General features: G+C 39.0%; 1 pseudogene across 1 annotated transcript; it reads right to left on the bottom strand.

The window, feature by feature from the left end:
* Positions 1-37,956: 37,956 nt before the first annotated feature.
* Positions 37,957-107,243, bottom strand: LOC307102775 (apoptosis regulatory protein Siva-like; annotated as a pseudogene). Its single transcript has 3 exons — positions 107,121-107,243; positions 41,488-41,955; positions 37,957-38,014 (listed from the first exon to the last, which is right to left on the bottom strand). The product of its transcript is annotated as an apoptosis regulatory protein Siva-like (transcript).
* Between the last annotated feature and the right edge of the window lie 36,936 nt (positions 107,244-144,179).

Below are 144,179 nucleotides of genomic sequence, written 5' to 3'. Positions count from 1 at the left end.
TAGCTGGGCAAATGGTTGCCCAGAATAAAAACTATAATTCCCATCTTCTCTTACAGCTAGGTTTGCCATATGACTAATTCTGGCTAGTGATATATAACTGGTAGTAATGTGAAAAATTTCTAGAAGTTTTGTTAAAAGAAGAGGGTGTATTCTTCTCCTTGTCCTTTTACCTTCCTGGTGACTGGGATGCAGAAGAGATAGCTGGAGATAGAGCAGTTATCTTGGTCCACGAGGTAAACTTAGGGATAGAGGCCGTCTTCTTATACACAAGATAGAAGCAGTTTGGGTCCTTGACAACATGGGGAGCTATCTCAGCATTGTCCTCACTACTTGAACTTTACCTTGAAAGAAAAAGAAATGTTTCTTGTTTAAATCACTATTATTTTGAGATTTATCTTTTGCGGCTGGTTATTATATTAACTATAAAGCTTACAAAGGCATAGTGAGTTGAATTGTGTTCCCCAAAAAGATATATCTAAGTTTTACCCCCACTACCTGTGAATGTGATCTTATTAAAAAAGAAGGTTTTTGTAGATATAATTGAAGATCTTAAGATGAGATCATTTTGGATTTAGATTGAGCCCTAAATCCAGTGATGTGTCCTTATAAGAAGAAAGAGATGGAGACTTTAGACATAGAGAGACACAGGGAAGAGGCCAGGTGAAGACAGAGGCAGAGACTGGAGTTATGCTGCCACAGGGGAAGGAAATCCGGGAGCCAGTGGAGGCTGGAAGAGGCAAGGAAGGAGTCTCCCCCAGAGTCTGCTGACATGGTGAGAGAACACATTCCTGTCACTTTAAGCTGCCAAGTTTGTAGTATTTGTTATGACAACCCTGGGAAATTAATACAAAGGATAATAACACATTTTTTTAATGAACAAATAGGAGATTCATCTAAGTCATACAATGATAATGGAAGCACAGACCGGATGATTTCTTCTTGGGCACCGTGTTTATGCCAGGATTGGAAGAAGTCATTAAAACCATTAATCTATCATTTAGTAAAATGTCATTTTTCTCCCAGAGCATATTTATCTTGCTGGGATTCTCCATAGAACCACCCTATTATCATATCAGAAATCTATTGTGCTTATACGTAGGTATAAGTTTCTCTTTCAAGATTTATCAACTGGCTAATGTTTATCAGTGGAAATCAAATGAATAGCTTTTGCTTAAAATGACACTGCCTTTCCTGGGCAAATGCATTAAGTGTTTTATTCTCTCCAGAAGGAATCAGGTTCTGTGGCAACAACAACAACAACAACAACAAAAACACAGCCATTAGGTTTGGCAATAAAAGAGAATAATTACAAACACCATTTATTAATTTTTCAGAATGACAAACACTACATTGAAAATCAGTTAATAAAAGTAACAGTAAACTGAGTATTAACAGCCAATATAAGGTTGACTTGATTTACTACAAGGGTGAGTGAATCTTATGATATGTTTTTCATTGATTGTAGACAGAGAGGAAGGGTGGGGGGGGGGGGAGGGAGAGAGAAAGAGAGAGAGAGAGAGAGAGGGAAAAAGAGAGAGAGAGGAATCGAACCTGTGACCCTTCGGTACAAGGGATGACACTCTAACCAACTGAGCCACACCAGCCAGAGTCTAAGAAGCTTTTATAAAATGATGATGTCCAGACCCCACTCTAGAAGTTCTGATTTATTTGGTCTGAGATGTGACCTGAACATCAGTATTTTTACAAATTCTGATTCTAATATGTAGCCAGGATAGAAAACCACCAGTGCAGATTCTGGGTGATAACTAATAAGAGGATATAATCTTCTTTTCCCCCTCATATCGTCTTTCATTTTATTGCTATTAATAATTTCATTCTGACTAAGTCTTATGGACAAATATGGCAATGATTGGAAGGAATAAAAAGAAAAACAAATTATAATATTTTGTAAGTTATCTTGACATAAATATCTGCAGCATATTTTGCATAGTGCAATATACAATGCTTTGCTATAAATTGAAATTATATTGAGTAAACTGCATTATACTTTGGGATTAAAAAAGAATAACCTTTGTGACTATTCTTACGAGCAGTGGTGTACACTTAACTTCTGGGAAAACAAAGTATGTCAGAAAGGCCTACTTTATCTTTGGTTTCTCCTATAAGAAACTGATCTCAATAGGAGGAGGAATGTCCACATTTCTATCTTCCCATAAATAAGGCCTTAGGGATTCCTCTGCAGTCAGATGTTACTGTGCTGGAATTTCTTAGTTCTATCTACACAAATGTCCTTGAGAAATAAATGCCACGGTTAGGTAGGAGACATGCCGTGCTGAGAAAGGTGCAGCGTGCCATGGTGGAGAAATGTGAAAAATGAGTACCGTTCTACTGCTTTTAGCTATTCCAATTTTCTGCTCTGCAAAATCTTTAACACTTTATTTTATTTTGTAAATATCTTTATCAGGTCACTGGAGGTTCTGCAAGCATTTCATAAGGGAAGTAAAATCCTGATGTTTATACTGAACTGTAACTGTAAAATGAAATAATTGACAAATAAAGAAAATAAGACTTTTGGGTGATGTTGGAAATCTAATGCTTTATTATCCTTGTAATTTTAGAAGAGGTAAGATTTAGGATAGTGGCCTGAGATAATGACTTTATAGGTGATTTCTCGAGAGCATTAGTTTTGATGAATTTATAGCCAGATCTGTTAGCAGAATCATAACAGGGAATGTGGAAATAAAACTAAGAGGAAGGGAAAAGAAAATATTTGTGGCAAAGCACAAATTGATAACTAAAGCTTTTAAGACTGGATGTTCCTGCTGCTAAGGTAGATCTAATTTAGTGTTTCTTTCTCAACATCAGGGATTTATATAAAGAAGGTACTTGAAATACCAAAATCTGAATACATTTGATTGAAGACAAAGATGTATACTTCTGGGGAAAAAATGAATGATAGCGCAAGGGGGCTAATTAACTAAAAACTGGAACTTACATAAGTCTATAGCATATGGAAGAAAATAAAGGAATTTAAGTGCCAGATGGATCTTTGACCTATATTGCTGGTCACACACCAGTTTGTAAAAAAGCCCCACCTATAGCAAACTTGCCAAGTGTTATTGAAAAACAAGTTCGGTACAAGAGTGTTACATCTTGTATACCAAAGGATAAAGATAATACTTATTTACTGACATTTATGGATAATATAATCCTCAGAGTGCTTAAATTAAATGCTAAAGTTAATCCTCTTTACATAGTAAACCTCATCAGAATTTGGATGAAGGAGTCAAGGCTAAAGCAAAGTCTTGGGCACTAAATTAATGTTTTCTAGAATTTCTTAAAAATGAATATCCTGAAAAAGGGAAACAACTTTTGACACGACACATGCCTTTGGGGCTTATTTTAAATAGAACTTTAAAAAAAAATTTCTTTATTGATTAAGGTATTACATATGTGTCCTCATCCCTCCATTAACCCCCACCCCACCCCACCCCCACTCATGTTAAATAGAACTTCTTTATTAGCAGCTACGTAAGAAAGGGGTATATAAAGTGGATGTTTTCCATGTTGAAAACTATCGATACATTTATTTGAATCCTTCTCTTTTCCTGCATAGATCTTAAAATGTCTTCTCTTTTATATTTATTATGTCTCACCTCTAGTGCCATTAACAATTGAAGCCCTGGTGAGGCCAGGATTCCAGAGTTCTGAGAAGGTAATTTGTAAGGGCTGGTGCTTAGCCATAGTTAGCTGAGTAAATGGCAGTGCCAGTGGGGGAGGGAGTGATCCAGGCCAGCAACCCCTTGTGAAAATGGCCCAGTGCTGAGGACAGAGACCAACTCTTCTCTTCCCTGCCGAGCAAGCAGTGGTCTGGGGTTCTGCTCAGGCGGGGCTTCCAGGAACTGGGCCTGGGTGTGTGAGAGCGACTGTCCTGGGACACTGGGGTCAAGAGTGGACAAGGAAGTGAAGCCTCCAGCTAAGAGAGCTGGCAGAGAATGAAAACGGAGAGCTGGAGAGGATCGATGGGTGTGGATCAGACAACAGACAAAACTGAATGAGCAGGTTTGGGAGGTGGGAGCTTGAAAAATTGTGTTGAGGCTGTGTGACTGTGGCTGAGTCAGGTCTTGTCAAGCTGTAGTTTATACTCTGTGCTGGACTGCCCGGGTCCGTAAGCTTCCTCATGCTTTCCTCTCTCTCCATTAGCCAAAAGGCTTAAAGAGAAGCGTGAGGATGGTCAATCAAGAGAACTCTCCTGGCTTAAGAATCTGCAACATGGCTCACGGACAGTCCATTGGGACACTCGCATTGGGAAACCCTTCCTTTCAATGTAGCAGAAACAAATATTTTGAAGTTTTTAAAAGTGAAAAAAAAAGTTTTTACATTCAAACTCTAAAGTTTGAGATTTTTATGTCTTTTTTTTTCCCCCCCTCCAAGCCACTGTGTGCTTCTTTAAATGCTTGCTCTGAGAGATGAGCAACCAGCAGTTTGGTGGCCCACGGCACTGTCTGGTTAGGAGATGTGTGCAATGAGAGAAGCAAAGTGGGCGGAATGCCAGTACAATTGTGAGCGTGACTGCCACCACAATGAGCACTATGCGCACCATGGACACTGCTGATGACAATGCTGCTATTAGGAACAGGGCCTTGTCTGCTGGAATATACGGCCACATCTAAAAATATACGTATGGGTGAAGGCCTGGGGTAGGGGTAGGGGTGGGATGGGAGAGGTCAGTGTGGGGGAAAGGGGACATATGTAATACTTTCAACAATAAAGATTGAAAAAAGAAAGAAAGTTATTATTACTGATGAAATAAATCAGTGGTTAAGCAACATAAAATAATAAAATATATGTATGTTTAAGGGAATTTCATTTCAAAAACAAAAATATATAGTGTGACGCTAAGAAGTTAAATATTTTAGTAATTTGTTACATCACCTGACATTTATTTTATTTATTTTTTATTCATTTCAAGGCCTAGGTGGATACAGGGTGATCTTCAAATCATTCAACAGACTCTATGGCAGCTCAACCTGGCGTTGGCTCTACAGCTGCAGGATGGGGGTAGGGAGGGTGGGGGGAGAGCAGGAGCGCAGGGATTGTGGGGTGTGGGGTGTGGGGGGAGCATCAGGGTGGCAAAATGACATTATAGGCGTTCACCAACTAGTTACCAATGAATATAGAAGAATTTACATTTTGTACCTACAGCCTGGGCCCAGGAGCTGAGTATTAGTCCTGCCCGTGGAAATGGCTTGCTTGTGCTCAGCCTGTCACTTTAATGATATCTCTTAGCTCTTCAGATTTGCACTTCTCTGGATTGTCTCTGCCCCCCGTTCTCCAGCATGCACTGTTTTTCTTGGCTTTTGAAGGATAAGTCCCCTCCCTCCCCCCAGCATTCATATTAAGACATTCACTCAGCATGGCCCACAGAGCTCTACATTTCTTACTTTTACTCTGTTTCTGGATCAGTCACATCCACTCCTTGTATTTACTGGGAATTGAAATTCTAACATCTCCAAAATGTTTTGAGATTTTCAGATGGTTGTTAGGAACCAAATATAAAAAAAGGGACTTTTAAATTTAAATTCTTCTTACAGAGTTTAACTCCCCACACAATGGCTTGTGTGAGGAGCTGAGAGAGCTAACTGGCAACATGTGTTTTCGTTGAAATGTATTTGCTAATGTAAACAACTTATGCCTGCCTGTGGCACCCAAGACTGTCACGTGAGGCTTGCATGATACTTGGAGAATGCTGCTCTCACAAGGATTAATACATGTAAATCTGTAACTCATATTTCTGTGCTCACATGTGTCTCATGCAATTAAAGAGAAGGGGAACTCATTTCCATCAGGCCAGAGCTCTGAAAACGCCAGCGTTTGCTCACTAGAAACAGAAGCGGGGGGGTGGGTGGGGGGAATCAATGAAAAACTCAGAAAAATAAATTAAATAATAATCCCCACCCCCGCATCATTTAACTTGAATTTATTTACTGTGGTTCTTATTTTTCCAAATGCCAAGTATTTTTCAAGTAGCTTGTTCTTTCTCATGTTAAGAAATTAAAATGGCCTAGGAGCTGTTTTGGATGTTTAACTAGATAGATTATAGCTTTTAAAATTTTTATTTTTTGATTACAGTTTACATTGAGTAAACTGTCTTAGTTTCAGGTAGATAGCAAAGTGGTTAGAAAATCACGTACTTTACAGAGTTGGTCTCCCAGTGCTCCAGGTACCCATCTGGCCCCAGGCATAGTTATCATGATATTGTTGACTATATTCCCTACCTATGCTGTAATCTACATCTCTGTGTCTATTCCGTAACAAACCATTTGTACTTCTCAACCCCTTCATTTTTTTTCACCCAGCCTCACAACCCCCTCCCCTCTGACAGCTGTCAGTCTGTTCTCAGTATCTATGAGTCCTTTTCTATTTTGTTCCTTTGTTTGACTAACAAAATATTCTAGGGCATTGGTTCTCAAACTTGAGCATGTGCCAGAATCTGGGGAGCTTCCTAACACACAGCTCGCTGGGCCTCACCTCCTTAGTTTTGCTTTCAGCGATCTGGGGTGGGCCTGATAATTTGCATCTCTAACAAGTTCCCAGATAATGCAGCTGCTGGTCTCCAGGACCACACTTTCGAAGAATTGGTCGGCAAACTGCGGCTGGAGAGCCACATGCGGCTCTTTGGCCCCTTGAGTGTGGCTCTTCCACAAAATACCACGCCTGGGCGAGTCTATTTTGAAGAAGTGGCGTTAGAAGAAGTTTAAGTTTAAAAAATTTGGCTCTCAAAAGAAATTTCAATCGTTGTAATGTTGATATTTGGCTCTGTTGACTAATGAGTTTGCCGACCACGGCCACAGCAGAATCACCAGGAGAGCTTGGAAGGGGAACTCAGCTGGGTTCCATCTCTAGAGTTTCTGATTTAATTAGTTTATGGAGGGTTGGGGACTTGGTAATGTTTAAAAGCTCTCCAGGTGAATTTATGCTCAGCTGGTGCTGAGAAGCGCAGCCTAAAGATTAATCCCGAGTATGGACTTCATCATCGTATGATTTGGGCAGAATATGAAATAAATTTTGAATCTAGGAGTAACTTTTGCATTCTCCATGTAAATAGCTAAACTTTCTTTGAGCAACTGTAAAATTTGGTGGAAGCCAAACTTATTTGAAAAATAAGTGTTAACACATTAAGATCACAACTTGCAGCTGCTTTAAAATAATGACAATTTTCCCTTTATTCAGGTCTGGGGAGAAGAGAAGCGTTAAAACTGGAATCTTACTCCCTTTTTTACATCACTCCTTTGCATCTCACCCTCTTCTCCGGTTTCTGAGCCTTCTTTCATTCGTCCAACATTTTGTTCAAAGGTCAGTCAGCTGACTGCTGGAGCTGTCCTCCAGATGAAGGTGTTTTAAACAGAAAAAGCCCTAAGAATGGCCACAAGAGGGCTCAAGGGCACCCCCTGGAGGCAGAGTAATTTATTTTATAAGAGGCTGGTGCAGGAGTCAAATGACCAGGGTTCATTACTACTATCTCAGTCTGAGGGCTCCAGGATCTTCAGAAAATCACTTAATCCTGTTAAACTCCACATTTCTTAACCATAAAATAAGGGTAACACCCACCTTTTCTGAGTTTGTTTCAAGGACTGAAAAAAAGGAGACAGTGGGGCTGGAACTTTGATTTTGTTGTTGACCAGAGCTCTTAGGACAACATCAGCACAAAGAAGGCATTTGATGACTTTTGGTAAAGTTAAAACTAATTTTGTAAACTGTAAAGTACTCAATAAAGAGAAGAATTGCCCTGGGAGAACATGCTTTCTAGCCTCAAGCTGTCCCTGCACTTGCCGTGCACTTTGGCCTATATATTCAGTTTTATAGGCATCATAGTCAGATGATGAAAGCAAAAGTTGATATGAATCCATTCTTTCTTATAGCAGTAAACATCTGATTATTGTCATGTTTTATTTCTAAAACATTCTTTCAATAAAGAGTCCAAACTATAGCCTTGCTGACACTATTCCTTCTCTAGAACTCCAGCAGTAATTCTTTTGGTTGAGAAAGAGTTAGCTGAAGTTAGAAATTGAAGTCCTGGGTTCTATTTATTTTTAACAGTACTGTGGTACCTCATGCTTTATAAATAACCTTTATTGACTTAACTTTGGCACGCCTCAAGTTACTGATTATAATTATGCCAAAATAACATCTTTATTTTCACAATAATTTCTATGTTTTGTTATAAACTTGAACTTATATAGTAGAATCCATGTGGTTGAATGAATTGGGGTGGGAGCGGGGATGTCTCATTTGTCAAATTACATGATTGTAAGAATAGAACTAAGCCAGATTTGGCTGAAAGAGCAATAGCCTTCACATGCTTGGCAAAGGACATCATTGAATATTTTGGTTGGACCAGTGTTACCATGACATATAAAGTTTCTTGGTGAATGAATGCTTGTGTAATAGCATCAGAGCTGAAGATGGATATGTGCATACCTGTGAAATATAGGACCATTTTTACTTATAAACTGTATTTTCTGAGGTAGCTTATATGTCGATGCCTTTGTACAAAGCTGACATGTTGATCCAACCTCTTTATGTTTGCTGACTAGTCACTATCAAATGTGAAATCATGACATCATAGCTACTTAACTTTTTCACACAGAAAAGACAGAGCATTTCTATTATTATATAGACATTGCTAGGACGATATTTTCCTGTGTCGATACAAACAAACCCTCCAAAAATAACTTGCAAGGGAAAAGCAAGATTAACAAAAATGATTAGAAAGTTCTAGCTTCCCCGAAGCAGGAAATCTCAGAGAAAGCTTCTTTCTTTTGCCCTCAGCCGCTGGCCTGGATTTTACAGGCACCGGCATTTTTGCAGTTGTAAAGTTCGTCTTCAAATACATGCCGAGGTCCTGGGCTCCATTACTGTTGCTGGCCAGAAAACTAGAGTCAGTGTTATCTCTAAGTTTGTGAAATTCAGAAAAAAACAGCTCTGTGGTGGCAGGGCTAGAATTTTATAGCCTGGGTAAGGAATGCCATTGAAGTTGTCAGACTCATAAACTTAAAATGTTTAGATCTTCTGGAGGGAGGGACATGGTGTGATGGTACAAGCAAAGAACTCCAAGTCTTCAGGACAATGTTTTATTCTTCAGACTCTCATACGTAATTACAACTTCAGATGAGTCTCATTCAGCCTCGGTTTCTCCACCCACATAATGGATAATTGTGAGAAGTCACATATCTTTGTTTAAGGTCTTACCTTAAATGCCACTTTCTCGTGGGAAGCCTTCTTTGAACCTCTCATTTCTGGTTCGGTGCCTAGTTTTTGAATCCCCACCCCCAAGCCCCACCTGAAACTTTATGCTTACCACATGGTTTTATATTTACCTATTTATTTACTTCTCTTTCTACTTTACCTCTTCTGTCCCCCAAGACTATAAACTCCAGTTTAAAACTGGATTCTCACTGTTACAATTGCAGTGCCTAGCCCTGTGGCTAAGTATTGGGACACTCAGTGAGTGTTTATTGACAGAATAAGGGAAAGAAGGCACAGATATCATTCTTAGTGCCCAAGGACAAGTCTACATGATATAATTGTTGCAAGATTAATTTTTTTTTTTGCATGTGTATGTAAGCGTGAGTGGCAAGTGATACAGCCTTATTAACATGGCTCAAGAAGAAAAGAGAAGGTCATGTTGGTGAATGATTCTTAACAGCCAAAATGATTCATGAAGGTATGTACGCTTGGCACACAATTGCTGCTGGAGTGATGGGCAGGGCACAGCTGCTGTGGGAAGCTTGCTCCCTGCTGGACCCACAGCCTACCCCCACCAAAGGAGGGAAGCTCCCTCTGTTCTACATTCAGACAGGGACACGCCATCTGACTGTGAAATGACGGGGCAACCCAGACTCCGTTAAGTGAGTTGTGCTAGCCAGTCAGTAATGCTAGCAGAGACGGAACGCTTCACATGTGCAGACATTTTTCCAAGTACTTATATGACGAATTCAATTAATCCTCAGAGTAGAGATTATTATAATTTGCATTTCAGAGATTTACTTTAAGGCACAAAGAAGTGAGTTATATCACCTAAATTCACATACTCAGAAAACAGAGGAGGCAGGCTTCTAACCCAGGTTCCAGCTGCCTGCAAACGCCCTGCAGTCCTGCCTCTGGGGACCAGGACGCCTGCACTCTCTGCTAAGCCGCTCGGAGGGAAGGGCCAGTTGTTATGTCAGTCAGTCAAACAAGCAATCCGTCAATACCGTGGATGAGAGCTTGTGCTGTGGGAGTCATCAAAACAGTGGATGTCAAGGCCCTGCGCTGAGAGCCTTGCAGTCAGTCAGGCCAGTCAGGCACATTCTTAGAAACCATTTCAAGACGGGGTATAATTACGTGCTGATTTGCATGGTGCAGTGAGTACCATTCATGCCCAGATACTGAGAATCCTTCCTGCCCCCCCGGGGCTGAGTGCTGAGGAAAAAGGCATTCTGTGGCCTGCATGTATCACTCACCTGAAACGATCCCAATTGCTGGCCACCTTAGGCATCACTTCTGCCCCGTGTGAGGACAAAGGCAGGGCTGGCTTGAGCGCTCCCGAGACAGAGAAAAAAAATTTGTGTGACTGAGTGAAAGATCAACATGAGAATAATGCTCTTCTCTGAATAACAACAAAAACGAGAGTTTACCTTTATTGAATACTTATGTGCAATATACTGTTCTAATACATAGCTACAAATTTATTCTCTACACATACTTATTCATCTCCTCCTTACAATAACCCTACAAGACAGACACTGTTTTTTTTTTTTATATATATATTTTGCAAATGGTACAGAGAGATAAAGCAACTTTGCAAAAGGCAAAGTCTGGATTTTTATTTATTTTGCCTTAACAGTCATATAGTTCTTACTGTGTACCAAAGTGTTTCACATGCTTTACATATACTAACACATTAAATCCTTGTAACACAGCTATTTCACGTATGGGAAAACCGAGGCAGAGGGAGGTTAAGTAATTTGTTGCGAGCATACAACTAATAGTTCTAACGCGTGGTCTGTTTGATGTGAAAGCCTGATTTTGTAACCATTCTGACTTTCTCTCATGACTTACTCAAGCCTGCCTGGGCTTTATTAATTGAAAAGTGACATCCATAACAATAATATCTACCGCCTAGGGTCAAATGTGATGGTTTATGTGAAGCATTGGCACAGGGCCCAGCACACTGTAAAGGATCAATATATGCTAATTTAGAATGTTACCAGAATTTAAACATTTTTATTTACTTTGGAATTAGAATTAGGTTCAAACATTTATTTTTCACTTATTAGTTGGGTAACTTGGGCAATGTACTTACCTGTTCTGTACCTCAATGTCCTTCCCTGGAGAGAATATTAGCATATCTGCCTCAGAGGATTGTGGTGAAATGAATCAATCTATTTAAAGAGCAGAGATCCGTGGCAAGTGCTCAATTAATGTTCACATCTATTATTAGGAGAAGTAAGGGCGTGGAGTTGGGAGGGACACAAAGAATGTTTACTATGGAGACTTCATGGTGAAATTACATGTGGGTGACTCAAATGGCATGCCCAAGAGTGGGGGCAAGAGAGCAATTTGCCAGACTGACCTGGGTTCTAGTCTACACTGGGCATGGCTCAGGCAAATTACTTAATCACTCTAAGCCTCCGATTCCTCATCTGTGCAATGGGGATAATACCACTGCCCTCACGGGGTTGTCAGGAGGATTAACTGAGATATTGTGTGTAATTCACTTGGCACAGTGCCTGGCAAATAATACACTCCAAGTAAAAGGTGAATATCAGTGTCACTGAAAGTTGTCAAGAAGGGTGGAGAACACAGCCTCATGAATTACACAATTCTATAACCATTTTTGACAGGGACTAGTCCCATGTTTCTAAGGATTTTTATTATGAGTTTATGCCATTTGTATGGCCATACAAAGCTTGGCCTTGTAGTCACAGGGTCAGTGGAACTTTAGAACTGGGGAAATAATTGGTAGAGTAGAACAAAATTATAGAGATTGTTTGATTTGTACATTCGCTTTAATAAATAAGAAAAATGGGATAAAAAACAAGTAAAGGACTTACTCAAGATCTATTGAGTTCTGGAGCATACGGTCTTCTGGTTCCCATACTTAAAATCCTCATTGATGCTAACAAGCAGATTTCCAAGGCATTTCAGTTTGATATTGCTGTGGTGAAATCACTTAAAAGGGTTACTATGCTAACCGCCATTGGGGAGAATCAGATTTAATGAGCTCTTATTTATGGACTAGAGGTCCAGTGCATGAATTCATGCATGGGTGGGGTCACTCGGCTGATCGGGGCCGTCTTGCCCAGTCAGGGCGGAGGGGGCGGAGGGACCGCAGGAGGTTGGCTGGCCACAGAAGGTTGGCTGTGGGAGCCCACTGACCATGAAGGTACAGCTCCTGCATTGAGCGTCTGCCCCCTGGTGGTCAGTGCATCATCATAGCGACTGGTCTACCCGTCATTCGGTCTACCAGTAGTAATGGTCGCTTAGGCTTTTATATATATAGATGATGCCCCCAAAGCAAGTTTTATGTGAGGACATGCTCCCTACACAATATAGTTAGAATCCATGCAGATACCTTACTTAAAATATGTAAAAGACTATAAATTTGCAAAGATAACAAAAAGCAAACATAAATAAATAAAAGTAAAACTTAACAAGAAATTATTTCAAAGTAGTATGAGATTCTCTTAGATTTGAATACTATGTTTACCCATCTCAAGGAAAAAGTTAGGCATTATCAAATAAAATATGTTACATGAAATTACTAAATGTTTCTATATGGGAAATCTGTATCTTTCTATGTTTCCTTTAAACTCATAGAAGATTTTATCAATTAGGTAAGTGATTTGTCCTATTTTTAAAATCATAACTCAAAAATGGAGAATTGAGCAGATGATATATTAAATTAAATAGATTAAAGAGTTGTCAACTACCAGATAATTGCAAAGTCTAGAATTTGTTTCACTATTTAAATAAATCTCAGTTTTTACACCAATATTATTAATATTTGGGCCACAGAGAAATTAAGTGGTATATTGCAAGTAGAAGGACAAATAATATGAGGAAAGATAAGGAAAAGTTTCATTTTAAAAGCTAACTCAAAATTACAGTCATAATTTCCAATGTCTTGTTAGAGTAATCTTTTATAGTATAAATACCATAAATGTTTAATTGACCAATAAATATTTCATAGTCATAAACCAAAATGTTCTTGTGTTTAAAGGTACAATATGATAATTTGTAACATTTAGGATCATGTTTGACTGAGAAGAAAAAAATACTATAAAATAAAAATGGCTTAACAACATAAAATAGATTTTTCTCTCAAATAAAAAAAATGTAGGTGTAGTTAGTATAGAGCACGGACCCCAAAATGTCATCAAGGCCCAGACTCCTATCATCTGCCTTACCATCTGTCCAGAGACTGGCATCTGTTTATTAAAACCTGTTTCTCCTCTTCTTCCATAGCAGTGGAACCCAGTCTCCCTTGTAGTTGGATGGCGCCATGCGATGAAGCTCTTGCTAATGGAATGTGTGGAGAAATGATGTTGGCAGCTCCTTCCTCACTCGCCCAGGAGGAGAACTCTGACCCTGGTCTTCCACTCCATTTCCTTCTATATCCTGGAACCCTCTCGTCGGCCCAGCACACAAGAGAGAAGTAATCTGTTTTCTAAGCCACCCAGTCTGTTTTCTTTGCTACAGTAGCTTAACTTACCTTAGCTAAGATATCCTCAGCATGACTTACATTCTCAAAGCCACCTCAGGGTCCAAGAAGGCCACCTGGGCCATCTGTTTGGGACAACCCCAGCCATCATCCCTATGCTGCAAATCAAGAGGGAGGAAGGCCAAGGGACAAAGAGCTCTTCCATCTGAGTCAGGTCCTTTTAACAAGCTTGCTCAAAGTCACCCCTTAACCAGCTCCTTGGGCAGAACTTGGTCACATGGTCACATCTAACTGAAAGGAGGCTGGGAAACAGTCTCTTTTATTTTGAGGGCAATGGGGCCCACGTAAAAATTGGAGTTCTGCTCCCAGAAGGACATTGAGGGTAAGCAGCTTCAGGCTCTGCTATAGGTGCCTTTTTCATTTTTCAATGGAAAAGCAAAAGATGAAGTTCTAACCACCCCAGAGAGTAGATAGCCTTAATTATTTGACTCTGAAAAGTCCTAATGAGCGATATGATTATTCTTGTTAGAAATTATACTCTTTTTTTTAAAAAAAATAGATTTTTATTGATTTCAGAGAGGAAGGGAGAGAGAGACAGAAACATTAATGAAGAGAGAGAATCACTGATCAGCTGCCTCCTCCATGCCCTCCACTGGGATCAAGCCCGCAACCCGGGCATGTGCCCTGCCCGGGAATCGAACCATGACCTCCTGATTCATAGGTTGATGCTCAACCACTGAGCCATGCCAGCTGGGCAGAAATTATACTCTTTTTAAAAAATATATATATTTTATTGATTTTTTTACAGAGAGGAAGGGAGAGGGATAGAGAGTTAGAAACATCAATGAGAGAGAAACATCGATCAGCTGCCTCCTGCACACCTCCTACGGGGGATGTGCCCGCAACCAAGGTACATGCCCTTGACCGGAATCGAACCTGGGACCTTTCAGTCTGCAGGCCGACGCTCTATCCACTGAGCCAAACCAGTTAGGGCAGAAATTATACTCTTTAGGGTGATTTCCATGTGTGTGTGTGTGTGTGTGTGTGTGTGTGTGTGTGTGTGTAACAGTGTACCATTTGGAGGAGGGGAGACCGTGGGGTTTGGCAGTGGTAATAAAGCTGCCAAGGCCTGTGCTCTAGGGTGATGCTTTTTGTTCTAAGGGGAAAATACGGTTCCTCCAGGATTCAGAGAATGTCATCTTTCTCCCAGAGCTGGAGATGTTACAGATGTTGTGGCTTACCCTGGGGAGATGGCCTGCCAAGGGGATCTTACTCAGCTGATGAAATATGTTTCTGGATGGCTGTTTGTAGTGTTCCATTGGAGAGGAGTTTCTTTAGGAGATGCTCTCTTTCACTGCAATTCATATTGTTAAGCCCTCAAATAAACTCCGTTTAGGGATTTTCTAACTGGCTTCCAGACCCACATTTAACGTGGCCACATGCAAGATGTGTGACAGTGCCCTTGCCACGAGCAGAACTACTGGATGGCGTGCGTACGTGCTCTGGACAGGGGTGAGAACCTCAAGTTTCCTGTCCCGTGGAGTGTCTTTTTTTGGTATCTTTGCTGTGAGTAATGTTAATCCCAATAAATTCCATGCATACATTCGACACAGTTTTCATTGGAACTGGTTCTGATTCATTCTAACCTCAAATTGAATGTTCTTTCTCTTTACTCGTGTAGCGTCTGCTTACGATAGGTAAACGGAGAGAGCACTGGGAAATGTGCTCTTCCCCATCACTTTAAACTTATCCTTAAAATAGACAGTAACACTTCCGTACATCTCAAGTACTAAAGTGGTAGAATCTTCTTCAATGCCAAAAAGTACAGGATTTCTCGCACAGGACAGAGAGACCCCTTATTTCCCAGGGAGTGCTATTTCCCTACTAACTAGGTAGTATTTTAGTTACAGATTCATTCTTACATATTTCTTAAAGCCAGTGCTGAAAAAAAAAATCAGTAACATATTCCTGAGGCTAACCACTCGGGAGCAGTCTCTGTGAGCCATGTTTGAGCCCGTGGCTCCCCCTCTTAGGAGTGGCTCCTGACAGTGCTTCCAAAAGGGGTTGCAGCCCAGGCGGAACAGGAGGCTCACACAGCCAAGTCTCCACTCAGCGTAGTCACGCTCCTTCGAAGGCAACCTTCTGTTCACTCTGGAGAAAGGTGTCCGTGTTGGCCTCCCCTTCCTTTTGGCATCCTTTCTTTCTGCTTCCTCTCTCACAGCCCTTGTACCTAGTGTTGCCATGATGGGTTCACACTGAGGCGAAGTCGTGGTCACCTTTGTCCCCCAGGGACTCAGTGCCAAGCTAGGGATGCAGTAGTTTCTCATTACATATATGTTGAATGAATGAATGAATGTTAAATTGCTTATCTGGGACGGGCAGTACGTCAGTGATGAAACACAGCCGAGTGTTGGGGTTGACTGATGATTCAGTGGCCCTGAGTCTGTCTCACCCACATCACGGAGACGGAGACCCCTGAGGTTTAGCTTGATAGGACAGACATGTGGGGCAGAGAAAAAGAGTCAAGGAAAGAAGTTGCTGACCTTGGAGCAGGAAATGCAGCATGGGAAGCAGAGGGAAGCGCCCGTGGAAGAGCCGCAGGGAGCCTGGAACGGGCCTGGTGCTGTGTCAGGCGGCTGCAGCTCTGGGAAATCTCTTCTTCCGAACCATACACTGCAGGGCTCTGTAAATAAATCACCGAGAATTATTTATTCCTGCTGTGTCTTCAGGCTTTTTTTTTTGCCACCATATAGGAAGAACGGACTCCTTTAGAGTAAGACATTCATATCTTTCTCAAATGTTTTCACAAGTGATCATCTCAGAAGCATTACACTTTTTTTTTTTTTAACCAGACACAACTTAGGATGCCTTATACATCATAAATCACTTTTGGGATGAAAATGTTGCTCTGTAATTTCCTTTATTTGATGACTCTTCCCGGTAAGTACACAAAGAATGTTTAGGTGCCAAGTCATAAAAGAAAAACTCTCTTAAGCAGGGATTTCGGTGGGTACATAAAAGTGAACAACCAAGGGAATTTTTCGTTAAAGGATACTGTTCTAGCAGAGTCAGAGGAAACTTACTTTTGCTACTTTAATTCTTCTCTCCCCTCCCCCAAGTTCAACAATGTCACCAGGTTGAAAAACACAGAGAGAAAGAGATTAATCATTAGTAAAAACACACCCTTCGACCCCTCCTCCGGCCTTCTGAGTGAGTAAAAAGTATGTAACATTGTAATCAGAGTGGTTGATTTTTCCCCATTAATGTCCAACCCCCCTTTCCTTTCCCTGATGCCTTTCAAAGGAGGGGGTGGGGGGAGCGGAGCTCGGAAGGTGGAGAGGTGATTTTTTGGCTCCCCTCATGTCTAGTCAATCTTTATCCTCTCCCCTCCCTTTTAACCTCTAGGGTGTATTTTGGAGAAAAATCCACCCCCACACACCATTCTGGCATTCATTATTTTCTTTACTTTCAGATATGATTGGTTCTAGAAACCAATCTCAACATATGACTCAGTTATGGACTGTACTGTCTTTTTAGATCTTTTTTTTTTTTTTTCCAGGCCTCACACACAGCTTCCAAGTGCAGGCTAAGGATGTATTCCTTTCTTTGTGTTTCCCTGTGCAGCTTTTCAGTGTTGGGTTCTCCGCTGGTTAAAGTGTTCATTCTAACACGGGTTTCTAAATGCGTTCTCTCCCCCGCCTCCCCCCCCCCCCCCCCCATACACACACACACTGGCACTGGCTCCTTTCTTTTCTTCCTTCCTCCCTCTCTTCCTTCTCTCCTTCTTCCTTCCCTTTACCATCTTCCTCCTTTCCTTCTTCAACTCCCCTGCCCCCTTCAGGTTCTTAGGACTTGGATTAGGTGCTAGGAATACAGAAACTGATAAGAAAACATCCCAAGCCTCAGGGAACTCGCAACTATCTGTAAATTGCTAACTCCCTGGCAGAGGGGTGAGCGCCCTAAAAGTGGGAGGGATAGTGCCCGGGAAGGGAGGCCAGGGGAAGCCTACTGCCAGGGTGGACCTGGGGGCTTCCTCAGAGGAGGCAGAAGAACCCGAATCGGTGTGGAATTCTCTACACAGACGTTAAGGGTGGGACGGGAAAGACATTCGATGCCGACTCCAAGAAAAAAAAAAAATGAGGAGCCTGGGGACAAGCAAACTAGAATAAATACGTAGATTGGTCAGAGATGGGACCCAGAGGTCTCGCAAGGCCTGCCGAGGAGTTCAGACTGCAGACTAGGCATTGCAGCCATTGGTGACTTTACGAAGTGGAGGGACTGGCCTAGTTAGTGTTAAAACAGAGGGGAGAGGGAAGAGCAGGAATGTACAGAGACAGTAGAAAGGGGCATTGCAGTAGTTTAGGCAATCAATGATAAGAGCCTCATCAAAGGCAATGGGCCAAGGATGAAAATGAGGTGAAATGGAGGCATATTTGGGGGTCTAATCATCCACGAAGGCCTTGTCCACAGGTCGTCGTGGATGATTACAGATGGAGGTGGAGGGAGCCATGGAAATCTCTGAATGTGTCCAGTTTCCTGTCTTGTGACCTGGCCCTGCTCACTGATCTAGGCAGAACCAGAAAAAAGGGTTCTGGGGCGGGAGCAGGGGTTGATGATGAATTCTTGGTACTAAGTCAGACTATGTATATCCTGAAGCAAATAAACCTTGCCCAGGGAAGCTGTTGCTAGAAAGAAGAACCAGGGGAGAGAGTTAAATCAGCACCAGTATTCTGACATGTTTTTTTTTTTTTTTTTGTGTGTGTGTGTGTGTGTGTGTGTGTTGGGTGGGTGGGGGGGCTGGGGGAGTATTAGGCTGGAAAGACACACAGTCGAAGCGCCTTCATGGACTACAAGTAACTAGGCGGTGAGGAGAATGAGAACAGAGTCAGCCTTTGCAAGTGTAAGGAGATTTTCCCAAAGAGCAACAATCATTTAATTACAAAAATGCTTGTGCTACTGGACTCAAATAGAAAAGAAAATTACCGGAAACAACTAATCAGGGGCTGATGAATAGAAACCTTTAAAAAATACACACCTAGTTAGTACTTTGCACCTAAATAGGGGTTAGAATTAAAGTACCAACAAGGACGAATTTATGAGTCTATTTCAAAAATTTCCAAAGTAGGAAACGATAGGCCCAACTTTCTCTTCCTTCAGTAAATTGCATATTATATGCCTTTTTGTTCCCCCTTTGCAGTTTCAATCACTGGAAAATAGCTCAGCTCTATTGTCCTTAAGCTTCATTTCAGTGGTAAAGAGAGCTCTTCATTTACAAAATAATTTACAAAACGATAACTGAGGCTACGGAAACAGTTCCTGGTCCATAGCTGAGGACCTCCAAGCTGTCCTTGAAAAGCCTCAAGGAATTTGTTAGCACCTCTAGGGCTACATGCAGGCCGCAGCGATTATCTAACTAATTTGGCATCTCTCCAGAGGAGTGGTTACCAAATTGCACGGGTGCATGCTGAGCTAGCAGTTATTTCACAAGGATTTTCACTAGTGCTTATCTGCGAGTGCGGAATGCCTCCTGTCCAGAGGTTGTTTTTCTGAGCTGGTTAGTTGAGCCAGATTACAAATTGACTGTTTGTTGTGAACAGAAACCTATTTACAATGCAGATCTCCCAAGCTACTTTTCTGGTTAAATTCCCAAGTTATCCAATAATTTTTTTCCTACTCCTAAAAAAAAAAAAAGTCGATCTAGAAAGCATTTTCTGTTTTAGAGTTGAAGTTGTAGAGTAACAACGTAGACTGCCTTGAAGTCTTTGGAAAGTTTAAGTTTTCTTTAGAAATTAATCACAGGATTAAAATATTGCCAGGATTAATTTTAATTGCTCTATAAGTAGAAAAAATAAGGAGTACTCAACATTCATTTACATACCCAAGAAAAACAGATTTCTCTGAATTATGATTTTGAGTCTTGTTAAATTAGGTAGAACCTCTAATGGTATGTTCACAGAATTTTTTTTTTTTTTTTTTTTTTTTTTTTAGTTAACAGACCTCCTTTTACATTAAACATAGGCATTAAATATTACTTCATCATGGAAACCCTAATGATTTTTTTTGAGGAGGGGCAAACATAGATTCAAGGTTTATTTCTTTGGCTATGTTATTAATTTATGTCATCACAGAAAGTAGCCCAGTTTTATTTTGAGATTGGTTTATTTTCCCTGGACATTTGGGATGAATAGCTCAGCATAACAAATTATTCTATATGCTCTAGTTTCAAGCGTTTAAAGTGGAATCCAAGTTTTAGCATCAGGAACCAATTAAATGATAGTTAGATCTGACTGAAAAATTAATGGTCCAGAACAGAAACCGTGTAGTATTTTTTTTTTTATGCATTTCTGTTTTAAATAAAAATCTGGATGGTTCCCAGTAAAATACAAAGCCTCATTTTTAAAAACCAATCGAATATAAATGGAGTCACACCCAGGCTTAAAAAAATCACTTAATGATGATTGCATTCTTAGCCTGCTATTAAAGGAGAGGTGTTTATCAGCTTTCATGGGCTGTTAAGACTTTGGGTACAAAACAGAAGCATGGTGGGCAGATGAAGGGTGGAAATGCTACCCGGGCTCTCTATGGCGAATGGGATTTGCTCTTTAAACGTGATCATCCCATAGTTATGATGTGTAGCATGCTTGCAGTAGCATCTGCTTTTTGCAGTAGAAATCAAACCGACTCGTGTTAATACTTGGTGTTAACGATAAGTAAATCAGGAGAGAAAAATGTTGATGTTCAGCCCACTGACATAAAACTCGTTCACGTGCCTTGACAGAACATGGTGGCCCCAGATTATCTGCTATGGAAGGGGTCCGGCTTGATCCAAAGCCTGCTGCCTCAACCACCCCGCACGGGAAGCCAGCATAGTACCTTTAATCTGGCTCTAATTCAAACCTATCAATAATCACTTAGCCTGCTCTACTTATTCTGCCAGTCTTTTTGCCAAAAAAGATTTCATGGGTAGCAGTAGCAGAAGCATTTATATAATTAAATTATTGTCACTTTCCTGGAAAATCTCTTTACATTTGCAAAGGCCGACTTTGTTCTCCTTCCCTTCACTCCCTACTTGACTGGTCGAGGCTACAAAGGCACTTCAGCTGCGCGTCTTTCCAGCCTAATGGCCTACTTCCCACAGTATTCATTTTGGTTGGGTTACTCCAGCCATCATTTTCCAGAGACAGTCAAAATCCCTCAACGATGACAGAAGTCATTTGATCATGGGGAACAAGAAATAAAAAGAGCAACAATAATTCCTTTAGGACCTTTTTACGGTGTTTTTAAGAGACGAGATTCTGTAAGAAGAATAAATACAGGGTCTGTGCTTCACATTTGAGAGGTACCATTTTAACATTTTTCCCCGAGGGCATTCAAGGAGCACACTCACTATAAGAAAAGCACCCTTTCCCAGACTGCAATTCCTTTCTGAGTTCGATGTATCTTATCACTTCTCAGGGGAGGGTGGTAATTATGTGCTTAAGCGTCTGTGCTTACACCACACCTTAACTTCCCTGGGCCTGTGCATTAGTGACCCCCCCCCCCCCCCCCCCCCCCCGCAGTGAGCACGGCCTGGCCCACAGGGCATGAAAATACTCATCCTGGGTCTCCATTCCTGTGCCCCTGGGTCCATTCCTCGCCCTCCCTCAGCTCTGCTCTGGGCCTCAGCAACGTGGATGCCAGCAGGCTGCATTTCTCAGGCTCCCACCTGACCTTCTTCCTTCTGGGTTTGGGCAGGAGGAGGAAGAGCAGAGGTTAGGGGGCAGGAGGAAGGGTGCGACCAGGGTATCTCTCTGTTCTATCTGCATTGGTGGCTGCAGGCAGAGCAGAGACTCCTCCCCTCCTGGACAGATTTCGATGATCCCAGTTGCTGTTGGGTGGCGCCACTCTCAGGGTTCTGATAGCACTGCCTCCATCTTCTGTTCCTCCATCCCAGGGAGTGGCCTCCTGCTTTTGCCAATTTCTGGGTTGTTTCACTTTGTCCCGTTTGGTTTCTCAGCAATACCATCACCTGGTTAACCACTATCTTGCATTACATTTCCTCTGTTTTCCATACTTATAGTGTGTGCAGTACTGTACTGTGATGCAACACTGAAATGGTACTTCCTGACCTCAAAGCTGCCTTCATAAAGAAGGAATGGGGTGTACTCTAGAGGCACATGGGTTCCTGGGATCTTTACTCACTTTGCAGGGTCTCCAAAATGGGCCTCCACTGAGGGGGAGTCAAAGGTGCCTTTGGGATCTGATACCCCCACTTACTGAAAGTGCCTGATCTTTATACGCTGCCTATCCTTGCTTTTGTCCTCCTACTTGAACTATTTCAGCATTTTTTAGTTATATCCTTATGTCCTGGTGTGAAGGACCATCCCCATTCTCCCTCCATAATTTGGCAGAGTAGGAGCAGGGTCATGGTGCCCGGATAGGCTGACAGCAGCTCTAATTTACAGAGAAAAGACAGACATTCTGACAGTCATGCAGCCAGGCGTGGCTCAGTGGTTGAGCATCGACCTATGAACCAGGAGGTCATGGTTTGATTCCTGGTCAGGGCACATGCCCAGGTTGCGGGCTCGATCCCCAGTGTGGGCATGCAGGAGGCAGTCGATCAATGATTCTTTCTCATCATTGATGTTTCCATCTCTCCCTCTCCCTTCCCCTCTGAAATCAATAAAAATGTATTTTAAAAAAAGAAATTCTGATAGTCATATTGTCTGACCTGTTTCTGAAAGTGGGAAAAGTCTGGATCTGTTTTAATTCTTTCCATAGTCTAGTTGGGTAGCTACTGGGATAGGAAATTAAGTGGCCAAGTTCACTTAGCATCCTCAGCTTCTAGCATTTTAAGACTCCTGATACATTTTTACGATGAGCTGAAGAAGGTTCTTTTTCTTCCTTCTCTCATCTTTGTAACTCCCCTTTTCTTTTTAATATATTTTTATTTATTTCAGAGAGGAAGGGAGAAGGAGAGATAAATAGAAATATCAATGATGAGAGAGAATCATTGATTGGCTGCCTCCTGCACGCCCCCCACTGGGGATCGAGCCCGCAACCTGGGCATGTGACCTTGACTGGAATCATACCCGGGACCCTTTAGTCTGCAGGCTGACGCTCTATCCACTGAACCAATCAGCTAGGGCTGTAACCCTTTTTTTGATCATACTTCACTGGGGAAGGGGAAGGAAAAGGAATCTGGCTGACACCAAATTATGAACATTGGTTTAAGTTCTTACTTAACAAGCTTGCATTTCACATGCACAGTTAACCCACAAAAGCCACTGGATTTTCCAATGGGTTAGTTTCAAATTTACAAGAACGAGGGATTTCAGCAAGAATCTCTGTCCTTATTTTCTCTTTTGTGTTTGGCTGTGCACCCAGGCAATGGTCAAATGGTCAGCTGCCTATTGTTGGGAAGGGAGTCTCTAATGCTTGTTGTACCTGAATTAGTAAAAGGTAAGTCAGTGGCAATCTGATTTTTACCAAATAATATCCTGTTTGGTCAGGACAGTAAAGTGCTTTGGGATGGGAGGTGAGGAGAAAGCTGTTATCTGTGAGTTCAATTGAGCTAAATAAGAGGAAAATGTACCTAACTGGACTAAGTATTTATTTACACACTAGAGGCCCGGTGCACGAAATTCGTGCACAGGGGCGGGGGGGTGTCCCTCAGCCCAGCTTGCACCCTCTCCAATCTGGGACCCCTCGAGGGAGGTCCAACTGCCTGTTTAGGCCCAATCCCACCGGACATCCCTCTGACAATACAGGATTGCTGGCTCCCAACTGCTCGCCTGCCTGCCTTCCTGATTTCCCCTAACCGCTTCTGCCTGCCAGCCTGATCACCCCCTAACCACTCCCATGCCAGCCTGATTGATGTCTAAATGCTCCCCTGCCAGCCTGTTTGCCCCCAACTTCCCTCCTCTGCCGGCCTGGTCACCCCTAACTGCCCTCCTCTGCAGGGTTGATCACCTCCAACTGCCTTCCCTTGCAGGCCTGGTCCCTCTCAACTGCCTTCCCTTGCAGACCTGGTCCCTCCCAACTGCCCTCCCCTGCTGGCCATCTTGTGGTGGCCATCTTGTGTCCACATGGGGGCAGGATCTTTGGCCACATAGGGGCAGCTATCTTGATCTTGTGTGTTGGAGTGATGGTCAATCTGCATATTACTCTTTTATTAGATAGGATAGAGGCCTGGTGCATGGGTGGGGACCAGCTGGTTTGCCCTGAAGGGTGTCCTGGATCAGGGTGGGGTTCCCTTGGGGTGTGAAGAGGCCTGGGCGAGGGGCCTGTGGTGGTTTGCAGGCCAGCCACGCCCCTGGCGACCCAAGCAGAGGCCCTGGTATCTGGAATTTATTTACCTGCTACAATTGAAACTTTGTAGCCTGGAGTGGAGCCAAGCCTCCTGCTCGCTCCGTGGCCGGCAGCCGTTTCTGTTTGGATTTGTTTACCTTCTATAATTGAAACTTTGTATCCTTGAGTGGAGGCCTGGGCCCGCCAGAGTGTGTGGAAAGCTTGGCTTCCTCTGTTGCCAGGGAAACCCAAGCCTCCCTTCTGGTAGCCATCTTGGTTGGGGTTAATTTGCATACTCGCCCTGATTGGCTGGTGGGCGTGGCTTATAGCGGAGTGATGGTTAATTTGCGTATTACTCTTTTATTTGAGAGGATGAATTCCAGAACTTTAGAGCTAGAAAGAATGTTAAGTCTTCTGATCCACTGCTTTTATTATTATATTGCGCATAAGAAAATTCAGGCTTAGACAGGTGAAGAATAGCTGGCTAGCAGCATGATGGAGATTAAAATCTGGAATGGTTTTCATCTTGTTATTGTTCACCAAAACTTATTATCTTTCATTTTGAGCACTTTAGCTCTCAAGCCTAATTTTCTTTCTTGTATCTTGACCTTAAACCTATTAGATTTGGCCCAGGTACATTATAGAAGTCAGTGAAAACTGCATGTTACACTTAGAGTTTGAAGACCCATTAGGGCATGGATATTCTTTTTCAAAAATATATTTTTATTGATTTCAGGGAGGAAGGGAGAGGAAGAGAGAGATAGAAACATCAATGATGAGAGAGAATCATTGATCAGCTGCCTCCTGCACGCCCCCCACTGGGGATTGGGCCCACAACCCGGGCATGTGCCCTTGACTGGAATCGAACCCAGGACCCTTCAGTTCATAGGCAGACCCTCTATCCACTGAGCCAAACCAGCCAGGGCAGGACCATAGGGCATGGATATTCTTGAAGATGGGAGGGAGGAAGGACGCACATAGGTAACAGGGAACAGTTTTGAGTTTCTGCTCTTTGCCGGGCATGAGAAGAGCTCTTTATGTACACTTTTGGTGGTTCTGTCTGATCAATGAAGGTGGGGTGTGAAAAGATGGGAGATATTGGGTAACATGTACATAAAGAAAAATTGCTCTGAAAGGATAAGGCTGTGTTAATAGGAATAACCAAAACAATGACCACATTGGTTGTCCCTCATCTTATCAAAGTGCAATTTAGGTGCTAAGAAAATATATTAACTCTTAGGTTGCTAAAACACCCTATTGTACACATCTTTTCCAGGATTTAATATTACAACAATAGTTTATAATTACTTATATTTAAATATATTAATATCCACAAATCTGGTACATCTTCTTATAGGTAGTGTAAGGAAGCCAATTAATATTTGAGATATAAGCTACTGCCATTGTTTCAGAATAGCTTATTTTTTCACATAAAAAATAGAATATTACATCATTATATACTGAAGTATTTATGGTTAAAGTTTTCCACATCTTTCTATGCTATCAGTCTCAATTAGGTATTCTCTTCTCATTCAATAAAAGCTCTTCACTGAAAATAAATGTCATTGAGTTGTAATGAGTTTCAGTATCTACTGACCTTACCCAGATTTTGGAGGCTGAGTTGGCTGTATAAGATTCAGCACCTCTTTATCCTTCTCCTGAGACATTAATTACTCATTAAATTTCTTTTTATCCTTCTTGCTACATTTCAAAAATTTCAAAGGTAAAGACTTAAAAAATGAGAAGTTGGTAGACATGCCTGAAAGTAGTTCCTTAAACCTAAAACTACAGACACTAAATGAGAAATATAAAATGCAAACTTTTTCTACCTTTATTTCAACTGGTTATAAATAGATCAAATCGAAATTGGGTATTCCAAGTTTTGTCCTGAAGCAATTTCTATAGTTGAGCTAAATGCCCCTGAAAAATTGGGTTTATGATGAAAATCTCAAAAGACTCTCAACTTTAGGACAAGGTACAACTATAATTTTACAGGCATTAGGCACCTAAAATAACTTTGTATGAAGATTACTCTCGGATTTGTCCCCCATTTTGTAGAAAATGCTTAATGTTGAACTATATTTTATGCACACAAAAAGACTTATTTCATAAGACAAGGAGCTCAAGGATTTTCCTTCTAATATTCAACAACACTATTACTAAAGGGTCCTCTCCTTTTACTTTCATAATTGAATGGTCTTAAGTGATATTTAAAGAAAATATTCTACTAAACTTATATGTAAAGATGATATGTGGCAGAACATTTTAAATATGTTCAGTAGGATGTATTCCAGCCATGTATTTGGTTGTCACGAAAATGAATTGATGGATCATAATAATGTCCTAATATTCTGTTCTGTAGCACCAAAAGAAATGAGTTTTTAGTTTTGTTTGTAAAGAGCAACAGATAAAGTATTTATATTTGAATGTATAGCATAATAAAAATAAAACTTTTGTCTAATGGGAACTCTTGGGTGTTAGACAATCCTTGCCTGTCTTCTTTGTTAATTCATTTTCCTTCTTCTTAAATGTAGATACTAGTAAACCTAAATTCTGTTCCTTATATTTACCTCTTCTTTCTCTATGCCTTCTCTTCCCACTCCCATGAAGATTCCTCCTAAATTTATATTTCTGGTCTCATCTTCATCTCTGATAATAGACCCTTTTCTTCTCTCTTCAGTCTTGGATGGATTGGGAGTATTGAAAATTCATCTTGGCCTGCCCGGGTAGCTCAGTTGGTTAGAGCATTGTCCCAATATGCCAAGGTTTTGGGTTTGGTCCCCAGTCATACCATATACAAGAATCAACCAATGAATGCATAAATAAGTAGAACAATAAATTTATGTTTTTTCTCTCTCCCACCCTTCCTCTCTTTCTAAAACAATAAAAATAAAAAAAAAATCATCTTGTTTAAAACCTAAATCATTATTCTCTTTCCAAATTACATGTATAATCTTTTTAATGGCACCACCACCCTCCCAGTCACCTGAAGTAAAACTCCACCATCTTCCTTGGGGGTGTCTCCTTTTATTCTTGCCTGTCTCACACCCACCCCACTTCTGTCAATTAAATCAGTTCTAACATCTATATAGCCACACTCAAATTGCAGTTTTTAAAAATTGATTTTAGAGAGAGGAATGGAGAGAGAGCAAGAGACACACACATCAATGTGAGAAACATTGATCAGTTGCCTCCTGCATGCACCTCCAATCAGGGATGGAAACTGCCACCTTTTGATTTTCCTTGACGATGCTCCAACCAACTGTTGAGGTCAAGGCTGTTTATCCTCCCCTGTCCCCCACTGCCAGTATCCTGGTTCAGAAATTATTTGCTTCTTGCCCAGACCACTATAATGGCCTTTTTAACTCCAGTCTTCTCTCCTACTTTGCTGGCAAGTGAAGCTCATGCTCACATTACCCGAGGACTGCCCATTTCTTGTTGAAATAGGAGCCAACCACTTGGCCAGGCCCTAAAAAATGCCCCAACTTACATTCACCCTTACATTTCCCAGCTAAAATAGAACACCTCTCCTGCCTCAGTGTGAAGCAACCCTCATCCAGCTTATCTACTTCCATGCCAGAGGCTGCTTCCTTCATTGAACTTTTTCCAACTTCTTCCAACAGAATAAAAAAAAAATTATCCTTTTTTAGAGCTCCCTGTTGGCCTTGAAATCTGCATGCTATATTTCCTTTGACATTAAAATTATTCCTAAATTAATTTTGGCATTTTCCACTACCCTTTGTATCTTTTGGAAAGCCCAGTCAGGTTTGATTGTTGCATCAATGATTTTATATATATATATATATATATATATATATATATATATATATATATATAAAATCATATATATATATATATATATATATATATATATATATATATATACACACACACACACACACATACATAAGGAATAGTGTCCCTAAGTTAACTCTCAAACAGAAGGTTCCCTGGAAGTTTTTATGAATGAACTTCCTGCCAACCTAGCAGCCCAAGGTACTGGAGTTTCTTCTCCAAAGATTTTGTTCCTTGCCTTTCCCCTTCTCTTTCTCTCTGCACAGAGAAGGCCATAGGCTCAGGAACACAAAGGACAGAACCTGGGCTGATTCTCATCATTTAAGCATTTCGTACATGGGGATGTGCCTACTGGCTAATATTTATCTGTAACTCTCAAATCAATACTTGTGGCACTTTCGTGGTCATTTGTGGCCATGCAGAGAGTGACAAAAGGTCCGATTGGCCCTATACCCATGTTCCCAGTTGAGGCTCTACCTTCTTCTTTCAGCTCTCAAGCTATAAACAAATATCTCCTTTGCAGTCTATTTAGAGCCACACTGTCCACATTTTTTTGTACTTTTTTGGGGGTGATTTTACTATTTAAATGCCTCCTACACCTAGTGCTGAGGTGTTTCTAAGTGCATGAGGCTTGTGATGTGCTTACAGAAAAAACACATGTGATAGGCAAGCTTCACACAAGTATGAGTTATAATGTTGTTCATAAATGTTAATAAATAAAAAATGGACATTAAATAAGGTGTCTTTAAACAGAAACACAGAGGTATTGATTAATTGATGAAAATGTTGTGGCTAGAGGCTCCCAGAGACCTAACCTTCACCTCAGACTCTTATTGAGTACAATTCCCATGATCTATCTACTTGAAGAAATCTTCCAGCGTTCATCTCTCATTTTCTTGTACACAGAGTCCCTTATTATATCTATACTACTCCTCTTCCTGTCTCTTAAACCAGTGGTCGGCAAACTCATTAGTCAACAGAGCCAAATATCAACAGTATAAAGATTGAAATTTCTTTTGAGAGCCGAAAACCGACTTCTGCGCATGGGCCACGAAGTTTCAATCGCACTGTACGTGCGCACCCGCACGTGGTATTTTGTGGAAGAGCCACACTCAAGGGGCCAAAGAGCCACATGTGGTTCGTGAGCCGCAATTTGCCGAGCACTGTCTTAAACCTATTGCTTTTCTCATCCACATCAATCCACAAACCATTGTCTCTACTTTCCTAACTTCTCATCTTTGCTTAATATGTATTTCTAAATTTCCCTCCTTTTTCTTACCCAGTCCCTCTCTCAAAATGCTCACACATCTGTGAATTTAACTCATATGGGTCATACAAGTCACATTTTCTGATCTCATTATGTTATCATGTGTGTAGGCATATATTAAAACATGCTGTTACAGTGTATGAAATTGGCTTTGGGATTTATAGGCTGAAGGCCAAAATAAAATGTCCATGTTGGGGGGATTTCTCCTAGATGACCTCTGAATTTTATGTGTGGTAGTGGGTAGGTTTGCAAGGTGTCTGCTACCCCTCCCTCAAAGGGGCAGGATCAATCTCCTCGCACTGACTGCGTATTAAAAGGTTGCATGTTCAAGAGTTCGGAATCACAGAGGAAAGGTGGGGGAGGGAGGGAGGGAGATAATCAACCAAAGACTTTGTCTGCATATATGCATAACCCATGGACACAGACAATAGGGTGCTGAAGGACTGGGGCAGGGGGGTGGGGGTGGGCTGGAGGGGGTCAATGGGGGAAAGAGGGGGACATATGTCATACTTTCAACAATAAAGAATTATTAAAAAAAGGTTTCATGTTCAGAGTGTTCCCCAAACTTACAAACTGATACATAAAAATGGGGCCCATGCCCTAGCCAGTTTGGCTTAGTGGATAGAGCATCAGTCTGCAGACTGAAGGGTCCCAGGTTTGATTCCATTCAAGGGCACCTGTCTGGGTTGCAGACTCTATCCCAAGTAGAGGGTGTGCAGCCGATCAATGATTCTCTCTCATCATTGATGTTTCTATCACTCCCTCCTTCTCTTTTCCTCTCTAAAATCAATAAAAAAATATATATTTTAAAAAATGGGGCCCATTATAATAATCACTTGGCTCTGAAGACTAGTATAGTTACACTATCTCATGCTCTATAAGAAAAAGTGTGGCTGGTTATATATAATGCTTTGGTTCTATATTAAAAAATGTTTTCAAGAAATAAAATCTCATGTACTGTAGCTTTCTTTTTTTCCTTCTCATATAGAACATTTTGGTTCATTTTTTCACATTCTTCATGCCACTGGAGGAATTTCATCACAATGGAAAGTGATGGAAATGAGAAAGGGTTAGAAGGGACAAGAGCTGTAGAGTGGTCTTCAACCTTTTCATACCAACTCCCTTTCCCTTAACTTTAACCAGAGAAATAATCAAGCTGCTACCACTACCACAACTACTACAACTGCTACTGTGACAACGATACTAAAAATGATGTGGCCACTGCAACTATGACTTAATGTTTACCATGTCAGTTACAATCATAGTTCTTGCTTCACAAACTGTCAGTTAGCCATCATAAAATATTATCAGTTGAATATTGTTATTGAAGTCTTATAGAAATTAAGAAACTGAGACATAGAGAAATTTAGCAAGTTGAGAAAGGGCCACAACGTGTCCATAGCTGAGCCAGGATTTAAACTCAGGTCTAACTCCACACGGGATGCTCTTAATTGTTATCCTATATAATAAAAGGCTAATATGCAAATCAACCGAACGGCAGAACAACCGGTCGCTATGACATGCACTGACCACCAGGGGGCAGACGCTCAATGTAGGAGCTGCCCCCTGGTGGTCAGTGCGTTCCCAGAGGGGGAGTGCTGCTCAGCCAGAAGCCGGACTCATGGCTGGCCAGCACAGCAGCAGTGGCAGGAGCTAAGGACCCCTCGGGGGATGTCTCCCATGGAGCGAGCCTAAGCAGGCAGGTGGACATCCCCTGAGGGGTCTCGGACTGCGAGAAGGTGCAGGTTGGGCTGAAGGACCCCCTGCCTGAGTGCACGAATTTCATGCACTGGGCCTCTAGTTGTGAAATAAGATTGTGTAGTGATCATCTCTTGCTACTTATCCAGGCCTTTGTTTGAAGCCCAAATCCAAAAAAAGCCACCAATCTTGATGGGCCTGGAGAAATTGTCAACTCCAGTAGGAGAAAAATTTTCTTACTGCTCTTCCACCTCCACTTCCAGTCTCTGCTTTTCATTTCCAACTTCTTCCATTTCTTTTTTCCCCACCCTTCCTAGACACTTGTCTCATTAGTTAAGCTAATGGTTGAGCAAGTGTGAGCAGGTGGACCCGCAACATTTTACTAGTGGGTCTTTGCCTTGAGAGGGAGGCTTTCTTAGAGGCTTAGGCTTTTATTTCCTTTGAGAGAAGGATTGAGATGCAGACAGGGTTTCATGCCTGTGCTTCACCAAGGAGGGCTCTCTCAGGTCTGCTGTCAGGCCCTAATTTTTCTTGTTGAGGCTCATGGGAAAGTACTGGAGAATGAGTGTGTGCTCTTTTCAGGCTAGAGCTTCCACGTGATCTAAATTGTCCTTTCAGCACACACTTTACGATGGCAGATTCTTTCTCCTGTACTCTGCCAAAGATGAAATGGTTCATGTACCCCATATCTCTTCAGCGGGACATATCACTCTTTCAAAATTTTGGTTCATCTGATTGTCTTGTGATTGTGACTTCAGCTTTCTGCTGGGTTCAAGAAGAGTTAGGATTTTGTAGGTTATCTCATCTTTCCCTTGTTGTGAGGGGCGGGGGACTGTTGTGCCTTTTTAAATTCTAAGACGAACAGAACTGATGTTGCCTGATTTTAAGTGTTTGAATGTGGACTAGGAGTAATCTTTCTTAGCAAGCATACAGTACTAATATGAAAAATAAAGAGTCCTAAAACTGGTCTTTTAATAATGGTTTGCATTGACAGGTTGGAGTTGATGAGCAATTCTATGAGCACTGGAATCTAAAACATATTCTTAAGGTAATAAAACAATTATTTTTCTTGTAATGTTTTCCTTCAAATTAAAAGACCACATCTGGAACCTATGGTAACATCTATTCAAGTCAAAGAGAACGAAACTTACATGTTGTCGAGCACACTTCCAATCCATTTTAGTGGTGTAGCTCAGCTAGCAATCTTTTTGTTTTGACTAAAATTTTGAGATGGTATTATTTTTTAGCATGGGCCCCTTTTCTTTAAAATATAAGGATTTTTATTAACATCTATATATAGTTCAAAATCACTGAATCAAAAATCAGAATACTTGGGTTCAACAGGTCTTTATCCGTTAGCAATTCTCTCAGGAGCTATTTGGAGAAGTTACTTTATCTTTGTGGTCCTTGGGTTTCCTTCAGTGGAGGGTAATACCAGTTAGTCTCTCCTCAAAGAGCTGCTTTGAAGGCTAAGTGGATAATGCACTGCAAGCAGCTGGCATAGGAAACACACTTATATTTGCTATTATTGTTATTATTATTATTTTATTGTAGTCAAATGCATAGAATATCACATTGACTTTTCCAACCATTTAAAAAAGTGTAGTTCAATGGCATTAAGTACAGTCACATTATTGTGCAACTGTTATTCTTATTTTTATCCTCTGAACCTGTATTTTACTTCTCCAGGCTTCTCTTTATGTGTGTCTTCTATGGTAATCATAGTATTCAAACAGATCCTACTGGTATTGGATTTAATCAGGTTGCCCATGATTCTTAGGTGGAATGTGTCGTATACTTTACTGCTCAAGGCGCCTGCAAACCTAATGGTATGCATTTGTCCATTGTGTTCATCAACTTTCCTGCCATAAATGCTTTCCCCATGCCATTACAGGAACCCTAGTACACATTTCATTCCTGACCATGTGCCTAAGAAACACATCCACTCTAAGTATGTGTGAAATTCTCGCCACCTTCAATTTGATGGTAACAAGTCACAGAGGATGAATATCTGGTTTTATAATCCTAAAATAGAGGCTTAATAGCAAGTCATGAAAGTAAAGATTTGATTATAGAGATTAGAAGAATAGAAATTGGGTTTTATAGCAATTGAGTAACTATTAAGAATACTTCAAACACTTTGAAAGAATCCTTAAAATACCAAGATTTAAAATAAGATCTAGGTATGGGCAGAGGATTTTTCCCAAGGAAAAAAAAATCCTGCTCAATTAAGCAACTTTTAAAAATTGTCAGTACAACTGTTTAACTATAATCTCTCAGGGTTCTAAAAGAACAAATTACATGGGGAAATTAGTGCTGAGGGCTAAGAAGAATGAAGATGTTTCTCAACAACCACGTTGGCATTATATTCAAAATGCAATTTCAATCACTCCACAATTTAAAAAAGGTTGATGATCTATTAGTGACCTTCCATGACAGATTCTCAAGGGGTTAGATTTGTTGGGAAATATTTGTGAAGTAAAATTCTGTAGTATAAACATTACAGCCTTTATTCATGAAAATTTCTGAAGTAATTGAAAGGTTAGACATGTAGTTACCCGAGCTAGGACTTTAAATATGAGTGTCCGCAGGCTGGCAAAACACTTTTAACAGCGAAGGCTGGTTACAACCTCAGCACAAGGCATCATTTGAAAAAAGGCATCATTAGGCTGGGAACATCTAGCTGCCACTGGGGTAATGGGTAGTGTGGTGGGAGTGTGGAGGCTCTACAGCAGCGGCTCTCAACCTGTGGGTCGCTACCCACAGGTTGAGAACCGCTAGCAGGGTCACCTAAGACCATCGGAAAACACAGATATTTACATTACGATTCATTAACAGTAGCAAAATTACAGTTATGAAGTAGCAACGAAAATAATTTTATGGTTGGGGGTCACCACAACATGAGGAACTGTATTAAAGGGCCGCGGCATTAGGAAGGTTGGGAACCACTGGCAGTGCTTCAGGGCACCTCCTGACCTTGTGCTGGGAACACACAGCAAGAAGGAGGTACCCTCGTCTACCTGCTGCAGCCTTCTTGTGAGCATTTCTTCATTTCAGCTGCCTTGATTTGTGAGAGGATTTTACAAGCGAAAAATCAGCCAGTGTTTCCATTTACCAAGTTGCCATTTGGTAGTTTTATAATCTAACCATTCCACATTGCCCTCAACTGGTACATGTGTTGACAATACAGATACAATTTTTAAATTGAAAATGGTTGGTGATTTTCGATTTACATGTAAAGGCAACAATGCACAAGTCCCACGATTTAGATCTTTTGCACAATTCTCTGATAATTTGCTGTCAGTTATGACTATGTGATCCCACTATTTCCTACAAGGCCAGTGAATGTCATGGGTTGAAGGCAGGTTTAGGTCTCAGAGGAAACTTCCAAAATGTGGTGTGGTTTATATTTCTATTCAGCATTTCATAGGCAGATCCGAGCCTCAAGTGACATAGGGTTATGGGATGAAAAAATGAAAACTAGTTTATTGTCAAAATAAGGAAGAATTAAGTATTTTAAGAATGTGAAGTGGAAATGGCAAAATAGGAATTCGTGTTTCTCAGCATAATTGTCTAAACATTTGGTAAGGACAGGCCTGGACCTGTACAGAAATAAGAAGTAAAAAAAGATTTTTTTCTCTCCTCCACTCTCTTTCCCTATTTTTTTGGTCCCTTCCTATCCTTTCCCTCCTCTCTTGTTTTCTGCATCCAAGTGACTAGCTTACTGTCTATTTTAACTGTTTATGGAACAAAGGATTACAAACATATTTTTGGTATATCTCAGCATACATCCAACAGTCTTAGCACCTAAAGATAAGACAGTCCCTGCATGAGGTTATCACTTTTTGAAAATAAAATTTTCATTTCAATTTTTTCTAGCTTCCAACTCCAATAAGAGAAAAAGATAGTCATGAAATGTATAAAATTCTGTGAAATTAACAGAGCAGTTGAATTTTACATTGAAAAATAGTATCATTAGATATACTTAAGATGAAACTTTGCATATATAGCATTAATAAAAATAGAAGCCAACAATTAAATAAATTATTTAAAATATTTTAAGCATAGTAGTGGTAAACAGTAGGCACCTTACAGTAGGAAATATATAACAAGGACTGACTAAAGAGTTAATTACTTACTTCTTAAGTAACTTGGGACTTTTTTTTGGTAGAGTTTGGAATAATGGCACGAATATTTTAAGACTCAAAAAATTAATATGAAATTTACCTTCTCTGCCCTGGAGTGTGAAGGATCTAAATAAAATGCTCAAAGGCAGAGAGAAAAAGTTAGATGTTTGTTATTCTCCACCAACAAAACCTCCTGCCCCAAATAACTGAAGTTGTTGCTGTAGACAGGAAATATAAATGTCCAAGCAACAACTTTCTTGGTAAGGCTGAAAGCTTTCTAAAGGATTTTTTTTTCTTAAATACTGCAAACATTTATGGAAGATCAGTTAAATGTTAATTACCACTCATGTAAAAGTTCACATTTAAGAAAAGTCATTTATTTGCCCACTTACTGTATTGTTCTAAAACAAATACTTTAAACATGTCAGTTAGATACATCTCTATATTTTATGCTCAATGTAACCCCTCTGTAGTAAATAAAACAAAAGAGTCTATCAAAGTGGTAAATGGAGATTATCTATAGTCAATCTTATATACCTATGTCTGCCAGTTATTTTCATGGTTCCTGTTGCATCATGCCTTTGAGAAACCATTTCTTTAGATTTCATTTCATGTCTGTCTTGGTGAGTTTTTTTCTGGGACAATATATCTTGAGTTGCCTGGGGGATCCTCAATTAAATGCCTTTTTGTAATGAGACTTTCTTTGGTCACTGGACTACTCTCTTAAATTGTTAAAGCCTGAGGATCTTAAATATAAAGCTGATGGATGCACTTAAACTACAGCAAATTGAATTTCGGTGTTAAAGCTATGTTTAAAATGTATGGGTATGCTTATCTTTGAGTTATTTACTTTTCAAGGATGATGGGCCATACCTCCTGTGACTGCCTGGCCACATTTGATGAGTCAGAATTTCTCTGCTTCTGCTCTAGGTTTTTGTACAACTCATTGGTTGTGGATTTAGACAATAAAAACTTACTAATCCTATATAGTAAAAGGCTAATATGCAAATTGTCCCCTCGGGAGTTTGACTGACCAGGAGTTTGACCGCTCGCTATGACATGCATTGATCACCAGGGGGCAGCACAGAACGAAGGAAAACCCCCGTCAGCAGGTGGCAGCTGGCAGCCAGGGGAAGGAAGGTCCCAATCAACCCTGATCGCTGGCCAGGCTTAGGGACTCTACCCATGCACAAATTTCATGCACCGGGCCTCTAGTACTATATAAGTAAAACACAGTTATGCTTATTTCACAAAATTTATATATGTATAGGACATTTGAAGTATCTGTCACCACATTCCTCCATTGTTACTAATAAAGGAATGGTTGATTCTATAAGGATCACTTAATTTTCACATATTTAATACCAGGGGGTTTTCTCTTAATCCTATCTTGGGGAGTTTATCACTACAAACTAAGAGAAATTACAAAGGTTTTGAGGTGAGTTATATAGCTAAATCAATGTCATGGTATGATGCAGATAGGATCTGAAAGCTCTGAAAGTTCCAAGTCTAGTGGTTGTGCAAGCCCCAGGCCCAGTGGACCAGTAGGAGAACTTCAGGTTCTCTTTGCAGCAGATGAATGTCACTATACCTATCTCACACAAGTAGGACATGGAAGTGGTTATGGCACCTAGAGAGATGAGGTCCTCAAGAAGGGACACTGGGACTAGACTGGTGCTGATTGTTCCTGAACCACTGAAGAAAGGATTCCAGTAGCAGCTGGAATTCCTGTCAATGGTAGGCAAAAATAATTTCAGCACCAGGGGCAAGTTTATTGGGACTAGATGCCACAACTGGATGATCCGGTGATGCCTACAGCTGCTCATCAAAGGAGCAGTAAGGAGGGAGAATGGCCCAATTTTCTGGTACCTTTCTTCTTGTAATTGCAATAATGAGAGGAAGGATTGACCTTGTAGTCGTGGCAAGCTTAAATGTTCAGAATGTGGGGACTGCTGTAGGGTCAAGAGGGTAATCTGTCCCTTTCTTCTAGACCTGAGCAAACGCCAATGTGAACCTGTTTAAGAGAATATGTGGTATTGTTAAGACCACATTAAAATGAATCTTTATATTTACAAAGGAATTATTTCTTTCCAGGATGCCAAGAAAGACGTTGATTCAGATTTTCTTAAAATCTCTGAAAGTCCCTGCCCTTTAACACTTTTGGAAGATGGGTGAATTTCTTTAGGCCTCCTGAATGTTCTTAGGTTTGTCATTGACACAATGCTGGAGGAAAGAAATGCATGCTGAGAGCAGTTAGATAGGGAAGGAAGCTGGCTCTTTCAGTAAGTGATGTCTCTGTCTTGATGCTACCTCCTTTCCTGTAGTAACAAGATTTTGCAGTAGGCTATCTTGACAGAAGCCCCCTGATCCACTTTTCCTTACATCCCAACATCATATCATCTATAAATATTTTAGCAACATCTCTAAATATTTTCTTTAAAAAACATGAGTAGGTGAAGGAAACTGAACAACTTAGTTGCTGATAGATTAGAATTAATAACTATTCGACCCTCATCTATTACATGGTAGGGTCTATGTCTCCCCCTCTTGAATTTTGGCAGATTCTGTGGTTACAATATGGTGAAGTGATATTGTACGAGTTTCAGGGCCCAGGTTTAAGGATTTCCACTTCCTGTCTGTTGGAATGCTTTTCCAGGAGCCTCGAATTTCATATAAGAAATTCAGCTACCTTGAGACAGCTGTGAGGAGAAGCATGTGTAAGTCCTCCAGTTAACAGTCCGCTGAGTTCAGCCTTCTAGCCTTCTCTGCTAAGGTACAGACGTGTGAGTGAAGCTATCTTGGACCATCTCGAACAGCCCGTCTGCCACTCCAGTTAACAGCATGTAGAGCAAATTGTCCCCAGCCTAGCTCTGTTGAATTTCCTAACTCAAGAAATTATGAGGTATAATAAGATGGTTTTATTGTTTAATCCACTAAGTTTTGGGGGAATTTGTTAGGCTTCTAAAATTTGCATTCCCAATGTTTCTTTTTTTTTCTTCGTCCAAATATATAGGATTTATTCAGTTATCAGTACAAAACATCAAACAGAAAGCTGGTCCCCCTCCCCCCCCAGGGTCCCTCCGCGTCGACACTGGAGGCCACCTTCCTGGAAGGCCACGTCCGCGCGGCCCTCAGGCCTTGAACATGGCACAGCTGGCGCCCAGCACTTTCTCGTGGACGTCACTGCAGCTGCAACATCGCAGGGAAGAGAGAAGAGCTGGCGTTAGGGGCTACATTGTGTCCCCCAAGTTTACATATGGAGGGGCTACCCCCAGGCGAGAGACCTGACTGGGAGATGGGGCTGTTCGCTGCAGATGTAGTGAGTTAGGACGGGCCCCCTGCGGGCGGGTGTCCTGAGTAAACACACGGGAGAAGGACATGCAGAGGGGATGACGCCAGGACGCGAGAGCGTACCCTCGAGGGTACAGGGATCCACCGGTGGGTACAGGGATCCCAGTCGGACATCCCTCGAGGGGTCCCAGATTGGAGAGGGTACAGGGATCCACTGGTGGGATTGGGCCTAAACGGGCAGTCGGACATCCCTCTCACAATCCAGGACTGCTGGCTCCCAACTGCTTGCCTGCCTGCCTTCCTGATTGCCCCTAACCGCTTCTGCCTGCCAGCCTGATCACCCCCTAACCACTCCGCTGCCAGCCTGTTTGCCCCCAACTTCCCTCCTCTGCCAGCCTGGTCACCCCTAACTGCCCTCTCCTGCAGGGTTGATCACCTCCAACTGCCCTCCTTTGCAGGCCTGGTCCTTCTCAACTGCCCTCCCTTGCAGGCCGGATGCCTCCCAACTGTCCTCTCCTGCTGGCCATCTTGTGGTGGCCATCTTGTGTCCACATGGGGGCAGGATCTTTGACCACATGGGGGCAGCTATATTGTGTGTTGCAGTGATGATCAATCTGCATATTACTCTTTTATTAGATAGGATAGAGGCCTGGTACAGGGTTGGGGGCCAGTTGGTTTGCCCTGAAGGGTGTCCCTGATCAGGGTGGGGTTCCCTTGGGGCGTGGGGCGGCCTGAGCGAGGGGCCTGTGGTGGTTTGCAGGCCGGCCACGCCCCCTGGCAACCCAAGCGGAGGCCCTGGTATCTGGAATTTATTTTCCTTCTACAATTGAAACTTCGTAGCCTGGAGCAGAGCCAAGCCTGGGGCTCCCTCCACGGCTGGCAGCCATTTGTGTTGGGGTTATAATTGAAACTTTGTTGCCTTAAACGGGTGGGCCCGGCCAGGGTTTTCGGAAAGCTTTGCTTCCCCTGTTGCCAGTGGCAACCCTGGCCTGCTCTCTCAAGCTCCATTCTGCCGCCATTTCTGTTTGAATTTGTTTACCTTCTATAATTGAATCTTTGTAGCTTGAGTGGAGGCTTAGGCCTGGCAAGGGCAGGCAGAAAGCTTGGCTTCCTCGGTTACCTAGGAAACCTTGCTCTCTGTGGCTGTAGCCATCTTGGTTGGGTTAATTTGCATACTCGCTCTGATGGGATAGTGGGTGTGGCTTGTGGGTGTGTAGGAGGTATGGTCAATTTGCATATTTGTCTATTATTGGTAGGATATTGCTTCAAAACACAGTAAGTAGGTACATAATTACATGAACATATTTTATTGTTAGTTTATAAATTAAATTAATTTGATTGTTATAAAGTAACTATATTTTAAAAATTATTTTAATTTTAATCTTATATTTCTTTCTAAATAATAACAATACTAACTTGTATTATTTTTCCTCTGAATTTGCCGTAATGTAAGTCGTAAGTGTCACTTTCGAGGCCGGCACTAGACTTTTTGCTGCCACTATAAAATATAAATAATACGAGTACTGTCTGCTAAATTCAAGAAAATTTATGTATTTATGAAATAAATAAATAAATTACTTACCTAAATTATCTGAATAGCTGATTTGTAATGACATCACTTGTTTAACTAGCTTACTAGCATGCAGTACGATGTGCATCGTCTGAGAGACAGTTACAAAATGTTTTCGTCGTTGCCAATCCCAAAAAATGCCATTGTTCATTAAGTCCAAACAATGGTGGTTGAATTCTAACAACTGATCAACAATGTGAACTTTGATAAGCAGTTCTCGATAATCAGTTCTCAACCATTATTTGTTATTATTAAAGTTTAACATTATAAAATTAACAAAAATAATATAAAACTCATATCCTGGCTAAATAGCCACATGGCCGCCAAAAACCGTATATTCCCTTCCCATTCTCCCGCCGTTCCCTAGCTTGTCGTGCATTCTTTCCAAAAATCGGGACTTTTTTAAAACGCCGCGGGACGCGTGACAAATTGTTAAAAATCGGAACGTCTGGTCACCTTATCCAAGACGTCCCTGAGACCTCAGAGCTGCGAGCTGGCTGGTGCTCGCTCAGGAGCCACTAAGCAGCCCCCAGCCCCGCCGCAGCCAGCACCACCCCCTGCAGCCCAGCTGGGAGCCCCAGACCAGGTACTAGCAGGTGTGGGCGGGACACGCCAGCACCGGGAGCCAGGGCCATGCCTGAGCAGCTGGCGAGGGGCAGGGGGCGGTGGCCGAGACCCATGGTCTGGCTCCCAAGCCTGGAGACGGCAGATGGCCTCATGGCCTGGAGCAGAGAGCCCAGCCCTGGTTGTGGCCACGAGGCCCGAGGCCGGCTGACCGGGCAGCGTGGATTCTGTGGGCAACGGGAAGGGGAAGCAGAGGCTGGCAGGGCACGCGCAGGGGGTCCGGCGAGGACACTGCAGGCAGGAGGAAGGTTGGGCCCCGGGTCACCTTCTACCTGCCCTTCTGCTGGGCTCCTGTCCTCAGCGAGGCGGCCACTGGCCACGAGGCCCTGCCCTTTGGCTCGCACACAAGCAGGAGAACGAAGCGGTGCATCTCAGCTTCGTCCGTGACTCCCAGCACTCAGCCTCCAGACTGGACGGCGCAAGTGTCCCCCAGTCTCTCTTTTTTAAAAAAATATATTTTTATTGATTTCAGAGAGGAAGGGAGAGGGAAAGAGAGCTAGAAACATCTATGATGAGAGAGAATCATTGATTGGCTGCCTCCTACACACCCCATACTGGGGATCGAGCCCGCAACCCAGGCATGTGCCCTTGACCGGAATCCATCCTGGGACCCTTCAGTCCACAGGCGAGGCGCTATCCACTGAGCACACCAGCCAGGGCCCCCGTCTCTGGTCCCGGTCCCTGGGAGCCGCCTTGGGGCCTGGGGCCTTCCCCGGGCCACCCCGGCTTTCTGAGCCGTCAGACAGCCCCTGACACCCCCAGGCTGGCTGCAAGGCTGTCGGGTCGAAGCTACTCATAGGTCTCCGGGCCTGCTCCGGGGCTGGGGGACGTGTCTTGTTACAGCACAGCTGCTGGGGAGGGACTCGCCGAGCACACACTCCATGTCCTGCTCTGCAGCCCACGCCCGCACGGAGGCGGCGACAAGCACCTTGCACCTGCGGCCCGGGCCAGGGTGCTCCGCGGGGAGACCCTGAGTGGGAGCCCCGCGCAGTCCTAATGCCAGGCTGGAAGGACTGACTGCGGCTGCCTCCCACCCGGCCAGACCACAGGCTGCACTGGGGACAGAGCCGGCCACCCGTGACATCCGTTTCCCGATGACTGACCAGTCTTCACACGCCCCAACCCTGGCTGTGCCCGCCCCGCCCCCCCCCCGCCCCATCCAGCATCCAACACTTACTCCACGAGCGCGCACAGTGCAGGCCACAGCCCCGCAGCTGCTGCAGGTGCGCACGGGGCGCGCTCACACGGGCCGCAGGCCGCTGCTCCGTCCACCGCTCGCACTCACGAGGAGCAGGCTCTGCACGCTGCCCCAGGCGGTCGGCTTCGAAGGCCTGGGCTCCCCTCTTGGTCAGTCTGGTCAGTGTGGTCCGATCAGCATCTGCCCACGTGTGGCCGGAGGGGCCTCCATGGGGCCCGGCTTCGGGGACTCTGGTAGGTCAACCACAGCGCAGCCTTCCTCCCACGCGTGGTCCATGGAGGCCTTGGCCCCGCGGAACAGGAGCTGCCTGGTCTTCTCCTAGATCTCCCGGGAGTAACGCTCGGAGCACACGCCACGGCCCAGCTCCTTCCAGCCCACGCGGACCTTGAGCTGCAGCGGGGCCGCGACCCCGAAGGGGCAGGCCCCCCCCCCCCCCCCCAATGTTTCCTTATGAGCATCTTGGGGATGTGATTTACTATTTCCTTAGAAGGTCTTTTTGAAATTGTGTTGATCCATTAGTTGTTAGTATTTCCTACCTTTTTTTCCCTAATATAATTTATTAAATTAAATATTCATATAATTTAAATTTTATAATTATTGTCACAGAATTTCCAAAAATTTAGCAGCTGGGGTTCCCACACTGTATGAGCTGTCTCCAACACATTCCTGATTGATAGCGCCTTCTTGGTTAATCTGTGCTGATTTTATCTCAATATTCAGATTTGCTAGAACAGCTAAGTTACTTGGCTTTAGAGTCAGAGTTGAGTAAAAATTTTGGCTTTGTGCCTTAGTGGTGTGATCTTGGGTAAGTTATTTAATGTCTAATCTGTTATCATCTGTGCAAAATGGGAATAATCATTTCTACTCTAAAAGATTATGGTGGAAGATTAAATTAGAGGAAACATGAACAGAACATTGTACATTGTCGGTGCTAATATTATTGTTATGTTGTGAAATACATGGGCTCATTTTGGCAGTAGTGCTGCTAAAATTCACAGGAATGAAAAGAAAGCCAAATTTTGTTGGGAGGTGTGATTGGAGAGATTTTCCTCAGTCTTTGCTTCTTGGTTTGGTGTACTGGTGCTTTAATCTTTACTGAACAGTGTGGTAGGTGCAGAACAAGGCAAGGGAAAGACTTGCAAACGTGTGAAAAAGAATGTTAGCAGGAAAAAGCACCAACTTTCCTAACATGAGGATTCTTGACAGGCCCATCTTCTTGTGAGGTGCTTGGGAGAGAAAAAGGTATGGTCCACCTTTTTTGCAGATTGGCAAACTGAAGATAAAAGATGTCACAACTTGCCCTGGGATTATATTAGCAGGTTGGGAAAAAGAATAGCAGAAATATTCAGCATGGCTTTTTATTAATGGATTCACTCCAATACCCAGGCCATGCAAGTTCTTTGATTTACCCCAAACTATGCCCTTACATGAGGCCTACTTCAGGCAGAGACACTAATCCAGCCCCGAGGTAGAATAATTCCTCCTCAGCACCCTTCTTTGATGTGTAGCTGATATGGAACTGAATGCCAACATATGTTTGTACAAATATACTGGCGAATGTAAGCAGCCTACTGCTAATTACTACACTCTGAACGTCATGTGAAGTTTAAATGATGCCTCAAGGAATTTAAATCCATTGGGGTGACATGGGTTAATAAAATTATTTAGGTTTCAGGTGTACAATTCTATACTACATCACCTGTATTTTGTATTGTATGTTCACCACCCCAAGTCAAGTCTCCTTCCATCACCATTTACCCCCTCCCTATTTTCACTTCTACCTCCCTCCACCTTCTTTCCCTCTGGTACGCACCATACTATTGTCTGTGTCTATGAGGTGTTTTTTTTTTTTTTAGCTTAATCCCTTCACCTTTTCCACCCAGCCTCCAACCCCTTCCCCTCTGCCAGCTGTCAGTCTGTTCTCTGTATATATGAGCCTGTTTCTATTTTGCTAGTTTATTTTGTTCATTAAATTCCACCTATAAGTGAAATCATATGGTACTTGTCTTTCTTATTTCACTTAGAATAATAATCTCTAGATTCATCCATGCTGTAGCAAAAGCTAATATTCCCCACCCCCGCTTTTTTCCCCAGCCAAGTAGTATTCCATATTGTAAATATACCACAGTTTTTTATCCACTCATCTACTGATGAGCACTTGGGGTGCTTCTCAACCTTGGCTATTGTAAATAATGCTACAATGAACATTACATATTCAATGAACATACATATATTCTTTCGAATTAGTGTTTCAAGTTTTCTTGGATAAATTTCCAGAAGTGGAATCACTGGGTCATAAGGCAGTTCCACCTTTAATTTTTTGGGGTAATTCCATACTGTTTTCCACAGTGGCTCCGCTAATCTGCATTCCATCAACAGTGCATGAGGTTTCCCTTTTCTCCACATCCTCACCAATACTTGTTTGTTGGTTTATTGATGATAACCATTCTGGCAGGTGTGAGGTGATATCTCATGGTGGTTTTAATTTGGATTTCTCTAATGATTAGTGATGTTGAGCATCTTTTCATATGTCTATTGGCTATCTGTATGTCCTCTTTGGAGAAGTATCTATTCAAGTCCTTTGCCATTTAAAAAAATATATTTTATTGATTTTTTACAGAGAAGAAGGGAGAGGGATAGAATTAGAAACATTGATGGGAGAGAAACATCAATCAGCTGCCTCTTGCACACCTCCTACTGGGGATGTGCCCACAACTAAGGTACACGACCTTGACTAGAATTGAACCTGGGCCCCTTCAGTCCGCAGGCCGATGCTCTATCCACTGAGCCAAACTGGTCAGTGCCTTTGCCCATTTAAAAAAAATATATATTTTTTATTGATTTCAGAGAAGAAGGAAGAGAGAGAGAGACAGAAACATCAATGATGAGAGAGAATCATTGATCAGTTGCCTCTTGCAAGTCCCATGCTGGGGATGGAGCCTGCAACCTGGGCATGTGCCCTGACTGGGAATCAAACCATGACCTTCTGGTTTATAGGTTGATGCTCAACCACTGAGCCACGAAGGCTGGGCCCTTTGCTTATTTTTTAATTGGATTATTTGTTTTTGTTGTTGTTTTAGTTTTACAAGTTCTTTGTACATTTTGCATATTAAACCCTTATCCGCTATACCATCGGTGAATATATTCTCTCATTCAGTCTTTTTGTCTTTTGATGGTTTCCTTTGCTGTGCAAAAACTTTTTAGTTTGATGTAGTTGTATTTATTTATTTTTTCCTTTGTTTCTCTTGCTTCAGGAGCTATATCAGAAAAAATATTGCTATGAGAAATATCTGAGATATTTACTGCCTATCTTTTCTTCTAGGATTTTTATGGTTTTGAGTCTAACATTTAAGTCTTAAATCCATTTTGAGTTTATCCTTGTATATGGTATAAGAAGGTGGTCTAGTTTAAAATTTTTTTTCATGTATCTGTCCAATTTTCCCAACACCACTTACTGAATAGATTGTCTTTACTACATTGTATGTTCTTGCCTCTTTTGTCAAATATTAATTGACCATAAAGGCATGGGTTTTTCCTGGGCTCTCTATTCTATTCCATTGATCTGTAAGTTTTTTTTAAAAATATTTTTATTTATTGATTTCAGTGAGGAAGGGAGAGGGAGAGAGAGATAGAAACATCAATGATGAGAGAGACTCATTGATCGGCTGCTTTCTGCATGCTCCCCACTGAGGATTGAGCCTGCAACCCAGGCATGTGCCCTTGACCAGAATCGAACTCCCAACCCTTCAGTTCACAGGCCAACACTCTATCAACTGAGCCAAACCAGCTAGGGTTGATCTACATGTTTTTATGCTAGTACCATACTGTTTTGATTACTATGGTTTTGTAGTATAGTTTGATATCAGGTAGCATGATTCCTCCAATTTTATTCATTTTTCTCAAGATTTCTGTGGCTACTTGGGGTCTTTTTTGGTTCCATATACATTTTTGGAATACTTGTTCTAGTTTTGTGAAAACACCATTGGTATCTTGATAGGAATTGCATTGGGTTAATGAAACTGGAAGACAGTCAAGAATTATCTTTGTCTTTCTAAATCTTTGACAATGTTCTTACTTAAGAAATTCAGGTCAAGCAGTTGCTAGCAGAAATGGAAGAATTTTAGACACTTTTAAAATGAAAAAAGGGAACTTGAATTAAAAAAGCCTATAGTTTCCCTAACCGGTTTGGCTCAGTAGATAGAGCATCATCAGCCTGTGGACTGAAGGGTCCCGGGTTCAATTCCGGTCAAGGACACATGCTCGGGTTGCGTGTTGCAAGCTGGATCCCCAGTGGGGGATGTGCAGGAGGCAGCCTATCAATGATTCTCTCTCATCATTGATGTTTCTATCTCTCTCTCTCCCTCTCCCTTCCTCTCTGAAATCAATAATAATAATAATAAAAAAGCCTATGCTTGCTTAATCTTTTAAAAATGAAAAAGAGAACAATTCAATTTAAACTTAATGTATACAAAAAAATAGAGAGTGATGTAGACCAGAGACCACCAATTAAAAGTCATTAATGGGCAGGAAACAAAGTTACATACAATGTAGGGAATACAGTGGGAACTTCAGGGTGGTCTGCCTGACTAAAGGTATTCAAATTCAAATCATTTTTGAGTACTCTGCTGGTTGAGCAGAACTGAGATGGCCACATCAGGCCTTTGTCCTCAATGTAGTCACGCTTGATTTCAATGTTAGTTAAAAAAAATGGCGCTTTCATCATTTTATTGCATATTTCAAGTGAAAACATTATTTTAACTTGAATATATGAATATATTTCTTACATCAATTTTGTTCATTTTAATGGTTGACTTAATTAGCTTTGAAATGGCATTATCACTTTTAACAGATGTACAAATTATTCTGTTGATCAGCTTTTGAATGTGTCAGATTTTAAGTATAGAAATAACAAAAGAACACATCCTTTATGAGAATATGAAATACTTGCATTTATGGAGATATGGAAAAAAATCTTGGAAACTTAAATGGGTACCAAAGGGAAGAAAGGCATACTGCCGAGGCAGCTAATTCTCTATTTCTGTGATAAACTGACTTTTGCTGGTCAGTGGTAAAAGGAACTTGAAATAATTCAATTTCATGTCCTTAAATCTAGTTATTTGGATTAAAAAATTTAAATTTGGTTTAATTGCAAGGAAGATATCTAAATTGCAGCTATGGAAAAAAGAGGTTTTTTTTAAAAAAATATAAACAACCTAGTTGCATAACTTCCACTAATTAATCAGCTAATTATCCAAGTAAGGGATTTGATAAAATTGTGGTTTAGTTTCTTAGGAGACCTATATCAGTGAAAATAAATGGTGGATTTTAATTAGTATTTAAGTGTTTGTATTTATATAGTTATTTCTAAATTTTCTTAGTGTACTTGAATGTAGATTTTGCTCTTAAATAGTGTAATTTCCTGGATTTTAGTCACTTTATTAAATTTTCCTTTTCTGTCATGAAGGATAGTTAAATAAACACAATTATGTATATGAATGTACTTTGTAAGTTGTACACACATAAAATTTTGTGAAGAATACCAATACCATCTTTGAAATCTTTAAGTACAGCATAAGGGGATATAGTCAATAATATTGTAATAACTATGTATGGGGCCAGGTCAGTACTAGACTTATTGGGAGGAATCACTTCATAAATTATATAAATGTCTAACCACTATGCTGTACATCTGAAACTAATATAAAGTAATATTGAATGTCAAAAAAGGAGAAAATTTTTAGGATCCCATTCTTTGATGCCCATCTCTTATTTTTCCAGCTCAATTGCTTGAGTAGACCCACTGCAACAATTCTTCAATGTCATGGAGACCTCCCGTCCATCGACCCTACATGCCCTATTCATCAGTTCCCCCCGTCTTCATTTCCTTTCTTGTCCAGCATAATGTCATGGTCCATCATTATTATCACTCCCTTGCTAACGCCCTAAACTCCCTTGCCCCTCTTTTCCTTCTTCACATTTGACTGGCAAAAGCTCAAACCTGATTGAACTTAACCATCACCTTTCCTTGAACACTGGGGAAAAACATTGAAAAAAATTAAATTTGGTTTAAATTTTTTAACCAAAAAATTTGAATCTGACTTATACAATTTTAAATTATTGATCTGAAACTACAAATGGACTCAAATGAAACCTAGAAGTTCTTTGATTTTTCCCTCCTGTAATTGGGTGAAAATTTTACACACTGTATCTCTGATTTGAAGAAAAATATGGCTTCTTTCTTTCTTTCTTTTTTTTTTTTTTGAAGACATGAGAGATCCTTCCTTCCTCCCTCCCTCCCTTCCTTCCTTCCTTCCTTCCTTCCTTCCTTCCTTCCTTCCTTCCTTCCTTCCTTCCTTCCTTCCTTCTCTCTCTCTCTCTCTCTCTCTCTCTCTCTCTCTCTCTTTCTTTCTTTCTTTCTTTCTGTTTAAAGTATTGCGTATGTCTCCTTTTTCCCTGATTGACCCCTCCCCGGCCACTCCCACCCAGCTTATTTATTTTCTATAACTGATGTGATCTCCCCTCCCATGTCCCACCTACTTCTCCATACTGAGCCTGGAAGAAACACAATCCACTAGCAGAAGCCCCTCATTTGTCTCAGCACCATAGCCATTGTGCATTGAACCAATAGCATACGTATCACTATTGGTTTCTTCAAGTTTATTTGGGGAGCCAAAAATTGGGGAGATCAGATAGTAGGGTAGTTAAAACTTAGAATAAATTTAATTAATAGAATCTCAATTTCAGATCTCAACACTGGGCAACTTTTGGATTATTTTTCTTTCAAATCCTTTGACTCTCTCCAGTTTCTCTTAATGATGGTATCTGTATACTATATGCAACAGTTTACTTGATTTTATGATAAAGGGTATGGAGGCCTCAGGCGCATTTAACAAACTCTAGACCGCTGCTGCCTTTGCTGGGAACAAGGGGTATCTTATCTGTATTGACCTTTGCTCTCTGCACTGGAATCCACTAAGTTATGTCTGTTCCCCTGTGGCCTTTTAGAGGTTTTGGGCATGCATCTGTTTCTGAAATCTGTAGTCTTAGCCAATGATCTGGTTGCACAGATTTCATGCTTTGTGGTCTCTTTTTTCTTGTGCTAAGTCTCCTCTGTTCTACTCTCAGCCCCTTTGTAGCCACACATCCCAAATAAACTTGAAGAAACCAATAGTGATACGTATGCTATTGGTTCAATGCACAATGGCTATGGTGCTGAGACAAATGAGGGGCTTTTGCTAGTGGATTGTGTTTCTTCCAGGCTCAGTATGGAGAAGCAGGCTGCTAGCTCTAATGTTCAGGAGGTTCTCTCTACCTATCAGAATGTTTCTATTCCCCACCATTGAGATGAGAGGGAGGAAAGACAAAGACCTGATCTACCTTTTCTTCTTCTCCTTTCGCATTCTTCCAGGTATGGATTGGGAGGGCTTCTCCTCTTCCCAGGGGATGGGGACTTTTCTTATGCCTTATCTTTTTTAAAGAATGTATTTTTATTGATTTCAGAGAGAAAGAGAGAGTGAGAGAGAGTTAGAAACAACAATGATGAGAGAGAACTATTGATCAGCTGCCTCCTGCACAACCCCCACAGGGGGCCAAGCCCACAACCCCGGCATGTGCCTGACCGGGAACGTGCCTGACCGGGAATGAACAGTGACCTCCTGGTTCACAGGTTGACACTCAACCACTTAGCCACACCAGCCGGGCAGCACTACTAACTTTCATTTCCACTTTACCAGATGACTATTTTATGTCTACTTGCTCCTCAGAGCTCTCATTACCCTTCTGCTTCTTCCCTACCTAGTTCTCAGCAGATGACCCCATCCCATATGTCACTGAAAAATTTATAGTCATTAGAAAACTCTCACTGCTAAAACTATAAATAATTTGCATCTCTTTCTTTCTTAGAGAAAAGATGGAAGGAGATTTGTTTCTTCCACTTAAGGCCAGACTCTCCAATTTTGCTTAGAAGCTCATTTCTTCCTGTATTTTTTTAAACACTCAGTTCTTCCTTTATTTTTTACATTACAATTATCTTTTGTTCTACTAGATTATTGTCATCAATATAAAAATGTTCTAATATCCCTCTTCTTAAAGAAAAAAACAACCACATCTTCCCTGACTCAATCTACTGTTTCACTTCTCTGCCACCCTTTCTGGCTATATTACTTAAAGAAGTAGTAGTCTACATTTGCTGTCACCCTTTCTCACATTCTACTCAGTTTTCAAACCACTCAAATATGGTGTGCATTTCTACCACTTCCCTGAAATTGGGCATGCCATATTTATTGCATACATTTCTATTCTCATGTTACTCAACTTCCCAGCAGCATTCAGCATGGTTGATTATGATTATTATTTTTTGGGGAAATATTTTCTATGTTGACTTCCATGATATCACACTCTTCTTTTCTCATTAGCATTTTAGTGTATATTGCCCTTACTTGCTCTTCTCTTGACTCAATCTCTCAGCCTACATTCCTTTTTATATTTTGTCCCAAGGTGATCTCACCCAATTTTAGGACTTTCAATACCATATATGCTAGAATTTTTCACATTAGTATCTTCTCCCCAGACTTCTCCTCTGAGCTATAGACTCAAATATTCAAGCTGCCTTCTTGATACTTCTGTTTGAAGAAATTACAGGCATTTTAATATTAACATGGCTAATACACTTTATTGATTTTCAACCCCCCCCCACAATAATCCTCTTCAGTCTTTCACATCTCAGCAATAGTATCATTATCCTCTAGCTTTTTTTTTTTTTTTTTCGTCCTCTAGATTCTTAATCTAGAAATCTGATAGTCTTTTTGGATCCCCCAGCTGCAGCTTCTCAGTCTCTTACAGATTTCTTTTTCCTTGGTACATTCTTTTTTTTAAAAAAATTATCTTTATTGTTGAAAGTATTACAGATGTCCTCCCCACCCCCGTAATCCCTCCCTCATCTTCCCAGGCCTTCACCGCACTGCTGTCTGTGTCCATGGGTCATGCGTATATGCATATAAGTTCTTTGGTTGATCACCTCCCACCTCCTCCCCCCTTTCCTCTGAGATTCATGTCTCTGGATCTATTTTGTTTGTCAGTTTATTTTTTTCATTAGATTCCACATATGAGTGAGATCATGAGATACTTGTCTTTATCTGACTGGCTTATTTTGCTTAGCATAATACTCTCCAGGTCCCTCCATGCTGTCTCAAAGGGTAAGAAATCCTTCTTTTTTATAGTTGCATAGCATTCCATTGTGTAAATGTACCACATCTTTTTTATCCACTCATCTAGTACACTGCTGGTGGGAATGCAGACTGGTGCAGCCACGATGGAAAACAGTATGGAGTTTTCTAAAAAAATTAAAAATGGAACTGTCATTTGACCCAGTGATCCCACTTCTAGGAATATATCCTAAGCATCCCGAAACACCAATCGGAAAGAGTACATGCACCCCTATGTTCATAACAGCACTGTTTCTTGGTACAGTCTTTAAACAGTGGTGTTTTGTCTTAGCGTCAATTATCTTTTCATTTGCAAGGTTTTCTTTAATCAACTGAATCTTTTCCTAAAGCTTCATTTCCATTATATGCTGATGAATTTCTATGTAGTTCATCTTAACTGGGGATTTGCTTCTGAAGTCAAGGCTCTTATATTTAAATACTTAGTCACTATCTTTATTATGATGTCCCATAGTAAATTTCTAATGAACCTATCCAGAGTGATATTTGCTACATTTCCCCAGTAACCTGTGCTTCCTTCTTGGTCCCTTTATCAGTGAATGATACTGGCACCTATAGAGTCATAAGCTAGAGTCTTGGGTTGCATTCCTGATAAGTTGTTCTTTTATCATTCCCAATCTATCAGAAAGTTCTTTCTCCTCATCCTGTAAATATATAATGTAAATTTGTCAACTCATTTTCCTATCTTATAAGATCACCTGGGAACAGGTCTTTCTAATTTGTTGCCTGGACTATTAAACTGATAGAAAATTGATTTTAGAGTTAGAGGAAGGGAGAGGGAGAGAGAGAGAGAGAAACATCCATGTGAGAAAGAAACATCAATCAGTTGCCTCTGGTACGTACCCTGACCAGGGCCTGAACCTACAACCTGGGCATGTGCCCTGACCAGAATCAAACTGGCAATCTTTTGGTGCGAGGGACCACACTCAACCAACTGAACCACACTGGCCAGGGCTGATCTCATTTTATTTTTGCTCATTTCCATTACGTGCTTCAAAAAGCCAAAGTACTTTCTAAGAATGCAAATAGGGTCATGCCATTCTCCTGTTTAAAACCATTTATTTTTATATTACAGTTCATAAATCTTCATTCATTTATTTATTCATTTTCTTATCTGACTATGATTATAATCCCCCACTGGAATTTATGCTTCATGTGAGCGAGGCTTTTTCGGCTTGTTATTGTTTCTCAAGCATCTTGCACAGTGCTTGATAATAGTAGACTCATGATGAAAAACAACAATTTTCAACATACATGTCTAGTCACCATGACTTCCAAAGTAATGTGGTTCAAATTTTTTATTAAAATGACATTTTAGGGAATATAGACTAAGATGTTTCATCAAATATGCCTATATACAGAACTCCACTTTTCAGCTGTATTTTCAAGGGACTGCTAGTCTTAAGTATATGAGTGATCAGCTACTTCCTCTTGCTCTATATGTAGTGTAGACCTCATTCAAGCCACTTCAGTGCTACAGCTCTGTCATTTGGAAAACTGGGTTTGTATAAAATTCTAACCACATCAGACTCATCTTGTAGCTACTCCTGAAGTGACTTTTCTCTTTTTGACATATTAGGCTTTGACATGACACTACACTTTTGCTAAAACAAATGAAGAGACATCTATTGTACAAAATAGGATATGGCCAAGTCACTTGGTAAAGAAATGATTGCATTTATTTATTTTTAGGATAAATACTAGTTACTAGTAAAATAAGCCAAAGGCTGCAGCCCTCCCCCACCCCCCGCCCAAAACCAAAAACCAAACAAACAAAAAAAGCAACAAATCCATGTACTACTATTTAAATGCTAATATAAAAAGTGACAATGTTTGGGGGATTAATATTTTTTATTTTTCTCATTTGTCAACCGATTATCAGTCTTATGTTCTCTGGAGAAAGAGAAGCCTGTGTTCTGTTTTATTACACTTCATCAATTTGAATATGTTTCAAATTAATTGTCAGTGTACAGGACTGAGATAGGAGGATTTAAGAATAAGATGATGAGAGTGTGAATAGAGATTTAAGATAAATATACAGATCAGTTTTAAAAAGTATATTTTATCAGTGGCAGGGGTGGTAGCAGGGTGGGGAGTGAGAAGTTACTAACCCTTATGCCCTGTCTTCTTCTTTTTTATTGATTTTATTTTTTTAATATATATATATTTTTAAATAAATCTTCATTGTTCAGATTATTACAGTTGTTCCTCTTTTTTTCCCCCATAGCTCCCCTCCACCCGGTTCCCACCCCACCCTCTGCCCTTACCCCCCCCACCCCCACTGTCCTCATCCATAGGTGCACGATTTTTGTCCAGTCTCTTCCCGCACCCCCCACACCCCTTTCCCCCTGAGAATCATCAGTCCACTCCCTTTCTATGCCCCTGATTCTATTATATTCACCAGTTTATTCTGTTCATCAGATTTTTTATTCACTTGATTTTTAGATTCACTTGTTGATAGATATGTATTTGATGTTCATAATTTTTATCTTTACCTTTTTCTTCTTCTTCCTCTTCTTAAAGAATACCTTTCAGCATTTCATATAATTCTGGTTTGGTGGTGATGAACTCCTTTAGCTTTTTCTTATCTGTGAAACTCTTTATCTGACCTTCAATTCTGAATGATAGCTTTGCTGGGTAAAGTAATCTTGGTTGTAGGTTCTTGCTATTCATCACTTTGAATATTTCTTGCCACTCCCGTCTGGCCTGCATAGTTTCTGTTGAGAAATCAGCTGACAATCGTATGGGTACTCCCTTGTAAGTAACTAACTGTTTTTCTCTTGCTGCTTTTAAGATTTTCTCTTTGTCTTTTGCTCTTGGCATTTTAATTATGATGTGTCTTGGTGTGGTCCTCTTTGGATTCCTTTTGTTTGGGGTTTTCTGTGCTTCCTGGACTTGTAAGTCTATTTCTTTCACCAGGTAGGGGAAGTTTTCTGTCATTATTTCTTCAAATAGGTTTTCAATATCTTGCTCTCTCTCTTCTTCTGGTACCCCCATAATTCGGATGTTGGTACGCTTGAAGTTGTCCCAGAGGCTCCTTACACTATCTTCATATTTTTGGATTCTTTTTTCTTTTTTCTTTTCCAGTTGGGTGTTTTTTGCTTCTTCATATTTCAAATCTTTGACTTGATTCTTGCAATCCTATAGTCTGCTGTTGGATCTCTGTATATTCTTCTTTTTTTAAAAAAATATATTTTATTGATTTTTTACAGAGAGGAAGGGAGAGGGATAGAGAGCTAGAAACATCAATGACAGAGAAACGTCGACCAGCTGCCTCCTGCACACCCCCCACCGGGGATGTGCCCGCAACCAATGTACATGCCCTTGACCGGAATCGAACCTGGGACCCTTCAGTCCGCAGACCAACGCTCTATCCACTGAGCCAAACCGGTTTCGGCTGTATATTATTCTTTATTTCAGTCAGTGTATGCTTAATTTCTAGTTGGTCCTTTTTCATATCCTCGAGGGTCTCACTAAATTTATCAGCCTTTTCTAGAAAATTCTTGAAAAACCTTATAACCGTGGTTTTGAACTCTATATCCAGTCGTTTGCTTTCCTCCATTTCTGTCATTTGTGATCTGTTTCTTTGTCTCCGCATTTTGGCTGCTTCCCTGTGTTGATAGAGTGGCTTTGTGTGCTAGGTGTCCTATAGGGCCCAGTGGCTCAGCCTCCCCAGTTACCTGAGGTGGACACTCTTGGTGCACCCAATTGGCTGTGAGAATCAGCTGTGTCTACGATGGGAGAACTTCTGTGCTGGAGACACTCTTATGGGGCAAGACTTGCTTCAGTGGGGCTTTGGTGTTCACTGAGTCTGCCCCCTGAGTGTGTCCCTTATGGATCTGAGGAGTTGTAATCTGGATGGTCCCACTCTGACCCCTGGGTACACTGGCTCTTGGATCTCCAAGGAGGTGCTAATTTAGCCTCTGCCCGAGTCCACCCAGCAGGAGCTACAAAGAGATCTGCAGATTCCTCTTCTTTGTTTGGGGTTTGGAGGTGCCCAGATGAGGCCCAGCTGTGAAGCAATGCAAATTGCTATGGGGCCTTGGGCCTTCTTTTGGATGTTCTGGGTCTCTCTGACCCAGCTGCAGTTTGTTAGGTAATTTTAGATTGCAAAGGGCCAGGCCATTCATATGCAAAGGCCTCTGCACACAGCTTGGGTGGGGCAGGGTCTCAGGGAATCATCAGGGTGGAGCAAACAGCTATGGCTGATCCTCAGCCCTGCCCTAAGAGGCCCAGGTCTCAGTGTCCTGTGGTAATCTCTGTCCTGTGTACCTCTGAGAGAAAGCTGCCCTCGAGTTTCGCCCGATGCCAGACAGTACTGTTTCTCCCCGTATGAGTCTGGGTCCCCAGAGTCTCACCCAGAACTGGAGTTCAGAGCAGTCAGGAGCTTTTGTCTCCCTCCTGATTGAAAAAGACAACCGCGTCCTCAGTTGCCAGCCCTTTCCACGCGCGCCTCCGTACCTCTGCACTTTACTTCTGTAGCTCCTCTGAGTCTCAGTGTGCTTATCTCTTTCCTTCTAGTTGTAGAATTTCCACTCAGCCAGCCTTCCTGTGGTTCTGGATGATGTCCATTTTGTCTTTTAGTTGTAGTTTTGAAATGGTTGTGGGAGGCAGCAATTTCAGGTGTTTATCTATGCTGCCATCTTGGTTTTTCCTATTTTTAAAAATATATATTTAATTGATTTTTTTACAGAGAGGAAGGAAGAGGGATAGACAGTTAGAAACATCCATGAAAGAGGAACATTGATTAGCTGCCTCCTGCACACCCCCTACTGGGGATGTGCCCACAACCAAGGTACATGCCCTTGACCAGAATCAAACCTGGGACCCTTTAGTCCGCAGGCCAATGCTCTATCCACTGATCCAAACCGGTTAGGGCTTTTATTGATTTTAGAGAGAGATAAAGGGAGAGGGAATAGAGGAATAGAAGCATCAATCAGCTGCCTCTTGCACACCTTCTGTTGGGGATTGAGCCCACAACCCAGGCATGTGCCCGGACTGGGAATTCAACCAGGGACCCCCTGATTCATGGGTTTGCAATCAACCTAATGAGCCACACCAGCCAGGCTGCCCTATCTTCATTCAAATATCGCACTTAACCACTGAAGTGCTTTCTTGGGGATCCCACAGTAACATGGCAAGAATGCATACACTCAGGAGTAGTAGAGAGAACACTTAACTGGTAAAATGTGTGAAATTACAAACACTAGGTAAAAAAGTGTCAGTTGTTAAATGTGAGAACCATAAATTTAGTGTGGACATATGAAGTGAACTTGATTGTGACTTAGAAAATCTAAGCATTTTATTCTTTTTTTTTTTTTAATTATCTTTGTGTCATGAATTTGGTGGTTAATTGTGTAGTTAACTCCTGGCTGGCTACAGAGGGATCCCATTCTCCAGATGCAATCCTATATAAAATGAGTCTCACCAACCTATAAAAGGAAAAGTTGTATATCAACATTTATTTTTATAAATTGAACCACATCATAAATGTAATAACAGTACTCTTCATTGGAAGAAAGCATATCTAAAGAATCCTCTTTATATAAGAATAATATTTGCTTCGTCAACTTACTCTGCAAATTTGTACTAGGAAGTAGCACGCTGTGGTACAAAGAACACAAGGCTTAGCCCAAAGGATTTAGGTTTCAATTTTACTCACTGAAATGAGAATTATGGCAGATGTGGTTTCATGGACCATTTGACCTGGTGCTTTCATTACTTTGGGCCTAGTCTTATTTATCCTGGCTCTACCACTGACTGGCCATGTGACCTTGTGTGCTTTACCTAACGTTTCTGACTCTTAGCTTTCCTATGCACTAATTTCTTCTCCTTCAAAAATAGCGGTATTATATTTGCTACTCTTACACTATTATTTTCTAAATGCAGAGATTTGCAGACATATAGATGTTTTCAAAGAAAGGGTTTTTAAGTTCCATGGTGAAGTCATTTATTTCCCTATTTTTCTAATGTCATTGAACATTATTATTTAGGATTAAATTTTACTGAGTGTAACAGAAAGCCAAAATATAGTGTCTTAAATAGAATTAAAATTTATTTCTTGGATAAGAAAGGTTTTATAAGTAAGCAGTTTAATGTTGATGTGGTAAGCCTATTTCACAAAGTGCTCAGGAACTGAGCTCCTTTTATCTTGTTGCTTCTTTGTATGTAGTTCCATTACCAAGGTCACTTAATGGCTGAAGATAGCTGCTCCAGCTTTAGCCATCATGTTCATATTCTAGCTAGCAGGAAGGAGGAAAACAAAAGAGTTAAAGAGTGTGCATTAGCAATCATTTAAGGAAGGTCCCCAAAATGTTGTATGACACTTGTCCATTGGATGAAAATATAGTTACCCAAATATATGTACCAATAAGGGAGGCTATAAAATATTTTTTTTTGACGAAGAGGACAAATGTTGGGGGAAAATCTAGCTCTTTTGTTATAAGAACAATTACAGAGACATTTAAAAACATTTCTCAGATATAGATACACATAGTAAAGAAAAAAGAAAGGGAATATGTATAATTATGTTAGGCTGTGTTGGGTGAATATTATAAAATTTTGTTGTTGTTACATGAAATATCAAAGAGAAGTTACACCCAATACTGACACCTAGCTTGCATTCCTGGTTTTATATGGTTGTCTTCAGTAGCAAGTCTGCTGGTAAAAGTATGGATGTCTTCATTAGTAAGCTTATTTTGTCCTCTGTGAAGCATTTATATTATTTTTCAAACACATTACTTGTATTCTGTAAAAGTTATTTTTTTTCCCCACTGGAAAGTCATGTGTTCAAGAAAGATCTAATAACTTGGTTCAGGATGTCGATCAATAAAGCACATGAATAACCAGTGGGAAGCAGCCACTGGGCTGCCCAAGGGGAAGTCATCCAAGAGTGAAATCAGTACAACAGCTGAATTGCATCCTTCATCAAACACATGTAAAACAGATCAGGAACACATCAATTCCCAGTGCTGGTATGGGTGGTCTTCTTACTGCATGTGCAATTTCCAATTTAACAAAGGTTAATACACTTTTGTAATTTGAAATGTCAAAATAGTAAATCCTAGTGGGTAAACTAGGTGGCAGTTTTAAAATTTATAATGACTATTCAGTTAAAGTCATTTTAATTATTGCCTGAGTTGTTTTAAAACTAGTATAGATATATATTCTGGCTAATAGTTTTAATGGGTCAGAAATACAATAGCTAATATCTGAACACAATTATTTTTTGATCAATATGGCCTGGTATGATCAGAAGGCAATAAAATATTGTTAATTAAGTAATTTTAATTAGTGTGTGCTTCCTTCTGCAATCATCCAGTCACCTGCTACTTTCATGAGTTGTTTATTCCTTGGGACAACTTATTTTAGAGACTAGTTTGAATATTTAATCTGTTCTTGATTTTTATTTAAAATTTCCTCTTATATTTTATTTAATAAATTATTACTATTAAATTTACTTAATCAAAAGATAAAATGAGTTTGCAATTTTTTACTTTATTCAATTGACTCAGTTTTCTCTAATTAAAAAGTTTTCTCACACAATCAAGGCATGAAAAGCGGAAGAGGTTAAATTTGCTTCTCTTCTATATCTGTAGTAAGTTTACCCTGGAAGGTATGTTTTTCAGTGATGCAACCCTTTCCTTTCTTCCAATGGCCACATCAGCAAAATGACTACTTTTCAGTTTTGGGTATTCTACTACTTTTTAAAATATATGTTAGTCCAATTTATTTCCACAATCACATATTGAAAAGCTACTTGGTTTCAGGTGCTTTGTCGAGATTGAGAAATATCAGGATGAGTGAAGCAGGGTTTCCTGACCTTTAGACAAGCAGAGTCCAGACTAGAATATAAAGTTCCTAATTTCAACTGCTTTTAGAAAACTAAAATAGAAAAGCAATCATTCAGAGAGATCTAAATAAGGGATTTAAAGTAAGAAATGGATGATTTAACCATAATGAAAAGCAACATAGAGATGTGCTTCGGTTTTAAATATCTATCCTTATACTGAACGTACATGCAAGTTTTCCATCTCTCTATATTATTGATGGCCTAGAAAAGGTGTGGTTTGATAATAAAAGATCCCTTTGTCCCAAATGCATTACAGTGTTTGATTTGGGTATAACTTAAAACCTATGAAAATCTATTTTTTTTTTTTACCCAAAGATACTCTCTATTTTACAGCATTTTGCCCATGAAAATTAGAAATGGTATTCAAATCTCTTGATCTGTGCATTGATGCATTTTCTTCCAAAGTTGAGTTATATAGAAAGTGGTTAATGATCAGCGGTAGATATTGATCCCATATATCTCAACCTCTGTGAAACTGTTATGTTTCAAAAATTAGTTTAGTATTTCATCCCAAAGCAGTATTTCCTTAGGAGTCTACAGTATATAAAACATAGAACATCTGAGAAAAGAAAACACCCAACCTTAATCATATTACATTTTAAATGAAAATAAGACTAATGAAGTTGCATTGGTATAAATCTTTAGTAGATCTATTATAATAGTAGGGAATTGCTAATGTTCCATCAATGCAAAATAAGAAATTCTTATGTAAACTTTAATACAAAATAAAAAAACAACAGGAAATTTTATATAAAAATAAAGAACCTAAGAAATACACGTAAAGGTAAAATTTTCCTCTGTAACCGGCCTTTTGATAATTTTTTCCTCATGTTTCTCTTCCTGTGCTTTCAGCAGGCAGTTTCATCTTTTTTCTCTTTACTCCTCCCTTTCTCTTCTCTGTGTGTATCATGCGTGTATATATGCATGACACTGCTCTTCTGTTCTTTTCCTATTTCTTTCTCCTCAGAGACATGTGCGTTAGCTGTGGCTGCTCTGTGTATTCCTGTTGTTTGTTTCCTTGGTTCAAGAAACCAACCCATTTCTTGGTAAACTGCAAGAAGGAGTAGATTGATTCATATCAGTATTTTGGTCCTACAGATTCTTCCAGGGTGGAAGTGTGTCCCCTTTTTTTCTAGTTTGCAACTCTATGAAAAATAATCCCAGTTCTCCTCCTTAGAGATAACTATTTTCAACTCTTCTAGTTATTCCTCCTGGCATTTTCTCAATATTTCTAAATGGTAACTATGCTGTGGTATATCCACTTAGACATCATTTATTGACTTTCACTTATGGTAGATGAGGACTGAACTTTTCAACGACTCCCACATTTCCAGCCTACTTGTGGTTAAATCACTATTCAGAGTTGTCGTTATTATGACTCTGCAGATATTATTCACTAAAGTGAACTAATGTCTACTTTGATTATGTATCCTGTAATGAATAACATTATTCCCTTCAAATTGTTATTTCTTAGAATAAAAAAGATCTTGTGTTAGTTGGTTTAGTTTTCTATGTATCCACTGAGAGTTTTTCTCCAATACAGAGATTTTTTTGGTCCATTAGCTCTGTAAAAATACCCCATAGTCACATGAATCAGTTAATATACCAATGGCCCCTCTCCCATTTGCTTTTAATATTCCAAAAGTATGTTTATATTTCTCATTCACTGTTTTTTATTTCTTACTCTCTCATTCTTAAACCTTTAAAAATCATTCTTTAGTCTTTAATATAGTTTGTCTTTGGGCAGGAATATGGAAGGAGACTGTGGCTGGAGTGGGCATGTCCTTCTGGCCCCAGTGTTGGCAGCTGAGCTCCTCTGTGAGGCCCTGTGTGGGTCAGTCTGTCCTATGTCTGGTGCAGTTGGACTGGAAGTTTGCATTAAATGGAAATGTAATTCCATTAACTCCCATCTACTTGCCTTCTTCCTGTTATTTAGCATTATTTAGGCTACTTACTTGTATTAGTTGCATATTGCTGCTGTAAAAAGTTACCACAGATTTAGTGGTTTAAACCAACACAAAATTGTTATTTTACTGTTAGGTCAGAAATCTAAAATGGATCAGCAGAGTTGTGTTTCTTCTGGAGGCCCTAGGACAGAATCTGTTTCCTTGCCTTTTCTAGCTTCTAGAAGCCACCCACATGCCTTGGCTGATGGCACCACATCACTTTGATCTTCTGCTTTCCTCATCCCTCTTTTAAGAACCCCTGTGAATACGCTGGAGTCACCTGGATAATCTAGAACAATCTCCTCACCCAAGATCCTTAATGAAATCTGCAAAGTCCTTTTTGCCATGTGAGTAACCTATTTACAGGCTTAAGGGGTTTGGTTATAGGCTATTGGGGAGGGGAAAGGCGTTATTCTACATACCACACTCTTCTGTATAACTCTATAAATATTTGAACAAATGCTGTCTCCTTTAAGATATCTTATTTTTTTAGGTTAGCTTATGAAATTTCTTCACTTGCTGCATATTTGACATGACTCTTAGATTCACCACCATTCTCATTGCCACCATCTGTATTTATTTCCTTTTGCCAATGTCTTAAATGTCCAGAACTGAACATGGATATCATCAGATCCAGGAAGATCCAGTGACAATACCATTTCCCTGTTTCTGGAAATTCTAATTCTATTAATGTGGCTCAAGGTTTCATTATATTCTTGGAGAACATTGTTGACGAATATTGATCTTTTCACCAACTAAAATCCCTTAATCTTTTTTCACATAAACTACTTATCAGTGAGGTTTTTTCCATTCTGTATTTCTGCAGGATTATTAAAACGAAACAAAACAAAAGAAAACAAAAGAAAACAAGATGACAAAGTTGTATTCAGGTCCTATTAGGTGCCAGAAACTGGACACTGTTATACTTAGGTAAGTCAAGTATCAACTGCCTAGATGTTTCCATGATCTTCCAGTTTGCTTTTAGATTTAAATAAAATAGTCAATAGTCATTGACCCTACCTCAGGAATGGAAGGAATCACATCATTCCTTCCAATATATTCAAGGCTTTCTGGGGAAGTCAACGGCTATGATTGGTGAACTGTAGTGAATCATCTATTTCTACAAAACACTCAACTCCCCAATCTGCCTCTTATTTTCCATGCTACTGTCAGTTTTTCTCAACACTCTGTTGTCCCATGCTGTATACTTCAATTCTTGTGCTTCCCCAAAGTTCCACCAACCCAAGTTTGCATATGGAGACTTTTATTAAGGCCTGAAGTTATAAAAAGAGGGAACATACAGCCTGGAAAATAATCAACAATAAATATTAGACCTCAAATGTGTCTTTGTAATTTTTGCCTCTGAGAGCTCCTCACATGACCAGTTCTTGGCACAGAGTCTAGATATATATCAAAATGCTTGGCTTCTCCCTTTTTTTCTCTCCTCAGTCCCAATTCTTCCTTTCCTTTATGTCTTTTTTTAAAAAAATATTTTTTATTGATTTCAGAGAGAAAGGGAAAGGAAGAGAGAGAGAGAGAGATAGATCAATGATGAGAGAGAATCATTGATTGGCTGCTTCCTGCATGCTTCCCACTGGGGATCGAGCCTGAAATCAGGGCATGTGCCCTGACCAAGAACCGAACCGTGACCTCCTGGTTCATAGGTGCCAACTCAAACACTGAGCCACCATGGCCAGGCCTTTCTTTTATTTCTTGCTTCAAAACAATGTGGCCCTTGTTTGAGACTTCACTTTTTTTTTAAACAGAACAATCAAGGATTTGAACAAAAAAATAACTTCTTTATTTTATTCTTTTTAGGAAGGGAGAGGGAGAGAGAGATAGAAACATCAATGATGAGAGAGAATCATTGATCGGCTGCCTCCTGCACACCCAACCCTGGGGATTGAGCCCACAACCTGGGCATGTGCCTTGACTGGGAATCGAATCATGACCTCCTGGTTCGTAGGTCGACCACTGAGTCATGCCAGCTGGGCAAAAAATAACTTCTTTACCTAATAAGAATTCCTTGTCAAGATTGTAGCATAAGAAAAAGGTTCATTCTTGTTATATCTATCTCTGAAAAATCCAACCCAGAATTCCATACAACTATATGTATTATGAAAAGTAAATACCTGTATGTTAAAAAACTATTCATGTTTTACGACAGCTACTATAAATTATCATTTGCAAAATAAAGATTATGACTAGACATTCTGAATTTCAAGCCACTCAAATAAGCTAAGACGTGTGAGGTTTTGCTTCCCATGGTGTACATCCGGTAGGTCTTGAACATACACAAGTAAGAACTGCAGGATCAAAATATGAATACCATGAGTCTAAAGCTATCTCTCACAAAAAGTGATTTCCTCCCCTTTACTAAGAAAAGGAAAGACTATTTTTGATTTACTGCATTTTATGGGTTAAATTATGTCTTAAAAAGATACATTGAAGTCTTGATGCTCAGTACCCCAGAATGGAACCCTATTTGTAAAATTGGATCTTTTTAAAGGTAATTAAGTTAAAATGAGGTTATTAGGGTAGGCTCTAATCCAATAAAACTGGTGTCCTTATAGAAGGGGTGTTTGGACACGCACACAAACACGTACACAGGGAGGACCTCATGTGAACATGAAAGCAGAGACCAGGAGATGTGTCTACAATCCCAGGGACCCCAGAGATTGCCAACAAACCACTAGAAGCTGAGAGAGAGGCATGGAGCGGATTCTTCCTCACAGCTTTTACGAGGAACGAACCCTGTTGATTTCTTGACCTCAGACTCCGCGCCTCCAGACGGTGAGATGATTGATTTCTCAAGCTGCCCAGTTTGTAATATCTTGTTACAGCAGCTCTAGCAAACTAATATAGAGTATTTGACTAAAACAAAGATTTTATCAACGTTTTTTAACTCCTTGGTCTATTTCTAACCTAAAATATGGTGGCAAGACACTTTATTTTGGTGAAAAAAGTTTTTTTTTAATATAGGTAAACTATTTTTCAATTTGAAGCAATATGCTTTGTCAAATACCCTGGATTGAAATTCCTTTTAATTAACTAAATAATCTATCTGGAAATGATAATTCTAAGTGGGGAGATTAAATAGCTGCTTATTAATGAGTCTGTGTTTTTTCTTGGAAGAACTGTCTGCTTGTGGATGAACCAGGTGCTTGTGAGTGTAAACTAGATTTGAAAAGCAGAAATGAATGCGTTGGGAGTAGCGGGGCAGGACCAACACCTCCAATCCAAATAAATAATTCATCCTAAAACAAAAAAGCAAACAAACAGAAATCTCTCTTGATTCCACATTTTCCCTCTCAGCTTAGTTCGTAAATAAACTTAAAAATAAATCCTATCTGTACAATGTGTCCACTTCCTCATCTTCCTTTTATTCTTCGACCTGCTCCAATCTGGCATTACCTATTGCCATTCGCCTGAAACTGCCCTTGCCGAGGATCCACTGACTCTGTGCCCCCAACCTTTCCCCTCCATCTTTTCCTTCTGGAGCATTTGTCGTTGCCGACCATTTCCTTCTTGTTGAAACTCCTTTCCTGCTCCTATGATCCCATCTCTCCTGGTTTCCTCCAGGCCTCCCTGGTCATGTCTTCTGTGCTTGCTGGCTCTTGCTCCTCTATCTGTTCTTTACATGTTGCTTTGTCTTGGATCCTCTTTTCTTATCTGCCTATACACTCTTCCTAGGTTACCCCACTCAATCTCATAGTTTGAAATATTATAAAAATTGATGTCTTTAGCTCAGAATTACCTGCCTACTTGACGTCTCCATTGGTATATGTCATTGTATGTTAAACTTCACATATTCCAAATTAAATTTTTGATTCCCATGCAGCCAAACCTATGTTCCTTCCAACTCTTGATGATCTCTGTCAAACCCACCAGAAGTCCAGAAATCAGATTTCTCTTATCCTACTTGCCATCCACTTCTCTCCATCTCCATTGCTACCACTCTAGTCCAGGCCACTATCACTTACTATTGAAGTAATTTAACAGCCTCTGACCAATCTGTCTCTTCCCCTCTTGCTTTCCCTCTCCCTCACTTATTCTCCTAGAAATATCTTTACATGTGAAAATGGGATCATTTAATTCCCCTACCAAAACTCTTCTGTGACTTCTTATTGTACTTAGATTAAAACCCAAATGCATTACAGTGGCCTTCATGGCCTTGTGTAACCTGTCCCTGCCCACTGTGGAGCACCATCCTGGGATACCCTTTCCTCACAACTGCTTTGCATGACTCTGTCCCCTTGAATTTCTTGAACAGGCCAGACTTTATCTGTATCAAGGCATTATTTTTCATCTCCCTTCTGCCTGACATGTTAAGCTAATAGCATGATGTGAAGTAATTAAACCAGGTTTTGGCTTTGGTCACGTTGATAGCTCCTTTTGTAGCAGAGAAGCCAGGTGCTCCTCTAGCCCAGTTACTTGGGGTTCAATGAGGCAGAGCCTACCAGGTGGAGGGTTTCTTATCTACGCCTATGTGTAGACCAGAACTACAGCTGATAGGTACACCTTTGGAATTTTAAAGTCCTCGCGGGGTGAGTCCATAATAATTGTTCTTTAGAAAGAGAACATGGTCAAAACTCTTTTCTCTTAAGCCACTGATTTCTTTGAGTTTTGTACTCATTCTGAGGTGAATTGATTTGATACCATAAAGGTAAAAAGATCTGCTAGAAGTTGCTTCAGATGCAAAATAATAAGTGAAAATGAATTGTATTAACTGATGTTCCTAGGATCATCTTTTCCTTTTTATTTTATTTTAAATATATTTTATTGATTTTTTACAGAGAGGAAGGGAGAGGGATAGAGAGTTAGAAACATTGACGAGAGAGAAACATCGATCAGCTGCCTCCTGCACACCCCTCACTGGGGATGTGTCCGCAACCAAGGTACATGCCCTTGACCGGAATCAAACCTGGGACCTTTCAGTCTGCACGCCGATGCTCTATCCACTGAGCCAAACCAGTTAGGGCCATCCTTCCCTTTTTAAAAATATTAATGCAACTTATTTATTTTTTTATTAATGCTTACCCAAGAATATATTTTTCGATTGATTTTTAGAGAGAGTGGAAAGGAGCAAAGGGGGGAAGAGGGAGGGAGAGAGACAGAGAGAGAAAGAGAGAGAGAGAAACATCAATGTGAGAGAGACACAGTGATTGGTTGCCTCCTGCATAGGCCCTGACCAGGGCTGGGTATTGAACCTGCAACCTAGGTAAGTGCCCTTGACTGGGAATTGAACCCGCGTAGGCCATGCACAGGCAGACGTTCTAACCAATGAGTCACACTGGCCAGGGCTCAGTGCAACTTTTAAATATATATTTTTCAATATCATAGCTTTTATTTTAAGTCTTTTGTTTTTAGAACATATATGCATTTCCCATGTAAATGCTGGCTTCAAGACTTTTGGAATAATTTTTTTATCATTTGTGTTAATGTGTTTATGTATTTTTAACTTTATCTTAATAATATCTGAGAAACCAAGGATTTTATGTTTTTGCATATTTCTAAAACAAAATAAGGGCATAGTTAATAAAATAAAAAAATGTTAATATGTATACCATATAAACTTATAATATGTGTACCAAAAAATGTTAATATGTGTACCAAAAAATGTTAATTATGAATCATCAGTATATAAACACCACTTTTAGAAAAAACTACTACATTCCATCTTTAAAGTCATCTTGTCTTAACCAACATAATTTGACACCACATTTACATTTAATTAAATTTGATTTAGGCTAATGTTAAAAGGAATTTATATTTCCTAAGCACTCATCAGTTGAAGACACCAATGATATGGAAAGCATGTAGCCAGGCTATAATGAAAATTTTGCCTTGTGTAATAGAAAAGATGTAAAGTCTACCTATGAATTATAAAGGAATGTAGTATACTAAGGAATATCTGTCTCTATATATTTATGTCTTGTTAATATTTATATTTTGAGCTTTGCTCTTATTGATGTCCCTTTGTGAAAAGGCCTGGTCAATCCCACTTAGCAACCCTTTGCACATGGAGACTCTGAGTCCATCTTCAGTCTTTATAAAGATGGACTATTGGTTAGAGTGCACACATTCAGATGAACCCAACGTCACATATAATGGCACAAATTGCTTTTTTTTTTTTGCATTTTAATGTCTTGAAGACTTCTTTATTATTATTTTTATTTTTTTTAAATTTCTTTATTGATTAAGGTATCACATATTTGTCCTCATCCCCCAATCCCCATCCCACACCCCTCCCCACACATGCCCCCATACCCCTGTTGTCCTTAACCGCTGGTTAGGCTCATATGCTTGCACACAAGTCCTTTGGTTGATCTCTCCCCTTTACCCCCACCCTCCCCTACCCTCCCTCTGAGGCCCGACAGTCTGATCCATGCCTCCTTGTTTCTGGGTCTGTTCTTGTTCATCAATCTATGTTGTTCATTATTTCCCCTAGATGAGTGAGATCATGTGCTATTAGAAATACACTTATAAGAACCGAAAATGAGACAAGCAATAATGGTTATGGTGACAGGCAAATGATTCAGTCTGTAGTGAGTTTCTTTCTGGGCCAAAAGTTCTTTTGAGACCCAATTTCAATGTCCAACAGTTCCTTATGTGTACATGTCAGCACTGACATTACAGTTCTGGATGGTGGACAAATGGTGGTATTAATAGAATGATAGATGGCTTATTATCTATTTAGTATTCTTGGGTCTCTTTTTAATGAACTACACCTATTTGCTACTCAGGCGATATAGTATTTAGGTTGTGACATTGATAATAAAACAGATTAGAGTTAATATGACTACATAGAAATTGAATTGAAGATCAATTTTGATCTGATTAGCACAATGATATAGTCAGCTAAAAAAGTCATTTCATATTTCAATATAGGAATGATAGGTTATTTGGTCACTTTTTAAAATTTATTGCCAGAATCTTCTAAAGATTTATTTCAGAAATGCCTATAAACAAGATGGCAAACTGTTGTTTGATACACTATAAGCAACTATCTCTAAATGATTAAATGTTTCATCCACTGACTGAATGATTGGTTTCTTAGCCTCTGTACAAAATAGTTAGAATAAGAGCAAAGGTAAATTAACAAATAGATTATGAGCCAAATGGAAGTACATCTTAAGATAAAATTCCTTTTAAGATAAAATTTCTCTTAAAGTTCCTCAAAATATTTGGTAAGAATCAAGTTTTTTAAAAGGCACATTTGGGAAGTTATTTAATACAAAAGCATTAGAATATTTTGTTGTCATTGATATAATGAGATCAATTGTAGACTGGATGGCATTTGCAATTTTTGAGGTCACAGGAATGTCTGTATATTGAGGTGTAAATAAATAAATTTATTTAATTTTTTATATAGCCTAATTTAATAGTTTGTACCCTTGACATGAATAATAGACATGATCCTGGCTACATGGAACATCACACGTCTGAAAACCACACTTGCGGTGAATGCGTAAGTACCCTTTGAAGAAGGCTAATAATGAAGCATGGAAGTCAGCTCCAGTGATATTTATGCAACTGCTAAACTCTCACTGAAGTCAATGGGAGCTTGCTTACGTAAGGGCTGCCAGCCTTAGCCTTCAGAGATTAAAGGGAAAAAACCCCTTAAACTCTTTCAACATTAATATTGCCTGTAAAAGAATCCAGCCTCGGTCTAAGCCATGAGCTTTCTAAACCTAGCAAGTAGAAGGGTAAACAATAAACACCAGTTATTTTAAGCACGATCTAATCAGAGTTCAATGAGAAGCAATATTATATGTGATCTCTAAGGTATTAATACGTGTATATCACTATTAGACATTTTTATGCAGCCCATTATCCAAACAATGGCTTAAGTCTGCGATATTTAATAAATCAAGGTTCCATGGCCATGGGGCTGAGTGGGAGTGGGGACGCAGCATCTTCTGTCCCGTTTTCCCCCCCCTCAGGTGCAATTCTGTGTTAATGTAAGAGAAGTGTGGCCTTCCTTCTCACAGCACTAACAGTGAGATAATCCCTGTGTAAGGAATCAGTAAGTACGGTCTGCTTAATCTAGTCCCAGTGTGAAACTGTTGACATTTGTTCTTTTTTCTATCATTATGTGACTGGGCCTGTTTTGTGCTGGATTAGGCACAAATCTCCTGTGCAGCACATTTGGCATGTTACTAGTAGTTTAACTTCATTAATAATGTATGAAGAAAATGTAATCCACGACAAGGAAGGAAAGAAAAGTATTTTTTTTTTTTTTTGCTTCTCCCAAATCCTTTGGAATGAGTAATTATTCAACATTTTATGTTTGATGTTATATTTTACAATGGAACTTCTCTGGTGATATTTAAAAAAGAAACTTTGGCAAATGCTTGTAAAAAGCACACCTTTTACAATTTTAAATGTGATTTACTGATGGCCAATAAAACTTAGTAAGAGATTAAATACTTATTCAGTTTATTTCATTTTCAGGGTCATAATGCTCTTTCTGATTCATCCCCCATAAGAAAAATTTCTACCAGCGAAGCCATTAACAGGCATCAAGATAGGAGAGTGATAAATCAAGATGAGATTGTATAAACAAATAAGGGCATACACAGACTTGCATAGAAGTGCAAACGATCATTTCTGATTGAAGTGTGTGCGTCTAAATGAGTTTGGCTGCATCAAACACAAATGTGCCAAAAGGTAAGCCCCTCCCGGGTGCTGCCTTTTTCTGTTTTCTAAGCTGCTTTAGAGATGAAAATGGAATTATATTAGGAACAATGTATTCTGTTTTTCCATACTCTTGATATTTGCAGAAAGTCACAAAATGGCCTAAGGAAGCTAAGCTCACCCCAAGCAGTGGTCACTACAAGTACTTTTGTACTCTGTACTCCTGTCACATTTGGGCGATCAGAGCAACAGCTGGGGAGACTTTTTCAACAAAGATGAGTGTCAGATAATCCTGATGAGATTCCACATCCAACATCTTTTGTAATTATGTCACATTCAGCTGTAATGGAATAATTCAAGCTGAAAGGACAAGCTTTGATCCTTTCTTAAACCTTTCCCCGTGGACTGGCTATCTAAAAGATTTAAAGATATTTCTGTTACAAGATCTAGTGTTTCCTCAGAGAAGTCATGCTTCTGAAGCATCTTGATCTACAAGAACATCAAGTTTGCCAAACACATTTCTGAAAGCATCTTTTCTGAGTGGGAGGGGTGTGTAGAATGAAGACGTCAATAATATGGCGTTTTTCAATTTTCATCTACTATCAAGATTTATTGTTTTATTCTGTCACCCAATGGGCAGATAGAAAAGTGGTTTAAAAACATTCTGGAGCTGTGTTATTTGCACATTTAAAGCATCTGTGTACAAATTCATGCATGTGCTTATTAAATTATGTTTTAATATAACCTAATAAAATATTAGCTATGTTGTAGGATTAAAAAATAAGAAATAATTAAAATACTAATAAGTTTAAAGTCCCAAATTTCTCTCTTATAATGAGTTTTTTGTTCCAAATGTGTATATTGTACTTCTATTAGATGTTTGCATTATAGTAATGAAACTGACAGAATGGGTTTTCAAATTTAACTTAACACAGGATTTTTGCTTAATAATAAAGATTAGTAAAAAAAGGGCATCTTAAAAATCACTTATTGTTGCTTATAATCATTCTATTTTTATCATTTAAAATTGTGTTTCATTCTTACACTATAATTGTTTTTCTGTGTCTCTTGTTTTCTTCCTACTCTCTATCATTTTTCCCCCCAAGACTAAATTACTGATGACAAGAAAAAAATGTGATAGAGAAGAAAACATGGACCTGGCTTTAACTTTGGCTGGAACAAAATTACTAAACTAATATGAAAACCAACGCTAGGAAGTAAGCTTTCTTTGAATGTAATTTTTAAAAGCAAATCTATATAATTCTTAAAGCATGAAGATGTGACTGCTGTTTGGTTTATTGAGCAAAGAAAAGATGACCAACGCATGAAGATCCCCACATGAAAATCAGAATTTGAGTTAGTAGAAATGCAGAGGAAAATCTGCAGGACTAAGTGGTACAAATATTAAAACAAGTTTTGCCCAAAGTAATGAAGAAACTTTTATTTCATGTGATAAGGATCCTCGGAAAGATCATCTTTCCCACTGAACATTTCGTATATGCCTCCATTTGGGATAGCACACAGTCCCATTGCTAAATAAAATACGCATGTTTTTAGTTCACATTTTGATATTGTTTTCCATTGAACTATATATGAAGAGTAATTCTAGATTTTCTTTTGTTTTATTTACGTCTTTAACTGTATGCTTGATTTATTCCTAATATTCCCAACTCTGAAGTATTATTGCCATTTTGTGGATGAGGAAACTGAAGCTGAGACTGGCTAACTGACTTACACAGATGTAAGGGAGATCGAAAATTGGAGCTTCTGTTTGTCAGCACTTTCTGTTGTATTATAGTTTCTGTTTTCTGATTTGGTTGGTGATTATTGTGGTGGGAGAGTAAAGAATAAGTAATATAGCTACTCCAGACTATACCTTTTTTCTCTTAGCCGTTAGTTTTAATTGTAACTTCATAATATTTTTTTGAGATATGAATTTCTTTTTAAGAATGTTTCATCTCTTTTAAAAGATGCTGACTGAAGAGAATGAAAATTGCACTCTCTGACTGTGACTCACCAGAATGTTGAAGGGAACAGACTGGATATTTCCATTCTTGCAGCTAGGCCTAAAGTTTATACTGTGAATCTAAAGATCTGGCAGCTCTGAAATTCCTACCTGGTGCCTGCTTTACCATGTACAGCTTTGCATTCTTTTTTCTTTTTCTCAAAATAGGTTTATTTTATTTTATTATGCCATCACCAAATTACTGCCTAAATTTTCATATTAGAATTGAAGATAAGTCACATCCCTAGTGAATCACCAAGCGAGCTTGCGTACAAATTTTAGGTCTCTAATATTATTTAATTCCTTAGAAGAAAAATCCAATAATTCAGAACCCATATTTTGTGCTTTTACTAGTAGGTTTTTATAAGGAAACATGAAGTGCATGAATTAAACTTACTTTCTCATTGGCATTACTCATCTAGTACTTTTCTGATATTTTTCCAATTCAGGATCCTAAAAGATGTTTTGAGGAAAAAATTCCCAAGTATTTTATCCCCTTAAAACAAATTATTGGCCAGAAAACTCTAATCTTCTGCTTATTGCAGTCGATCAGAGTTCAACGCTTCTTGTGTGAAGTAGAGAACACTGACTTCCTTCATTCAGTCACCGTGTAAATCTGGGGTGCACGCTGGAGGACACAGTTGTGGTTCTGAGGGCAATTTCAACATAGCTAGTGGTATTGCTTGAGTTTTACTTTTTAAGTGTGGCACCAGATAAATCATTGTTTTATATTGTAACAACTTTTCATTGAAGACACTATATATTTAAAGATTAGTTTTGTTCAGAAGAACAAAATGGTTTATTTCCCATTTATAGAGACTCTATAAAGGTAAGCCTTTTTTTTTCTGTACACACACACACACACACACACACACACACACACACACACACACATTATCTTAATTTGTGTGTTACATTTGTTATTTCCAGATCCAAAAATAGTAGAATGAATGCTAATATCCCCAGTGTACTCATTACTTAACGTCAGTAAATATATGATAATCTTGTTTCATCTATATCCCACTCGACACCATCGGATTATTTTGAAGCACATTCAGACACAATATTATTCCACCTTCAAGTATTTTTCCTATATATCTCTAAAAGTAATGTCTTCCTTAAACACGTAAAAAAATCCATTAACACAGCATAATTAACCAGAATTCTTCAAATATCATCAAATTTAAGACAGTTTTTTTTCTTCACATTTACTGAGCAGTTTTTTTCCACATTAACTGAGCAGTATTATGTTCTTGGCTATTTATGTTTTTAAATTTAAAGCCTTAAGAGCTAATAAAGTTAATTTCCTTTCTCCAACTCACAAAGTTAGTATAAAATAGTGACTAAGAGTACGTATTTGAAAAATTAGGGTTCAAGTACCTGCTTTGCCTTTTTTTGGCTATGTGGCTTGGGGCACGTTACTAAGTCTCAATTTTCTTATCTGTAAAAATGGGAATAATAATACTCAGGTCATATCATTATGTCAAATGATTTATGTATGTAAAGCGCTTAGCTTAATACCTGGTATGTCGTAAGTTTTTAGTAAGTATGTGCTATTTTTAAAGAACTCTAGAGTTGGAATTTGAACCCAGGTCTGTCCAGTCCCAAAGCCCATGAACTTTCCACTGTGCCATGCTCAACCAGCGTGGTGACAACGTTGGCAGCACACCATCCTGGACACTCTATAAAGAATATTTAATATGTACTCATTCAGAGTCCACTCCTTGGTAGCCCCAAACTTTCCATCATCATTGGCAAGCTGGGAAGTGGAATACTGTAGTCATGGCCATCACTGGTCACGGAAGGCAGCTGAGCCTAAACAGGTGGCTGTGAAGGTGAGCAGAGTCCTGCGGGCACGCACAGGCAGAGCCGGACCCCGTGGTGGCGGGTGGGGTCTGACGGAAGACAGCAGGGCCAGAGACCTCGTGGAGGGCGGGCTGCCTCAGCCAGCGCTCTGCATTCGCGATGCTCTTAGGGAACAGTGCCACCCTGGGCCACGGCCAGGACTTAGAGCCACAAGAATGAGGCTGATCTTTGTGTTGATTGATGCTCACAGGCAGAGTTCTTGCACTTTCCAGCTTCATAGCTTTTGTCAGGGGATATTCCAGTCTAGATTTGGTCTGACCAGAGAATACAAATCAAGTTTTGAGAATGACTGGATGCTAAAATGTTATGGATTAATGAAGAGCAGGGATGCAGCTTTGCCACAAAGCCAGAGGATTTAAAAGACTGGGCCAAAGAGTATACGAGTAATATTTATTAAGTACCTAAAATGGAACAGGAACTGAGGGCTAGAAAAGAGATCACTTCCTCCCCCCTCCCCCCCCCCCCCCCCCCCCCCGGCCCAGGTCTCCCTTTGGTGAAGAGCAATAGATAAAGCAGGAGATCTCCGTCAGACCTGTTTTATTAATGTTTAATGCTACCATACTTTAAGTTTATCCATGACTACACAAGCCTATTTGCTTCAGAAATAAGCGATGACATTTCATTTCTTCCTTCATTACTTCAATAAACATTTATTGAGCACCTATTATATGCTGTATACTTCCCACTGGGGCCATGGCAGTGAAGAAAACAGACAAAATCTCTGTCCTTGTGGAACTTATATTCAAGTGGGGAGACAGAAAATAAACAAGAAAAACAAAGTATGCTGGCAAAAAATGCTAGGGAGAAAGAGGCAGGCAGGGGGGATTGGAAGTGCTGAGGGGAGTTATGCAAATTTAGATAAGGCAGACAAGGAAGGTGTTCCTGAGAAAGTGACTTAGGAATAGAGATCTGCAGGAGGTGAGGGGATGACCCATGCAGATATCTGGGTGTGAGTGTTCCTAGGCTAAGGGGACGGCAGCTGTGAAGTGCCTAAGGCAGATTGCGACTGGCATGCTGGAAGAATGGTCAGGAGGCCGCTGTGCCCCCTGTGAGTAGGAGGACTTGAGAAAGGGAGAAAACCTGTGTACAGATCATGCAGGGCCTTGTAGGCCAGAGTGAGGATGCTGGCTATTAGGCTGTGTGAGGTGGGAGGTGATTGTAGGGCTCTGAACAGAGTGGAGGCAGGATCCCAATGGGGCTGTATTAGGATCACTCCTACCGCTGTGTGCAGAATAAAGGATTAATTAGGACAATGCCCGACATGTAGTAAGGAACATTAAGTATAAACTATTATTGCTAATTTTGCAACTACATGGTCTTTACTGTTTGATTGTGGCTTGAATGAATTGACCAGGAGACTCATTTAATGTGAAACAATCACTCATTTTATGGAAATGATTACATAAAATGACTAAACCTGCTATGTCTTTTTTTTAAAAACCTGTTAGGTTTTTTATTTACGAAATGATCTATAGAAAGTTAGATTGAGAGGAAAATTCTATTTTTTGAGAAACTTTAGGATTAAATTTTTTTAAAAAAGAGGAAAATGTCTAGAATATCTTGTTTCATTAAATTGTTTCACCAAAATGTTTTCTTTTGCTGTATTATTGCACTTTAAACTTTAATCACAATTATAATTTCTCTAGAATATTCTACATATTTAAAGTGTATCATCACCATCCAATCTAGAATTTTTAAAAACAACATCCACTAAAAGAAATGTTCTTTCACTCATGGACATGGACAACAGTGAGGTGACTGCAGAGGGAGGGGGTGGGTGGAGGTGGAAGAGGTATAAGAAGAAAAAATGGTGATGGAAAAAAATCAAATAAAATTAAAAATAAAAATTAAGAAATGTTCTTTCACAGTTGTCCTAGGACATACTGCAAAAAGTATGTCTATGGAGCAGAACAATAGAAAACTATATTCTAGTATTGTAATTTAAAGCTATATCATTCATCTTACATAATAAAAAGGTAATATGCAAATTGCATCACTCTGCTACGCCCACTATTGGGCCGGCTGGAGGCGCGGGGGGCGGGACTCAGGGTGGCCGATTGGCTGGCGGTAGGAGCTGGGGTCGGGGACTCGCGAGTCCCCGACCCCTGCTCCTCCTGCCGGCCTAAACGGCTGGTGCTGCGGAAGGACCCATGGGCCAGCGGAAGCCGCTGGTGGCGGAACTCGGGGTGGCGGATTGCGGATTGCGTGGCTGCTGGCACCAGTTTTCCGCCAGCAGCAGTTTTCCTCTGGCCACCCGCCGATCGGAGCTCCTCTCGGGGTGGCTGATCATATTGGCTGGAGGCGCTCTGATCCGCGGGTGGCCAGAGGAAAACTACTGCTGGCGGAAAACTGGTGCCTGCAGCCAGGTGAAGGAAAAGTCTATTGCACGAAACTTCGTGCAACGGGCTCCTAGTTTTGAATAACTGGCATAAGACATTTACATATTGTTTTATTTGTCAAAAATATGTTTTAATTAATCAATAGATGTTTTAATATCCTAAATGTATACTGGACTCTGGTCTCCCTAGGCACAACTTACAAGTAGTTTCTTAAACTACTCATAGTCACTTTCAACATGAACATATTTATAAATGTTTTAGTACTTGTTTCAATAGAAATAGATCTGTATATCTATATCTGATATATATATATATATATATATATATATATATATATATATATATATATATACATATCAGACAATTTACTTTTTGTAACAAATGTTACTTTAGGAAAAGGTGGATATTATTCACTGGATAGTTTTCTAAGAGAATATTCCCTATAGATCTTTACTATATTCTCTATTTTGTTTGGCATTTAATGCTGTCTGTGAAATTCAAGGAAGGATTTTATTTAGGGACTCCTTGTCAAACTTTCCTTTCTTGATTGTTTCCCACATTTACTTATCCTTCAACTGCCAGTTGCTTTTTAGGTATAGTCCAAATTCAATTTCTCAGGTCTCACTTAAAGGTAGATGCTGAGATAATGTGAGTGTAGAAAGATTTAGAATGTGAAAACTATAAATTTGTTAACACTTAACAATATACTATTTGGTAGAGCTGCCAGTCTTCATTTTTAGAATACAATTTGTAAGCTTTCTAAAATAGGCATTTTTTTCCTTGAAAAAACCAAAAGGTACTTTTGTAAATATGAAACCATTCACAGCCACTGATGAAAGAATTAACTTCTTATTCCTTCTAACTTGCAATAATCTAATGAGAGCAAATAATAAATACAATCTTGAAAAAAAAAATTGGGATGAAGGAAGGAAAATATAACCTTTAAGAATCAACGTTTGCCATAGCTGGTTTGGCTCAGTGGATAGAACATTGGCCCTCAAACTGAAGCGTCTGGAGTTAGATCCCAGTTAAGGGCACATACCTTGGTTTCAGGCTTGATCCCCAGCCCTGGTTGGGGTACATGCAGGAGGTAATCAATTAATGTGTCTCTCTTACATCGATGTTTCTCTCTCTGTCTCTCCCCCTCCCTTCCACTTTCTCTAAAAAATCAATGGAAAAAATATCCTCAGGTGAGGATTAATAATAAGAAGAACAACAAACATTTAATTCAAATTTTTTTAGGCATAACAATGATGCAATTGTGCTAAACCATACTGTGTAGGAATTTCCTGTATAGCTTGATAAAAATGTAGCTCCTTGGCCCACCATGGGGGATTCTGCTTTAGTTGGTCTCAGATAGGACCTGTGCAGGAAGCATAGTTAAGAAGCATCCAAGATAATTGAAACAGGTAATCCTAGAACCATACTCTCCTGCTTCTACTGGTCCTGTGACGCTGGGACACACCCATATTTTGTCCATAGACTGGTAATTTAAAATTTGTCTTCCTTATGGCTCCAGTTATAATTTGGTTCCCCTTATTCACAGCAGATGTATTTTAGTTCTTGGGATGATGAAAAGCTGTGATCCATAATGTCCCTAAACCCCTGCCACCCTGTACCTCAGAATCTCATTAATCTTACTCTTCCCTCTTTCTCCTTCTCATCTGAGAGGACATGTCCCTACTTCTTTCTAAGATTGCACCTCTGCTTACTTTCTTATATTTACTTGCTCCATTTCTTGATCTCTTATTATCTTCCAGGTTCCATGAGGACAGACTGTAACTGTCTTCTTTTTTTTTTCCTCAAAGATTTTTATTGATTTCAGAGAGAAAGGGAGAGGGAGAGAGAGATAGAAACATCAATGATGAGAGAGAATCATTGATCAGCTGCCTCCTGCATGCTCCCTACTGGGGATTGAGCTTGCAACCTGAGCATGTGCCTTTGACCAGAATCGAACCCAGAACTCTTCAGTCTATAGGCCGATGCTCCATCCACTGAGCCAAACCAGCTAGAGCTATAACTGTCTTCTTGATCCCCACTTCTTCAGGGTTGAGTACAGAACATTCAGTAAATGTCTGTAAACTGAAGCCATGAGAGATCTCTTCTCCTGTTCCCAAGAATTTACTTCATTTCCTTTTTACTGTCAATCCTTCATTCTCTTCTCCCCATACCCTAACATGCTACTTTGGTGTCTTTATGCTCTCTCTCCCCCATGGCTACATCTTCTTAGACTACAGACGTGCTCATATATTTCATAAAATTAAAACCCAAATCTCCCAGTTTATTTATCCAAATGCAATTTGTTTATCTGTTCATCTGTCATATTTCTACGCTGAGCTATTCTGTATTTAAATCAGTTGTATTGGAATTAAGGCACCTGTTAGTGTCTGTTTCTTAAGAACACTGAATGAGATGATGTTGGAGAGACAACATGTAATCAACTAGAAAACACAATTCACAGTAGCAACAAGACCTGTAAGGAATCCAAAATTAGCTTAATCAGGAACACATGGAATCTAATGAACAAAATAGAAACAGAGGCATGGATACATGGAAAAGACTAATTGCTGTCATAGGGGAAGGCGGTTAGGGGACATGGGGGTAGGAGTAGGTGGACCTGGGTAAAAAAGTGTTAAATGGGGATGGAAAGAGAGTTGGCTTTGGGTGATGGGCACACAATGCAGTGTTTAGATGCTGTTTTGTTGAGTTGTACACTTGAAATTGATATGGTTTTGTGAACCAATGTCATCCCAATAAATTCAGTAAAATTTGTAATTACCAAATAAAAAAGAACACACAATTATGTGGAAAAATTTAAGACTGTAATAAAAAACATAAATAATGATCTTTATAAACAGACATTGCTTGCTTCTGATTGGGATAACTTAATATTGTGAAAAGTCTGCATATTCCCTAAATTAATCTATACATTTACATTAATCTATACATAACATTCCAATCAAAATACCAGTTGTGCTTGCTATTCCATTCTGTTAGTTTTTTTTGTTCTTGGGCCAATTTCTCAATATCTTATAAAACAAGCAAGAATCCCCCCCCCCCCCCCACATACACACACTCTTCATTTTTCTTACATTTGACTTATTTGTAAACAATGAGTCTTCCTGGTACATGGAAAATACAACTGGTATTATGATTGGAATGTATATGCACATACTTAATTTGCAATAAAAAGGGGGGAAAGGGTGAATTATTTAGAAGTTGTTGGGAAATCCTGTTTACCATAGGCAGAAAAGTAAACTGGATTGCTTACTAACAAAATATTCAAAAGTAAACTCTAGATGTGGAAGGTAAAACAATATATGTAGTTAACAGATGAAAGCATAGGAGAATACCTGCAATCTAGAGATGAGGAATAATTATTTAAATAAGACTTCAAAGGAACAAAGTTTAAGGCAAATATTGATGAATTAGGTTATATCAAATTTGATGAATTTTGATGAAGGATACTATGGACAAACAAAATGCAAAATATTAAAGACATGAGAATGCCTGTAAGGGAATTTTAATATTTGAAAATGATTATGTTCCATACTGGATTTGAGGGATTGGAGATAGCAAATAACTTGATTCCTCAATGTTTGGTTATCTATATGCAAGCCATAAGCAAACTAATATTTGAGGAAAAACCTTTATTCTTTAGCTATAAAATGGATTTTAAAAGAAACTATTGAGAAGGTTGTGGCAATAATCTAGGTGTGCGCTACTGAATCCCTGAATTAGGTTGTGGCTAGGGGAGAAAATGGTAGAGCAAAGTTACCAAGCTTTGTACTTGGATGAATGTTTGAGGGAAGGCAATAAATAAATTCAAGTTTAAAAGTTAGAAGAGATCCTACTTCTGGTAATACTATGATTAGGATCACTGGGCCTTATGTAGCAGGTGTCCAGAGGGGTCCAGTGACACAGTTTCCCTGGTCACTTGATCTGGGTGCTCCAGGAGTGTCTTCCGTGTGGGCAGTTTATGCTTGATTACCATTGGCATGTCAGTGGGTGGGGTTGACCCTAAGGCTGACTAGCTATGAGGACTGGCCATGACCACAGCATGAGAGCTGCTGTGTGAGAGCTGACCCCATGGAGTGGCATTCGTCCTAGTGGGGCTCTGCCCCCTGTTGTGACAACTCCTTGGGTGTGTCATTTGTGGTGCTCTGTTGTGGTCTGAAGCAGACCACTGAGCGCATTGGTTCTGGGACCTTTTGGAGGGGCTCTATTGCAGGCCAATGCCAGCTATTGCCTGGGCCAGGTCTGGGGCTACCTGATAGGAGCAACAAAGCTATTCACAATTGGTAGCTGCCTGTGTTGGGCCCGGAGGTGTGTGAGAGAGGACATGCTGGAACCCCAGGTCGGCGGCCAGCAGTGCTGGTCCTTGGGCTGCTCAACCATAGGCTCAGGGCACGCTGAGGCCAGCTGCCATCTGCTCGGGGCCTACAGGCCTTGGAGAGTTTTAAAGGAAGTCTTTAGTGTGGGCCAAGGCTGGCTGCCTGTGAGGCACAGCTCCTGAAAGAGCCAAGGGTGGTGTGTGAGTTGGGTGAGGCAGGGTTTCTGGGAGTCACCAGGGTGAGTAGTGTTCACCAGGTTAATGCAGAATCAGATTTGGTGCCTGCCTGTGCCTGTAGGCTGTGTGTGAGAGGACTCAACACAGGAAAAATGGCAGCTGTCCCTGTAGCCCTCTCCCAGAAGCCACAAAAGTTAGTTATCCCCATATGTCTCTGGTGCTTTCTGACCCATTGTCCCTTTGCTGGAGTTTAGGGTGAGTGAGTGAGTATGTCTGTGAGTAGCCCTTTAAGAGGACACCTAGGTTTCTAGCAGCCCACCTTTTCCCCTGGTGGGAACACATGCTGATTTTCACAGCCAGCTTTTGTGGAGATTTCTCTCTTAGAACTGGAGCCCTGAGTTGGGCAGACCCAGTGTAGGGCTGGAACCTCTCATTCCTCAGGAGGACCTCTGTAGTCATATGCCTCTCAGTTCTCAAATGCCACACGTTGGTGTGGGATTTGTTCGTTTTGAGTCTCTGAACCATCTACCAATCTTGAAGCTTCTTTTTTTACATCCTTAGTTATAGGATTTTCGTTCAGCTGGTCTTCAAATGGTGCTTCAGGTTGATTTTTCCATAGTTGTAAATGTGATGTGGTCATGGGAGGGTGTGAGCACAGTGTTTACCTTCTCCACTCACTGGAACCCCTCATCTCATAAAATCTTCACAACTCTCATGCTCCAGAAGACGGAGACAGACAAGTTCATGTTACTCCTCTGTGCCCTACCATTTCTGGCACCGTGGATGACATCTGGAGACAGCTTCTTTATTTATTTAATTAATAAGTATTTATTGAATGCACCCTATGGTTTAGGCACTTTTATTTATTTATTTATTTATTTTTAGACTAAGGCTTTTAGGAATATGATAAAAAAGTCCTGACCTCATGAGTATTAAAAATGTTAGGATTAAAACCTATACATATATATGATAATGCATATCTACTGCTGGCATTTATGTAATGTTTAAAATGTTTCAGAGTATAGTACTCAAACGATAGTTCTTAGAATATGCATTATAAAAATTTTTTTCAGAGCCAGACTTCAATTTTCAGCAACACAGTATTCACTCTTCAGTTGTCCCACTTAAACCAAAGGACAGATTAAGAACAGGCGGGATATGATTTTGGAGCGAAGTGGATGGAGGGTGGGTCTCTGAATGACATCCAGGACCTAGTGTCTTTTTAGGGTCACTTTTCTCATGAAACCATGTCAATACCTATAATAAAAAACAATCGCAATGATAAATGGATGAAGAGGGTGAGTCATGATTACCAAGAATAAAAATGCTGAGTTGTTGATGAGGTACAGAAATAATTAGTAACACATTTAATATTTCTGACACTTCCTAACCACTTTCAGCTGGTTCTTCGTTGTGAATTGTGGGGAAGTTGATAATTAGTACCCATTCCATATAAATGGGTCCAAAGTGTTTTTTGTCTGTTCTGATCCTCTCTCCTTTTCTTCTAATTTCTTTGAAAGATAAAGAGAAGAAGATGAGAAAGCAAAGTGTACAAAGCTAGACCCTTCCCCATTACAGAAAAAATAATTTTTAGTGATGTAAATTTATATGTAATGCAGACTACACTTCTTGCTTAAAAAGGATGAAGCTGGTTAAGCTTCTTAGGCTCACAGCTTTTCCTCTTTTGTAAAAAAAAAAAGAAAGCAAGATAGACAAACTCAAAGGTGGAGAAATGATCTAGAGGAGTCTAGAGGATTTACTAGTTTAATTTTAAAGTGAAAAATTATATAATACCAAGGAACACTGTCACAAAATCTCCTAGAACAAAAATAGTTCATCTCTAACCAAAAAGCTACTTCACACATATATTGTCTTGATTATGTTTCAGATCCTAGGTCCTAAATATGATTCAATAAATATATGAACAATAAGAGTTGAAATAAAAAACCTGCAACCAACAATTTGTCATAGTTTGTTTGCATCATTTAGATGAGTGTGGACCAGAAATATCATTTCCACTAATTGGGACAATGTCTTAATGAACTGAGAGGAAATGGACAGATATAGTAATTTAGGCCTTCAAAATTTATTTTTAAAGTTTCCTTTTTCTTAGTCTATTGGAAAATAAAATACTGGTTTCTCCTTAGTGAATATAGTATTGGATATTCTTTATTGCTTGAGAGATGGAAAAAAGGCCACTTGGAAAGAAACACCTTTCCTAGTTTCACGTAAGCTTATTCTCTTTTGGCTGTTGCCTGTACTTCTCTGCATTCTTGAGCCACTTGGGCTATTCAAGCTCAATAAATCAAAGCCATTATTTTCAGTTAATGGGCATCTTCTGCAGAAGTGTAGTTGACAATGGGTTTTTGCATGCAAAATCAGAGGATTAGCTGATGTTCATTTTACAGATAAATTCAGCATTATATGAGAATTCTGATAGGTTCTTAAATCTCATTGCTAATATTTATTGACTCAATGAAGGTCTTGTACAAGTAAGAAGATACTATCTCCAAGTTGACCCACTTACTTCTGGCTTTGTCACTTGGGCCTCTGTAGTGGATATTTGTTGATTTTGTTATCCCGTATGTATTTGCTCCACTTCCCCCACTTCCAGTAACACCTTTTGATGTTTATTTAGTAATCAGTTTCTCTTCCATTGTTCCTCTACTCAGTAGGAAGTTTCTCCTGCACCGATTCTAGATGAGTGGTTTGTGAGTTCAGCCTTGAGTTAGAACTACCTCGTTCCCTGGCTATTAGGATTAGCATGAGCACATAACCCAATCTGAGACAGGAAGACACAAAGATGATTGTTGGAAAGTTTCTTCCTACTGGACTTAAATCAGAGGATGAAGCCAATAAGATAATGGCAGATCTGAGTAATATAAAAAAATGTAGGAAAATTTTATCTTTTTTTTAATATATATTTTTTGATTTTTTACAGAGAGGAAGGGAGAGGGATAGAGAGTTAGAAACATCGATGAGAGAGAAACATCAATCAGCTGCCTTCTGCACACCTCCTACTGGGGATGTGCCCGCACCCAAGGTACATGCCCTTGACCGGAATTGAACCTGGGACCTTTCAGTATGCAGGCCGACGCTCTATTCACTGAGCCAAACCGGGTAGGGCAGAAAATTTTATCTTTTTTTTAAAAATTTTATTTATTGTTTAAAGTATTACATATAGTAGTACATATATCTCCTTTTTTCCCCCCATAGACCTTCCCCCAGCCTCCCCTACCCACTGTCACATGCCCTCATCCCCCCGCCCCACCCCCCAGTGTCTTGTGTCCATTGGTTGTGCTTAGGAAAATTTGATCTTGATGACATTGCTTGAATCCCGAATTCAGACACACCCCTCCAGTCTTGTCCCTAGACTTTTCAGTTATGGGAATGACTAAATTTTTTGTTTGTTTGTTTAAGCCAAATTGGGTTAGGCTTTCTGTCCCTTGCAACGGAGTTTTAATTGATACAGGTTTTTATCATTAATTTCTAACTTCTAGGAAAACTTGAATGGATCTCATTGGATATTGGACTTGCCTAAGCATAGACCCAGTGCTTTCATCTAACCCAAGTGGGTTGCACCCACAGAGACATGGTCTGAATTTTTCCTCTTTATTCAGATATTTTATTTACATGAAAAATTTTCTACACAAAGAAAAGTTTTACGACGGTGTTATGCTTTAAGTTGTATGTCCCTTCCCCATATTCATATGTTGAAGTCATAACTCCCAGTACCTCAATGTGACTTTATAAGGAGAGAGGGTCTTTATATGTGTAATCCAGTTAAAATGAGGTTCTTAGGGTGGTCCTAACCCAATCTGAGTGGTATTCTTATAAAAAGGGGAAATTTGGAGACAGACACACAAACAGGACAAAAGGCCATGGGAAGAGGCGCAGAGAGAAGTTGGCCATCTGCAAGCCCAGGAGAGAGGCTGAACAGGTCCTTTCCTCACAGCTCTCGGAAGGAAGCCATCCTGCTGACACCTTGATCTCAGGCTTCCAGCCTCCAGAGCTGTGAGACAATACATTTCTGCAGTCTAAGCCACCAGTTGCGGCACTGTGTTACAGCAGTCCTGGGAAACTATGACGGAGGGAACGGGCTTTCATTTTGAAACCAGAGGGAAAAATAAAAAATACACTTTTATTTTCTTAATTTAACATAACTTTTGACCATAAATTGTTGCTATTTTCAGAGCTAGAAATGGATTAAAAACTTGGGATAATCAAGGATGTGCAATATATTTCACCTTCAGGGAAGGTTGTTTTTGGCAAGAATGAATGGGCCATATTTTTAGCATATGTGGCAATATCTATAAATTAATGTGACGTGACATGGCATTTCATGCTTTCTTAAAAATATTTCAGAACGTATCTTTTGAAAATCCTCCAATAAAGCAATCCAAAAACCTTCAGGACAATCTCCGTGTTTCTAAATTTTCATTGCTGCCCTCTTTTATAATTTGTCATGAATAATCAGTGAAAATTAATAAAATTTTCATTAATCTCAGTTGTCCTAAACCACTTAATTTCTCCTATGGACCTATAGAAAAAAATATTAAAACTCAAGTGAAATTCCTACAAAAGCCAAACCTCTTTAAGATTAAATTCTGGAAAAAAAGAAAAAAAAGAAAAAAAAAGAGATTAAATTATGGACTTCTAACCAAAAATTTGAAGTCAGGGGTTGACTAATTAGATGAAAGAGAACAGAATTCTTGTGAAGGGTCTTTCACATACATGTTTGTCTTCACACACATGCACAGACACACACCCACATGCACAGAGCGTCATAGTCAGTCTGTTTTAAAATGAGCACATTTGCAAGGTCAAAATCCAGAGAAGTATTTTATCACAGATTATATATGGTATCACCAAAAGAAGTGAGCACATTTTAAGTAGCCTGGTCCATGAAAACAATGTACAAATATAAACATTTCCTCCCAAGTTATTAAATACAATGATTTAATCAATTATGCGTTGTTTTCTTAAAACGTATTTTACAGTTTTATCTTGGTGTTGAAGGGGGAAGCAAAGAGAATGCTGCTTTACAGAGAAGTTACATTTGTCCCAGTTCATGACGGATAGAGATTTAAAAAATATCCTATTGTCCTTTTGCCCTCCCTCTTCAAATAGCAAAATCCCACCCATAAGCAAAAATTGATTTTTAAAAAATATACGAAGTTATTGTTTGCCCTTTCTATCTGAACTGCAGGGTATTGCCATGGTCTCAATTTATTCCACATCCAACTTATAAGGCTATTTCATCTAAAATCTTTGTGTAAATTATTAGGAGAAGGAAATTAGGCCAATCAACATGAAATACTCTTCATTTTAGCATTTGCAAATTTTGAGAGAAAAGTTTTCAGCATGATGTGATTAGTTTTTCTCCCTCATCTATTCTATTTCATGGTGTGAGGTTTGTTATTTTCAAACATTGTGCTTTATTTTCAAAGATCCGTCTTTGAATAAGGCTGGATAGGGAAGGCAGAATTGTCAGGTTGAGAAGAATAAACATAGCATTAAACAAATTTTTAATTTTATTTTTGCACCGTATTCCTTGCATAATCTTGGCCTAATCACTTAGTATTTTCAACTTGTCTTTTTAAAAAGAAAAAAGAAAACAAACCCACACACAATGTCCTCCCCACCTCTCATACTTTTGTTTTACCCAGGAGGCTGTATGATTTCATAAAGCATATAGGTAAACACACACACACACAATGACAAGACAACACTTACGAATACGTATTCACTAGAAGCTTCTGAGTCTCACTAAAAGAAAGTTTCTACATGAAATACTAGATACACATCACAGTTTTTTCTATCTGGAATCCTATTTCTGTTTGGTATACTGTGTGTGTACATGTGTGTGTGTATGGGTGTGTGTGTGGTGGATGTATGTGCCCACAGTGAACTTGGGGGTTACACAAGCAGACAGCAAAAAGGTCAAGCAATTGCCAGTATTTTTTCATTCTGTATTCTTATAATCTAATTTTCTCGAAGACACTATACTACTTCTTAGTTCTATTGATCTTGATTCTTTCTCTGACCACTTCTTTCCAATTAATCAAAGTATTTAAATTCTGATTCTGTTGTGCTCCTTCTCTTCATTTTTGAAATTTTTACCGCCAGAAAGGACATTTTCTCTTATCCAGATGCAAACTTAAATAAGCCCTCTATCTCTCTGGGTCACTGATGGCAAATGTTAAACAAATTTACGTTTGGGATTTTCTATTCATTTCCCACCCGGTTGACACTGAGCCCATGATAACCACTCATTAACTGTTCAGCTGGATCATTTGTGTGACCCGGACACTATTTCCAGTGCGCTGATGACTCTATCACGCGGGACTAAATCACAAGGCTATACTTAGCTTTCTCTCAGGGTCCCACAAGTTTCATCCTTTGAAAAATGTGAAAAAGTTTTTACTGTAGTCAATCTAGATGTGAAATACTATTTGCATTGAGCACAAGGCTCTGTAAAATGAGACTTGAAGACCCTGTAGAAATAAAACTCACAGGCACATTTTCTTTTGTGGTCAGTTTGGACTCATTCTGTAGCAGTATCCGGGTAGAAGATCGTTCTCTAGTTATAAGTTTCTTTTCAAGCTCTCAGAAGCATGTAGATTCAATTTTTGGTCATTTTAAATTATTTATATTTATTAAACTGTGACTGATAATTAGTAACCTGATTAAAGTGAAGACTTACCTTCTGGCCCAGCAGAGTGACAACTTTTATTAGAAAATACAAAGCCATCTGGCGTGGCTCAGTAGTTGAGTGCAGATCTATGAATGAAGAGGTCACGGTTTGATTCCTGGTCAGGGCACATGCTTGGGTTGCTAGCTCAATCCTTAGTGAGGGGTGTGCAGGAGGCAGCTGATCAATGATTCTCTCTCATCATTGGTGTTTCTATCTCTCTCTCCTTCTCCTTTCCTCTCCTCTCTGAAATCAATCCAAATATATTTTTAAGAAAAGAAAATATGAAGATACTGGGGTACGTGAGTCCTGTGGTCAGTTACCTCCCTAAACTAGTTACACATTCTGGGGTAAGATCCTTTACCTTAACCTCAGTTTCTTCACCTGAAAAATAAACATAGCACCTATTTTACCTAATGTGAGTGAGTTTAAAACACTGAAACATTTAACTGTATAAATGTGAGATATTTGACAATAATAATAAATTAAACAACATATTTTACAAAAATAAGGATTTCTAGGTTCTTATAATTATGATTTCTACTTTGTAGCTGAGACCATGGTTATAAAAATAAATGTGACTATGTGTGTGATATATTGCCAATAAGTTAATATTTTTAAATTGATATGAATTGGATCATGGAGAAATTAAAGCAATTATTTTGATAAGTCAAGATAAAAACTATTTCCCTCTAAATTCTCCAAATTTAATTTGTGCATTAAATTATCTTGAAGGATCAAAGAACTGATAGTTTGATTTTACACATGAAGAAATACAACAATAAAATCAAATTGTACTTCTGTTAAGAATATGTGACATTAAATGCTTTTGTATTATTAAATCATGCTCTGAAAAAATTTTAAAATTATATTATTATTTTTTGGTCAAATTAACATGTGTATTTAGCCATATATAGAGAAACACATATTCTTTGAATACTGGTAGTGTTTTCCTATATGCTCATGTATATGCACATCATTGTAGTCATATAATTGGAAGTCAGTAATTTTATAAATGAAATAATGTTACAGAGTATTAAAATTGTTTACCTTCTATTTTACAGAAATAATTCATAACTAATTTTCCCAAATCAAAACAATGAACAAACACAGTAATATATGTAATAATATGAAGCTCTACGATACTGCCTCCCAAGGGTCTGGCAGCAAACATATTACTCGTGGTGCTCCTTGGAATTTTTCTGTGGGACGTTCATAATTTATTGTTATATATGGCAGAACAGTAATGAGACAGACAAGCCTGCTCTTCCAGGTCCTTGAAATTTATTTCTCATCTCATCCTAGTAGCATTGTATATGAATGTGCTTACAATAATTATAATATCAAATAATCTGAAGCGGTCCGGGTGAGGCCGTGCGCCCCTGGATCTGGGTGAGGCTGGGTCCCGGGTCTGGGTGAGGCCACGCCACTGGGTCCGGGAGAGGCCATGCGCCCCTGGGTCTGGGTGTAGCTGAATCCCAGGTCCAGGTGAGGCCGTGCACCCCTGGATCCGGGTGAGGCCGCACGCCCCCGGGTCCGGGTGAAGCTGGATCCCAGGTCCGGGTGAGGCCGTGCGCCCCTGTATCCGGGTGAGGCTGGGTCCCTGGTCCGGGTGAGGCCATGCGCCCCTGGGTCTGGGTGTAGCTGAATCCCAGGTCCAGGTGAGGCCGTGCACCCCTGGATCCGGGTGAGGCCGCACGCCCCTGGGTCCGGGTGAAGCTGGATCCCGGGTCCGGGTGAGGCCGTGCGCCCCTGTATCCGGGTGAGGCTGGGTCCCTGGTCCGGGTGAGGCCATGCGCCCCTGGGTCTGGGTGAGGCCACGCGCCCCTGAGTCTGGGTGAAGCCGTGCCCCTGGGTCCGGGCGAGACCAAACCAGAGGGAGTCGGACCTGCATTACCACCATTTGTCCACCATCCAGAGCTGAAAAGTCAGTGCCGACATGTACACATAAGGAACTGGTGGACATTGAAATTGGGTCTCAAAAGAACTGTTGGTCCAGAAAGAAACTCACTACAGACTGATTCATTTGCCTGTCAGCATAACTATTATTGCTCGTCTCACATTCGGTTCTTATAAGTATATTTCTAGTAACACATGATCTCACTCATCTAGGGGAAATGATGAACAACATAGACTGATGAACAAGAACAGACCCAGAAACAAGGAGGCATCGATCGGACTGCCGGGCCTCAGAGGGAGGGTAGGGGAGGGTGAGGGTAGGGGGGAGAGATCAACCAAAGTACTTGTGTGCATGCATACGAGCCTAACCAATGGTTAAGGACAACAGGGGAGTGGGGGCATCCGTGGGGAGGGGTGGGGGATGGGAATGGGGGGATGAGGACAAATATGTGACACCTTAATCAATAAAGAAATTAAAAAAAATAATCTGAAGCATTTTTAAAGATATAATGACTTCCTGAGCATCCAAAGCATGTTCTGATCATCTACAATAGCTCTAGGTGATATAGAAATAAATGTATGTAAGCTGATACATATGCCTTTGCACCTAATTTACTTTATAAAGTGGTGGTAATGAGGGTGACAGGTAGGTGACCAAAAACCAGAGTATTGACAATGAATGTATTTTCCTCATAGATGTGTCAGGGTAAATGTATTTTTCTTTTTTGAAGAGTGGAGAATGTTGTGGGCAGACAAAAAGATAAGTTGGTGCCAGTTGCACCCTCAACTATGTCCCCACCATCACTAAGCAAAGGGAAGCCATACTAGGGTTACTGATGGTAACACTAGTCATTTTTAAAAGTATTTTTTCCTAATTACTAGCTAAATAATTAGAGGGAAAGTAAGTTTCCTTTGGTTTTCTCCCAGATGCTGAGACTGGTCCCTATGTAGAGTGCTGAGATCTGGATGCAGAGTGTAAGGGCCATCACCCTGGACCCAGATTTACCCTTGTCCCTTGTCAACAGTGCTTGACTTCTACACATTACCGGCCAATAAAAACAGATCATCAGCTGGAGAGCCTGCTTCTTCACACGATGGCAGCTGCAAGGTAGATGAACTTGAGTCATTGCTCACAGATCCAAGTGCAAGTGTTCCTTCTCTGACCTACTCTTAGTCATACAGGGTCACTTCCACTACATTAGTTTCATTGTGATTCACAAGCCCACCCAGATTTGAGAGGAGGGGACTTAGAGTTCACTTCTCAGAGTCACACTGTATATGAGCAAGTCGGTTGGGAAGTACTATGAAAATACAACCTATCACAGAGTTTATGTAACTTTTCCTTATATGCACTCATTTTGAGGTACCATATTTTCCGGCGTATAAGACGACTGGGCGTATAGAAGATTTTCCTGGGTTAAAAAGTTGTCTTATACGCTGGAAAATACGGTAATCTCTTTCAGTCCCATAAATTTAACTATAAACAGATGATTCCTAAACTCATGCCTCTAGTCCTGACTTCCATGATGAGCTCTACATATGTCTATTCAACCATCTATTTGACATCTCCATGGGATCAATTATCAACTTATCCTCTCTCTAGCCTCTACCCAGTAGATACCAGTAGCATCCCCTGCATGCCTCCCCCAATTCATGATAAAAAAATGAAAAATAAAAAATGTCTTCAGATATACCCCAATGTCCCCTGCAGGAAAAATTGTCCCCAGTTGAGAACCATTGGTCAAAAGCAGCAATTTTCAACTGGTGTGCTGCAATAATTTTTGAAACAGGCAATACTGGACTATTTAGTTAGGCACACTGACCTCTTTTTCCTTAGATTGTCAAATAAAAAATGACAACAGCCAACACAACGATAGCCAGCTGGTGTGAATGAATCAAAATTACGGTATACCTAATTTTTTTGTCAGGTTGGCAAAAAATATGTTTTTTGGTGTGCTGCATATTTTTAGTAATTACTTTATGTGTGCCCTGAGACAAAAAAAGACTGGAAATCGATACTCCAAAGTGATTTTGATTGTTTGGTAATGATGTTCTACTCATTAATATTAAAAATTTTTAACAATCCTAGCCAGTTTTGTTTAGTGGTTAGAGGGTTGGCTAGAGGACTGAAAGGTCACCCATTTGGATTCCGGTCAAGGGCACATACCTGGGTTGCAGGCTCGATCTGGCCCAGGTGGGGGCATGTGCGGGAGGCAATCAATCAGTGTGTCTCTCTAACTGTCTCTCTCTCTTTCTCTGTCTCTCCCACTCCCTTCCACTATCTCTAAAAATCAATGGAAAAAATATCCCTGGGTGAGGATTAACAACAACAACAATAAAGTTTTAACAGTACTTTATTTGCTCTGCTTAAAGTTTGTTTCTTTGTTTATTTCAAATTCATAAACACACTTTAATGGAGAACTGATTTCAGAGAGTCCTGTTAGTAACTACTGTTTTTAGAAGTGGGGGTTGCTAGCATGGTTTTCCTGACTGGTGTGAATAAAGCCAGTGGGTAAGAGAAAGAAATACATATGCACTGTTATAATTAGTGTGTCTGCTTTAGGCTGCATGTCAATTTATAGAATCTTGACCCATGTGTATTGAAAACAAAAGAAAGACTTACTTTAGGAACAAGAATACAGCAATGAATTGTAGAATATTTTTGTCCAAGTAAATTAATCTTTCTTTTGAGTTAATCCTTTTGTTTCAATTCATTCTCATTGAGCTTTCATAAGAAATGTCCTACATTATCCATACTATTTTCTTTTTTAAAAATATATTTTTATTGTTTTCAGAAAGGAAGGGTGAGGGAGAGATAGATAGAAACATCAATGATGAGAAAGAATCATTGATCAGCTGTCTCCTGCATGCCCTCTACTGGGGATCAAGCCTGCAACCTTTTAATGTGCCTGGCCAGGAATCAAACAGTGACCTCCTGGTTTATAGATCAAAGCTCAACCTCTGAGCCACAATGGCCGGGCCATACCATCTTCTTTCATTATAACACTAGAGGCCCGGTGCACCCGTGGGATCCCTCAGCCTGGCCTGCACCCTCTTGCAATCCAGGACCCCTTGGGGGATGTCGGATAGCTGGTTTCGGCTCGATCCCCGCAGGCCCAATCCAGACAGGAGGGAGCCTGATCCCCGAAGGCCCGATTCAGACAGGAGGGAGCCCGATCCTGTGCATTGAGCATCTGTCCCCTGGTGGTCAGTGCATGTCATAGCAACAGATTGACCGGTCATGAGGTCATTCGGTCGCTTAGGCTTTTATATATATGGATTAAAAAAGTAAAGGGAATCAGTTTGCATGTGGTCTTTTAAAACATCAGGCACTATACATCAGAATTATTTTTGTTGCTCCTGCTGTTGATAATGATGACACTACATAACCATATGCCAGATATAAATAGTGAAGTGACAATTATATTCTGCATACAATAGAATGGGTCACTGGCTGCTTTTGGCTTTACTGGAGTCCTCTGTAGTTATACAAAAGTGTGCACAGGGGCCTGTGAAACTACTTGCAGAATTTCTGAAAAGAACTGATGTACTTTTCCACAGGATGAAAGCAGAAGGAAGTCCTCTCTCATTTTTGATGAGAAATGAGCTTCCTCCTTCCATGTCAAAGAGAAATAGAATTGAGTATTTTAATTTTCATTAAATCGTTTTTTCAATGTTTTGTTGGGAAAGAGTACACATTTCTTTCTGTAGCTAAAAATTATAATCTCAGTCATATACTTCATATATAAATGTGAATTATATGTATGTATATACTTAATACATAGAGCTGCTACTATATATATATATATATATATATATATATATATATATATATATATATATAAAACTTTTTCCTTATTAGCTGGTTGTGACTTTGGTCAAGTTACTTTACCTTTTTTATATCTGTTTTCTTACCTGTAAAATAGGAGCAATAATGGGAATTATATCATTGTTTTAAGTATGGCATGAATATAACATACACTTAGAATATTGCACACACTGTATATAAACACTTAATAAGGCTAGCTATTGTGAATATTAGTCTCTCACACACAACTATCATATTTTTTATTTCTATAACACACATTTATTATTACTTATGTGCTAGGATTATACTAACTGTGCATTAGACAAGTCAGCTTTGGCCCTGCTCTCATGGAGCATACATTCCAATGAGGAGGACAGACAAAAAACCAATTTCACAGTTAAATAAAAATAACTGCAATTCATCATAAAAGCCAAGAAGTAAATCAACAGGCAGCCAAGGCAGAGAATAAGGAGGGCATGGGTGGGAGGCACTCTTAGATAAGCGGTGAGGGAGTCCCTCTGTGGGAATGTGTCATTGAAGCTGTGACAGGAGGGCTGGTGGGAGTTAGCCCCGTGACATTGGGGAAAGAGAACAGGGAAGATAGATGTGCCTGCCTAAAAGCAGGGAACATGTCTTCAATTGTCTCGATTCTCCATATCCCTTTTGCCAAAACACTAGGAAACAAAACTTAGAAATGTACGCTGACACTTTTTTACTGATTGATTTAATTAGGGACTAATTGTGAGTCGTGAGCACCTGCAGACCACTGATTTGTACTTAGGTTTTGAGTTAGTGTGAGTTAGGGTTCGCGGAATTTGGGATATGAAAATGAAATCAGCTATTTGTAATAACAAAACCAGTAATTAAGAAATAGGCTAAGCCTGACAAAATTCTCTCCTTGCTGGCAGCTGCAGCTGTCCTGGTCTCCAGAGGCACATTTTACTTACTGAAGTGTGGTTTTTAATTTTAAACCAAGGAAAACTACACAACTCCCATGTCTTTGATTTTTGAAAAAAGGTCATTTTTAAAAATAAAAATACATAAAAGTAAAGTATGCACAAAGAGTACAGAGTTATGAGAACAAAAACTCACTCTTCCTTTTCCAGGCCACCACTTCTGTCCTCAGTAATCTCTTCAAAGGTAACCATTTAGCTTTCCTATGCTTGTTTGTTTTTTTTTTTTTGGTAGAAAAATATAATTGCACCTATCAAATATTATATATGTGCATGTATGTGTACATATATATTTTTTCAAAGTCTTCACAAATGAGATTTTTATTATAAACATATGTAACTTGCTTTTTTGCTTAATCAAATGACTTAGAGACCTTCTGTTTGCATCCATAAAAATGTACTGTTTTAGCCACTGAGCATGGCTCAGTGTTTGAGCGTCAACCTATGAACCAGGAGGTCACAGTTCAATTCCCAGTCAGGGCACATGCCTGGGTTGTGGGCCTGATCCCCAGTGTGGGGTATGCAAAAGGCAGTGGATCAATGATTTTCTCTCATCATTGATGTTTCCATCTCTCTCTAAAATCAATAAAAATATATTTTAAAAAATGTAGTTTAAAAAATGATTGCATAATATCCTATTTTATGAGATCACAATACATTTTACCACCCTCATTAATAAGCTTTTGGATTATTCTACTACTCATTCTTACTATACATAATTATGTGAAAAACATTCTAATCAGTGGGAACATTACTTTTTCAGTAGTTAATTATTAATAGTGGGATTGCCAAGTAAAAAAATGTTTATGCATTATTGATTTTGATTATTACTAGTAAATTGCACTAAAAACATACCATTTAAAACTCTCATCAAAAGTGTAAGAATTCTGCTTGGCCTGTGTGGCTCAGTGGTTGAGCGTTGACCCATGGACCAGGAGGTCATGGTTCGATTCCCAGTCAGGGCACATGCCCGGGTTTTGGGCTCAAACCCCAATAGGGGGCGTGCAGGAGGCAGCTGGTAGATGGTTTTCTTTCATCATTGAAGTCTCTAATCCTTTCTCCCTCTCCCTTCCTCTCTCTAAAATCAATAATAATAAAAAAAGTGTCAGAATTCCTCATAACCTGTTTCTTCATAGTTGTATTAACATTGGGTATTAAACTTCAAAAATTTTGTAAATCTGATAGATGAAAATTTATAGTAATCTGCATTTCTTTAATTATGAGTCAGATTAAGAATTTTTTGCAGACTACTGGCCATTTTGTTTCTATATCTGTGAGCTGCTTATTTACACAACTTGCTTATTTTTCCATTAGTTTTAAAAAACTTTCTTGCTAATTTAAACAAACATTATGTAAATTAGAAAATTGGCTCTTTTACTATCGAAATGTGATGTAAATTTTTTTCTTTCTTTCTGCCATTGGTCTGTTAACTTTGTTCATAGTTTTTTGGCATTTTCCTTAACAGTTTTTCAATTTTGTGTCATGTTTAGGAAAGCCTTTCACATTACAAAATTAAAAAAATATTTCCCCATGTTTTCTCTTAATGGTTTCATTTTGGAATTCAAAATCTTTGATCCATCTGGAATTTATTTTGACATAAAGAATCATTTTCTTTTCAACATGATGAGGCAGTTGTCACCACATTATTTATTGAATAACATGGAAGTGACTCATTATTCTAGCAGAGTATATTGGGTCAGATTTTAAAATCTGAAATAACTAAATTGAAACCTGGGCGAAAATGTTCTTTCTTCATCTTTAGTACAGGGCTAATACTGCAGGGTCACAGTGCTTTATCTGAGCCAGATTACTCCACTAGAGATACACCTAGGATCTCTACCTGCATCCAGGTTTAACCTATTTCCATGGTGCCAGGTCATGGTGGCTGTCATGTCTTCCTGCTGGCATCCACCGGGACACTCAGGTTTTATCAGGTTTCTGGTTGATGATCTTTAGATCCTTTTGCAAACCTGAATGATCTTCATTTTATCTGATCGTCTCAGCTTCCATTTTCTCAGCTACTTTTGACCCCCTCTTCTTGAGCAGGTCAGATTTTTCTGTTCTCCTGAGCCTTTCTTGGTGGGACCATGGGGAACTTTCTGTAGTTATCTCAGACCCCTTTTGTCCAGAACTTCTGTGCAACCATCTTTATTCTGATGTCCTTTGCGCCAAACTGGGGCCCAAGAATACTCTGTGAGGCTTTCTGGCTCTCTGGCTACACCTACACAACTCCACCCTTCTCAGATCCACTAAAACAAGCATGTCAAACTCAAAGGCTAACATGGGCCAAATAAACAACGTTTAAGTTTATGTGGGCCGCAAAAAAACAAAAGCTTCAATTTTCATAGAAACGTAGGTTTATTTCTATAGAGACATGTTGAATATAGAGACAAAGGGCTGAAATAAATGAATAGTCGTTAACATAAAATAATAGAACATTTTAATAAAAATTAATATTTTTTCTTGAACATTAACTTACCAGACACTGAATAACTGCAGAAATTAATAAGCATAACACAAATAAACCTATTTTGTTTTGTTCCCTGAAAGCAAAATATTTCCTGTTGCGCACACCAAACAAGTCAGTACAAGACTAATGATGTGGCGATTAGCTGCTAACATATTCGCTGCTAGTATTAGTGGAGAGAAATGGTGTGCCTGCACGTAAGGCATGCAAGGGAAATGATTGCAACATGAAAATAGTAATCAGTCATTAGTGAATGTTGTAGTTCGTTATTAGTAATTATCCTGTATAACAGGATATTGTAAAAATTAAGTTACGAAATTTTTATTAAAACGTTTCTTACATACTGTTATATTGAATGGGCCGCAAAAATATTACTTGTGAGCCGCATGGTGAGTTTGACATGCTTGCACTAAAACATTCTGAAGGCTTCAGCATGATCAACCCTCTTTCTGTTCAGATAGCCAGAGCAGCTCAAACACCCTTGTTTCCTCTGGCAGGATCATTCTCTCACTCCATCTAGTCTGGGATGGGTGGGTAGGAAAAACTGGTTCTGACAGTAAGTAGTTATCATTCCAGATCTTTTTGTCCTATGCTTGGAATCTTTGAAACACCAAAGCCAAAGGATTTTACTCCTTTGTTCTATTTAACAAAGTAACAGCCCTGCCCTAAGGCAATGGATATCTCAAAGTCTTTGAGTAGGGAAGGGACACAGATTAAGAAAGAATCACTGCTGTGCAGAAGCTTTGTATTTTGATGTAGTCCCATTAGTTTATTTTCTCTTTAGTTTCCATTGCCCTAGGAACTATATTGGTGAAGATATTGCTTCGGCATATGTCTGAGATTTTGCTACCTGTGGATTCCTCTAAGATTTTTATGATCACGGACAACAGGGGGGTGGGGGCATGCATGTGGAGGGGTTTGTGATGGGAATGGGGGGGGGGGGCGTTGAGGACAAATATGTGATACCTTAATCAATAAAGTAATTAAAAAAAAAGATTTTTATGGTTTCCCTTCTTACGTTTAAGTCCTTTATCCATTTTGAGTTTATTTTTGTGTATGGTGTAAGTTGGTGGTCTAGTTTCATTTTTTTGCATGTATCTGTCCAATTTTCCCAACACCATTTATTGAATAGACTGTCTTGACTCCATTGTGTGCTCTTGCCTCCTTTGTGGAATATTAATTGAGCATAGTGGTTTGGGTCAATTTCTGGGTTCTCTATTCTATTCCATTGGTCTATATGTCTGTTCTTGTGCCAGTACCAGGCAGTTTTGAGAACAATGGCTTTATAATACAGCTTGATATCTGGTATTGAGATTCCTCCTACTTTGTTCTTCTTTCTCAGGATTGTTGCAGCTATTGGGGGGGGGGGTGTCTTTTTTTTTTTTTTATTCCATGTGAATTTTTGGAGAGTTCATTCTAGGTTTGTGAAGTATGCCGTTGGTATTTTAATGGGGAGTGCATTGAAGCGTTAGATTGCTTTGGGTAGTATGGACATTTTAATGATGTTGATTTTAACAATCCATGAACATGGTATGTTCTTGCATCTGTTTATGTCTTCCTCTATCTCTTTTTTCTGTGTCCTGTAGTTTTCCGAGTACGGGTCTTTTACCTCCTTAGTTAAGTTTATTCCTAGGTAACTTAATTTTTTTGGTGCAATGGTAAATGGGATTGCTTTTTAAATCTCTCTTTCTGTAATCTCACTATTGGTGTATAAAAATGCCATAGATTTCTTGGCATTAATTTTGTATCCTGCTACATTGCCAAATTCATTTATTAAGTCTAATAATTTTTTGATGGAGTCTTTAGGGTTTTCTATGTATAGTATCATTCTGCACAGCAAAAGAAACCATCCACAAAACAACAAGAAAGCCCACTGCATGGGAGAACATATTTGCCAATGTTATCTCTGATAAGAGTTTAATCTCCAACATTTACAGGGAACTCATACAACTTAACAAAAGGAAGATAAATAACCCAATCAAAAAATGGGCAACGGACTTAAATAGATAATTTTCGAAAGAGGACAGACATAAGGAAGGCCAAGAGACATATGAAAACATGCTCAAAGTCACTAATCATTCGAGAGATGCAAATCAAAACAACAATGAGGTACCATCTCACACCTGTCAGAATGGCTGTCATCAATAAACCAACAAATGACAAGTGCTGGTGAGGATTTGGAGAAAAATGAACCCCCGTGCACTGCTGGTGGGAATGCAGACTGGTGCAGCCACTGTGGAGAACAGTAGGGAGTTTCCTCTAAAAACTAAAAATGGAACTCCCATTTGACCCAGTGATCCCACATCTAGGAATATATCCCAAGAAACTAGAAACAGCAATCAGAAAGGATATATGCACCCCTATGTTCATAGCAGCACAATTTACAATAGCTAAGATTTGGAAACAGCCTAAGTGCCCATCAGCAGATGAGTGGATTAGAAAACTATGGTACATCTACACAATGGAATACTATGCTGCTTTTGAAAAAGAAGGAACTCCTATCATTCGCAATACATAGATGGAACTGGAGAGCATTATGCTAATCGAAATAAGTCAGTTAGAGAAAGATAAATATCACATGACCTCACTCATTTGTGGAATATAATGAACAACATAAACTGATGAACAGAAACAGATCCAGAGACAGAGAATCAAACCTCAGAGGGAAGGTAGGGGAGGATGGGGGTAAGGGGGAGAGATCAACCAAAGAACTCGTATGCATGCATATAAGCCTAACCAATGGACACAGACACCAGGGGGGTGAGGGCATGAGTGGGGGCGGGGAGGGAGGGGAAAATGGGGGGATAAGGACACATATGTAATACCTTAATCAATAAAGAAAGAAAAAAAAAAGAATCACTGAAGAGAAAGCACATTAGTTAATAAATATATCCAAATACAATTTATCTATGTTACTATTGGATTTCATACTATAGAGAAAATTAGTTATCAAGACTTAAAAATAAAAGATTATACAAAACAAAATTTATGGCATTTCCAGGTTCAACAAAGCAATTTTAGGAGTTTCATAGTTACCAATATAGAAATTGTCCCCATAGGAAGTTTGCTGAATTTGATGGACAAGCCAGTTGGTGGGTGTTATATATACGCTGAGTATGCTTCATTATTAGCTGTTGCCATCACGTCTAGCCTCCCAAAGAATTATAAATTCATAACTAACACCTGGTTCAGAGAAAATCTCTTTCAGACCTAATAGAAAAGCCCCTCTATATTCCATTTGCATGATATATTCCCTCTTTGCCAAGAAATTGTGTATAAAAATGTTAACATCTGGGTTTAAATTTCTATTAAATTAGAGCTAGTTTTCTCTGAATACAAACAACTTTCTCCCTTAATATTGGAATACTCTGGAACTTTCCCAACATTTAAAATATCATGGTCTCCCATAGTCTAATTTTTTTATTGGGAGAAAGCAATTAAAGGTCTGTCTTAATCAGACTTATCTTTCCTTTCATATTTTGAAGATTGTAGATTCTGATAGTAATGAACTTCATATGAGGCAACATTTCACTGGTTATCAAAAATACTTTGTAAGAATAAATGAGGACCACGAAACTGAATAAACATAATTAAAATTATTTTGCAGTTCATCAAAATTTTTCATTTATAACCATTCTGCACTGTGAAATTGATAAGTTTTGGCTGTTTGAAAATATCTCAGTCACTAAAAGTAGTGTTCATTTCAGATTTCCCAATGCCATTATATTAGCATAATATTCCACTGACAGTTTAGGGAATACTTACAACTGCTAAATTGTTCCTGTGGGGTTTTATTTAGTATTCAAATGGAACCTCAGAGGAGGATTTTTTTTATCGTCAGAGCTATCACAGATAAGCAACATAGTCAAAACACTCTTCTTGATGAGAACTTATTTTTAACTTGAAAGAACATATCTATTGACCACCCACTCACAGACTGTGAGTTTTGCTGCTACGTAGAATACTCACTACAGAATTAAATTACTCTTGCTAGGAATTCAGGGTAAGATGAGTCCATTTTGGACCTTGTGCAAAGAAATTTATTTAATATAAATACCAGGAAAGAACCTCACTTAAAAACTTTTTACCTCTGTGTGGTGTCTTGGTAGACAGAGTGCCTAAGGACAGTGTCACAGCAAGTTTCCAGTGAGGTACTTTAATTTGATAAATTAAATAATTCAATTTATTGCTCTTGTACCTTGGGGTAGTAAGCAAGAGATGGGGACATGGAGGGGAAAAACTATTAAATTGATGATGCTTCAACCACAGGTCTTAGATCTAGCCAAGAAACCTTCGCAATTCAGGAAAACTGTCAGCAAGAGAAGATTCGTTCTAACTGCAGATTCATTCATGTTCTCCAAAAAAAGAGCATTGGGAACCAGTATCAAAATTATGCCACCAGTTACCTGTAATCAGACTGTGGTATTATAAACGTACAATGCTTAAGAATTCACAAAGTTTTCTCAGATAGTAGGAACACACATGCGCGCGCGCGCGCGCGCGCGCGCACACACACACACACACACACATACACACACAAATACACACAATATCCACGAAAACTTTTAATTTGATTCTTTGTGTCCCATTTATCTTTAACAAATGGAGTGAATAAGTAAAAACAATATTATTTAAGGAGGTAAAGAAGTGCAAAAGGGAAGTGAAAAATGGTTCCCTAGATATTTATGCCTAGAAAAAACTTTTAAGCTTCAAAACATCCAACTTGGTCAAATGAGAATTGCTTAACTCCTATAATCCAGTTAAGAAATTCAGGAAATGAAAGGCAGAATGTGTAGTGTTGGTACTTTTGTGGAATTCTGAGTAATAACTGTATATTTTATTTGTAAAAATAAAAAAGCTAATAATGAAAAATAAATGGATTACTGAATTACATATTTTTAAATCTTTTGTAATATAGTTAGTTTTCAAAACTCATATTATTCAAGATAATTACACTTATAGAGTCAGGAAAATGACAAAATTTTTATAACCAATTTATAATGAAAAGTAACAGCAGCTTCACTCTAAAATTCTGAGTAATTTTGTTGCTTTCAGCTATGATTATCTCAAAGTGACTACAGAAGGTATCATATTCCATCAAAGTCACTTAGTCCTTTGTTACCCTTTAAAAATGCTTCTTAGCTGACCCACATTCCCAAATTCTGATACAAAAATGATAGCCATTAAACCCCCCCCCCCCAAAAAAAAAGAAAAAAAAAAAGAAAGAAAAAAAAAAAGATAGCAATTAGGTTTGCTAGCTTTTTGTAGAAATTTGAAATCACGATCAATGTTATTTCTAATCCATCCTCTTTAAAACCACAAAATAATAGACTTGCTTTATTCTGTATAATATGTTTTCTTGAGGGATTAGAGTCTAAAATGTAACATTTATCTGTGCTATTATGAAGGACAGGGAAGAGAAGTAAAAAAAAATGTTTATTGAAAACCAGGCTGAGGAGACTGGGGGCACACATCTGGGTCCGATTCACATCCTCTGTATTTCGCTGTGAGAATTCCCATCGCGTTACACAGGGCAGCAATTAGACGCAGAGAAACAGATCAGTGCTCTCCCAAGTTGACATTTTTATAGTCATTTCTCCCACCACACACACATTTTAAGTAGTTATTTGCAGGTTTGCCAATGAGAACTTCAAGTATTTGAACATGCTAAATTAAATATTCAGTTTTGAGAGTTAAGTACATAAAGCTGTTGAGGTCTGTCTTACAGGCACGATGCCCTTTCTAATTTTCATACCCATTCAGAAGACTCCTGCTCATTCAAAGAATTTTCACTATCTACAGTTTTGTTTGCCATTTAAAATGTAGAACAATCTTAAAACAAAAAATTTAGGAAGGGTTTAGACCAAGGCAACTTCCCTTTGCCTGCTGGATGAATGAAAGAACTAGTACCTTATATTGACTACTTAGGCTGTGCCAGGGGCTGCAAGAGGTACCAGATCTTCCCAGTCTTGCGGGATATCACAACCCAGTGAGATTACAGCAGTGTAAATGATGGGCTTTTATACTATGCCAAAAGAGAGGTATGCATAATGTGCTATGGGAACATCACATAGAGAGTGATAATTCTGCCTGGGTGCTGTTTGGGCTTGGGTTTGGAACTGAGAGAGTCAGAGCAGGTAACATCTTAGCTAATTTTGAAGGAGTAGAATTTTCCAGAAAGATTGTTTGGGGAAGAGCATTCCTGGCAGAGGGAAGTATATGGATAGTGGCAGGAAGGTTCCCAGTGCATGTAGGGCATTCTTATTGGTGTGGTGAGCTCTTTAGAGGGTTAAGTGTGAAGCGATGGAAGGAGAGAGAGAGAGGAATAGGCTACTGAGGAGTGGTGTGGTGTAGGGGCCTGAAAGGGAGGTGGAGGCCAGATGAGGAGGCTCTGTGCAAGCACGTTTTGCCCTATCCCTTAGGTTCTTTACCTAGTTTGGCTTATGGATCCCTCAGAGCACTGGTTTGCAAACTTTATGGCCCTTAGAATCACCTAGGGAGATTAAAAAGAATCCAGAAGCCCAGGCCACACCCAATAGAACCTGTGGGAATGAGGGGGGACCTCCCTATTTTTATAAAGTCTCCTCTCCAAATGTGCTCCCAGGATCAGACCTAAATCCAGACCTGCTAAAGTCAACACTAATCTGGGACCTAGCAATCTGTTTCAACACGCTTTCTAGGAGGTTTTTGACGTAGGCTCAAGTTTGAGAATCACTGCCATAGGAAGTCTACTGAAAGCTGTTTATATGCTTTCCAGAAAATGCACTGCATGCTGACCTTTAGATATAATTTTAGGTGGTGTGTGGAAATCCCCTCTATTCCCATTTCATTTCCTCTCCACAAGCCTGAAATCCAGGTTGAGAATTCCTCCTCTAGGCGGTGAGAGACACTGACAATTTTTAAGTAAAAGAGAACGGAAAAAACTTTGGTTGCAGAAGGGTGGCTGCTGTTGTATAAATGCAGTGGAATGGGGTGAGGCTGGAGTCAACCAGATCACCCAGGAGGTTATTGGATTATAAAATAAAACAGAACACAGTGACACATAAGTTGTGTGGGTGATGAAGAGGGAGTAGAAAATGATGCCAAGGTTTCTAACTTTAGCTTGGAGTTAATGAGGCCTTTACCTGGGACAGAGACTATAAAAAGAGGAGGTTTAGAAGTAAATAATGATGATTACCGGGGAGATGTACTAAAAATAGGAATGAAATTTAGTTGAGGGATGTAGACGGTAGATAATTATATAAAAACCATTAGTCTATACATAGTATAGATCAAGGTTTCTTATTCTTTCACTCTGGACATTTTGGGCTGGCTAAAATGTCTTGTTTTGGAAGGCTGTCCTGTGTTCTGTAGGATGTATACTCTAGGAATTTTAGAGGCATTTCTGTCCTCCACCCACTAGGTGCCAATGGTCGACATGCCCTGCAGTTGTGACAACCGAAAATGCCTCCACATATTGCTGAATGTCTCCTGGCAGCAACATCATGCTCGCTGGAGAAGCACCAGTATAGATGAAACCTGGAGAGTAGATGAAATTGTTATTGACTGAGTTGGGGGGCCAGTGGTGGAGGTGGAGGTGGAGGACCCAGTGAGAGGTTGGGAACTGTTCATAAAGATTGGGATATGTTCATAAAGATTGGGAGCTGTTCATAAAGATTGGGATATGTTCATAAAGATTGGGAGCTGTTCATAAAGATTGGGATATGTTCATAAAGATTGGGATTAAGTAACTTCAAGGGAGCCATGAAAGGCTGAGTTCCCAGAAGAAGGTGGTTGGATGCCAGGCAGATGAGAATTGAGAGAAGGCCTTTGGGTCTGGAGATCTGTGGGCCATCGTGAAACAGGTTCAATAGACCTGAAAAAGACCCTGTGCATGGAAGATTAAAGGAGAAGCAGAGACTGCCGATCTATGTCACTTCTTTAAGGGCTAGTTAGGGAAAGATAAAGAAGGTGATAGAGTCAGAAAGGACAAAGAGACAGCTTATTTAAGAACAGGAGAGATTTGCAAACATGGTGGACTGATAGAAAAGTGTCAGTAATTCCAAATAAATCTAGAACTTTAGGCAGCTCAGAATCATTTCTTCACTAAGAGCTAAAAACATTAATAATATTAATTTTGAAGGAGAGTTTGGCATATAAATTGTAGCAACAACACAATAATTGTAACAAGTATAGGTATTCCTTATTTTATAATAGCTATATATATATTGTTACTAGACAAAATTAGTAATTTGGGGGATGAATTTTATCCATCCTACCTAATAATAGACTAATATGCAAATTGACCGCACCTTCGCTATGCCCAAGCCACGCCCACCAGCCAAACCACGCCCACCAACCAATCAGGACAAATATGCAAATTACCCCAACCAAGATGGCGGTTAATTTGCATATCAAGACAGCATAGAAAGAAGCCAAGAGCTGCAGAAGGGAGCAAAGCTGCGGAGAAGCAAGCAAGCAGAGCGAAGGAGAAGGGAGGAGTGCAGGCGGGCTGGCGGAGAAGGCGGGGCGGGGGAGAAGGGAGGAGCGCAGTTGGGGCTGGTGGAGAAGGAAGAAGTGCAGGCGGGCTGGCAGAGAAGGGAGGAAAGCAGGCAGGCTGGCGGAGAAGGCGGGACGGGGGAGAAGGGAGGAGCGCAGGCGGGGCCAGGGGAGAAGGGAGGAGCACAGGCGGGGCTGGTGGAGAATGGAGGAAAGCAGGTGGGGCGGGATAGAGTGCAGCAGGAAGCCCTATTGCAGGAAACTTCCTGCAACAGGAACGCTAGTCTATAATAATAAAAGCCTAAGCGACCATTGCAACTGAATGGACGACCTAACAGGCTGCGTGGGGCGACCAGGCCAGCAAGGGGATTAGTGAGGGATGACCAAATGACTGAGCAGCAGGCTGCATGGGGCGACCAGGCCAGCAGGGCGGTTAGTGAGGGGCAACCAAATGACCGAGCAGAAGGCTGCATGGGGTGACCGCGGGGGGGGGGCAGTTGGGGGCGACTAGGCAGGCAGGGAGGGGCAGTGAGGGGCGACCAGGCTGGTGGGGGCAGGGGGGCAGTTGGGGGCGGTCAGGCAGGCAGAAAGGTGAGCAGTTAGAAGTCAGTAGTCCTGGATTGTGAGAGGGATGTCTGACTGCCAGCAGTTGGATATCCCCTGAGGGGTCCTGGATTGGAGAGGGTGCAGGCTGGGCTGAGGCTCCCCTTCCCCCCCGCCTTGTGCACAAATTTTGTGCACCGGGCCTCTAGTAATACAATAAAATCCTCTTTATGGAATTTTGCCCCTGGACTGTGTTACCTCAATAGTAGTAATAATTTTCTTTTTTGTTTCTTGGTTCCTCCTTCATTGTTTTCTTCTGTTTCTCCATAGCTAGGATGGAAGCAGAAGACCTACACACCAGTGGGAACAGCCTTGTTTTGTTTGCCTTGGGACTGGAACCACTTTTGCAGTAACATATTTCTTTAAGAGACATTAAGAGAGAAAACAGTTTTTCTATTGTTTTGCCAATAACTTCCTTGTTGTACAAACATTATATATACATGAAGAAATCTTTCTTCTAAACATTATAACTTATGTGCGTGTGTGAGTACGTGTGCATGTTGCTTCAGTTTCCTGGTTCCCAGGTTCCCATGATGCTGTACATCTTGGCTGTATGGCCTTGGACATCTTATGTATTCCTCCCAGATTTCGGACTTGAAATGAGCAGGGACTCAACAAGCTCTGAGATTGTCTTTGGCTTTTAAATTCTATAATTATATTATTTCTTATCTTTGTTTGGCAATAGCTTGCCTTCATCTGATATATTCCTAAGCATATATCTCAGATTGACTGGAAGGTCCAACTTTTGCTCTGGTTTTCACACATTTTTGTTTATGAGGTCATAAGTAATGCTCTCTGAATGCTTAAGAATTTGCCCAAGTTTATGTAGGTAGGTCGGCAGGGGTGTAGACAGAATAATAATAAAAAAAAAGTCTTGCAATTCTCTATTGCAGTAATTAAATCTAGAACAAGTCACCTATAAAAATGTGGACTCTCCACATGTCTATCCTTTCTTCAAAAGATCTCAAAGCCTTTTCCACATGTATTGAATGAATCCTTTGTTTCTGAATCCCATTTGGAAGCAACTGGATTGGTACGTTTTCAGCACATTAATAGAGAGTGATGTGTGAGTTTATTTCTACCACTAGATACTTACTATAACTGTGATGAAAGTAACCAGCCATTTATAGTGGATCCCCCAGAGCTTGCCTTGAAATTTATTAGTATGATCTGTATTAACACACTTAATTTTTAAACACCCACTCTTGTGTTTGTTTAGTTCGCAGTTTGAAGGTTAGAAAGTATAATAATAAACTCATCTCGAATTCCCTCATCCCTGTGATACTCAGTAGGTGGGGAAGATTATCACAGGGGAGTGATTGGCTGGACAATGGGTTGCCTTAAATAACATTGTTTTTCCTGGGATTAAGAGCGGACAAAGTTTCACTTGTGTCTTGGAACTTTAATTTCAATGGAACTTTTAAAACATAAGACATAAATTGCATTCCTACATCAAGTGAAGTGTATGCAACGAAGGCACGCGCTTGTCTTTTTAAGGTCAGGGTTTTCAATCTTTGCATGACAGTCTATCCACGGAAATTGAGCAAAATGTTTTCAGCTACAGAACATTTGTTTCTCACAGCACACTGACTCTTAGGTATTAGAGCTGTGCACACCGAGTCCAAGGGTTATGTTCACATGGCCAGTTAGAAGTAGGAGTGCTTTGGGATAGGAAAAGAAAAAAAGTTCTGAAAGGGTTTGCCCCTCCGTCTTTTGAATATGAGTGTGCAGGGGACAGTGGGAGAAAAATAGGAGGGAGGAAATGAAGAGAGTTGCCTAGGTGCCTTAAGGTGGACTGAAGATGTTTGTAGCTGCTGAGAGGTAATGGTTTATGAGTGTCAGAGAAGAATTAGAGAATGTTTCCACACATTTGAATACCTCTTGTAGGACCAGGACTGAGTGAATCCTACTCCAGGGAGGGCTTTTACTGCCTTTGTTCAGTGCTATTGTTATGCCTTATCGACACTGGCTGGAGTCATAATTTTTGGAGACTTAACTGTTTTACATTAATGTTTCTATCTGTAAAACCTGGGTTATTCTAATGTCTGGATGATGAACCAGTATAACCACAACTTCCTCATTTTTTCTGTGATGTAAAGAGCTGGGAGTACACTTGATTCCAGTTGACATATTTTGTGTCGCTCCTTAAGGCTTTCTTATTTATCTGTTTTTTTTCTTCTGCTTTAAAAAAAAATCTGAAATATGTTTTCTCATCTAAACCCCACATTTTCTTTAAAACGCATTTCCAAATTTATGTTCCCCTAAAGCCTTTGAGGAGTAAACTGACCGCACAGATATCTCTGGCTTGTTTTTTAGCTCTTTAGCCCTGACCTGTTCACGTTGCACCAGAGAGCTGTCATTGTCTTCCAGATTGTCTACTTGTGTCACAAACATATCTTCGGATTCCTCAGGCAGGGACTGATTTGCCTGCTTCTTGTTCATCATGGAGCCCATGCGGGGCCCCGGATACTTCCAGAATGAATCATTACACGCTGAAGACTGTGAAAGATAAAAAAGAGAATCATCCCGAAGCTCCTCTGGCAAAAGGTCAATTGGAGTTTATGACAAATGTCAGTAGCCGAGGACGAGATATGGGTATTGTTCCCAGATACGAAAGGGAGATGACACCAGCACAAAGAAATGTGGAGCAATTGTTCTGTATTCTTAACCGTCTGTGTGTAATCCTGAGTGATACACGGGGGCTGGCCTGGTGTGCTCAGTCTGATTCCAGGGATATCTCAGGCTTATTTCACAATGCTGCCCTTACAACATTAGCATGCTAATCTGTGTTATTGGTCACAGACCACATTCCTAGGTATCTTTTAACTAGATGGATTGAGACGATTGCCCTAGAAAACCAGGGTAATATTTAGCATAGTGGCCTAGGATTTTTAAGAGGGTAGCATCAGAGGGAAAACGCATGGATTTAGATAACGTTCCCTCCGTAAGGTTCTTACCAACAAACACAGTGAAAAAGCCTCTGAAGTTTAAATATTTCTTTCTTTTCCCCTGCTTGTGCTGTGTTATCACTTCTGTGCACTTCCCTGAGCTTGAACATTGCAAAAGAGAGACCCTGCCTCCCCACCCCCAGCTCCTAAACTACTCTGTTTATAGTCAGTTTGCCTCCCTGGATCTTATGTTTTAACACATGCTGTAGTGTTCAGATTGCAAACACAGCAGAGGGATGTTTAAAGCCTAAAAACAAACTGTTTTCATTGCAATGTGCAAAACAGCATTCCACGAAGACATTTCAATTAATATTAGCCGAGTGAGGGGAGTCCTCTCTCCGTGGCCTGTTCAGTGTTTGGCCTCTCTCTGCTGAGACTGCCAACCAGGGTGCTGCCAATTAATGCCAGCTGTGATCTATTGTTTGCTTCTGACACCTGGGAAGTCCCAGATCATCCGAATCCTGCAAACAGCAGCTGGCTTAGTGGAGGCTGCCAGACTTCAGGGACTCTGAGATCTCTCAGCGAAGGTAGGGGGCTATCTTGTTTTAGTTAAGGCAATAGTCGGGAATAGCCAGTTTAAAATCCGAGATGATTTGCATTATATAATCCCCAAATTTGGGGAGGACCAGCCCAAACCAACAAGCCTCGCATCTCCCTGTAGGTCCCCATAGAGTAATCTTCTGAAAAAATAAACAAATGGTCCTAATCCTTTCTTATAAAGTCCTAACAAGTCCCTGTTATGCTGTAGAGGTATTTTCAGGACTTCACATATATTTAGGACAGCGATTTTCAACCTTTTTCATCTCACGGCACACATCAATAATTACAAAAAATTCTGCAGCATATCAAAAATATTTTTAGGCAAAAAAGAGATATACTGTAATTTTGACTCATTCACACCAGATGGCTATTATTGTGTTGCTGTTGTCTTTTTTTTTTAAATTTGACAATCTAAGGGAAAAGAGATTAGTACCCCTGAGTTAATAGTCAGGTATTCCATGTTTTAAAAATCCTTATGGCACACTAGTTGAAAATTGCTGCTCTGGGAGGCTCTCAACTTGGCCCAGTTGTACTATAATTTAATTTTACATACATTGAAAAATGTGTATATCCGACATTTGATTAACTCACACAGGTCATTCTGCATGTGACTATCTTACAGCTAAGACCGAAGAGCCAACATTTATTGAGTGCTTATTATGTGCCAGGCACTGAGCCCTTTGCAAGTTCCATCATTTCACTTCATTTATCTTTAACAAGCATGCTCCAATGTAGTAGTGACATCAAGTGGATGAAAGTCAGGCAGGTGCAAAGCTTTCTTTTTCACCTTCACATACTATTGTTCTTAAATGATAGTCATGACTTTTTCTGACCTTGAGCTCACTTTGAGGAAGAACTTGAGCAAGTTAAATTTCATGACTGCATTTTACTGTGGTGGGCTTGTATGGCGAGTTGTCTCATCTCTCTTCCTTTGGTGGTTTAGGGAGAGTTCACATATTTCCTCTTAGGCTTCTTTTGTTGCTGTTGTTAATCCTTACCCGAGGATATTTTATCCTTTGATTTTTAGGGAGAGTGGAAGAGAGAGGGAAAGACAGAGAAACATTGATGTGAGAGAAACATATTGATTGGTTGCCTCCTGCATGAGCCCAACCAGGGCCCTGGCTGGGGAGAAGCTTGCAACCAAGGTATGTGCCCTTGACCCAAATCGAACCTGGGACTCTTTGGTCTACAGGCCGACGTTCTATCCACTGAGCCAAACCGGCTAAGGTTCCTCTGAGGCTTCTTGAATTATAAATGTCAGGAGGACAGAAACTGCCTGTCTGTGTCACAATTGTGGCTGCCCTACAATTTGTAAACCGTAAGAAAAGCCGCGAGCAATAGCAAAGATCATCAGAGACTGCCCTTCTTAGGAGATACAACGTGAGAGGCTGGTCACTTGCCAGGTGACTCTTCTATTCCGGGCTCCGAGGCTGCCATGCTGAAGCCTGCTGATTGTGTTAAAGACAGTCACTTTCTAGTGTTGATTGTTGGAGGCTAAGACAAAGCGATTTGCACTTGATTTATTCAGTACATGATTCCTTGTCTCAGGAAGTGAAAATCCAGTGAAATAAGCCACCGCTCTAGCTCTCATTAACAACTTGATCCAAATCCACTCAAAATGCTCACTCTTAAAGTCATCGGGTAATGAAGATTGCATGATTTGTTTGCTGAGGTCCGCCAATGGGGTAATTAAAACAGAATTTACATATAGTTTCCAAATAATACCCTATTTCTTACAAATCAATCTGAAGTTTCCAAAATTCGAATTTACTTTTTACATTAATAAAATACACAAATCATATAAAGATGAGAGTGCCTTTGGGTTTCATGTGCAAAATTGCAGTCACTGCACACATTTCTCTGAAATAAGGTGTGCACGATCAAGAAAATGGGAAAGAAAAATTAGGAAAAATTATCCCAGATTATTTCTTCCAGATAAATCATGATCATTTTTTTTTTAATTTACATGAAATATTTGATGCATTTCATCTTGACCAGCTTGTTTCTAAATCTAAAGTCCAAGTGCTCTGGTCCGGCTCAGCAGACTGTCTGCGGGGAAGACTGTGTGTTAGCAGTGAGCTCCACCACTTTATTGAGAGTTTGATTCGGGGCAGAATTAAAACCATACTTTGTTCTACCCCCCAGACAGTCACTTAGTACTGGAAGTTTGCTTCTATAAACAAAAGGCCATCATCACTTCTTCCTCTGTTCTTTAGATCTTTGGAAATCAAGTCAATTCTCAGAGGCCCTATATATAATTTTTATTGCCTAAAGAACAAATCAGAAGTATCTTGACTTTCCCTACCCACCCCCCTGACACTATTAGATCTAGAAGAGGCCCCAGCATCATATAACATTTGTACCAGAAAACTCTCCTTGTATTAATTATAGTCGCTCCAAGAATCGGTGTTTTTCTTCTACTGTACTTTATTATGTATATGGGAACACTATGATTTTAAGCAAATCAAATAGCTACTGTACTAAGGTAAATGTGGCTTGATTCTTATTCTCCTGGTGAAAGATCTGTCGGGGGTTAGAATAACATTTTGGGATGCTAGCCAAGCCAAATTTTAAGACCTTTCTGGTTTTGACCACAGCCAGAGAGCTGATAGCTTCTTGAAATAAAACAAGGGTGTTTTATACCTCATAGGAATTACTGAGCATGTCAAACACAGGTTCAAGAAATATTTTCACTTGGACTTTAAAAAGTGTGCAGGGAGCATAGGTAAGCTTAGAATATGGCTATTTTTAACTGAAAATGACTTTCTTTTTGAAGATGCTGATACAACTCCTGACACTGTTGGTGATGAGTGGTGTGTTACAGCCGTCTCAGCTCTGAGGCTATCAAGTAGTGAAAGGGAATCTTCTTAATACAAATCCCAGGACACCGGCACGGCTCTTAACAGCCCTCACTTTCCTGAGTCAGTTGGAGATGATGAACTAAAAGGTCTGAGGAGAAGTTCCTGCCTAAACAATGAAGGAAGAAGAAAACCCCCAAGGAGGACATTTTAAAGATTAAGTCTCTTGGTTTGATTTTGATACAATGTGGGCAACTCCAGTTTAATTTTAATTTATACTAATTTCTTTTAACAGCCTTTCTCTTTTACACACGAGATCAGTTCGGATAAAGGAAATGTAGCTACGGGAATGCTGTTTCTCAGTTGAGTCCAAAAGGCAAGTTCTGTAATCAAAAAGAGGATGTCAGCAGGGAGGCCTAATCATATGTTTTCTTAAACCAAACTCCCTTTTTCCTTTTCATTAGGCTTTCTTGAGGCATTCAGCTAATTAATGATAATAAATAGTTATTGAGCACCACTAATATGCTAAATCTTCCAGTGTCATGCATTTGGAAGTAAAAGGACCAAGAGATAAACTTAATAAGTGTGTGTGTGTGTGTGTGAGTGTGTGAGTGTGTGTGTGTGTGTGTGGGGGGGGTGTGCACACACAGCAATATGTCTTAGAACCTGGAATTATGATTGTAAACTAGGAAGACCTACATAAAGATGGGGTGGGATGGCTTCAGTCACAGAGATAGATGGCACCTTCACTCTGTGTGATTGGTCAAGATCTCCGCATATATAATAGGTGTCAATAATTATTTCCACATTTGTATTTGGACATTGGTCCCTCCCTTAAATCAGAGTTATCAATCCTACCAAGCCAAATTAATCTTAGTTCATGGGTGATTATAAAGAAAAAAGCTGTCCTTCATTTTTCCTTAAGGAAAAACCAGAGACCTTGCAAAATGGAGATGTGAAGAGAGATGTTCAGAGGATATGGTCCCCCAGAGACTTCCTGGGCTTGCTCTTGTTATCTAGAGGGTGGGATGGAGGTGTCTCATCAACGAGCTTGGCCTTTGTGGTCAGGCAGCTCTGAATTTGGATTCTGGCTCTCCACTCAGAGACTTGGGACATGTTACTTAGCCTCTCTTAGCCCCAGGTTTCATTTGTGAAAAATGGAGATAATACCCAGATTACAGAATTGTTTTGGGAATTAGGGATGGTTATGTAAAGTACATGGTATTAAGTACATGACACTTAATAATTGGTAGCTGTTATTATTTTTTGATTGCAACGATGAACAGGCCTCAGAAACCATAATCAGATAGCTCATGTGAGATCATGAGAGAGCACTCTCTTCTGAAAAAGCACAAACTAATTAACGCCTGTGAGAGAATCATGGATGGGTTTTTAAAAATAGCACAGGGCCTAATTCTCACAGATTAGACTCCATTTCGTAGCTCTCATTGGTATGTACAGGTTGCACCTTGGTGTTCTTCTGTGTTCCATGAGAGAATCTAATCTCTGGAGTAGAAGTTACCTGGACTTATCGAAAAAGCACATGCTTCAGGTTTGATTTGCATCAGGTCACTAGCAGATTTCCTTTTTGCTTTCTGGTGTTCTCCCTGGCTTAATGGGAGATCTCCCTTTCCGATTCACTCAGGCAGAAGTGTAAGCTGCTAACTTAAAGGTAACTTCAAAACTGAAAGTTTGAGGATCAAATACATAACTTGGTGACTGCAGGGTGGAGCAAAAGTAGGCTTACAGTTGTTTGATGGGGAATAATGCAATAATTAATAAATAATAATACAAAAATAAATTGTTTGGAGTACTCACAACTGTAAACCTACTTTTGCCCCACTCTGCATAGTTGATGACCTTGCATTGTGTAATTGACATTTGCTAAGAGAGTAGAACGTAAATGTTCTCACTTAAGAAAAAGAACTAGGTGAATATGTGAAGGGATGGATGTGTCAATTTACTCAACAGGGGTTCCTTTTTAACATATATATTAATATGTGTAATAATATATATCACTTTAAATATCTTATAATTTGATTTGTTAATTAACCTCAATAAAACAGGGGGGGAAAGTACATTTATGATGAAAAACCTGATGCAAAGAGGCATATCATATCTATTATAAAATGCTGGGCATGATAGATTCACATTTGTGTAGTTGTAACACTTTTGCTATTTTTTTCCCAAGAAGCCTCAAAAAACATGTTAACAAGCTACTTGAAATTAATACTCTGCTATTAGAGTGTGCGCAGATGGGCTCATTTCCTTCTTTTCCACCATGCTGGAGTTCCTAGAAGACACGACATGGTCCCTCCTTAACCAATTCCATCCCACAGATCAATAAGGCTTGGCATGAGGCCAGGTTGACTTCTCCGTACAAGGCCTTGTCCTGTGTTTTGCTTTTATTAGTTCTTACCACTCTAGTTTCTCTCACTGTTGCATTTTTCATTGGTTCAAACTCTCAGTAGTCTTGCTTTCTTGCCAACTTCAAAAAAAAATTAAAAAATAAAACCAAGCTAGAGCAGGGGTGGGTTTCCCCCCCAACTCACAGCACTAATTATGTAATCACCATTCAGAACTCAACACAGTAATCCAGTTTGTTTTTAAATACAGGCAACTCTTGAGCCTTTGCATTTGGCAATGTCTTTCTGTCCACTTGTTGGATTTAGAAGGAACTGTCTATGCAAATGAAGAAGAGCCACTGTGTGTTAGCCTTCCTTCAGCGGTCCGTACCCTCAGCTGCCTTTCAACAATTCGCCCCTACAGTTCTGGTGAGGAAGCCTGTTGTGAAAGTTAATGGTTATAAAAAGCACTTATTTACATCTGTTTTCGTGTAGCCATGAAGAGTGCAATTAATTAAGAAGTTTCTGGTGTGGTAAGAATAATCATACAGCAGGAATGCAAACACATGATTTCCAGAGAATTTCATTCCATATGGAATTTTTTTCCCTAACTAAGAATTAATTGCAACTTTAAAGAAGGTTTGATTGTGTCTATGAAAAAACATTTTAACTACTGAGGAATTCTAAATGACTTCAATTTAAAATTTTCTTTCTTTACATTGTGAGAGTTAGGAGAGAAAGGCTTTGATCAAGCTCTGAGTTATAGAATTTATTAGAGTGAAGGGAAGAGGATAACCTTCAGATGTCTTCTGTGGTGAAATGTTGAAGTTAAAAATTTTAAATGTTTGCAGACTAAAGACATATTCGGCTGTGAGGCCTAAAAGGATAAACAAAATGTGACATGTTTTATTTTGTTACTTAACCCTTGTTTAAAAAAGCACAACAAAAATGTATATAAATCATATTTTTATGCCTTCCTGAAAACATGGATATGGATTTTTGGTGATTATCCTCCATGTAGTGGCATCATGCCATATGGTATGCAGTGGTTAGAATATATGCGATAGCTTTAATTTTGGTATGGCGGATTTTTAAAGCTGAAAGCATTTAAACATATACAACACAAATTCTGTGAAGGGATGTCTCTTCTTTCTGTTGCCATGTGCTACTCATTCCAATATTTTGCTGTAGTCCAGCAATGAATAATGCAAAGGGATGAAGAGGGAAAAAACAGAACCATAACAGCTGAAGGCAAGGTTGGTGGAGAGCTGGTGCTCATTGCTGCTCAGACGCAGAATAAGAACGTGACCTGTGAGAGAAGGGAGAAGGAAAAAAAGCAACTCGGGTGTAGGCAGAGAACCAATCTCGACCAAATGCAGTTACAACAGTTGCTGAGAAAAAGAATTTCGATCAATAATAAAGAGCTCTTATCACATGCAACTTTAATTTGATTGGCATGGCATTTTCATTATATGCTAATGAATTACGGATGATGAGACCGGCTGTTGCCTTCTGAGTGCAATTGAACATTCACCAATCAGTTACTTAAATGCCAGACTGTCTGAAATATTAAAGGAGGTTGTTGCTATTTTGGAGATGAAAGTAAACAAACTGGGAATCTTGAATTAATTGAGAAAAGGATACACGCTGATAAGTAGGATTTGGCAAGTTATTAGTTCTCTGAGTGGATGTCAGCTCAGGTGTTCTGTTCTCACTGGAATAAGTGTGTTTCTGCAAAGCTAACTGAAAAAAAATTCTCTTAAGGGAATCCTGTTTTTCTATTGAGTAGCATTATACAATTATTGACTATTACTCTTGGGGAAAAAAAAAAGCTGGTCCTAGAATGTAATACGATCACACTCAAGTATGCAACCCTTTTGACAATACATGTTTAAAGGAAAATAACCAACTACTAAAATATTTAAATAATCCTCAAAATGGCAGCAACATTCAAATGATTACAATTGAGTAGTACACAAGTCATTGAGAATAAAAATATAAAAGAAAAAAAGTTGCTAAATTTTCACCTGTTGCCCATCAAAAGATGATTTTAAAGCTTTAGAATTTTGACTAAATTTTTCATCAGTCTCAAACCACTGGAAGATTTCTAAGTTTATTTTTTCATCATCCTTTCCATTTTTCTTTTACTTGGCATTTTTCTCCAGACATTTTTTTCTAATTATTTTAGGATATCAGACTAAGGTCTAAAATATCTAATCTTTATAAAACATAAATTATGTTCTGATGTTTGCTGAAACATGGTCAACTTGAGTACTTAGGTAATAGCGAAAACTATCAATTTGCAAATTTTTATGCTATAAAAATTTATTTGTTATCAGCACCTCACACCCATTAGGATGGCTACTATCATAAAAACAGACCATAGCAGATGTTGGTGAGGTTGTGGAGAAATTGGAACCCTGTGCACTGTTGGTGGGAATACAAAATGGTATAGTCTCACCGTGGCTCATGTGATCCAGTGGTTAGAGTGTTGGCCCACACACTGAAGGGTCATAGTTTCGATTCCCAATCAAGGGCATGTACAAGGGTTGCAGGTTTGATCCCCAGCCCCAGCTGGGGCAGTTGTTCCAGAGGCAAACAATTGATGTGACTCTCTCACATTGATGTCTCTCTCTCTCTCTCTCTCTCTCTCTCTCTCTATCTATCTCTTTCTCTCCCTCTTTCTTTTTCTATCTCTCCCCCTTCCTCCCTTGCACTTTCTCTAAAAATCAATGGGAAAAATATCCTCAGGTGAGGATTAACAACAACAACAAAAAAATGTACTCTGTGGAAAACAGTATGGGAGTTCCTCAAAAAAGTAAAAATAGGATTACCATATGATTCAGTAAATCCACTTCTATATATCTACCCAAAAGGTTGAAATCAGGGTCTTGAAGAGATTTCTGTACATTCATAACAGCATTATTCCCAATAGCCAAAACACATATGTCTACCCGTTGAAGGATAACAAAATGTGATATATACACATAAAAATATTATTCAGCCTTAAAGAGGAAGAAAATTCTGACACGTGCTACATTATGGGTGAATCTTGAGGACATTATGTTAAGTGAAATAGGTCAATCACAAAAGGACAATTACTGTATAATTTTACTTACATGAGGTATCTAAAGTAGTCAAATTCACAGAGACAGACAGTAGAATGAGGAATTATCAGTTTTTGAGTACAAAGTTTCAATTTGGGAAGATGAAAAAGTTCTGGAGGTGGACGATGGTGATGGTGTGATGGCTATACAAAAATGTGAATGTACTTAATGCCACTGAAGTGCACACTTAAAAATGCTTAAGATGGTGAATTTTATGTTATATGTAGTTTACCACAATTAAAAAAATTAAGATGTACAAAATTGATTTGTTTTTTTCTTCTGTGACTAGGTTTGCTAATTAAAGCAGTGCTTGCTACTCTTATTAAAGTAGTATTATGGAACCAACACAATTTGTTGAGAATTGTTAGACTCTTCTAACATCCATAGAGAAGGCGTCAATCAGATTTGGCTTCCTCTGTTGATACAGAGGTGGCATCAAATGCCCAAGGTCTACTGCTATAGGGGTGCCTCTTCTTAAAACACAGACTTTTTGGGGGTAACTTTATAAATAAATTCTGCAGAATAACAGAGTTAGAGCAAAGGCCTGGATTTTTTGAGGAATAACCAGGGAAAGGGGGAGAGGGAGGAGCATATTTAAGATGAAGTCAGAGCTTGAACCAGGGACTTGGGCTTCTCCTTTGTGGGCTAAAGGGCAGGGGGGAGGGGTACCTTAGGGTTCTGAGCAGAGGAGTATCATGTGTATTTAAATGTACACAAACTGTACTATGAGTGAGATGAAATAGGAATGCAGAATTGGAATTTCAGAGGAGGGTGCAAGCTTACTTTTATTTGGGGGAAATCATGGAACCAAAACCTAAGGCAAAGCTACAGAGGAAAAATAACTCTGTTCCTTTTCACACTTGAGCATGCTTGAGAAATCTCTAAATAACAAAAAGTAAGAGAGTCTCTACCTGTAATACTCTGTAGTGTGAACTTGTTTATTGATGTCAGTAAATCAACCTTCATTTACTGAGTTCTGGGTGAGGCCAGACTATTTCTGTACTCAAAGGGTCTGCAGTGACTGTCCCAGAGGTAGATCTTAGCATCCCTGCATCTCCTCTGCACAGTTTTTTCCTGTAATTTATAAAGCTTCTGAGATTTATTTTTCTGAATAAGAAGAGTTGTTTTTTTTTTAAAGTGAGTTCTCAACCTCATTGCTTTTCTTTTAATATATATTTTTATTGATTTCAGAGAGGAAGGGAGAGGGAGAGATAGATAGTAAAACATCAATGATGAGAGAGAATCATTGATTGGCTGCCTCCTGCACACCCCCTACTGGGGATCGAGCCTGCAACCCGGGCATGTACCCTTGACTGGCATGGAACCTGGGACCCTTCAGTCCACAGGTCGACGCTCTATCCACGGAACAAAACTGGCTAGGGCTCCTTAAAGAATTTTACATAAAATTACTGGACATATCATTTTATGTTTCAGCTAGAGGCCTGGTGCTCAAATTCGTGCACCAGGGTAGGGGGGATGATCAGGGTGGGGCTGGCTGAGGGGAAGCGGCTGTGGGCAGTTGGCCGGCCCTGCCCCCTGGCCGAACTCCCAAACTCCTGGTCGAGGGGACAATTTGCACGTTAGCTTTTTATTATACTTTAATACTTAATTGTTAGAATAATTAATCTTCTGACATTAAAACACTTAGTCTTTGCTGCTTAGTGGTTTAGGTTCCCTTAAGGAGACTATCTCCTTATGTGCCCTAGTTGTCACATGAAAGATGCTAGTACTACTTTTGAGCCTGGGTGAATATAGGTGAATCTTGAGGACACTATGTTAAATGAAATAGGTCAGTTTAGGTGACCATAGAGGATATACTCAGCCTCCTTCTTGATGGGGCTGAACATAATCAAACAAATGGCATAACACATGGCTTGGACCAATGATTCTAGAGTTCTTGGAAGAACAAAATGAATCCTGCCTTTTGACTCGTTGAGAAAACATTCTATATTTATTTATAGTAATACCTTCCTCAAACTCAAGCTGACTGTAAAAAGTGATGGAATAGTATGATGTACCAAATAAAGTCCACACATGTACACATACAGTAAGAATCACAAACAACAAATTCTAAACACACACCTCCAATGTGCTAAAAGCTATAATATGATAAAAAAATTTACTTTCAAATTTGAAATGCCTTGTCAATGTTGTCTTTTCTTTAACATCCGAATGCTCACTTAAGATGATCTACCCAAAGTTAAAGTGGGATAGAGAAGACAGAAGCAGAACTTAATAGTGTTTCTCATTTGTATATTCAAATAGATTTCTTTGACACTATACTACTCTATAAATTCGTCACCTAACTGAAGAGACTTTAGCTTTGATGAATATATTGAATTAAATTTTCTTAAATGTTGAAAAATCTTGTCAAAACTTTCCTATTAATTATTCCCGCTTTCTCTCCCTTTCTGAATCTGAAATCTTTATTTGGTGCAAATTCAGTGTTTAAATATATATGCTAATTTCATGTTTCAATTACTACATTTTCTTCTTGGAAAAAAATACTTGGTTGGTGATTGACTAATTATAAAAGGTATGTCCCAAATTAGAAATAACCAAATTTTTCAACATTTAAGAAATTTGTTTTGTCTCTTTAGCCCTAAACATAATTTTATTATTTTTCTTGAAATTTTATTTGTGAATTTCTATAGATTAATTCTAATTTTGTTTAAAAATTTGTCTAAAAATACTAAAACCACAAAAGTAAAAACTACCCAGGATTACAAAATTTAAGAAACAAAATAAATTTACAAGTGAAAGCCACTCTTGCCACCTTCTTCCGCTTCACTAATTCTACACACAGAAGTGACCCACTGTTAGCCTATGTTTTTCAATTTTTTCCTATGAGTGACATTCCTGTGTGTACATATCTACCAAGCAGGTGATCATGCTGTTCATTGGCTCGGCAACTTACGTTTTTCCCCTTTAAACTGTATTATTGGCTATCTTTCTGGTCAGTTCATTTAATTCTATTTTAGATGTAAAAGTTTGGACATCTGTGGGGAAAAATAACCTGCAGGTGAATTTTGTTTGGTTTGGGCCACATCATGTGTTTGAAAAAAATTGAATTTGAATCTTTTTTGGTTACAGACCTCCTGCTTCTTATGAATTGCACTCAACTCTTCGTTATCATATCTGCTTACTGAGAGGAAGCATTTACATTTGTGACTTTCCAATATTATTCCATTATATTGTTGTCCTCTCATTTATTTAACTCCTCTTCATGCTAGAACTTAAAGTGCCCTCTCCCCAACTTGTTTCACTATTAAAAAAAATGCTTCTCTGACCCTCTTTAATATCTGTTCCATGTTATTATTTCAGTAGGGGTTTTTAGAAGCGAGATTGCTGGATTGTGGATCATTGCATATTTAAATTTTTCATTGTTCTGCAACAAAAAGCACCAATTTATACTTCCAGTAAAACTATGTGCATAAGAATAAAATTTCCTATACTCTTCACTAATGGGTTCTAACAACTTCTTAATTTTTTTCATTCTGATAGGTGAAACAGTTATTATGATTTTAATTAGTATTTAAAAACTATTAGTGAAGTTGACTGATTTTTAAAAAATGTTTATTGTTATATGTATATATTCTATGAATTACATATTACTATGTTACACCTGTACTTTATTTGAATTGTTTGTCTGAAATGTAAAATATTAATTTTTTGTTGTAAGTAATGCAAATATCTTCCTTTAGTTCCTTGGTTTATTTTTAACTTTGTTATTGTGGCTGTTGGCATATAAGAGTTTAAAATTTTTAATCAAATTTTTATGTTGCTTTAACAATATTTTTTTGTCATAGCAAGCTTGAAGAGGAATTAATACTTACATCTATTGTTGTTGGAAATGTAAGTAATAGTATAAGTAGGCAATGGTAAGATTTAGTGAAAAAGAATCCCACCATATATCTGTAGACAGCAATATTTAATGCAGCATTAAGTTTAAGAATAAAACCACCAGACGTTTATTTCTTCAATATTCAGCAAATATTTATCAAACACATTTTAATGCAAAGCATATTTGAAAATCTAAAACTGAATATCCACATTTCCCCTAGTATATCTTTAATAAATGACATATGGTATGGAAGTTGGTAATTTTTTTGGAATTTTTATTTTAAACTTATATGTGTTTTCTGGAAGCAACAGAAAACATACCATAACATCACTTCCCCCTGCTGCATTGTTGTATTTAGCCATGTTGCAATTTAGAGTAGCTTGCTAAGGATTAGAAAAAATGAAAATTTAATCTCCATCTCTCTATTTTTCAATCTCCCACTTTTATCCATTTGACCTATGAAGAGAACTGATTTTGTTTAATTCTACTTTTTAGTTTGTGGCAAAATTAGTTTACCTAAACTAGGTATCTTATTTGTAATTGAAATTTCAACCAAAATAAACAGTATGATGTGGATTCATTTTGAGGATGATACAATGGTTGAAATCAATATAGTAATGGATTACAGAAGTTTTTCTGCATTTTCATCTGGATAAACTTTATAAATCTTATTCCCTAATGATTATAGAAGTTGTTGTAGATTTGGGGTGGTACTCGTTTGTCTCTGTCCAGAGAATCTGACGCATGGGGCTCAAATATAAAGAATCAAATGTTAAAAAACCTCACTACTTTTAAGTATATATTTAAGTATTCTCTACTTCACAATCCTGGATTCTCTTGAAATACTGAACTTGGGATTTCCTGCCTTGACCTTGGGACCCATGCATTCAGGTTTGCTTGTAGAGTTCTTACAGCCTTTAAGACAGACTCTGAAACCAGGTATTGAACCAGTTGTATGAGAAGGATTGAAGGTGAAGTCTCATGTTCATCTTAGCAAAGCAGAGAGACAAAGGTGTGCCCACAACATTAGCTCTTCTTACTCATAGAGATGTGGGGGACAAGGTAGCCCCATTTTGAAGCTCAGGAAGGGAGAAAATGGGGAAGATCCTGAGTGTGCAGGAAGTTAAAAAAGCTGGGTTCCTGCTCTTGAGGCACAGTAACCCTGCCTATTAGTGAAAGAGCACAGTGAATAATAGAAGGCTTTTGTCAATTGAATTAGCAACTCATCCTTTGGAATATAGAAATGAATAGTTTAGTGTGGTTCAGAGACAGAGAGGCTAGAAACATCTTCTTCGGTGATTATCCATGTGGAGAGAGTTGGAAGTCTTATTTCTCTGAGCTGAAGCTGAAATGTATGGAGAAGAGTGGGGATGTTTGCTCTAATAGCACCTGCAAGGCTCTCATGCTCTTTACATTCTTATTTTACAACTTAAGTTGAGCATTGACAAAATTAGCAAACAAGATGCTAATCCACAACTATCTCTGGAATGCTGTACTGAAGTTTTGCCACGTTGACACTTATACCTTGCAAATTGTTTTTAATTGCCACAGTGGTGAGACTGAACTGTAGAAAACCTGGTCATATTATTTTAATTAACTGGCTGTATGTATTTGTCATTGTATGCAAGTCATTATATGCTAGATGCTGTGGAAAGACACAAATGAGTATGACTGGGCTCTGGCTCAATAAAGGTCACAGTTTAATATAATTGTTGAACGTGAGGCTTTCAAATTATGTTGTCTGTCTGAGTACTAGTTCTTCCACCTAATGTCTTCAGCTGTGAAATGGGGATAATGATAAAGTTGTGTACAGATTGAATTAATGTATATAAAGCATTTGGCACAGTGCCTGGAACTAGATAAGTGTTCAATAAATATTTGCTATATTATTATTATTATGATTGTGACTACTGTACTACTACTGCTACTACTATGGGATAGTGCATGAATTACTAATTGCCTCCAATTCCCACTTCTGAGAAATTCAACCAGAGTTTTTATCTGCTGTAAAAGTGACCATATGACCTTGCTATACTGACTGATTAAATCAGGTATTGGTACCCATAATCAATAGTTCTGAATTATTATCTCTATGAAATACTTTTGAATAGTAGAGCCTTGAAGAGATTGAAATCTATTCAAAATTATGGCATTAATGACTTGGTCACATTCAGCACCATATGGCTGTGTAATTATTTGCTATACTGATCCCACCCATATGCTCACAAGTCATGGCTCTGTCACTGAACTGAAAAGCTAGTCTATACCTTTGTCACAGTAACTTATGTCCAATGTACCCCATATCCCACCTACACAGCTCAATGATCTTTATCATGGGCATTGCCTTAATAGATTCCTCAGTTGTGCCTTCAGATCTGTGAGTGGTGGAAGTACGTGGGTGGGGTAGTGGTGGAGGATTATGGTGTACCATTTGAAAACTACCTCCTTTGTCTAGGAAAGCCACATAGAACAATGGATCCTAATGTTTTAGTATGTGCCTGGGGGCTAGAGCAGGGAATGACTGTATAAAAATTACCTCCACTTCTAACAAGACATTATGAGTATTTATTGTTTAGGATAAAGTCAGGCTGCTGAAATCTAGAGATCCTATAAAATAGTGGCCTAATAACCAGGAATTTTACTTCTCATAGAAGAGTTCCAACATGGCAGGGAAGCTATGCTCCTTATGTTCATTTGAAGACTCAGCTCTCAGAGTCATTTTTCTGACAGTTTCAAGGGCACCGTCATTATCTGCATGGTCTCCACTGGGTCACCAGTCTCTCACTGTTTAGGCTGATGGCAAGAGGAATAAAGCATGGAGGGCAACCACGTCCACTTCCAGAAGTGGACCACTTCTCTTCAATTCCATTGGTGAGAACTTAGCATGTGCCTATAAACTGCAAGAGAGCCTGGGAAATATAATCTATCTGGGCAGTTATGCATCACAGATGGAGGGGAAAAGGCATTTTAGGTGGAAAACTAGCAGTCCCACCATCAAGTCCTTGTTGAGAAACGTGAGTTATACAATTGTACTGTCAAATATTACCTGTGACTAAAAAAACTTTTATAAAAATTCAGCTACCACTGAGTACTTAGGTAAGGAAAAGTTTATGATTTATTAAGATTAGAATTTTATACACAATTCACTTACATATATAATATACATATATTCATAAGAGTACCTTGATTAAATTCTCAGCATGGTATTGCGATCGACATATTGTAAGTATGGAACATGATGTGAGAAACTATAACAACTGGTATAATACAAGACATGTAGGTCTCTGATTTGGGATATGGGGGATTTTGTACCAGCATCGTCATTATCCACATGGCTGTCCAATGCATTTAAGCTTTCTGGGTCTTAGTCTCCAAGTTCTCTAGAGTTTTAACAGTACAGTCCTGTCCTATACTGTCTTTAAAATATATCTTAAAATCATCTACTGGTACTTTCCTTCTACTAATACCATCCTGGTCCCATCTCCTTCCAGAGTCTATACATCCAACTCCTTTTCCTTCTCCAGGCTCACATCAGGTTGTTTTCCTCATATTTATCACCCTTGATGTTTTTGCAGGTCTTAAGCCACTCTGTGTCTATTAGTCCCTCCGACTGCATCTCTCTCTCTCCACCCTTTGCGTGCTCATGTCCTCTCATCTTTCAGGGCTCAGCTTTGGTGTCACCTCTTTAGGAAGACTTCCCTGATCCCCCTATCTAAAGCAGGTTTCTTCAAACATCATCTGTCTCAAGCACAGTTAACTTTCTTCAATCATATGCGGTAATTGTCTTCTTTCTTTATTTGTTTGTTGTCTTTCTGTTTCCCTCACTGCACCATCAGCCTTCATTGAACTATCAGGTCTATTAAAAGAAGGGAAATGTCTGCATTATTCATCCTTTCAACTACATCACATAGCACAGTGCCTGGCACTTAGTAAGTGCACAATAAATATTTGTGGAGTAAGTTAATATAGGACTTTATAAATGTATGCTTTAATAATTTGTTAACTAAAACATTATTCAGTAGAATTAAAATTAAAAATTGTACTTTAAATTTTATAGGAAAGATATTTCACAGAATATGTCAGTGAGACGTATTTTAAGACAAAAATTATTTCATAAGATGAATTACTTAAAAAATGTTGTCTACTTTGTTATTTCGTATTTACTATCCTATCTATCTTTAAATATTCTATTTGAATATTTTCTCATCCCAGTTAAGATGGGAGAGGGAATTCTTTATTCTTAGGCCTTCATTTTGTTTTGTATAATTTAAATCATGACAGTCTTTATCAGATCATGTTTATTTAAATATTTATTTCCTTTTGCATATGTTGGGATTGAATATGTTGTTTTAATTAGCGGTGCTGCTTTCTTGTTGCTCGATGTATTGCTTTGGCATTTGACCAAAAGCAAAACAGAATCAGCGCAGTGTAATCTATGGCAAGGGAACTGACTCTCACTGCAGAACACCATTCGTCAGCCATAGGCTGAGATGGCCTATTCAGCAAAGTGTGCATTGTAGCAACCATAACGAGGTACTTGGGAACAGTCAGAGTTGGCATTTCTGTTTTTTAGAAGACACTTTTGTGTTTGGCCTTGGGTCAGCCTACACCTAGATGATAGTGAAATAAAATAAAGCTGGAGAAATAAAAATAATTATTAAAGAAACACATTACTTTAACAAGTTTCTCTTCCGGATGTTTTATAAGTGGAATATTGGACTTCTCAGACTCTGTAATGAGACTTCATCACACAAATGTACTGAGATAATAAAATGAATCATGCATTTGCTGTGTAGGGAAAATGACATGCCTTTTCATGAGAATTGACTTGATAGTGTATATGTATTTCTGGCTAATTTAACATGATAAGTTATTGTATTTAATTTATTAACTTACTATTTCACAATTATGTGTTCATTTTCCTTTAACAAATTCCATTTTTATTGAGTTTTCTCTATGCCCAAGGCATAATGGGGATTTTTTTTTCAAATGAACAATAATCTTACTTTATTGTGAAAGATACAAATGTAATATTATAATTTAAAAAAAAAGAGAAATCCTGCATCTGTAATATAAATAATGTCTTGAAAGCCAAGTCCATGTCTATGAATCATTTGCCCCTCTCTCTCATCTCTCCTCCCCTTTTCTCTGAATATTCTGGTCATGGTAGTTTTTTTTATCTTTTTTGGCAACCCTTTTTATTTCTTTTCTTCTGTCACTATTTAAAGCAGGCCACCTGGAGGCTGAATGTGGCGTGGGAAAGGGGAAAGTTCCCTCACCAGGGTTCAAACACAGTCCAACCTTTATCAGGTAATCAGGTTCTACTGGTTTGATATTGGTTTGATTTGATATTTCCATGTAAAAGGGCAAATGGCACAATAGGACCTCATCAAAATAGTCTTCTTTTTAGGGTGCAAAATAGTACAAGGCATGGCCTTCTAAAGATTCACATTAAAACTGTATCAAAATGTCACTGGACGTGAAGTCCCCCAGATATGAAACACCCCCAAAGGCAAGGAAGGGTCAACTTAACCTTCCACCGAATTATTCTAAACGTAGGTTGAAAAAAGTGTTTAGTACAAACATGCATATCACTAAACAGTCTGTACATTACATGTGAAACATTTCTACTCAGGAAATTTCTTAAAAGCAGATTAATTTTTGTAAGACAATGGCCTTCTGTTTCTATGTGTAATGTGTCTATAGACCTTTTCTGTAAAGTCCCTGCTTTGTTTGGTTTCAAGTAATGTGATAGAGGCTGTGTAGTAAAATTACAGTTGAACTTTGAATAAGGGGTTGGGGGTCTGGAATCCCAGAAACTTAATTATAGTGTCCCTTGGTATCTGCTGGGAGTTGGTTCCAGCCTCCACTCTCCTCTGTGAATATGAAATCCATGAATGATCAAGTTCCTTATGGAAAATGGTATATAACAGTGCATACAAATGGCCTTCTGCCTCCATGCATTCCCAATGCGAATTGAAAATACTTTGGAATCCCTCTCTGGATGTGAAACACCAGGTATGGAGAACCAACTGTACAGTATATTTCTTGAAAAAAAAAAAAAGAAACAAACCTGCATATATTCAAGTGCTATTCAAGGGTCAACTGTATTTGCATGTGTGGAAATCAGAATTTTACCAGATATTGTGGAAGAGAGCTTACTTTAAGTTTTTTAGGCATAGAGTGTTTTTTTTTTCTTTTTCTTAAAAAAAAATCAGGAAAGGAAATGAGACAAATGCCTGGGAAACAAAAATCACTTAAGATTTCAGGCTGTAGAAATAAAATTGTAGAAACAAAATTATTAAAAATAGCTAAGATTTACCACCCCACACTATGCTATGTCATCGTAGTTACATATTGGTAATTGTAACATTCTCTCAGATGGAAAATAATCAAACACATTGGAGAGTTAGTCTAATTGAAAAGCATTTCAGAACAATATGTTTATAACTTATTCATTTACAATAGCAATTACAGCCCAATTTTATAAATGTGTAGCTTTCAAAATGCCATTTGGATATAATATAGTGAATTTTAAAAAGCACAAAATCCTTTGCTTTATAACACATTCACAATAACTACAAACCTAAGCTATGGCTTAGTGTATACCACTGTCACCTACGCATTAAAAAAATACAAGATTTGGGGAATCTTTATGAAATAGATTCAATTTTTATTAAAGTTGGCATTTTTTTAAATGAAACATTCATTGTAAAGCAACCACTACTATAATAGTGATTGTTTATCTAACTGTTGAAAGTTTGGGCCAAGAGGGAATTTGAAGACATCTATAAGATGATTCCTCCTGTCTACAGATGGAGTTTAATTGTGTAATTTTTAAAGTTCATTTTTATTGTGTAATGATATATACATATATATATATATCATTATATATATATATCTGTATTATATATTTTAATTATAGTATAATTATACAATGAATGGCTAGATTATTATGATATCTGAATGCATAATAATCTGGTCACTCAGTGTATATATTTAACTCCCCTTTCTCATGTTTATGCACATGAGTGAATATTAAAAACTACTTTCTGAATTACTTCTTATTTATTAACTGGATGGTACCCCAGGCCTCCTAATGGGTAGGAAAAGTTAGTGTAATTTGAAGAACTCTTATAGTTCTAGTATTCATCAACATCATCACACACATGTTAATTGTGCAGTTATCGCACGGGAAGCATTGCTGCATCATGTATAACTTCGAGAACTCTATAGTTACTCACTAACCATATCCCCACAGACTGACATAAAGAGTACACACCCTACAGTATAAGGACATATATAAAGACATATGGACACCATGAAAAACGAAATAAAATCCTACATAATAGCATTGCGTGTCACTCTTGGGTGGTAACTGAGAGACCGTGAAAAGCATTTCATGTTCAGTCAGGGTGAGGCCAGGAAGAGCTTGTCATTGCCTTTCAATATGTCAAGAAGAGCTTCATGAAGAGACAAACTTTTAAGAAGTGAGTGGAGTCACTGAGGTTGCAGAGAGAGTGCATCAGGTAGAAGGTGTGTCATCATGAAGATGGCTTATTGATATTAGAGTGAGAAGATTAGACTTGCTCCCTAGGAGTGGCATGCTAATAGAACGATAAGACTTCTCTCTAAGCTATTCTGAGCAAAAGAAAATGCTCAGCAGAAAAATAAGCTCACGAGGGTGTCAAGAATCAAACAGACAGAAGTGTACCTGGCTGAGAGGTAGTCCATTGATGTATTCCGGCTCATAGGATTGAAAGGAGGAGATATTTGAAATGTGAATAAAGATGCGGAAGGCTTTAGAAAAGACCAGAAGGTGCACTGAAGTGGCCTGAATCCTGAAAAGCAAAAGGTCAAGGGGGGAAAGATGGAAATTCAACTGCTCCCTATGCAAGGAGAGGATGGTTGTATTTTTCATCAGAAGGTGCATGAAGTCATGTGACTTGGGCTTTGAGGCGTTAATTCAAAGGAACTGCTAAAATGTTTCCCTCATGATTTAGTACAGGCCACGGAGAATTGATAATGCCTGTAGAAGCTGTTATTCACTTAGCCGAGTAAGGACTACCTACCCCAGGGTCATAATCTCTCTTGTAGCCAAACCCCATCTGAGGGCCCACTAGCCATTTGGCCCAGTTCTAGGGACTATGAAGCCAAGCTTTTAGAACACAGTTTTCAAAATCACACCAACATCTTTTTCTGAGGCATAGCAATCATCTAATCTGCCTGCAGAATTATGTTACTGTGAAAAGTGATGTCTTAAAACCCATAAATTTGTGACATTAGAATGAGTAGTTTTTGATATCCTTTACAAGCTAAAAAGTACTCAAGCCTGTTGACAAAGCAAAGAAATGGTGTCAAAAATAATTTTAAAACCTTTTGACCTATAAGGTTTAAAAGAATTAGGCACAGATTCTTTGCTTTAAGCCTCTTGGTGACAAGAAATATGGTACTCTGCCAGATTGTTTGATTGACAGTAGCGTTTGTAGTTTCAGCTGCTAATACAGTATGCTTCTTGTATATTCTGAGGGGGTAAATATAGAAGACTATTTGTCACCTGGGTTGATGGATTACAAATAAGTGAGACAATGTGGTTAGGGTTCTAAAGCCTAAATGAAAAGTCAAAAACCTTATGTTATTTACAATACAGTGCTTCTGTGATTTAAGATTTGTTATTCCTATTACATCAATAGAAATGGTTTGGTTTTAAAATAAACATGTTACTCATTTTTAATCTCTTTCCATTACATAGTTATTTGCTGCAAGAATGCCTCAATTAAGTGTACCAAAAACTTATTAGAATGAACTTATTATAGATAGCTGCATTTATTTTTAAATATCACGATTCAAGTATCTTAAAATTCTTCCACTCATAGGACCTATGACTAATAACACGTTTCTCCACCCAAATAAAGCTTGTTGTTTTCAGTACCTAATTAGCATTTGAGCTTGTTGTACTCACTTATGCCTAGAATAGCGGTGTTTCTGAGAAGTCTTTCTTGGTCAATAGCCCTCTAATAATATTGATTTCTCTTTGTACAACATTTTGAATTTGCTTAAGTGTTCCAAGTGGTCTAACATAATTTCAAAATGATATCCTGAATGGTTCAGTAATTAATATTTTCAAAGAATCAAGCTGTTCAAGATGAAAAGATTATTAAGGTAGATATTACAGAGTCTTTGGGTTTAGAAAAGAAAATTTGCTTTGGAAAGCACATTATTACCTTACAAGACAAGAAGCAAAATTGGCATTTTTAGCATGCTACTCTTATCTTTATTTGCTGATAAAGAAAGAATCCAGAGTTTTTCAAAACGTTAAATGAAAGGCTATGGTGAGGTTCACATTACCAAATCTTAAAAAAAAAACACCCCCCCAACCCCCCATATAAATAAATGGGAACAAAACAGGAGCAATAGCTTTAACATTTTATTTTAGAACTTAAAAAAATTACTATTCTAAACAAAACAACCATATGAAGTCTATTTATTTTCATCCATGTAATTAATACAATGTTATATTGAAGTACATGAAAGTGTAAAAGTTAAAGTTCCATAACTATAACTTCATGTCGCAATACTATCATTTCATCATGGGTTGTCAGCTCCTTTTAGAATTGGATATTCTTTTGATGTGTATATTTAAAGATCATTTATATTAAATGGAAGGGGATGCAGTTATTACTCAATTTAATTCTTGCAACTTGTGGTTTTGTTTAAGAAACTGTGTAGAGGCAAAGATACTATTTTTCTTGAATCTCCATCATGACATAATTGGTACTCAAAATAACATGCATCTGTCTGTATTTGCTAATAGAATAATGAAAGAATTGGTTTTAAAATTTAGAAGTAAATTATAATTCAATACTTTGAAATATGCAGTATTTTAAAAATCAGAACTATATAAATGAGAACTCTATATCAATAATATACACTTTGTAAAATAAAAGTTAAGAATTATTTAAATGTGATTTTTATCCTTTCTTTATAAATTCTTTTTATGTACTACAAAAATTCTTTCATATTCTTGTGCCACCAGCATAGCACCATAGTCTAGACAAAAGTAGTTAATTTCTACATTACTTGAATATCTGTTTGGTTTCTCACCTGTTCAGAGAAATGCTAGATTAGTTTACAAGTTTAAGTTGGATGGCTGACATTAAGCATAACATACATCTTGTGAAAACTTGAAACCAGAGGCTGTGTGTTGTAAGATGAGATTTCAAGCAAATGAGGGCTAACCAGTAGAGCTAATAAAACCCAGATATCAATTTATTATTTTGTTTTCCAGAAAGAATCAATCACTGGATTTTAGAGTTTTAAATATATTGCAGTCCAGTCTTCTCATTTCATGGAGGAAGAAATGTGGATGTGAGCTAAGGAAGTACTGCAATAAGGCTCACACAACAGTAAGTGGGAGAATGGGACTCGAGAGCAATGCTGCTCTTACCGCGTGGCATGGTTACCAATGGACCACGATACTTTAACCCAACATTTCCAGAACTCTGTAGTCAAGATTTCTTGATTAATTTCACAGAAATACTGTACTCTATGTTGCTTACAGAAATATATTTAGATGCCTCAACAACACAAAAAAGGAAAAAAAAACCCTCTTGCTTAAAAGAGCACAAAGTATAGCTCTTTAACAGACACAGTTATGCACATCAAAGGAGCCGCTCGCCTTAGTCTTTGTTCTTGACACTTTTACGTTATTCAAAGTGGAGGGAATTATGGGACATTTACAGCTGCAGTGACTCTAATCTGTGAGGAGATTGGAGTAGAAAATATTTCTCCTCTTATTTTCACCCACGGGGGCTGTCTCAAGAAGATAAGAATTGATAATATCTCATATTTGTACTGATTGTCTAAATAAGTTGAAGGTACATGAGCATTATTTAACATAATGGTTTCCAACAGTTTGATACAACTTTTCTGAGAAATATCATCAAGCCTGACTACTGTGGAGGTGAAAGCTACAAAATAGACTTTTCTCACGGAAGTAAAGGTTTAACCACCCAGGAATCTAAGAAATGGGGTAGAAGGCATAAGTCAAAGGCTGCGTGTCCCATTAGGAGAGACTTGATGTCTTTCTTGAAACATGGGCAGAAATTCTCACTGCTTTAATCATTTTTTATTTGCCAAATTAGAGGTGTTAATTTTAAAAATACTACAAAATGCAAAATGTTGTTTATGAGTGTGGATGATTGTCATTTTTTGGTATAATTTAAAATATTCTCAGATAGGGTTCAATGATTCACTTGGGGTTAGTGGTAAATCTAAGAGCCAGACCGTGCCTCTAGATTCTAGTTTATTACCCTCCTCAGTAAGTTCTAGGTTTAGGTGCATTTTATGACACATATACCCAAAGGAAGGCACTTCCAGGTATGGAGTCTGAAGAAAATGAGGAGACTATATGGCATGTGAATAAGGATATAAATAAGAATTTTAAAAAGTCAATCAAGAGCTCTGATGCTAAATTCATTGAGGCCATTAATTAATCCTCATTGTCCTTAATGGTGACATTGGCATTATAAACATTGTTTTTATGTGTGAGGACAGCTGTCAGAAAATTTCAGGCAATTTTTGAAAATACTATTGTATGAAGTTTCCCGTGTCTGACCCTTTAGTTTTTGGTGTGAGATTTATCTTAAAAGAATAGGAAAATTCAGTTACTGGATTTTTATTCAAACTAATGGACTTAATCTTCTTCACGCAAAATCTAAATTCAAAAGAAGAGTATCATTCTAGATTTAATAGGAGCCTAGTAAACAATGCTAAAATTGTGAAGCAAATAAAAGAACACAAATTAAGTCCAATTTAAACAAGCATTTATTTATTGCTTTTGGTAAGTACAATTAAATGTGATAATTTATGTCAATTAATTGAAGAGACCTGACATATGAACCTCTGGAAAATGTATTCAATTTTATGTGAGAAATTTAGGGTTTTGCAGACTATCAAAGTAAGACTTAATAAGAAATACATCATGACTAAAATAAGTATATGTTGTGTGAGGAACATTTACTCCAGTACCTGGAAACCTAGTTGATCATTTACTAGAAAGTCAAGTTGACAATGGTTGCTTTTGGTATATATTTGTTTTGTGTGCTGTGCTATTCACATGACTAATGTGTTTTAGATAAATAAAGTGAAGGGGTTTACGTTGATGAAACATCCACGGTGGAAGGTGGGGTGACGATGCCCGGCATAGTTAAACCTCAATGAACAGCCCTGTGAAACAGAAACTTTTATTATTAATTACATTTAGAGTTGAAAAAATTACAGCAAAGAGAAAGTTAATCAAGTTTCCAAGGTTCTAAGATTGTATTACCAAAAAAAAAAAAAAGCTTTTGATTCTCTGTCCCTTTTGCTTCTACTGTCTCGTACAGTTGTTGCAACTCACTCCCTGAACTTAATGACGGAGACGTCAGACTTTGCCCAGAACTCAGCCCATCTACACACTGCTCGGTAGTAAGGTCCTTTCAGTGATACTTTGATTAATGCCTTCTCTGGCAACAAAATCCTTTCATAACAATAACATGTTTTTAAAAACCCTCCTCTGCTTTTTGGAAGTGCGATAGCAGAAATTGCAGCTGTGTGTGACAGAAATTCCTCACGGCATGGTTTCTATTTGTCTTTGCCCAGAAGAGAAACAGGGCCAACTGTGACTAGAGCTGGGAGCCTTTTGAAAGGGATTTTCCGATTTGAATTGACCACAGATTGAGGGGTCCCATCGTGTCACCTAGTGTGGTAGGTACCGCGCATTCATTTTTTTTTTTTTTTGAACTAGTGTAGCTTATTGTGTCCTCTGTCTTTACTGTTTTTACCCTCCCCTCCCCTTCTCCCTTCCAACTCTGTATCTGGCCAAGTCACTCTCTGACCACCGAACCAGGGAAGAAGAATCTGCTACCGGGCCATTGTGTTTATCTGCTAGGAGACAACGGCCCTTCATTTTGAAGATGCTTCTTAGTGTCACCTTAACCAGTGTTTGTAATTTTAAATCCCTGGCCATTGTACATCAGCGTCATCGGCGGACTTGTAAAAAAGCATATTCCTGGCTACCGTCTAGATCTTTTAAGTCACTGCGTTTTTCATTAGCGTCACAGTGACCTGCATCCAAAGAAGCCTTGCCTCTTGTTGGGAAATGCTTCTTCTCCTCGGTGGGCAGAATCTTGAGAGCAACAGGGAGCCTGGTGTGCTAGTTAGTGGAACAGAAGCTCCCCAAGAATGATGATTCCGTAGGCTTTCCAGGTCCAGATTTATGCTTTTCTTATTCACTCATTTATTTTCAGGCATTTGTGGTTTGCTGGCAGTAAGAAGCAGTCCTTGCTTGTAAAGACCTGACAGTCGAATGGGGCGACCTCCCTATCACTCAGGTGCACAGCATTACCCTTAGGCCCAGACAACGGGGCTCCTTCCTGGCCTGTGTGCCTTAGAAAGCCCCACTCTGGTCTCTCCTTTGACTTGCTTCTTCCATGGGTGGGAAGTATGGAGAGCCAAGCGGCTCATACGGAGTTTGCCTCCCCTTCCAGACTCTGCCCTGGACCTGGAGCTCTGTGCACTGTCCTCTTTCCCGAGTCCATCCCCCGAACTGCACCACAGCTGTGCGCACACCTCAGCCCGAGGCATGGCCGTCGGGGAGCTGTTTGCAGGGATAACTGATGGAGCTTAGACAGGACTGGAGCTATTGCAGTGTGGAGGAAAGCCTGGGAGGGAGTTGGTTAAGAAGAGAAGTTGATGTGGCCCTGGGGCTGGCGTCAGCTCTCCCAGTGCAGCAAGTTCTGGCTCAGAACGACAAGGAGTTCGATAATTCTAAAAGAGAATATAAATTAAAAAGAGAGTATAATTTATTTCACAATTTGTGAGCTTGATTTATAACTTTTAAGTATTTGGGTATATCGCAAGTGGGCTTCCTCTTGTACTGTTGCCCTTGGCCTTGCGAATGTTAGGGGAGAGCTGCACTGGGAATGAAGAGAGCCCCGAGAAAAGGAGTCGTGCAGCGTGAGTGAATCAGGTAACTCTTGAACTGGATGTGGAACAACAACTGGAAATTATTTAAGCAAGGGGGATGAGTGGAAGCTGAGAGAGGAAGGCAGCGCAGTACGGAGCAGAGCGCAGAATGGACAAGTGCATTCAATGGCTGAGCAAAGGCAAAGAGGCAGAAAACTGCACGGAGTGTGATTGGAATATGGTTTGGCTTGTTGGATCTTCACATGCAAGTAGAGCAGAATTTGCCTGAAAGCTAGTGAGCTTCAGCCCTTGGGTTTTCTCCCTTGAGCTGTCAATCTCTGATGAGCTCTGGGGGTTGCTGGGAGTGGTGGAAGCTTTAGATGTGAAGTGGAGGCTAGGTTGCAATCTGGAATCATTTCTGTGTAAAAAAAAAAAACCCACTCTTGCTTCATTGCCTAAGGATAGTTCAAAGAAAAGGACCTACATTTTCAGGTTTTAACATTTGTTGTGACTTCTTTCTTCTTTCAAAATAATTGTTTACTTTTATATCTACTTTGTATCCTTTGTCTTAGAGAGTGTGATCTCTCCAAATTATAGGTGCCTCAGGCCCCACTAAAACTGAGTCAACCCGTGAGTAAAATATATCTTGGAGAGAGGAGGTGAGAGGAGTTGCAGAGGACTACCCTTAATTCTGTGAAGGCCATGGGAGCCATTGGGGTTTTAGGCAGGGAAGTGACCTGGGTATTTTCCAAATGATGGACCATTTAGAGACAACGGTTGGACTGGTGACTCTTCTCAATCTCACTGAGTCAGATTCACTTCATGATTGGTTAGCAGTGTAGAGTGGAAAGAGTCAAAGGTGTGTTTAAGGTTTCTAATTTAGGAGTAGTACTGATTTGGGGAGATAAATACATCTAGTTTTAAAAGTATTTAATTTATACCTGCATAGTTAGATGTCCAAAAGCCAGTTCAGTATGTAATTCTGAAGCTTGGAGAGATAGCTGGGCTGCCTGGGAATATCCAAATATACTACATATATTAGTAGACCTGCTCACGAATCTGCCCTCCTGTAGCTCTCCGATGGCTACCCTGCCTTCCTGTAGCTCCCCCTGCTCCTCCCTCATAGCTTGCTGCCTGCCCCCTCCTATAGCTCTCCGCTGCCCACTTGTAGTTCGCTGCCCCACGCTCCTGCAGATCCGTGATCCGGTAGTTACGCCTGAGGGTGTAACGGATAATTAGCATATTCCTCTCTTATTATATAGGATATTTTTTTTTTGGTGTGTGTGTGTGTGTGTGTGTGTGTGTGTGTGTGTGTGTGTTGGTATATATGTACTGACATACACATTCAGACACACACACACACACATATACCTATGTACATTTGCCTGCACACTTATGTATACATATGTATCTTTGTGAGCACAAGTAGATATTTGGGAGTCATCAGCAATAGTTGAAAGCTCTAGAATGAATGAGGTCAATCAGGGAAAGCATTTGAAATGAGTAAATTGTACTGGCCTGTGTGGCTCAGTTAGTTGATTATTGTCCCAGGCACTAAGAGGTCCCTAGTCAGGGCACGTGCCAGTGGTATGCCGGAGGCAACTGATCCATGTTTCTCTTTCTCTCCATCTCCCTTCCTCTTTCTCTAAAATCAATAAAAACATATTTAAAAATAAAATAAAATATTTATTTAAAACATAAAATGAGTAAATTAATAATCTGATGACAGAATCCTGAGTAAAACAAATGTTTTAGTAATGGACAGAGGACAAGGAAGACAAAAAAAGAGAGAAAACAAGAGGTTACTCAAAAATTTTAAAAATCTCAAAAGGGCAGTTTTTCCAAATAGAGAATAATTGACAGTGTCAATTAAGCAATGGTACTAAGAGGTATGGACTGAAATGGCAACTACGGAAATTATTGGCGATGTCCTGGAGTAAGTTTAAATGGGGACAGAGAACAGTTTTAGGTGGGTTGAAAAGTGAGTTAGAAATGGATAATGGAGACTGCACCTTTTAGAGTACAGTTACTCAAAAGTTAAGTTGCAAAGATGAGGAGAAATATTATACTGTACTCAGAAGGGAACTGAGAATCTACTGAGTTCTACTATCTACCTATCATCCATCTATCTATCTATCATCTATCTATCATCTATCTATCTATCTATCTATCTATCTATCTATCTATCATCTATCTATCTATCTATCTATCTATCATCTATCTATCATCATCATCTACCTACCTATCATCTATCTATTCAATTTATTTTCAGGTTAAGAGAGGCTTACATGTGCTCATGTTCCCAAGAGACTGGGGGGCAGGCATGATTTAAGAGTCTTGATGGGACTCATTAACTGCTACGCCAGAAGGAAATGAGATGAAGATGGGTGATCACAGTCAAGTACATTTGTTGGTAGCCGGTGGTCGAGTCTTTGCTAAGGTGAGACATTATGAATGTAGTGAGTGGCAACAAATCACTCTGGTGTGATTTCCTCAGAGGCTCTCATTTCTCTGCGCAGAGACTTTGACAGAAGTTTATGGATGCAAACAATGGAGTGCTTTAGAGGTAAGAAAATAGATAATCCACCAGGAACAGTGGGGATTGAGGTTGGATAAGAGAGACAGATAAACTAGGAGAAAGTAGACAGTCTCAGGGGAGCATGGAGGGAGCTGGCTTTAATGCCATAAACAGAGAAGTGTTAAAGAAAGGGTGGGAAGGAACTGGGAGGTGAAACATCATGGTTAGAATTACTAATTAAGATACATAGGCATAATGGTGTGGGGTAATAACAGGGTTGAGAATCTAGGGGAAGTTTTTTAAGTATCTGGCTGAAGTTGATTGGAAATAAAAATTATTTAATTTAAAAAGGTCTAGAAACTTCAAACAGGAAATAAAAACTTCTGGAATTCCTAAGATAAAATTGTGAGAAAGAATTTAAAAAAGAGAGAAGAGGTCCCATTAATTTCCTTTATATTTTATGTCATTAAGGCCTTTATACTAGTAATCTATTTGATAATGTATTCTAATAATTTAATTAAAATTAATAATTTAATAACAGTAATTGTTAAATATAAAATTATTTAACAAAATTATATATTTAATAAAATTATTATTAATTTATTACTATTGTATATCAAGGACAATATTAATGTTTTACTTAGAATGTCTTAAGGATTATTTTACTATTAGTATATGTGTTAAAAAAGGGAGGGATTTAGAAAAAGAAGATTTGATTTAATTCCCATTTCTATTACCTACTGGTTGTAAAATCTTGAGACAGCCACCTACACTCTGTGGGCCTTAGTTTCTTAGTACATAAAAGGGGACAATATCTATCCTATGGTGGTTAGTGGTGATCATATGCTTATATAAATGCTTTATTTATTTATTTATTTATTTATTTATTTATTTATTTTGGTAAGTCACCAAGTATGAGACAAGACTTAATTGATATGGTTGTGTCATTACTTCCTGAAGTTCAAAATAGCAGAGCTCTGATATCCTCTCTCTAAACTGGAGTTCTAGCATTCTTTGTAGCATGTGCTTGGCTTGTTGATTAAACAGTAAACTTAAATTCATGTGTTAAACAAAATACTTTAAAAACATTTTTGTAAACTATTAATTTAGTTTATGTGTAAACATATAAAACTGTGGCTTTTAGATTCTGTGATGAAAACACTTAAAATCTTTTGGTAAAAATTTTAAATAAAGTTCATAGTTAAAATATTTTAAACTTGGTTAGTTTTGAATACATGTCCTTAAAATTAAACAGATATTTAAAAAAATTCAGTATTACAAATAGGCTATGTGCTAGACATATGAACTCTTATGGAATTAAATTATTGGAAGAGTGGCAATTAATTAGTACATTAATAAAGTATCTGAAAGTTTTCAATTCGTTGAAAGGAAATTGTTTCATACATTTCTGTGACATCACATTGCAGCAGGAACTCATCTTTCCTAATTTTTCTTCAAGAGGATGTTGAAGAAGCAGGCACTAAAAAAACAAAACAAAATCTTAGAAAAGCCACCTAGAGCCTTCCCTTGTTTGATGGATGGCAAGTAGAGTTACAAAGGGGCAATGGGAAAACTGAGCTCTATATGTGTCCAGTAGTCCTCCAAGCATTCGTCATATGTCATCTTATGTGATCCTTGCGATGGCCCACTGAAGTGTGTATAAATGTCCCCTTTTTATAGATGAGGACATTGATAAGTGAAGAGGTAAGAGAGCAAAGCTCACAGATTGTTAAGAGAAAAAACTTTGTGAACTTTGACACCAGGTGGAGCTGCAGAAGCTGGGAAGTGAGTTCATGATGAACAAGTTGATGTACAATCTTATGCTGAGATAGAAATTAGTAAATGAGCAATGCCTTTTCAATGATGGCGACCAGAGTCAGCACTCCCTCAGTTGTTTAATACTTGTATGATCTTGGAAAGATTACCTCACCACTCTGTACCTGGATTTCCTTACCTGTGAAAAAGGTTGGGAGCACACTAGCTCCTCCACAGAGCTGCTGGGAGAGCAGAATGAAGCAGCGTGGGTAGAACCATGTACTGCAGTTGCCTGGAGATAACTGAAAGTTCAAACATACCATTCAGTGTTCCTCTTTGTTTTTATTTTTATTTGTTTTTAGTGGCAAAAATATTTATGGTTAAAAAAATCTGGTTCCAAAATTTGTTTCAAACTGTTATATACAGTTGCTAAGCTTAACTGTATCAGCAGCCTTATTTTTTTGATTTTTAGAAAGGGGACCATATATTTGTAAGTTTTCCCTGGGACTCAGAAAACATCTTTACTAGAAACTTGTCCTCTGGCTCCACAAACCACATAGGCTCACCAAGTAGGTGTCAGTTGATCTGACTGCCAGTGAGCCAGTTATGAGGAAATAGGCAAATCTCCAAAGGAGAGGAATGTGGTCCATTTTCCATAAGCACTCAGAAATTCAGATGCTTATTTAAAGCTTATTTGAACTATCCAAGATCTTAAGTCTACAGATCTTAGCAAAGCAGGATTGCAGGTGAGATTGTCAGCATTTATGCTGCAACTCAGACACAAATATTGAGAAATGAGACTTTCGCTGGCATGCTATATTATTTCTAGACCTGTTATTGTCAACCTTGAAGTGAGAAAAATTCCTTATCCAATTTGGGATTTGAGGGTCACTTCATTCCTAGTCCCCTAGGGCTATAATTGACTTAGTTCATATTAACAATGAATTGTTGCTCTTAGATGTGTGTCTGAGAAATATCCAATGTCCAAAATGGTTAATTGTGCATATAAGCACAAAGGAGCAGAGTCCTAACAGCTTCACAAGTATATGCCCCTATCATTTGAGAAGATATGTTAGCAGGTTAATTTAGATGATTGATTATATTCACACTGGCTTGCCCTTATCACCTTCCAAGTGTTGTACCTTTGCAATGCAGCTGACACATCATGACTGATGGCAACAGCAGGAAGGCCTAACTATTTAGAATGATTTTGTAAGGTTCAGAAAAAGCCACACACCTCTAAATTAAACTATGAAATAATCCTAGCCATTTCTGGACATAAATGATGCTCTCAAAATCCTCTCTCAAACCTGTTCTTAGATGATCAAATATGATCACCCAGGAGTACTATTTTGTTTACTCCAAAGGTGAAGAATGTCTGGAGTGGGCATGGAACAGTGGGAGGGGTAACATTAAGATGAGTTGATTTATTCAAACTGTGAATGGGGCAAAGCCATGAGACTAGATGGGGGCATACAGGGCCTCCAATCTTTTTAGAGGCCTATTAATTATTTGATATCTTTTTTAAAAAAGACTTCATTTGATCCTAAATGAAGAAATTGCAAAATTGAGATTCATATTCAATAAGAAAATTGTCCCTCATTAATTTTTAATTTTATTATTTAGAAAAGTTCTTACATCTGAAACAATTTTTAGGTGACATCCTCTCCCCTCCCCCCCCCTTCACTTGGAGGAATACTGAAATATGCATGGTAATTGCTGAGAAATTATAGCCAGCTGTGACTTAAATTAGTTTTTTTTTGCGACCAAACAATACTTAAAGGCAAATTATAACAATCTTAAAAAATATTTGTAGAAAAATTATATTTAATGAGATTTAAGCATTATCTTAATATGTAGGACATAATTTTGAGTGAGATCTCCAAAAATAAGCGAAGTAAAGGCCTAGATGCTTTGACTTAAAAACAAATCAAGGAATCCTGATTTGAGAATGAGGCACTCTAGATACATGGAAATGTACTGGAAAAGTTTGTTTGAATGTTTATGTGCTCAGCAGTGACAGGGGTCTGAATTGCTGTAAGTACAAACAACAAACCGTGAATGTTGGTCAGGGAAGGCGAGTAGAACTCTTTGAATATATCTAATTAGTGTTGGGTTTAAAGTTGTGGTTAATGCAAATTTTTTATTTCTTTTTATTTTTTTGGTACAATGTTTCCATTCCTTTCTTCAGATTTGTATATACTGGTGTAAATAACTCTTTCTTGTTTATGTTATCCAATAATGATTTTTCTTAAAAGGGAACTTATAGAAAGGTACACATCGTTTATTTTGGAATGTCGTTAGTACACTGAGTTTTGTTGTCAGGAAGAGGCATGGATTGGATTAAATCATTAGTGAATTACATCATAAAGTTTGCAAGTTAGTTAAGTGTGTAGTAGATGACAATGACTTATTGTGATATGTTAAAGCTGTCTTAAATTTGCCTGGTTGTTAGAATCATTTTAGATTTTTGTTAAAAGGAAACATTTTCAGATCCCACTTAATCTGACTATTTAGGGGAGAGGTCTAGCAATCAAATGCCATGGGATGATTCTTCTGATCAGGCATGTTTGATAAACACGGCATTAACTCAAGTTTCTCAGAGAACTATGTTATTTGGTTTGAAACTGGAAATGCTCATTATAATAAAATCTGTTCTCGGCTACTCTTGAATTTGGTCAGCTTTGTTGGTTAGAGCATGTTGGCTATGTGGTTGAGGGCCAGTTAGTTCCTGCCCCAGGTTGTGAATTTTACCCCTAACCCTGATTTGTCATCTTCAACCCATGTGGAAAAGATAAGGAGGAGGCAATGAAAAACTTAATTAACAAAAATGTGGAGAGAACACTGCACTAAAGTGTAGAAACTCAAAATAATTTGAACTAAAACTTGTGCCATCTTATCAGAGGGTCATGCATGACAACAATACATTTAAGAATAGAACTTCAGTTCCCTGGAAGTAGGAAGCTTATATATTTACACTATAAAATTGACAATATTTCTAAATTCAAAGTAAATAATAAGTCTAATTACTTAAAGGGAAATAACTTAAAATATGTAAAAAAAATCCTCACAAAGTGATTGCTAAATGAGACAACATAAGATTATATAGTGAAGTCAGGGTCTATAATAAAATAAACATGTTGAGAAGGAGAAAGTGGAGGCAGAATGTAAAAAAAAAAACCCATTGGCTTAATTTTCTTGTTAATCAGTATTTTCATATATAAGGTAGCACCATGTTAAGTAGATCTGAAGACATAGTTCCCTCTTCTGGGCTCTCATGGAACTTATGCAGACCTTTATTCTTGCATCTGTCACCTTTGGTATAATTATTTATGAATCTTCCTTATCTAATTTCTTGAGCTCCTTAAGACAAGAACCATGTTTTTAAAGATTCTTTTATCCCCAGATATTAACATTAGCTAATATGAAGCAACAGCACAGTAATCCAATAAATAATTGACAAATTGGATGAAAGAAAACATGGTTCTTATTCACAGGGCTACTCAATATAGACCCAATCAGAAGAATAATTGTTCTTCAGTATTGAAGTTACCTCTATTATTTAAGTTGTGGGCAGTTAATAGTTCAAAAACAGTATTTTTTTTTCCAGACAAAATTTATTCAATAAGGTGTAGCAGTTATTTTAAAAACATTTAAAGGCATCAACCATTGGGTTTTTAAACTAAAAAAAGCTGAGTGTCATGAAAAAGAATTATGGAATATTGGCGGTGAACAGGTCTTGAAGACACTGTGTCTTAGTGATTTTAATATTTGTATAAAGGGCTCTTCCAACTCTGCTTGGAGGCCTCCAGCATTCAGTTCCTTGGTGCCAAGTCCACTGGACTCTAGAATACAGTTTATTACAAAAATTTTTCTGATTTTGAGCAGAACTATTTTCTTTTCTAGCTAACAGTGGTGATCTACAAAGCAAGCCTAATCCTTCTTCTACATTGATGACTTTATTAACATTTAAGGGAAGTGTCCATACACCTGAAAATTTTCTCATTCTCACATTTTCTATGTTAGACAAACGTATTGTTCAAAATCAGATTTATCTGCATATGCAGTGCTATTTGTTGTCACTACCGTATCTGTAAAAACTGACTAAGAAAGCGAACAAAGATCCAGGAATAGCTCAGAGGAGGCTGCCTATAGCACAGCTAAACAGAAGTTCTTCAGTCTGAAAAAAAAGGGGCTAAGAGTAAATATTATTCTCATGTGCAGGTAGAAACAGTTAATATTTACAAAACTTTAAAAATAAGGATTATTGCCCTCTCTGGTTTGGCTCAGTGGATAGAGCATCGACCTGCGGACTGAAGGGTTCGATTCCAGTCAAGGGCACATTCCTGGGTTGTGGACTCAATCCCCAGTAGGGGGCGTGCAGGAGGCAGCCAATCAATGATTCTCATCATTGATGTTTCTATCTCTCTCTCCTTCTCCCTTCCTCTCTGAAATCAATAAAAATATATTAAAAAAATAAATAAGGATTGTTTTTGAAGAAGGAAATTTCAAGATAAATCAACAGAAGTATTATTTGTACAATCGTTGTGAAAATTGTAGTAAGAATCTTCTAAGCAGAAGAATTATCAGTAGGTTCAGGAACAATTTAGATGCACTTGTTGGTGGCAAGATATATATTGGTGGTCAAGTGCATGGTTTGTGGATTTAGAAGGGCTTGGGCTTAAATTTCAGGCTCATCGTTTATTAGCTAGCTGTAAAATATTGAATAAATTATTTAAGTGCTCAAGTTTTAATCTTCTTATAAAATGGAAAAGATTATAATACCTATATCACTGTATTATTGCAAGGATTAAGTGAATATAAACATATATATGTTAAATGTATATTAAATACATATGAAGCTTATCAAGGTTATTGGTTGGCACATATCAGAGACCCACAATATTCACTATTATTGTCCTTACAGTTACAAAATGTCATAATGTAGAAAAAGAAGATTTTTGGGGGGAGTTTGATTTTACAGAAATATAAAATGTCCCCTGACACATAGCCGCAGTGCCATACTGGAGGATGCTGGCTCTAGTGACTAGACTCTAGTCACTATTTCAACAACCCTCCCTGGCAGGCCACCTCTTTTAAAATGTTGGGAATCTCAGTGTGTGAAACAGTCAATTTTACCAAAAATAATCTAGGGTTAATTAGTAGGAAATATAAGAAATTGCTTTTTTTGTGGCTTTTACTTCTTCATAAAAGCACTGTAAAAGTTTGAATGAAACATTAAGGAGTTTTCATTAGATTTTCACCAAGAAAGAACAATTGACAGTTTCACGGGAGCCAACATAAGTGGTGTGGTCTTGGTCTATTTCCTGCCTGGCTGACTCAGAAACTTCACAGGCCTAGAGCAAGTCAAATTCAGCAATCCTGATTCATGCTAACAAAGCTCACTAAAGACTAACACCCAAAAGTAGAATGCCAGTGTGTTATTTTACAGTGAATAAAGCTCAAGTGAACTGGTTCAACTGAATACCTACCCATGACCTGCTCCCCTCTGGTCATGTTATTTGAGGACTAGAACGCATAGGAGGAAGTTAGTTTTATAATCCTATAATAGACATATTCTACAATAG

The sequence above is a fragment of the Cnephaeus nilssonii genome (assembly GCF_951640355.1).
Source record: "Cnephaeus nilssonii genome assembly, chromosome: 1".
Lineage (NCBI taxonomy): Eukaryota > Metazoa > Chordata > Mammalia > Chiroptera > Vespertilionidae > Cnephaeus > Cnephaeus nilssonii.
The sequence above is the reverse complement of the archived record's forward strand: the minus strand, read 5'-3'. Positions and strand labels throughout refer to the sequence as shown.